At 39.2% G+C, this 141,080-nt stretch overlaps 3 protein-coding genes across 9 annotated transcripts; 2 read left to right on the top strand and 1 right to left on the bottom strand.

Annotated features, from left to right (window-relative positions):
• Positions 1-12,642: 12,642 nt before the first annotated feature.
• On the top strand, positions 12,643-45,594 carry rgs19 (regulator of G protein signaling 19). Of its 5 annotated transcripts, none has more exons than XM_056385053.1 (6): positions 12,643-13,287; positions 21,275-21,385; positions 37,336-37,508; positions 38,761-38,859; positions 39,054-39,288; positions 41,808-45,594. In XM_056385053.1, the coding sequence occupies exons 2-6, from the start codon at positions 21,371-21,373 to the stop codon at positions 41,994-41,996; spliced, it is 711 nt and encodes a 236-aa protein (XP_056241028.1). In that variant the 5' UTR covers positions 12,643-13,287; positions 21,275-21,370; the 3' UTR covers positions 41,997-45,594. The 5 variants fall into 5 exon arrangements, with proteins under 5 accessions (XP_056241028.1, XP_056241025.1, XP_056241027.1 ...); XM_056385052.1 differs by having other exon boundaries at positions 12,644-13,154; XM_056385050.1 differs by lacking the exon at positions 21,275-21,385 and having other exon boundaries at positions 12,643-13,154.
• Positions 45,595-49,160: 3,566 nt separating this feature from the next.
• Positions 49,161-79,427, bottom strand: tcea2 (transcription elongation factor A (SII), 2). Of its 3 annotated transcripts, none has more exons than XM_056385872.1 (12): positions 79,337-79,427; positions 60,362-60,435; positions 59,953-60,256; positions 55,498-55,560; positions 54,655-54,760; positions 53,944-54,034; positions 53,686-53,831; positions 53,206-53,263; positions 52,645-52,798; positions 52,083-52,229; positions 51,896-51,967; positions 49,161-49,575 (listed from the first exon to the last, which is right to left on the bottom strand). In XM_056385872.1, exons 3-12 carry the CDS (start codon positions 60,019-60,021, stop codon positions 49,567-49,569), a joined length of 915 nt encoding a protein of 304 aa, XP_056241847.1. In that variant the 5' UTR covers positions 60,022-60,256; positions 60,362-60,435; positions 79,337-79,427; the 3' UTR covers positions 49,161-49,566. The 3 variants fall into 3 exon arrangements, with proteins under 3 accessions (XP_056241847.1, XP_056241845.1, XP_056241846.1); XM_056385870.1 differs by having other exon boundaries at positions 49,161-51,485; XM_056385871.1 differs by having other exon boundaries at positions 49,161-51,485; positions 53,686-53,828; positions 79,337-79,426.
• A 15,711-nt stretch (positions 79,428-95,138) lies between these two features.
• Positions 95,139-103,188, top strand: sox18 (SRY-box transcription factor 18). Its single transcript, XM_056385845.1, has 2 exons — positions 95,139-95,959; positions 98,388-103,188. Exons 1-2 carry the CDS (start codon positions 95,563-95,565, stop codon positions 99,779-99,781), a joined length of 1,791 nt encoding a protein of 596 aa, XP_056241820.1. The 5' UTR covers positions 95,139-95,562; the 3' UTR covers positions 99,782-103,188.
• The last annotated feature ends 37,892 nt before the right edge of the window (positions 103,189-141,080 follow it).

Below are 141,080 nucleotides of genomic sequence, written 5' to 3' on the forward strand. Positions count from 1 at the left end.
TTTTTTGTCATACTATACTATGACATTTTTTGTCATTTTCATACCTTACTATACTATAATGTTTTTTGACATTTTTATGTCATACTATACTATGATGTTTTTTGTCATTTTTATGCCTTACTATACTATGATGTTTTTTGACATTTTTAGGTCATACTATACTATGCCTTTTTATTCAATATTATAATATGACATTTTTTTTCATTTTTATGCTATATTAAAATATGACGTTTTTTTAATTTTTATACCTTACTATATTATAATGTTTTTCGACATTTTTATTTCATACTATATTATGCCTTTTTACACCATACTATATCTTGATGTTTTTTTTACATTTTTATGCCATATTATAATATGACATTTTTTTTCATTTTTATGTCATACTATACTATGACGTTTTTTGTCATTTTTATACCTTATTACACTAAGATGTTTTTTGTCATTTTTATGCCTTACTATACTATGATGTTTTTTGACATTTTTATGTCATACTATACTATGCCTTTTTATACCATATTATAATATGACTTTTTTTTTCATTTTTATGCTATATTATAATATGACCTTTGTTGTCATTTTTATACCTTACTATACTATGATGTTTTTTGACATTTTTATGTCATACTATACTATGCCTTTTTGTACCATATTATACTGTGACTTTTTTTTCATTTTTATGCTATATTATAATATGACATTTTTGGACTTTTTTATGTCATACAAAAATATGTGGTTTTTTATCATTTTCATACCTTACTATACTATGATGTGTTTTTTTTACATTTTTATGTCATACTATACTATGATGTTTTTTGACATTTTTAGGTCATACTATACTTTGCCATTTTATTCCATATTATAATATGACATTTTTTTTGGTTTTTATGCTATATTAAAATATGACATTTTTTGACTTTTTTATGTCATACTTTACTATGACGTTTTTTGTCATTTTTATGCCTTACTATACTATGATGTTTTTTGACATTTTTATATCATACTATATTATGCCTTTTTATTCCATATTATAATATGACTTTTTTTTTATTTTTATGCTATATTATACTATGACACTTTTCTGACTTTTTTTGTCATACTATACTATGACATTTTTGTCATTTTCATACCATATTATAATATGACTTTTTTTTTTCATTTTTATGCTATATTATAAAATGACATTTTTGGACTTCTTTATGTCATACTATACTATGCCTTTTAACACCATACTATATCATGATGTTTTTCTTACATTTTTATGCTATATTATAATATGACATTTTTTGACTTTTTTATGTCATACTATACTAGGAAGTTTTTTGTCATTTTTATGTCATACTATACTATGATGTTTTTTGACATTTTTATGTCATACTATACTATGCATTTTTATACCATATATATATATATATGACATTTTTTTCATTTTTATGCTATATTATACTATGACACTTTTTGACTTTTTTTTGTCATACTATACTATGATGTTTTTTCACTTTTTTTCATGACTTATTATACTATGAGATATGCATGCATAACTTTACTATGACATTATTTGACATCTCTGTGATACTATACTATGACGTTTTTTTTCATTTCTATGACATACTATAACATGTTGTTTTTTGACATTTTTATGCCATACTATACTATGATTTATTTTTGACATTTTTATGTCATACTATATTATGCCTTTTTATACCATATTATAATATAACATTTTTTTTTCATTTTTTATGCTATATTATAATATGACATTTTTTGACTTTTTTATGTCATACTATACTATGACGTTTTTTATCATTTTTATACCTTACTATACTATCATGTTTTTTGACATTTTTATGTCATACTATATTATGCCTTTTTACACCATACTATATTATGATGTTTTTTTACATTTTTATGCTATATTATAATATGACATTTTTTGACTTTTTTATGTCATACTATACAATGACATTTTTTGTCATTTTTATACCTTACTATACTATGATGTTTTTTGTCATTTTTATGCCTTACTATACTATGATGTTTTTTGACATTTTTATGTCATACTATATTATGTCTTTTTATACCATATTATTATATGACATTTTTTTTCATTTTTATGCTATATTATAATATGACGCTTTTTGACTTTTTTATGTCATACTATACTATGACGTTTTTTTTCCTTTTTACACCTTACTATACTATGACGTTTTTTGTCATTTTTATACCTTACTATACTATGATGTTTTTTTATGTTTTTATGTCATACTATATTATGCCTTATTATACCATATTATAATATGACATTTTTTGACTTTTTGTTGTCATACTATACTATGATGTTTTTTGACATTTTTATGTCATACTATACTATGACGTTGTTTGACTTTTTTATGACTTTCTATACTATGATATATTCATGCATAACTTTTACGATGACATTATTTGACATCTCTGGCATACTATATTGTGATGTTTTTCAATTACTACAAATTGAACACTTTTCTACACAGCCTGCATAGCTCAGTTGGTAGAGCAAATTACTTTCAATGTTAAGGTCAATGGTTCAAGTCCCCGTTCGGACAAAACCTAAAACCTTTCTTGAAATAGGTTGACATTAGGGAAAATAGCAACAACTAATAAATATACTCTGAACAGCAGTCATACTATGAAGTTCAAATGGAATACTGAACTGTGACATGCTATAGTATGATGTTCTACACTATGAAGTTTTCATGACAAACTATACTATGACATTTTTTATATTTTTATGCTATATTATAATATATGCTGCTTTTTGACTTATTATACTATGAGATATTCATGCATAACCTTACTATGACATTATTTGACATCTCTGTCATACTATATTGTGATGTTTTTCAATTACTACAAATTCAACACTTTTCTACACAGCCTGCATAGCTCAGTTGGTAGAGCAAATTGCCTTCAATATTAAGGTCAATGGTTCAAGTCCCCGTTCGGACAAAACCTAAAACCTTTCTTGAAATAGGTTGACATTAGGGAAAATAGCAACAACTAATAAATATACTCTGAACAGCAGTCATACTATGAAGTTCAAATGGAATACTGAAATGTGACATGCTATAGTATGATGTTCTACACTATAAAGTTTTCATGACATACTATACTATGACATTTTTTACACTTTTATGCTATGTTATAATATATACTGCTTTATGATTTATTATACTATGAGATATTCATGTTTTTTTGACGTTTTTATGTCATACTATACTATGATGTTTTTTTGACATTTTTAGGTCATACTATACTATGCCTTTTTATTAAATATTATAATATGACATTTTTTTCATTTTTATGCTATATTAAAATATGACATTTTTGGACTTTTTTATGTCATACTATACTATGACGTTTTTTGTCATTTTTATACCATACTATAACATGTCGTTTTTTTTAACATTTTTATGCCTTACTATACTATGATGTTTTTTGACATTTTTATGTCATACTATACCATGCCTTTTTATACCATATTATACTGTGACATTTTTTTTCATTTTTATGCTATATTATAATATGAAATTTTTGGACTTTTTTATGTCATACTTTACTATGACGTTTTTTGTCATTTTTATACCTTACTATACTATAATGTTTTTCGACATTTTCATTTCATACTATATTATGCCTTTTTACACCATACTGTATCTTGATGTTTTTTTTACATTTTTATGCCATATTATAATATGACATTTTTTTTCTTATTATGTCATACTATACTATGACGTTTTTTGTCATTTTTATACCTTACTATACTAAGATGTTTTTTGTCATTTTTATCCCTTACTATAATATGATGTTTTTTGACATTTTTAGGTCATACTATACTATATGTTTTTATTCCATATTATAATATGACATTTTTTTTCATTTTTATGCTATATTATAAAATGACATTTTTGGACTTTTTTATGTCATACTATACTATGCCTTTTTACACCATACTATATCATGATGTTTTTTTTACATTTTTATGCTATATTATAATATGTCATTTTTTGACTTTTTTATGTCATACTATACTATGACGTTTTTTGTCATTTTCATACCTCACTATACTATGATGTTTTTTGTCATTTTTATGCCTTACTATACTATGATGTTTTTGACATTTTTAGGTCATACTATACCGTGCCTTTTTATTCCATATTATAATATGACATTTCTTTTATTTTTATGCTATATTATAATATGACATTTTTGGACTTTTTAATGTCATACTTTACTATGACGTTTTTTGTCAATTTTATACCTTACTATACTATAATGTTTTTTGACATTTATATTTCATACTATATTATGCCTTTTTACACCATACTGTATTTTGATGTTTTTTTTACATTTTTATGCTATATTATACTATGACACTTTTTGACTTTTTTTTGTCATACTATACTATGACATTTTTTGTCATTTTCATACTATACTATAATATGTCGTTTTTTTTTTTTACATTTTTATGCCTTACTGTACTATGATGTTTTTTGACATTTTTATGTCATACTATACTATGCCTTTTTATACCATTCTATACTATGACATTTTTTTTTCATTTTTATGCTATATTATAAAATGACATTTTTGGACTTTTTTATGTCATACTATACTATGCCTTTTTACACCATACTATATCATGATGTTTTTTTTACATTTTTATGCTATATTATAATATGTCATTTTTTGACTTTTTTATGTCATACTATACTATGACGTTTTTTGTCATTTTCATACCTCACTATACTATGATGTTTTTTGTCATTTTTATGCCTTACTATACTATGATGTTTTTGACATTTTTAGGTCATACTATACCGTGCCTTTTTATTCCATATTATAATATGAAATTTTTTTTATTTTTATGCTATATTATAATATGACATTTTTGGACTTTTTAATGTCATACTTTACTATGACGTTTTTTGTCAATTTTATACCTTACTATACTATAATGTTTTTTGACATTTTTATTTCATACTATATTATGCCTTTTTACACCATACTGTATTTTGATGTTTTTTTTACATTTTTATGCTATATTATACTATGACACTTTTTTTCATTTTTATGTCATACTATACTATGACGTTTTTTGTCATTTTTATACCTTACTATACTATGATGTTTTTTGTCATTTTTATGCCTTACTATACTATGATGTTTTTTGACATTTTTATGTCATACTATACTATGCCTTTTTATACCATATTATAATATGACTTTTTTTTTCATTTTTATGCTATATTATAATATGACCTTTTTTGTCATTTTTATACCTTACTATACTATGATGTTTTTTGACATTTTTATGTCATACTATACTATGCCTTTTTATACCATATTATACTGTGACTTTTTTTTCATTTTTATGCTATATTATAATATGACATTTTTGGACTTTTTTATGTCATACTATACTATGATGTTTTTTTTACATTTTTATGCCTTACTATACTATGATGTTTTTTTTTTTTTATTTTTATGCCTTACTGTACTATGATGTTTTTTGACATTTTTATGTCATACTATACTATGCCTTTTTATACCATTCTATACTATGACATTTTTTTTTCATTTTTATGCTATATTATAATATGACGTTTTTTTGTCATTTTCATACCTTACTATACTATAATGTTTTTTGACATTTTTATTTCATACTATATTATGCCTTTTTACACCATACTATATCTTGATGGTTTTTTTTACATTTTTATGTCATACTATACTATGCCTTTTTATACCATATTATACTGTGACATTTTTTTTTCATTTTTATGCTATATTATAATATGACATTTTTGGACTTTTTTATGTCATCCTTTATTATGATGTTTTTGTCATTTTTATACCTTACTATACTATGATGTTTTTTGACATTTTTATGTCTTACTATACTATGATGTTTTTTGACATTTTTATGTCTTACTATACTATGCCTTTTTATACCATATTATAATATGACATTTTTTTTTATTTTTATGCTATATTATACTATGACACTTTTTGACTTTTTTTGTCATACTATACTATGACATTTTTTGTCATTTTCATACCATACTATAACATGTCTTTTTTTGACATTTTTATGCCTTACTATACTATGATGTTTTTTGACATTTTTATGTCATACTATACGATGCCTTTTTATACCATATTATATAATATGACATTTTTTTTCATTTTTATGCTATATTATAATATGATTTTGATCATTTTCATGATTTACTCATATCATCCAGGTAATGTTGTCACCCATTGGCTTATAAAACCCTTCCAAGATTAAATAGTCAAATTAATAATTCATTTTCATCAATCTGACAGCATGGCTGCTTCCTCTGCACCAGAAAATACATTTCAAAGATGCCTTCCTCTAGGCAGTGACAGTGCATCTTCACATTGATAAAACTTTACTTTTTCCTCTAATATTAACACTCATATGCAGATTGGTGTATTTGCATTTCTTAAACCCACCATTTTCCAAAATGCTAGCGTTTTCAATAATGAACTATTTCTGGCTGTTGTTGTACGTTTATTACCATCATCAATATGCAATAGGAAAAAGAATGATATTTGTCAGAAATTTAAGTATTTTAGTGTTCTGTGGCAAAAAGGCTACAGCATATTTTTGCGTAGTTTGCCTAACAGTCCTGCCCTGTGTGGTCTCAGTTAGCCGACATGAGTCTGTCATTTGAATGTAGGTGCTCTCAGAAACCAGTGTGGGAATCTGTGGTACAGACATTTCATTTTAGTTCAGCCTGAGGATGTAGGTTTGTTCACATCCAGCACAACTCTATGTCTGTCTATGGGTGACTTTCGAAGGAGCTGCAGTGACGTGTCATTAATGTGATGTGTCATTTTGTGCCACATCATAAGCTCCATTCAGACAAGATTAGTGTCTGTAGGGGAGGTCAGGTAGTTTCATTTCTGCAGCAGTGATGTTAATCCGGTCCAGATTGGTCGTGTCTGTGTTTTTCACCTTCAAGCCTTCAAAATACTTCAACCCCAAAACACCCACTGTGTGCAGACAAACTCTAAAGTTTCTCCTATTTTAGTCGAAGGTCACGCAGTCAACTGTACATCAACACCGTTTTATCAGCCCTTTTTCCTGTAAATTATATCTTATAATCTATACTATACTACTAAATTCTTCTGGCAGTTACGTTTTGATGGGAAACTAACTGCTTTCTGGATTCAAGGTTGACCACTTATTTGGCTGATGTTTTAAGTTCAGAATCAACTGAACTTTGGTCGATGGCGGGGACCTACGCCAGTGTCAAGTTAATGTTATTGTGTACTTGAGATAATTTATCTTTATATTGAAATTAACTTTTTGTAAGACAGCTTCATTCATAAATTATGAGAATGATAAGATTGTTGGTTATAGTAATGTATTATTAATCAGACTGAAGATAACTGCTGCTCTGCTGAGAGAATGCTATTTCTGTTTAGCTAGCAAGCATGGTCAGTAGTGCATATATATATATATATATATATATATATATATATATATATATACGCGTTACCTTATACAGCTATAGACTGACAGAACTAAATAGAGCACAGGCATCGAGTGGAACATAAAAGTCCCTTTACATAGTTATTGATCACACTGATTGAATATATCATTCAGCCCTAACTGCATCTATGTTTTCTTTTTTCAGTGGTATTTATGGCTGACATCTTGTCAGCAGAATCAATTGAATGTATTACATTTTTTACTTGCCTCTCCTGCTTAGTATATTTTTAAGCCTGAGCTTGACCAAGAAACCCAACAGGTAATGCCAAACTTGAGACCAGAATCAGTCTGATATAAATGCTCTATTTTATCCATTACACCTATCCATTTCCAGGCTATTGCAATGCATTGACTCCACTCTCTTTCCTTGTTTATACAGTTGATTCTATTTCCCACATTATCCTGAGAGACCCATCCTGTCTGGATCAGACAGACAAACTCTGTACTTCTGTTTCTTTTGCATTAATTCAGACTGAGAATCGAAGACTTGGAGATTTCATACTGGAGGTCACCAGTCTTTCATCTACATGATCAAAGACATCTTATGTAAACCTGCATTTATAAATTAGTGTATGTGAGTACATGTGCCTATGTACATCTACTCCACATGACTCTGTGTGTGTGTGTGTGTGTGTGTTTGTGTGTGCGTTATGTCATGACTGTGCTTGAAGTAAAGTACAGGTTCATCAAAATGTGGCCACTAGAGGGTAAACTCCATAACCGTTATTTGTACACATTATCAGACACAGAGGTCAATCAATGTACTTAACCAAAATAAGAAAGCATAATAAGAAAACAGCATAAAAACAGATTGTAAAACATGTAATATCTAATTAAAGTGCATGAATAAATGATTAAATGAAGGCAGTGAAGAACAGCAATTCTAAGCTTCTTTTTGCATCCAGTTACGGTTTGAGCTGAATTGATGTGCATTGGGAGCTGTATTAATATCACTTCATGAAGCTGATGAGACTAACAATTTAGCAACTTAAACTCATACTCATTCATTTGCAGTGTTTTGTCCACCTGTTGAATGCAAGTCCAGTCTTCTCCACTTGATTCCTCAGCTAATTGCTAAATATGTCTGTCTGCTGTTTGGTACTATATTGGATTTATCACTGCTGAAAACAGGTGCCTACTGCTGCAGGAACAAGGTTAAAGAGAGCACTGACACTGAACTATATGTGCTGTACAACCAAAAGTATCAGGGTGAGTAGAGCTGCAGAGTTGATGATAATTACCTGCAGATTCGTCACCACACTCTGATTCAGTGTCAATGTCAATATATGATATAAAATATTGATTATTGGCACTTTAAATGATAGGAGAGCTCAGCAAGCAAATGATCAGAAGAAATTGCTTCTTGGTGTCTGATTGGATTCACAAGACTGCTGTAGACTACAAGTTAGAGAATTAAGGCTTCTACCGATCGAAGCTCTTGGTCTGTCTGTGTTATTACACTCTGTCTACAGTGTGTGTGAGTATGTGTGTACGTTGCTCTTTCCAGTGTGAATAATCCGCTGTTCTCCTGTGTTCAAAACTCAGCGGGGGACTTGCTGATTGTTGTGCCACAGTAACAGGAAGAACAGAAAGACACAGCCATCACGGTACAAAGGAATTTGGAACATTACAGGAAAACAAATGTGCAAAAACAATTATTTTCAGTGCTTTCAGTGAAGAAGTGTGAATGCATTTGGAGACAAAACTGTAAGTAAGAAAGTGAGTGGGTGTGTGTTTGTGTTTCCTGTTTTTCCGCCACGGGTGGAGGTTTCACTTCTTCTTCTGCAGCACCAACTTCAACCTGACTAAATCTGCAGGTAGAAAAAAATATAGAAGACACACTCTATGCATAATTGAATTCAATTTCTCTGAGACAAGAGGACCTTAGACCTCAGATTTAAAAATGTAAATTTGATATATTTTAGCTTTGTAGCTTTGGAGTTGTAAACATCACATCACACGACTCATAACCATAACCATGGTTTCATGCTGGAAAAGGTATTATATTTTTTCCTGTAATTTATAAACTGATAACAGGACAGTTTGACCTGACACTTAACAGCACAGTTTATTTAAGCAAATCCTTTTAGAGATGTGGCATGACACAGGCAGACTGATGCACTTTTGTTTTACGTAAACTAATGGGGTAAGTGGAGGTGAATCACCAAAGCTTCATGTTTCTGCCTCTTCATGTTTGTCACTGCTGGAAATGCTTCTTGAAATGTTCCTGCTTCAGGCTTTTAACACGTTTTACATTAAAGAATTTCCCTGGCATTTTGTGTTTCCTTGTTTCTCCCCTTATTTTACTCTACTGCAAAATCTACTCAGTCATGCTGTTTTGTTAATTAGTCAGATCTCTGTGACATCCTCTGAGACATGTGTGTGATGAAGAGGGAAATTAACTTGACATCAAACTCAATGAGAAATACTCCTCTTGAAAAATGACTAGTTCTATCCTCAGGCAAAGCAATTAGGCCCCTGATTCCTCCAATGAAACTAATCACTATAGCATTATACTTGTATAGCCAGCTCTCAGGTGGTGATTCATATGAACAATATAGCACAGATTCAGGGTGGACCTTACCTGAGTTATAAAGGTTATAAAACAATACAGACTGCAGCTTTAGCTCAGGTTCTGTGAGGATGAATCAAACGTGTGGAGCTGAAAGAGCAAATGCATCCTGGATGAAACTGTTGGTCAATTTCCGTCTGTAGAAAATGGCACATCTGCATAACCTCAAAATACTGTGTATCAATGGCTTGATATGCAGCTTTAGTGCCCCCCTGTGGTGACAGAGAGCACTGCAAAGCACATTCAACAAGTGGCAGTGCTCAGTGGATTTCAGTGTTGTATTACAGCAAAGACGCGCTCATGTTTGCATAGTTTTAAATCGTTACACTATTTGAGCACATTTTACTCATATTAACACCTGAGATATTATTTACATTTGTTCGAGAGCCCAATCGAGCTGTGTGTGTTTTTGCCCTGTGTCGTTATATTAGTGAGTTTCATAATAAATCAAGGCCTTTCTGAGTGTTTTCATGTCACCTACACAGAAAGCAGCAGATCAGGTAGTGGAAATGCATTTGATAAGACTTCACACCTCTATCAGAGGAGATTTGTGCTGCTAGATATGATTCAGAATTGTATCACCGATCAAAGGTTAACCTCTGATAACAGGCGGCGGTGGAGACTACAGCCACCTCAGGCCAGTGTCTGCAGCAGTGCACCAACAGGGGGCGCTGGACTGCAAAAACACATTTTACACCCAGTATTTAAAGTCAAAAGTTGGGTATTTCTTGAAACATTACATATAGCTGATTCAAGGGAGGTGAGATTTCAGTGGTTGTTGTACCCTCACAGTGTTCCTGTGATCCCAGGATCATGATTTAAGAGAGGTGTGCCCTAAGAAAATGATGAAAAGCAGAGGATTAGGCAGCGAAATGATGGATTTTGTAAATAGCAATAGCAATTGATTCGGTGAACTCACTACGTACTTGTAGCTTTTTAGTAAGCTGATTGTTAGAGGCCATATTATATGCTCTCTTATTCAGGACTCACATATGACTGAAAATGAGGCAGGACACACTTTAGTGTCTGACAAAAGTGACACAGACACCAGTGTGTTTTTGACATTTTCACTCGCAGTTATCAGGTGCTTAAACCCATGCAGGGAGTGCCATTCTGCAAGACAAGAAGTATAATAGAACATGGTATTCAATTAACATTCAGTAGTTTAAATGCATGTGTCTGAATGAAGTTTCTGCCATGTATTCTTAAAAATTTTATTGTTTTAATCATTTGTTTGCTTGATTGACTCTCTCTCTCCCTCTCTCTCCTTGGTGTATGGCGCCCCCTCCTGTTGCTGTTGGTCCATTCACATCATATGAAGCAGTCACTCACCAAACAACATAAAATGCTCCCTGTTAAAACTCAGCTAATGGTATATTTAAACTGAGAAAACAGTGATTTCTTTTTTCTTTTTTTTTTTAAAACTTATAACCAAACAACAAAACAAAGAAATCATCTAGGGGAGCAAAAGATCTTTGTCCTTCAGCTTTTCAAAAGTTGCAGCATTTTCAACTCAAGAGGCAGCATGAAAAAATCAGGACCTCTAACAGATGAGCCTGTTAATAAACCTGAGGAAGGAAGCATGACAGGTGGATATTGAGCTTCAGCCACCTTCAAATTACTCTTCCTTTACACTCACTGAGTGTCAGACTCGGGCCTGCACAGCCTCGGGGGTCATAGAGGTGAAGCCAAGAAACAGCACATTGTCATTTTTGTTCTTTTAATATACAAGACTTTCATTATCTCCTTACATGACCATGGATGAATGGATGAACAGAGAGATAGAGAGGGAGAACAAGGACAATAGTGGTGGCTGCTGAAGTTGATTGTACTGATTCTCAACATGTGAACCTTGTGATTCCTGGAAAGAAGGAACTGTAGCTCATGGAGGACGCCTGCATTTGATTGTCTCCGGCTTTCAAGGTCTGTGTGTTTTTCTTATCAACCAACAACCCATCCCACCAAACTCAGATTGAGAAGAGAAGAGAAGAGAAGCCGGAGGCCTCTGCGGTTTGAATGTGTAACTAATGCTGATCTGTGGTGCACATGCAAAGCAGAATAGTGATGAAAACTTATATTTGTGTTCATTTGAATTTTGTCATTTCTTAAGCCCCTGTCTAGTGTACAAGTCTTAACAATTAGTCACGGTGTACTGTGGTTATATGAGCACATAAAACATTAAAATTAAATTTTCTCATTAAACACTGCACACATGGTACCTTTGTCATCTTTATTATTGTATCTAATATTCTATAAATGAACATCTGCATTCTATTTAAATTGCTTTCCAAACAGAAAACATACACCTGCCAAAATAAGGTGGCTGTATACAGTGACATATAGGCATGTGTAAAGTTACATTCAAATGATTTCAGTATATTTTATGTATGAATGTATGAATATATATATATAAAAAAAACAACTCTACAAAAAAAGTTGCATAAAATCTAAAAATAAAAAGAGCATAAAAGTACATAATAAAGATACTTTTATTAATAAAAGTCCTGGTCTGGTATTTAAATGGCTCTCCATGATGTTTTATTATGTGCAATAAAATGTTGGCAACAACAAATAAAAATTGTTATATATAAAGTTTTATTATAGAGAACTCCGGGTCTCCTCCCGCTTGGATGGACGTGTGAATCCGCGCATGCGCTCCACCGCCTCTGTCCGCCAGGGCGGTGATCTCTCTCCCTCTCTCTCTCTCTCACACACACACACACACACACACTCTTTCTGTCTGTCTCTTTATCACTCTCTCTCTCTCTCTCTGGGAAAAACCCGAGCAGGAGGAAAGCAGCAGAAGGGGGAGGAGGAGGACTCCTTCTTCTTCTTCTTGTTCTTCTTCCGATACAGCGGCGGCAGCAGCAGGATATTTAGAAAAAATAAATAAAAAAAAAATCAACGCACCAAACCCCCCTGGTGCGGAGCGGCAGAGGAAGAAAAAAAAAAAAAACCACACGGATGTGCCTCCGAAAGCGCAGCGGATACCGCCCTCCGGACCTTATTAATGCCAAGATTGTGAGTATCTGATCGGCTGCAGAAACGAGCTTGAAGCGGGGAGGGGAGGGGAGCTGCTTTCAGTGTGATTTCCCCTTCCCCGGTCTTCAGTCAGCGGCGGGGCTTTTCCTCGCTCCGCGGTGTTGAGGAAAAGGTCGGTCTCCGTGATTCTTCCCCTCCCCTCCCCTCCTCTCCTTCCTTCCTCACCCCCTCCTTTCATTTCCTTCTTTCCTTTCTTACCTCCTTGATTCCTTCTCAAGAACGAGCGGCAGGCAGGCAGTCTTTGGGGGGGGGGGGGAGAAGGAGTCGTAGTCGAGTGACCCCTTGTCTTTTCTCCTTTCCGTCTTTTTCCGTTTCTTTTAAACGGTTTCCTTAATGACACTGAGACCAGCAGGGGTGTTTCAGACCAGTGCTCGGTCTTCAGCTCTTCTTTTTTTCTGTAACATAAAACAGGACGCACACAAAGCACACAAACAGCTCACTGGTAGAAAACTGAGGAAGAGGAGAAAAGGGGTTTCTTACTTTTGTTTCATCCTACTTGTGTTTCTTTCTTCAGCTGTCATATATAAGAAGTCAGTGACTGTTAGACTAATGTTTCTGCTGTTGATAACCATGAAGCTTTCAGGGGCATGCTTCATAGGGGAGAGTGGGTTCAGTTGTAACAGGTCAATTGTAAAGGCTCAGGTCAAACTGGGATGTATGACAGTTTCAGTTTGTACCAAACTTCATTCATTGTAATGGAATCTTTGAAATATTGTTAATAGCGTTTTTCCACCTCATGGTACCAACTCGACTCTGCTCTACTTGACTCTACTCGCTTTTGATACCATGTAGTACTTCCACAGAGTACTTTCTAAATGCCTCCTCAGTTGACCACAGTGTGGTGTTCCAGGTCGCCATACTAAAAGTATAGTAAAGTAACAGAAATGGCTTGGCTGTGTAAAAATGGCGGGTTTGTTCAGAATGTCCAGTCTCGTACAGCTATGATGCAGTAGTGGCGACTCTCTCAGACCAATCAGTAATCTGCAGTCATTTCACGTCACCTTCTGGTTATCGCCTCAGCTCGCCTTAAACCTCAGAAGAAAAAAAGGTACCATAGGTAGCAGGTACTATCCACAACTTTTTCCCGGAAAAGTTAAAAAGGGCGAGTAGAGTTGAGTCGAATTGAGCCAGTACCATGGAGTGGATTTACTTTGACAAGTCAGTTTTTCTCTGTCAACCAATAGAAGGCTGTTTACTGTGTTTGTCTGTAGATAAAGTGGCAAGGCAGATTTGACAGAGGAAGAATGCTAACCTTGCTAGATGATTTATAGCGATTTCCATTTACAATTCTACAGTTCTTTGTGACATAACATTGCATAGCATAACCTTACATTGTCATCTTCTCTCTTCTTATCTAAATTTTCAACCTTTAGGTAGCGCACTCTGCTCTTGTGTTTGTGTTGCTTTCCAGGGGGAGAAAATACATTTGGAATTGGTGATAGCTACATTGAGTTTTGACGATTTGTATGCTTGCATCTGTTTTCATGTAATTTTAGGGCACGGATACAACTTTTTCTCTCTGAGTATCAATTATTTCTGCAAGTAATTATCTGATACCAGTGCTCTCTTTCTTCCATATTAGAAATCTGTATACCCAACTATGTGGAACTCATCGGGATCATTTTTATGTACGGTATTATGAGGCCAAGGATTGCTGATGCTATGGTGCTTGAAAGTTATTTGGGGGACCGCTGCATTTTTCAATGAAACTGATAGTGGAAACATCTGGCCAATACATGATACACTTAAAGTGCCCATATTACACTCTTTGGGGTTTGTTGCAAAGCCTAAACTCCACCGCAAAGAGCGTTATTCCCTTCGACAGAAAACTCTGCTCCTGAAGTGCCTAAAACATCTTTTTTGTATTCCAGGCTTACCTACGTTACTATGTAACACGTTTGCATAACCCCCCCACCCCACAAAGCTAGTAAGAGCGGAAGCTGGGAAGAGTTTGGTTAGTTTTTAGCCTGTTGCCATGTCGAGAAGATGCTGGGGTTTTTTTTGGTGCAAATACAGAAAGAGAGCGAGCGTTCATGGAAGCCTGAGCTAATGTCAACTGAAGGGCTGCATAACAGGCAGTTTGTGATTAAATAAGGACTTTTTTTGAACTTTGAATCATGCAAAGCTGCTCTTGTGGGGTCCCAGAATAAAAATATAGAGCTGCAAATTAGCATAAAAGGTCAGTGTTATCGCAGATTCTAATTCAGATGATTGGATTGGTGCATCTGTCGTAGGCTCTCCCGTTGCTGTTGACAGCACAATGTGATTGGATGCACCAGGTAGTGGCAATAGATGTACGACCAGTTGCCTTTTTTGGCCAATTTAAAGCACCAGATATAATGTCTTAATATTAAAAGGGAAAAACAGATTCAACACACCAAAGTCTGCTCAAACGTCCCGGGCATATGTGTAAAAAGTTGTATGAAGCCTTTTGTAGTTCCAGGATCACAGGTTTGAAAAAGGAAAAAAAATCTGGGGTGTGGATTTGGATTGAAGTAATCTTACCAGACCTATACAGCCTGCTCCTCATTTCTGCTTGAGGCCAACAACTTGAGGCAACACAGGCCAATACTAGTGTTGTAAGTGGAATGTGTAGAAGATTTCTCTTTTGCACAGCCAGGGAATGTTCCACCTTTATTCCTCCTCACCGTTGTGTATAAAAGCAATGAATATGGAATGGTAGGCCATTTTTGTTCCGCCTTTATGCCGGCAGTGGAGGTAGTCACAGAGCCGGATCGACATCTGTGTAAAAGGGAGAGCCATCATGGCGGTATGTCGACGCTGTTGTGTTACATGTCAGCATGCTATATATAAAAAAATAATAATTATGCCGGCTTAGTTTGGTTCAGTGTAAACAAGCAAAGGCGGCACAATGAGGGGGTCTTCTTAATGTCAATATAGAAGGATCTGTCAGGTTTAGGGGAAAAACTGAACCCAACAGTAGCCAACATAAAACGGGGTTCGTGGAAAAAGAAAAGAAAAAAAAAAAAAAAAGGTTATTTCAATAAACAAAAAGAAATTTACGAAACTGGTGAAATGGCAAAGAACTCAAAATCCAAAATGAAGGTGAACAGGGACTAAGCTGGAGTACATCAGGATACAACGAGGGACCACTGGAGCAAAACAGGAGTAAAACAGGATTTCAACAAGATATCAACAGACAGACTGACAAAGACAAGTGGGAGCAGAGACTAAATACACAAGGGAGGCAAGGGTGATTGAACACAGGTGTAACAGATTAGGGCGGGGCAAACAATCTCAAAGGACGGAAACAGGACAAAGACAGGAAATAGATCTTACTTGAGACACACAAGGGAAGTGATTACAAAATAGGAAATAAAACAAATGTCTGAACATAAAGATTCCAAAAGTCCAAACATCTGTCTGTCACAGCAAACCGTGACAGGATCTCTATAAAAGGGTCACATGGTACATTGTGACAACCTTTTCATGAAGACATAGTTGCTGAAAATTGTTTTTTAGCCTGATTTTTACTTATTTAGTTGGACTTGACTTTGAACCTGATCTTGATTACCAAAGTTTTGTGTTTTTCTCTGGATCTGAGGTTGACACTTGAAGTCCCTTGAGAAAATTATAGCGAAAGTTATTGTGATGTCACAAGTTTCTTTAACAGGAAAAGTGATAATTGACAGTGATTGCTGTGACATGTATTAATGAGCTCCATCAACTGATATGTGGAACAGTTAGGACAAAAACAAATCACCACAGTGTCCCTTTACTTTTCTTAGAGTGTCTCTGGTTTGTGAGTTTATACTGACCTTGCTGTACTCAATGGTATGTTTATGTATAAACTGACACTATGAAGTTCCTGCATACTGCACTACAGCAATGCAGTGGTAGTCTTATTGTATACATTATTATCCCATATAGCACAACTTTAGTATAAACTAAAGCTTAAATATTCCTACTGGGACTTTCAGGATTGTGCTATAATTCCTATTTATGACTATATAAGGTGTACCCTCTGGTCAGGAACTTTTAAGAGGAAGAGACACAACAAAAGCAGAAATGAATGTGTTGCTGCGTTTGAGTACACTTAGTTTGAGCAGAGATGGTATTATACAACTGATCCCTTATTTTATTTCCTCCAGTTTCCTCATCCCTTCATTGTGTAGTAAATGCCTGTTCATGAATCATGCAGGACAGCTGTGGGTGAAGGTATTGCACAGGAACGTGCTTTTGAAATTAGAAGTTAAAGGTGGAAGGAAGTGTCAGACATGACAGGTTTTGAAAGTACAGCTCTTTGCATTTTCTTCTCCGTTTTTTTTTTTTTTTTTTTTTTCCATTTTGGTGTGTCTGAGCATGTGAAAGTGCTGGCTATCAAATGTCAACATCCAGCACCTTTAATCCTCATAAATCCTCGTGTTTTGGGGTCCTTTCCCGTAAGCGGGTTTGAATTACAAACTCAGTTGTGAAAAAAAATTCCTGTTGAAGAAGTGAGATTTGTTTTTTGATTTGTTCGCATGTGACTGAATAAACCAAGCACCTTCAGAAAGCAGAGGAATCCACATTCCTCCTCCATATGATCTGCCATTTATTTGGGAATTTTCACCTGAAACAGCAGTTGAATACTGCGTCGCCATGGAGATCAGGATAAACAGTATCAGCTCTCAGAAATCGTGGTCTGACACCATTTTTGGGGTCCCAAACCTGAGATTACGAGACAGACCTCAGATCTCAGATACTGACTTGTAGCCGATCAGGAGTCTAGAAGTGTTTTTCCTTCTTCTCGCTGCCAGTTGGTACATACTTCCTGTTCCTGTGTCTTTCTTCATTGTGTCTGTTGCTTGCTTCCTCTTTTTTTCAAGCTGGTCATCACCTTTCTTTCCTGCGTCTCTCTTTCTCTCTCTCACTATTTCTGACTTCCCATTCGTGCCTCTTTCTCTCAGTCTCTGTCTGTCCATCTTTACTTTAGTGATGTGTATCTATGTATGTGGTTGCCTTTCTTTTTAGTGTGTGTGTGTCTTCATTATCATCTTGTCTTATTAATGTCCTGGCGGTTTTACTGAGCACTTTTACTGTGTTGCTGGTTTGACGTTTAAGTCCATAAAAATCCAAACCAGTGTTCCCATGTCTTCACTGTTGTCAGACTAAAAACTGAAGATCTCAAATGTTTGTCCAGGACCTAAAAGAAACCTGCCCTATTTTTAGTTTGACCACCACACATTTTTGAGGATATCCAGTGGGATTTTGAAAGGATCCCATCAAGAGGTCGTAGTGTTTTCTTAGCCCATAGATGACCGTGCAATTCTTCAAATAGCATGAACTCACCAAAAAGTCTCAGAAAGTGGAGTTAAAGTGACATGCTGTTTGTGTGGCTGTGAAATCAAAGTTGCAAGATTGTTGCAAGTTAGTTTCAACATTGATTCATTTGTTAAAAGTCCCATATTGTAAGAAGTTAAAGGTAGATGTCCATGTCTTTTTTGATTATAAGCAGGTCTAGCTTCTACATTAATACCGTGAAACTATCAAAGTGCTCAGTCCACAAAGAAATGGACACAGCCTGTATTCTGTAACTGAGCCTTAAAACAAGCCGTCAGGACTTCTGTAACTTTGTGATGTCACAACAAAGCAGTCACCGCTCTCAGTCAAGCCCAGCCTACCTGGACCCACCATCCAACCTTGCAGGATTTGGTTTCTCTAAGTGTTTTCCTGAATTATGCTTATTCATCACTCAGAAAACAGTCAGCCAATCAGAAGATTGGCTCACCGACCTGTTGTTGCTAGAGCTCCGAGAGAAGCCTGAGAGAGGAGATATAAGACTAACTAAATATTGAGATGGTTTTTGGTTCTTAAAACCACAAACATATTTTGTTATTGATATCAACACTTCAAATACAACATTGGAAAAGTGCAAAATATGGGACCCTTAATTATTTTATTGATTATTCATTTGGGCAAGAAAATGTCAGATAATAGTTAAAAGAAATGCTCATCACAATTTTCAGAATCAGATTGTTTGATTTCTCGAACTAAGACTCCATAATTTAAAGATGCAGATTATTTTTTCTGTTGGTTGATTAGTTAATAAATGAATTGTTTCAGCTGTAGTTAAATCACGTCGTGACTGTGCAACTGAGATTATTACTCTTTCTGCACTAAATCAAAATCTTAGGATTCACTTTGTTTGCCCAGAAGTTATTTTTATGTTGTGCGCTTACTGGCTGAAAATCTTATTGGCATGCCTAAACAGAATTATATTTCTATGTGACACAAATAGATCTGAAAATGTTCGAACCTCAAAAATCTATAAAAGGCAGCAACTTCCACAAGTGTTATCTGTGTTTACATGTTCATGATACATATCTGATCTGTGACTCAAGTCAACTAAAAATCTGAAATTGGTCAACTTGGAGTGCCCACATAACTACATAATCACAACGATCAGTTTCAGATGGGAAGTTTTGCGCCATATCACACCCCTCTCTATGACTCTGTTTCCTGTCTTCTCTCTTCACTATTGACTTCCAATAAAAGCAAAAAAAAAGCCCCAAATGTAGCTTTAGGCGTTGTCATCACTTCACTGGGTTTCTGGGTAATGAGGTCTTCAAAATTCTTTACTCTTACATTGCAATCATTAAATCAAAATAATACAGGATGGTCATATGTTGCTTGTGGGGATATGAATCAAAATTTCCCTGTATTTCTAACAGTATCAGTAAATCTCTGCTTGTCAAGTCTTGCTTGACAGCCATAATTGTCAGGTTGGAGTTCCTAAATTAGTCTTTCTGTTTCCCCAAGTTAACTTCTTAGCATCATTAGCTTTCCTTATTGAAACTAATTGGCATGATATGCAACAACCTTACTGCTAATCTGTGTCTCATGGTTTCAATGTGGAATTCAAGTTACTCCCTTGAGGCAGATTTCAAAGGAAAATGAAGAGGTAGATTTCCACAGGGCAGCTGCTTTTTCAGAACCTTACAACGCCAAACTAACTTTTTTCACTCTCATGTCTGTGTACAACTGCTTTACAATTGCTGGCAAAACTAAAGTTAAGTAGTGTCCGAAATCCTGAAATTGTTCTGGTCCAATATGAATTTTGGATCAATCCAACTTTTTCTCTCCCGAAACGATACCTTTTCTCAGTTTATTTGCCAATGCTAAGTACCAATTCCCCACTGTGTGGAACTCACTGAGAGCTCAGCCAACCATGAGTCAATTAATTTAACTCACAGCGAAAACACAGAATCCTATGATGACATCAATGAGGCATCTGTATATAATGTGGATTGGTCACATCATGTCCGAAACCCAATTTGCTTAATGAAGTCAGCATCAGTGCTGATACAGATACAGTGGATTTTCACGTTACAGGGAGGCAGCTGATTCAGTGTTCATACTTATCATTGGTGTGATGGAGTTTTCAAAAATAGCAATGACACACCACAATGTACCAAGAGAAGACTTTCTGCTTCTCTGGATTAGATAATCTTGTTAGGACGTATTCTCAGAAAGTCTGCATAAGAGTTTCCATATGATAAAGTTCATGGATGCTCATTCTGCTTCACTCGTTCTTTCACTGAATCTTTGGAAATTAAAATTTCAGCATCGTTTGAATGGAAACTTATTTTCTTGATTATCAGATATTTTAAAAATGTATGTCTTTTTCAGTGTGTGGTGTAATATATGGAGGATCCACAGGTGACAGGTGGATGACTGGTACACACACACTCACTGTGGCCTTTTTTTCTCTCCTTGTGTGTGTGTGCGTGTGTGTGTGTGTGTTTGTTGCCTGTGTACACCCATGTTTTTGTGGATAAATGTACTTTACCCTGGGATTTTTGTGCATTTTGTGGGTGTTACATGCTGTGTTTGCTGTGTTGGCTGTGTTGGCTGTGTTGGCTGTGTATGCTTTTATGTGTGTGTAAATTGTGTTTTTGGCCCATGACTGCATCGGATTTCACACATATATGTGTATGTATGTATGTTTTCTTATTTTTTTATTTTTTTGAGATGCATTTGTATTGTGGCTTCTGCGTGGCATATTTGCGTGACTGCACGTTCGCACGTACATTTGTGCATTCCCCTCTGTGTGCGTACGTGTGTGTGTGTGTATGTATGTGTGTGTATTTATAAAGGAGAGGTCCGAGGCAGAAGGGGGGATGACATGCATGTGTCCGGCCTGCTAACATCGCTGACGATTCGCACACTAACTGACTGCCCGCCCTCACGACATGACGGACGTTCTGGTAAACCAACTGCACCTCTTCCTCTCTCTGTCTCCCAAATATATATTATTTATACTTTTCTTCTCTGTGTTCATCTTTTTATCTCTCTAGATTTCTTTGTTTCACTATCCGGGAAATGTTTTTGTAATTTAAATACCTATCTTCTAGCAAAGAAACAGGCTTATGGAAATAACAGAAGCAATTGACAGGTTACCCCAACAAACTTGTGTACTTGCTAAGATTGATAAGTTTGCACATTGCTCCATATCCTGGCATGTTAACTGCCATCTGCAGATCAGTGGAATGGTGTCCTACTATTGGTTGGACTGTGCATTACTGTGTATTACATCACCCATGTGTGCGCGGACAAAGCCACTGTGGAGCAGTATTTACAGCCATCATGATGTTATTCCCTGTTACCAGTTTCACACTGTTCTGCTGATTGACAGTTTGTGGTGATAGCGCACAAAGAAATGTAGCCACGCACCAACAAAAGCAAGGAGGAAGAAGATTTCAAGCTAGCAAATTGGGATATAAACAATTCACAGATTTAAAAAGGGTTGGGCCATATCTGAAATTTTGCGATATACAATATTATTATTACAATAGTTTCATAATATCTTTTTCAATATTATTAAAAAATTTGTGTATGGGGGGAAATATTGTGACATTTGATATTATCGCATATTGGTCCATGCCTACTTTTAAATATTCAAAAATTTTCTTGACAAATGTTTCATGAAGGAAGAATAAGAAATGTATTTTGGTAAGATACATTATATGTAAACATAACTTTTGTTTGTTAACATTAAAACTCTATAGGGCAGCTTGTAAATGTACCTTCAGACAAACCAGTATGACGGTTAACTTTCAAAGGGAATATATATAATATGTCTTACATTATCTTTAAAACACTATGGAGACACCAGCCACCATTACATCAGCTAGGGGCTTGCTGAGATAAGTCTGCTCCTCACTGAAGAAGACTATGGATGCTAACTGGTTGGTTCTCACAAGTGAAACGTTCTGCTGGTTCCCGAGATTACCGGACAGTCTTGCCTGGAAAGCGCATGCTCACATTTAGAGCAGGCATTATGTTTGATTAAATGTTCAGAATTTAAATGGTTAATTTCTTCCCTAAAAAAAAAAAAATCTATAAACATACAGTATCTCCCACCATTGTTCACAGATGTGAAATGCATGCTGGGACACTTGTATACCCAAAGTCCGCAGACACAAGTCATGTCCCAGAGCATCCAGGGTAAAATGGGTAGAGGCAAGAACCCTTAGACTGCATGTGGCTAGATTTGGAATTTGAATTTGACAGTAGTTTGGCCATGACATTTGAAGTGTCCACCAGAACACAAATAAAGACGAGAATGTCTGAGAAAGGCCAAGGGTCAATGAGCAGGATGGCTGAATTTAAGTACAAAAAGAGAGAGATCAGAGAACTGAAAGCTACCAATTCAAAGTCTAACTTTCTTGCTTCTAAGTGATCTAGCTTAATCAAACTGATATATCCTTATCATAGTTTTTGGCTCTACTGTACTCTACTTTTCATTTGAATGTTTTTCTCTCTCTCCTCTTGGTCATTTCTTCTAAATTAAACTGTCATATAATTCCCACATGTCACTGTTAACTATATATAACTGCTGTCAGCTACTCTCCCTCCAATCTGTTTCATCTGTCCTTTCTCTCTCTCCTCTCTGTCTCTCTCACTCTTTCTGTCTGTCTTCTATCTTTTCCTCTTACTTTCGTTCGCTCTTTCCCTCTCTCATTTTCTTATCTTGTTCTCCCTCATTCTTCCCATTCCCTTCACTTTTTTTTTCTCTCATTATATTTGCCTCTCACCCATTTTCCCTCTTCATTCCCCTATCTCTTTTTTTCTAACTCTCTCTATCTTCTTTACATTCCTATCATCCTTCATTTGAATGTTTCCTTATGCAGGGTTGCTGTTAAGGGAACTAGATGCTGGCCGTGAAGTACAGTGCAGCAGTGTCTGTATTCATGTCCACTTGTGGCTCATTGTTCGAGGGCAACTTAGTAGTAAGAAGTTCACTGAAGTAATCAAAGACTTGAACATTGGTTAACGAGAGCAAATGTATCTGACAAGTTAATTTGTCCAAAAAAGTGTCCAAAAATAAAAGGGGATAAATAACCGTGACTGTCAAATTTCAATTTGGCAAAAAGTATCGAATCAGAATTTAAAATTCTGTCGTGTGAGCAGCTGATGGCAGGCGGGAACTAAAGATTATGCTGTTGGGAAAACTGAAATGAATTCGCTTTTAAGTTCTGGGTCAGTTTAGGTAGAATTTAACAGCCATAGCTTCATGTTTTTAACAACAGAACGTTTTCAGTTCCCAACTGTTCAGATTTGCACCTCTGACTGTTTTCTTCTTCACAGCAGATGCACTTGAGGCTCATGGGTATTGTAGTCTTGAGACTGATTCACCATGCCAAAATGACATGCAATATTGTTTCTTATCAAGAAATGATTAAAACTGGCGCATAAATATATAAGGTCGTTCCATTCTCCAGGAGGGTCCTGTGTTTCTGTGCGAAATAATATTAAGGATGTTTAATAAAAAGTTGAAATGGAAATACAGAATGGTGATAAACACCAGTGGCCCCTCCCACTTCACAACTGTATTTGATAAAACTTGTAACCAAATGATGATTATCAAAATAACTGAGCTGCAACACCTATTTTTGTCACACTTCAGCACCTTGTTGTGACTCTTCGGGTTGTTTGTCTAAACTTTTCCCAGCCTCACGTGGTTTCCTGTTTCCTGACATTGCAACATGCTACTCTGATGGATGGCTGCAAAGCAAACGTACATAGTGATGTATCTCATCTTGCTATCAAAGTTATTAGATGACAGTTTAGACAATCGTCTCACTCATTAAATAGATGGCATTTGCTGTGTGGTGCTGCTCCAGAACCTTAACAAGTGTTGCATTTCATAAAATTGTAATTTCATCTGACATTTGTGGGAGTGCACTTTGTTGCACTTTGTTGCAGGCAAGGTGCAGCACCTCCATTTGTATATGCAGCAGGAAACCCTGAGCCATATCTGATTGTTGAACATCTCATAGTGAAACCATGGGCTGCTGCTATAACAGCAGTTATAACAGCAGTTATAGCAGCTGTACATAACAGCTGTAGCTCTAGTCTTCTAATAGAGCTACAAGAGCATTAGTGAGGTCCAACCCTGATGTTGGATGATAAGGCTCGCAGTCAGAGTTGCAGCTCATCTCGGTGGTGTTGGATGAGGTTGAGGTCAGGCCTCTGTGCAGGCAAGTCAAGCTCTTCCACGTCAAACTAGGAAAGTGGGCATAGTCATGTTGAAACAGGAAAGAGCCCTTCCCCAAACTGTTGGTGCAAAGTTTGAAGCATGCTACTATCTGAAATATCATGTAGCATGAAGATTTCCCTTTTCTGGAACTAAGGGGCCTAAACCATGAAAACCAGACCGCGATCAGGGGTGCTCACATAAGTTTGGCCATATAATGTGCATTCTCAGTCAGAAGGAAACAAGCTACTCTGAGCAGTCCTGCAAACAGCTGGCCTCTTTTTTCTTTTTACTGTCGTTTCCGTCAAACAACAATCAGAACGGAGAAAGATATGTTCCTATGTGATACATGGATGCCTGAAGCATTTGTATAGCTGGAGGGATACACAGTCAGACTTTTGAAGTTTGGTGTTCGTGTGAAAGAGAGACTTTGACAAGTCTGGACTGGACTCCAGTTGTGTCCAAGTTCAGAGAAAGAAGGAATGCAAGTGCTGGTTTTTAGCAGCTTTTCCCTTTAAGCCATAACGGCATGAATAGGCCCATGCAGTCATGACGAGTAGGGTTGGGTTTGTGTGTGTGTGTGTGTGTGTGTGTGTGTGTGTGTGTGTGTGTGTGTGTGTGTGTGTGTGTGTGGGTCTGATTCATCAAGTCTCAGAAAGAAACGAAGAAGCCCTGTGTGTCACAATACCTCTGACTCTGTTTCCTCCCCTCTGTCTCTCTCTTTCTCTTTCCCTCTCTTTCGACTGCCTTTTGTCTCTCTTCCTTCTTTACTGGAGTGAAGGTGCGTTGATTGATGGATTCATCATAGCCATTAGCAAAAGAAGGACCCATTTGTTCTTTCATTCATTCGTCCATCGCTGACCCGCCATTGAATCGTCTCGTCTCTGGTGAGCTCTGCTGCTGCACAAAGGTTATTGAACAGAGTTTGGTTATTTCGTGAGCTTTTAAAAGTTGTGACTTTAGAGCTCAACAGACAAGTACCAGTGTTAGTGGTTGGATTTCCTCTCTGGCTTCTCATGCTGTACTCTCAGTAAGAGTGTCTGTCAAACTGAACGTCGCTTCATTACTCAAATTTATGCTGTTTAATGACCCCTCTGTGGGTTACTGAGGAAATTCTCTGTTGTCTCTCTGATGAAACTCTTTCAACACCCTGTTAGATAAACTTGAAATTGCATTGTCATCAAGCTTTAAACCAGGCTGTTTTTCTCAGTTCCTGAAAAGTGGACATCTTGTGGATGTGTAGTTTTGCATGTTTTGACTTAGTAACAACAAATAATCGACGTAGTTTACATGTTTCACATCACAAGGTTGCAGATGGATTTCCTACTTACCAGGCAAGTGATGGATTTAGTTCATCTTTTTTAGTTTATTTGATTCCCTCTTTTGTTACCTTGGCAACAGCTTCTGTATAAAAAATAGGGTAGAATTAGCAAATGTTTACATACTCTGAAGAAAGAAAGAAAATCATTCTTGAAATAAGTTCAGAGCGTTAGGAAACTTGACCTGCGCGTTATGCAAATGGCAGCAGGGAGTTTTGCTATGTTCAAAGATGCTCCAAGAGAGTCAGATTTGGCAACAGGAAATGCAAGAGAAGTCACGTGTTTGTTTCCATGTTCATCTATGCTTATTGTAAAGATGCAGCTAACGGTTATTTTCATTAATCTACCGGTTCATTTCTCAAATTATTGATGAAATGTTTGGTTTACAAAATATACCCATCACTATTTATTTCAAAGCCCAAGGTGACATCATCTGGTACAACATCTTTGTACACCCAACAGTCTAAAACCCCAAAATAATTAACAGTCAATGCTCACATTGGAGAGACATTTAAACAAATTTAAATAAACTGTCTTATCTGAGCAATGTTGTCATAAATCACTGGTCATGTTGAGGTGTTTGCTGCTGAGACTTCGCATAGACGCCCCTGATATTACCATACCAGGCTGTCTGTGTGTGGGCAAATTTCATTCACAAAAATGTAACCAAGGAGTACAAATTTCACACTGCAGAGCTTCTCCTTGGAAATTAGCCGACAAAACTTTGAAAAGTTGAAAATAAAATAAAGATTAGTAGTTTCAGTCGTCTTATTAGGGGACCAGGAACAAATGGAAAATATTAATCGCACAGCTGCCAGCGACGTGTCATCAGGGCAGAGCTGTGACAGGAATAAAGAAGGAATTGTTTGACATGAAGTTAAATGCTAAAAACATCTTTCTAAATCAAAGCAGGCCATGACTAATATGAGAGGTGGTCATGGGGACGTGACAAGTCATGAAGAGAATGGTATAGCCTACAGCAGGGGATGTTACATGTGGGTGCAACGGAGGATGATACTGGACAGTGACCTGCAGGAAGTCCCTGAGGCAGCTGTTGGAGTGAGAGAATTTTAATACTGAGATGTAGAAGTTGCTGTGATGAAATGCGATTATAAAAAGTGATCTAGTCCCGTTATTTTTTTCCCCTGTTTAAATCCCGTGACTCATACAACAGGTCAGCATCACTAATGAATTTCATCTTTACCCTCTCAAGATTCTCTTTAGTTAAAGATTAGGTTTGTGCCTCTGTATCTATGTTAGTAGAAGTGAAGGGAATTTCTTTTGTGGCGGTCAAAACACTGAAACATGGCTTTTAGAAAACTTTGTAACAAGTCTTTCCTTATAATGTTCAGTATAAAGTTTATTTTTCCTCTTTTTTTTTTTTTACAGTTTTAGTGGGATGTTAACATATTCTTGAAATGGACCCTAGCTTGTTTGGTTGTATGTGTGTGTGTGTGTGTGTGTGTGTGTGTGTGTGTGTGTGTGGTGTGATTTTAAGTCGGCATGTGTATCTAGTTCTGATTGTGTGGGCATGACAGTGAGTTAGTGTTCCATAACTTTGAATGCATGTCGCATTTGTAGCTTAATTGTGTTTATCTAGCCTGTGTGTGTGTGTGTGTGTGTGTGTGTGTGTGTGTATATGTGTGTGTGTGTGTGTGTGTGTGTTAAGACAGGCTTGTCCATATAAGGAGAGGAGTTGAGATGAATTTGGGAGCTGATATGGTTTGTCGGCGCAGCCCTCTGGTGTAAAACCTTGAATCTGTCACCACAGCGCTGTTAGGCTGGATTTATAGACCCACTTACTGTGTGTGTGTGTGTGTGTGTGTGTGTGTGTGTGTGTGAGTGACTGTGAGACTGTTATAAAGTACGAGAGAGTTTTACCCTGAATGCGAGGGAGTGCGTGTGACATTTTCAAAGAAAGACTAAATGAAGAGAGACAGATCAAGAGCAGGATGAGTGGAGAGGAGAGGAGCAAGCTGTATAAAGCATGTGTGTTGTGTGTGTTTGTGTGTGTGTGTGTTAAACAGTGCAATAGCAAAGCTTTAGCTGTGTTCAACATGTCAGGACAGGAGTTTGGAAGAGCTCCTCTCCTCCATAAAACATTTCCCCTTTTTCCTGAACTGGATCTGGAGTCTGACTCACTGAAATCCACCTGTACTGTTTGAAACAAGAACCAGTGACCTGCCTTTACCCACAGTGACGTCACATTTAATATAGCAAAGTTCACACTGACCAAAGCAGAAACACACTGGAACACATGTCTGCTTACAAAGTTGAGTAAATTTACCATGTAACTGAGAGGAAATGGAGGCAGTGGCATCAGTAACTTAAGGCAGTGGTTCTCAATGTGGGGTCCGGGGACCCCCAGAGGTATTTCTCCAGCAGAACTGGGAGTCATTTATTTTCGACCATAATTCTATCCATGAGTAAGACAATGACAGAATGCATGAATAGTTTGGTCAAGGGTTTCACACACTTTCTGTAATAAAACATCTACAAGCAAGAATCAGATGGGGATGGTCTACGTGATGTCAGTTTAGGGGTCCTTGATATGAAGTAGTTTGACGACCACTGACTTCAGGATTTAAGTCGTTTTACACCCAGTTATCTACTGCTGGAAATGGGATGTTGGCTAAATCATTGTGATACACAAACTTGATACAAATAAGGCTTGACAAGAGAATCGAGAGTTTTTTACTGTGCTTTGTGGATGTGTGTAGTTGTGTCTTATAATCTGAAACAGTCAAGATCAGTCGAACTGTTGAAAAATTATTGCCATTTTTGATAATCACTTGATCTTTAGAGTTTATTCAAACAAAAAAAAAGGGCAAATATTGTCTGGTTATAGCGTCTCAAATGTAAATATTTGCTGGTTTTATATTATTTCAAACTAAAAGTCTTTGGGTTTTAAACTGACGGTTGCACAAAACAAGGCATTTAGGAGCTCTCATAACTTGGCATTTTTTATCATGTCAGAGACTAAAAAATGTATTAGTCAATAATGAAAGTAATCATGTGTTGCAGCCCTAATATTTTAGTTTTATGGTTTTTGTGCTGCAGCTCATTTCAGTCTGACCTCAAGTCTCAGTTCGAGTCAAACTCTGAGATACACTCACCTGAGGGCTTTACGTCACTGTGATTGCACCGACAGTATAAAAATCATTTACAGAACATGACAGACAGTTAGTTAGAAATGGACTACTCACTTTTAAGGAAATAATGCCTGAAGGTGTAAGGAAGTGTAACATGTAGTGTAGTCTGTTGCTTGTTTAGATCCGGTAGTTACAGAAACACGGTGTTGCATAAGTTTGCATAAGTTGTTGCATAAGTTGTTGCATTCAACAGGTGAATATCGATCACTGAAGATCGCTCCAAGGTTACAACTAAATCTCCAACAACAGTGCTCTTGTTCCTCTAACCTGTCACTATAATAACATGCCAAAATGGCTGCATGTGGCTGATTTTTCACTCCCTGTCACCGCACAAAGAAGTAACCTCATGTCTTTAAAAGTGGTCAGACGCTCCATTATAATCTCTAGGACATAAAACTGGTAAGACGCTACACTGAAAAACTGAGGCTCAACTGATTCTTGATGATTTGCATTTTGTTTTTTCCACCTCAAAGATAGTGTACCTTTAAGAGGAATTGTTTTTCTAAGAAAAATATTACCACTTAATCCAATAAATTAAAAAGGATCTGATGAATAGAATGAATCCTACTTTATATATGATAAAAGTTCTGTTTTTAAAATCAAACTTGATTCATGAAGGGAAATTTGGGGAATCCAGAGAAAAGATATTTTCCCAGGAAGTCCAGAAGAAAACCTTCCACCTTACGTTTGTTTGATTCTGTACAATTCAAACAACATAGGATATGTGTTGTTTTCTTAAAGGAGCTATTTGTAGGTTTTGTTATTGCTACATAACCAGCATTAGTATTAACAGCTATTTAATTACCAGTACTTACTTACCTTTTACTGAAGTTAGTATGCTAACCAGCTAGCCCCGGCCCGTCACGCCACTTTCCGATAGCAACTCACTGTATCCTCCAATCTGCCCTGAAGACGTAGCGCGGCACAGAAGGCGAATTATAACGTCGTCTTCTAAACACAACAATGGCCGAAGCTCTTTTCAAGAGACAATCACCATCGCCCACTCCCGACAAGAAACAACATTCAAACTTACAAAAGCCCCTTTAAGGGTTGAAGGCCATAATCTGAAATTAAGTTCAATATTAACAGTAATGATATTATTAAAGTAAATGAAGTCAATTTATTAGCTGTCGTCCCTTTAGCATCCCACCACCTCCCATTCATTTCTTTGAACAGCTAGAAATGTGGGGAGGATCCCTCCTTTCCTTCGTCCGGTGTCCTCTCTGACACTGCAAAGTGAACTCTGTACTCTTTCCAGTATTCAGCAAAAAATATGCTACAGTTAACAAAACTTTTCAGGCTTCCATAATGTCAAATATTAAACCTCAAACACACACACTTACACATGCACAGAGGAGCAGCAGCTGTATGCAGAAAGAGTATTTGTTGCACTCGCTGTCTGCAGGTGGCCCTGGAATCAAACTGCAACGTGTTTACTTTCATTGCCTGTAGATGGCACACATTGGCATATCTACATCAGCAGGTCAAACTGCTGCTACGTTACCTCTCTGATTATCAGTTTATCATATTTTGTCCTGAGAGTTCTTCCTCTGAGGAGCATGAATGTAAAGTTTTGACACTAGAGGAAGGTTCAGGAGGTCACCAGAGTCTGAGTCATCCTCTCAGTACAATAAGATCCATGGCCAATTTCATGGAGATAGAACTCGTTAAAAATATCTGGCTCTGGATTAAGCATTGGATGAACTGACAACTAGCAGATAATTACCATCCTCGGTCTGTTCTGCTGAATCACAACCAAGCAGCAGTTTCATAACCTCCTGGCTGTTAAAACATCCTGATTTCAGGACTCTGTCTTCATGTTCTGCTCATTCTCTTTGTCTTTTGCCTCTCTTTATTTCCCGTCTCCCTCCCTTCGCTTCCGTCTGCTAACCTTCAGTTCGGTTCAGCGTAACGTCAACACAAAAGGAACTAACACATTTCACAAGATGGATGAGAAAAGATGGATAAAAATATCGAACTTGTTTACTCTCTCTCTCACATACGTCCCCTCGTTCTATCATATCATCTCTCTGTCTCTTGATCTGCCATTGTGACCCTCACCTCTCTGTCACTGACACACACACACACACGCACGGAGCGAGGGCTGTTGGCGATCAGGTGGTGAGATTATGGAGCAGTAATCTCTCAGATTAATACTTCAAGTGAGCGCTTAATTACTTAAACCCTGCTGGCAGGCGCAGCTGCGTGCGTATTTGTGTGTGTGTGTGTGTGTGTGTTGGTAGATGTACTATACATGCAGTACACAAAAGCCCTGGCAGTGTCTCTCACTGAATTTAAATTTCATCTTGCTTTATTGGCATGGTATGTGAGTCCATCTGTGCTGACAAAGCATGCAGAGCTGGTAACACACACCGGTGCGGTCCAAAGACGGTGATCACAGTCAAGCTATAAAAAAGTAACCAATAGATTTTAATGGATGATAGTATAAAGTATACAACGTGATGTGTGTGCTTTTAAATACACAGTATAAATTTGATTGTTTTCATTCATGTTAGCAACAGTATGAATGAGAAAACACTCATGTGCTTGTTTGTCAATGTTGCTGTCAGAATAGCAGCCCGACAATTATGGGATTAATTCTTGACATATACTAACAAAATATGTCTATGTGTCTCACCATTCAAATTTTACCCTCCAGTCCAGTATTACATACACGTTTCTCATAGAACATGGATAGAAGCAAGACTTCCACAATGGCTAATTAAAGCAAGGAAACCTGTGAAACAGAGACTAGTGCCCTTTTTACACCAAAATTAGTGGGTGTATGTGGGTTTTTTAAACATGCTAAAAAAAAAAAAAGGCAATTAACTCCTTTTTATGCTGCCAAAAAGAAAGAGTGAGCTATCTGCTGCTGTGCTGACTGTTAAACGGATCCGTAGCGTATGATCCCGGGCTTGGAGCCTCCGTGTGTGACGCTTCTATCAGTTATTTTTCAAACATACTTTGTGTGGGAGCTGCAGCTCACTCGTTCAGCCCAGAGTGCGGTGTAGCCGCTGTGCTTGTGGTTGAACAGCACCGCGCTGGAGGTGCTGGTAAACAGTTGTGTTTACAGTGTTTGTGCTCTTAAAGACCTCACAGCACGATAAAGGGTGGTGGGGGGGATTAGCATGTTCTCCCAGATGTTGTGTTTACATCAATGCTGGGGTCAGTAAATACCTGTGTCTCCTACAGAGTCATTTGCCCCGAGAGTGAATATGATTGTACCCCTTTCCATTGCAGACAAAAGCCAGTGGTTAGTGGGTCTTAGCAGGTTTTTTGACCAGTGGAAAAGGGACTTGAGAGGCTATGTAAGTCATGTTGTATGCCTGTTTGACTGGCGAGTCTCTCAGCCTTTAACATTCGTGCTGCAATCACACCCACAGATAATAACAGGCTCTGGGCCCCCGTGAGTCTGTAGCTCTGCTCCAGCTGGACACTTGTTTGATGTAGCTGCTGCACAGCGGTCGAACAACTGCGTTCGTTGTGCTGTTGAATTGTTGTCAGGTTTAGCTAACTATCTGAGGCTCATGCCAATGCTCAGTTTAATGCAGAGTGTCAGACAACCAGCAGTAGCCACTGAAAGACCTGTAAATAGACACTGTGTCACCAAGCTTCCAGGAACACTGTTTGTGAGAATGAGACATGGCTGAATTTGTGGCCACCCTGAGTCCAGTTCTACTTGAGGTTTCTGCCTCCTAAAGGGAAGTTTTTCCTTGCCCCTGCTGCCAAGTGCTTGCTCATGGTGGGAATTGTTGAGTGTCTGTAATTAATACTACACAGAGTACGGTCTAGACCTGCTCTATTTGAAAAGTGCCTTGAGATAACTTCTGTTGTGATTTGGCCCTACATAGATAAAAATTGACCTGATTTGATTAAAAGAACTGTAAGGGTCGGGTTATGCCTAAAAAAGTCACGGATGTCGCAGATTAAAAGTGTTTACAGCTGTTATGAATAAGAATTCCAAAGCCGTCCATTGTAGAGAGGGTGACATGATATCCTTAAAATATGGGGATATATGGCAGAAGTTCAAACCCTGGTTCCTTTTTCACCTCGTCACATCACGGTGTGAAGTGGGCAGGAATATCTTTAGGACAAGTTGCTGAAATGTTCGGACATGGTCCTTATTCTGACGGGGGATAAGTGTGTGTGTATATGTGTGTGTAGTAAATTCAATAAGAAACTGTCTTCTGTTTCTCCTCTTTCTTGATAGGTAGCCTGTGCCCTTAAGCAAGGGGCTTACACTCCTATCAGCTGTTAGGGTGTTGCGAGAAAACGTGTGTGCTTAGTCAACCTTACCCGAATATATAGAGGTTAAAAAAATATTTACAGAGATGGAGTCAAGATGATAAGGAAGTGAACTACTGTGTGTGTGTGTGTGTGTGTGTGTGTGTGTGAGAGAGAGAGAGAGAGATGGAGAGAGAGAGAGTAATTTCTAAGTCTTTCTAATGTCATCTAGTTTAATGAGATTAACACTCCAACTCAAATCCTGTTAAACACACACACGCACACACACACAGAAAAACACGTGGGATAAAAGAGGAAGTGAGACATCTGCTGAAAAGGAAGTGTACACTTTGGTTTCTTTCTTTCTTTCTTTCTTTCTTTCTTTCTCTCTTTCTTTCTTTCTCACACACAGTCTCTCTCATTCACATTCTCACACACACACACACACACACAAAGGCAGAAATCTGATAGCTGTGTGTAATAAAAGATGGTGCGGGTGATAAAAGAGAGAGGAAGGGAGTGTTTCTCTGTCTTTGCTTAGACAGGGCAGCAGGTAAACGGTGACATCAGTGCAGTGTGTGTGTGTGTGTGTGTGTGTGTGTGTGTGTGTGTTTCTGATAGTGTGCGGTTGTCCATGTAATTTGTGTGCGTTTCAGCAGTGAGTACACTCACACACACTGTACACCTGTCAGCAGTCTTCTTAACCTTTGATCAACCAGCATCTGTTGTTGTTTTTATTGTTTTATTGTTTTAACTTAACTTGTAGTTATACTCCTGCTGAAAACCATGTAAACCACTTTGAAAAGTGCTGTACAGTTATTATTATGTAACAACTGTAACTCAGTTGGTTTTCTCTATGGGTGTAATAAGAGAGCTGGATATGGCACATTGCATGAAGCCAAGACCACACTGCTTACATAAAATGCCACTGTCTCCACATACTGCTGCTAAAATTATTATATTATATGTGAATATGATATCAACAGTCTTCTCTCTCTCTCTATTTCACGTGGGAAAGTAGGCGAGACACAGAATCTGCAGCCTGTTAATACGACACACTTACAGTGTGTTCTTGGCCTTAGCTTTGTTTCCAAGTTGTCCTAGTGGCCAGCGGTGGTACTGTAGGTGTTAAACATGTTTTCCCCATAGCCCACCATTATAAAAAAAAAAAGGTCTAAAGTGTTGGCAGGACACCTCGAATGAAAACCGGGTAGCTGAAAAGATTGCAAAACTTTCCAGAGCCTATACACTCAATTTTCATGTAGATGATATTTTTAAACTAGGTCTAAGAAGATACTAATTAAATATATGTTTCAGCTCAGTGACACAGTGACGGCCTGGTGTTGTGTGTGGCTGAGGGTGGTGACTGTACAGTTGTGTCATAGAAATTACAGAAGTCCTGACGACTCGTTTTAATGCTCAATTTCTGAACAGGCTGTGTGCATTTAACAGCATCACCAACTACTCTGTCACATTCACCCGCTCTCACACACACACACACACACACACACACACACACACAGGTCAGCGGCCCACGTCTGTCCCTGTGCTGGCAGATATACACACAGAGTCGACAGCTGGAGGTTAATGTTAGCTGAGCTGTAGTTTGACCATTTTAGAGAAATTTAAAAATAACAAACGCATCCAATCTAGTGATGATAGAATCAACATGGAATTATCTGCGTGTATGTATGTGTCTTTGTGTGTATGTGTGTGTGTGTGTATATATTTGCTGTATTTCGGGGCAAATGTGTGTGTATGTATGTACATGTGCACTCATACTATATGTTACTGTGTGCGATGATACAGTTTGTGTATATTTGCCCCTATGGGTGGATTGAACTCTTCCTGGCCCGTAGGTCTTAAGATCATGTATTTGAGCTTCGAGTAGTCAAAGCAAATATATACAAATATGGTTGCATTTTAAATGTCTGTAAAAAAAAAAAAAAACTGTCAGTCCTAAAAAGCTCCAAAAAACAAACATCTGCAAATCCAGCAACTTCAGGCTCCTTAGTCTAGAACCCAAAGTAGAGGAACCTGTGTGTGTGTGTGTGTGTGTGTGTGTGTGTGTGTGTGTGTGTGTGTGTGTGTGTGTGTGTGTGTGTGATTATTTTTGTGTTTGTGTGATCACAACTCAATCACATGATGCATCACATTGCCCAGTCTGCCTCCATACCCGCTCTATTTCACTTCCTTTATTCTACATGGTCTCTCTCTCTCTCTCTCTCTCTCTCTCTCTCTCTCTATACCTTCTCTAAAGTTGATGCAGAGGGTTTGGAATTTGTTAGTCTCTCCCTTCCTCTTTACTCCAGAATGTCCTTCTTGTCATATCTGTCTCTTTCCCCTAATCTATTTATTTATTCTTTCTCTCTTGCTGTCTCTCACTTCATAATTTAACCTCTCTCTCGTTTTTTTCTTTTTTCCATCACTGTCTCTCTCATTATTTGTGAAGAAAACTATAATCTGTTCAAGCCTGAATGACTATTTTTGCGTACAGTTCTTTCTTGTTCATGTTAATCTAAATCTAATGTTAGTTAATGTAAACAGTTTTATGTTCCATCTCCTTTGGAAACCTCAAAGCAGGTTACACTGCAGAGTAACTGTGTCTTCAAGTCACTGAAATCTGCTGCTTCATCTCACTGACCTGATTTTTTTTTTTCTCTTCTCCACTTTTCCTCTCCCTCCCACCTCAATACACAATTAAACGATTATTAGCATGTCCGATACAACAGAGACACACGGAGTGTAAGGACTGAAGCTAATGCTGCTAAAGCAGTTCACATAATGTTCATGTTGTAATCCAGTGAGGCAGATCTTGCTGAGGATATTTATATTTTGACTGTAAATTTGTCTTAAACTGTGACCTTATAATCATCCACCCTGTATAAGGACTGACACACACAGGACTGCCATATTAACTGTGCTGTCTCAGTGTGATTACTATAAACAAACATGGTCACGTGAAGCCAATTTCTATCCTCAGTCTAACATCAGTGGTGTTGTTACAGCTCAGGTTTCTCCAGATTCAGACACATTTACTGTATGTTGGGGCATTTGCTTTCAGGAACATTTAAAAAGCTCTTTGTTATCTTTTTTTTTTTTTTTTTTATGCTGTTAAGTAAAAATTCAAAAAAAGTTTAGCCCCTCGGGTTCACTGCTTGCGTCTGTGTCTCATCCCGACTGACTGAACTTTCCCAGACCTCAGCTCTACAAAAGAAAAAATGCAACTTGAAACTTTTGTCCTAATATCTCAAAAAGGCTGGTCAGTCATTTTGAAGTTTCTGTGGTATCTGTACTCAAGTACAGTCCTTGAGAGATTGTTGTATTTTACTGTAATTGTATTTATATTTTATGTTACTTTATATTTAGAGATGGTTTTTGTGTGTTTTTACTACATTATTGTTTTACAGCTTCAATTCTGATTACTTTTCCCTACATAAAAATGTACATGATGAATTTTTACAAAATACATAATTCCAGATTAAACCAAACAGCATGTAGGCGGGGCCCTGGGTCACAGACGTCTTTGAGTTGTTCACATTTTCACCAAAGAGATATTTCCACTCTAATCTTCTCAGGTGGTTTCATTTAAAAACGTGTTCATGACCTAAAGAGGTGAAATTCTGCATCACTTCAAAAAAAAGATAAGAGGAAAGTGCAAAAAGTGAATCTAAATGAGTTTTTTCATCTTTCCCACGACATTAATCACGTCACGACACCCCAGGTTTATCTTGTGACCTCTTGGAAGGGGCTTGACCCACACTGTGGGAACTATATAAAGTAGTTAAAACTACAGTAGCTCCACCTCAATCAGCCATAACACTATAACTCAGTGTTTGAATAAAGGACTTTAACTTGTAATACAGTATTTCTACATTGCCGTATTGATACTTTCACTTAATTAAAAGATCTGACAACTTCTTCCTCCACTGTAAATGACTCGTTACAGTTCAATTACAGTCCCTCTCTCTCTCTCTGTACAGTACACAGGTCCGATCCCGGCCGAGCGAGGGGGCGAGCTGGCCATGGGGGGAGGTCGCAGCGAGACCTCGGCACTGAGCGGGACGGGAGGGGGGCGAGGCATGACCACCACCCAGAATTCCCAACGGCCCAACGCCTGCTGCTTCTGCTGGTGCTGCTGTTGCAGCTGCTCATGGTAGGAGAAAAAAACACACACACACACACACACACACACACACACACACACACACACTGCATTTACACAGACATCTACACATAAAAGCCTAGGATTCCTGTTAACGCAGCTGTAAAAGACTTGAAATAAAGATACATTATCATTGTAATATAAATTAAATTTATCAAGGAACAACAAATGTAAAAAGGACCCAATAAAGTTGTTTTAGTTTCTGTTAAAGGCAAACTTATGGTTCTGAGTGAGATGTTACAGTTGTCCTGCTGTTGAAGCCTCTATTGAAAGAATAAATATTTTGTTGTGTAACATTTCACTCGTTGATTATCACCTGTACTAGATGTTTGTTTGAGCTTGAGCACAAGAGTGTTGCTGTGATGTCACTACTAACAGCAGCCACCATGTTTATGTGCTTTAATTCACTCGTATATATTCCCTCCTCATTCATCAGAGGGAGCAGAAAGTTTAGCATTAGCTTCGGCTACATTTTCTGTTTGACAGAATTTTCAATGTTAATCAGAGGGAGCAGGCTGCCGAGGCTTTCTAACAGTGGCTTCATCTTGTCTTCCTTTGCAACAATCTCCACCAGCTTCAGAAATGTGTAGGAGGAAACACAAGTGCTGACCCGTCATGCTTCTTGCAGTTTTTCACTCTGTGTACTTACAGCCTCTGCAGCCCTGACACATATATATTTTTTAGGAAGTACACATCAGCTGTTTTTTTGTTTTTTTGTATTGTTTCGAGGTTTTGTTTGAGAGCTGCACAGGTTTTACATTTACTTATACTTTTTTTTTTTGCTCATTCACTCTTGCTACATCACACACACTGAGCGTTAGTCAGCCAGTAGCTGCACAGTGATTAGGTCTCTTTAGTTCCCACAGGGGAACTAATTATTTATAGCGCTCTCTCTCTCATTTTCTGCCACACACACACACACACACACACACACACACACACACACACACACACACACACACACACACACAAAAGGTGTAGACACCTGTAACTCCTGCTTAACTTGGCTGTTAACATAACTGTGGTTAGTGTCATTAAATGGGGTAGTGACATCGTTGTGTGTGATTGTGCATGTGTTTATGGGCTCTGAGAGCAATTACTCTCCTGTCAGCTGTGGTGTGTGTGTGTGTGTGTGTGTGTGTGTGTGTGTGTGTGTGTGTGTGTGTGTGTGTGTGTGTGTGTGTGTGTGTGTGTGTGTGCGCGTGCGCGTGTTTCCTGTCTGAAAGCTGTTTTATCATGTCAGTCTCACCATCAGGAATGAAGAGGAGCGACGGAGGCGGAGGAGGAGGAAGAGAATATCACAGGACACCAAGATGGAAACCATACCAAACTGTGAAGCTTGGTGAGTCTGCAGAGCCAACACATCTGGCCCATACTTGGGCCACATGCTAGTTTTCTTATGGCCCAGTAAATGCCCGGTTCCACAGCCCAAAACTGGCCCACATAAAGCATGAAAGTCATTCAGCACATAAACACAAAACAGCGGATGAATTTGTAAACAAATCCAAAACCATCTCTCCGCTCTTCCCTCCTCAGCACCAAACCCTCAATGGAAGAGATTCGGCTCTGGTCTCAGTCCTTTGACAAGCTGATGAGGAACCCGGCGGGCCGGAACGTTTTCCGGGAGTTCCTGCGGACGGAGTACAGCGAGGAGAACATGCTGTTCTGGCTGGCCTGTGAAGACCTCAAACAGGAAATAAACAAGAGCACTGTCGAGGAGAAAGCACGCTCCATATATGAGGACTATATTTCCATATTGTCGCCAAAAGAGGTAGGTTACAATGGCTTACAGAAAGTCGGACGGTTGAAACACAATCTATTTTGTGATCTATTGCTCTCCATGTTTAGATTTTTTTGTCTTTTAGATTTGATTTGAAGGGATGTGTGCGAAATCACTCACTACTTCCTATATAGTCCACTATATAGGGAGTTCCCCATTTTGTAGTGCTGTCCGAATGTATAGTGAGAGTAAGGGGTGGGTGATCTGGCCAAGAGATCATATGACAATCTTTTTAGTTAGAATTTGTATCTTTGCGCTGCTTTGACACTTCTTTGGGTTGTTTGTCTGCTTGCCACTATTCCTCTCCAACAATGTGCTGTGTGTTTACAAATTGTGTCATAACCAATCTCACATTTTGCTCAGTTCATGCGGAGTATTAGTTCAGACAGTGCTGTTATTTATTTATGAGGTGCTCTATATAAGTACTTTAATTTGAAAGTGAAGTCGCTGCCCTGGCTCGTCCCGCTTCATGTTTCCCTGCCTGCAGACATGTCTCTAGTCCCGCAGACGGACTGTAACGCCACCGTCTTGGACTGCAGCTAGTGACAATGGTTCTTGTTCTACTACACTTGTTCTGCTACATGTGCTGCTACGCCAAGCTCGCCGAGGCTGCAGAGCAGATCAAGGACTGCCGTCACCAGCTGCAGTTGGCGGGCAAGCTGTTTACCAGTAGACAATGGGCTGACGACTGAATTTTTTTAATTAAATATCTAAATATAGAAACTTTTAATGATAATGATGAAGAAAAACGGCACAGAGAAAATGACCCGAGTGTTGTCTGAAAGTGTTTTTTCATTTTGCCAATGAACTCACTAGATAGTCCTCTACATAGGACTCCCTGTTGGGAGAAGTGAATGAGTGAGTGATTTCAAACACAATCTAGGTCATGCTTTCTGGCAGCTGACTCAAAGATGAACTTGATTAGATTCTGGTGATCAAAGGTCAAAGGTCAAGGTCACTGTTACCTTACAAAACATAAGTTTGGCCTTGAGAACACAAGATCTCCGGAATGTCTTAAGGGAATCCCTACAGATTTGGCACAAACGCTCACTTGGACTCAAAGATGAGCTTATTAGATTTTGGTTCTCAAAGGTCAAAGGTCACTATGACCACACAAAACACTGTTGTGTAACTGTAACTAGAGTGGTTGGCGGAAGCGTACAACTGTGAGGTGGTAATTCTAGTTTCTGCTGAGAAATGGGGGAAGCATTGTCTGCTTAACTGCTATTTTTAACTCCGTATGTGTGTGTATGTATGTGTGTTTAACAGTGGTTGCTTTATTTAGCATTAGTGCTGGAGGGTTGTCAGGCTCCATCATTGGAGAGAGAGTGTGTGTGTTAGTGTGTGTGTGTGTTGGCATGTTTAGACACTGGTGTGTTTATAGTTGTCTGCAGGTGTGTTCGTGTGTGTGCGTATAATGTGTTTACAAGAAGCTATAAATTGCTGCTCTCATCACCTTCTAGCAGTGAAGGCTTTTTATAGACATATACATACACACACACACACACACACACACACACACACACACACACACACACACACACACACACACACACACACACACACACATACACACACACACTAAAATACAGATATCCAGACATGTGAGTTTGGCAGAGAAGATGCATGCCTGACTGTCTGGATGCATGTCTGACCTTGGTACGATGCCTATTTCTCTTTCCCTGTGTATGTGTATGTGTATGTGTGTGTGTGTGTGTGTGTGTGTGTGTGTGTGTGTGTGTGTGTGTGTCTTTCCTAAATAAGAGCAGAGGGAAAACATAAAAGAAAACCTCTCATACTATAAATATCTGCCGGTGCTGTGGTTGCGGAGCCACTCTGTATGTGTGTGTTATGTTGTTTTTGAGTTCCAAGTGAAAGTAGGTGACATGTGAAGGCAAAGCAACTAACGATTACTTTCATTATCGAATAATGTGTTAATTTTTTTAATTAATCATTTAGTTTATAAAATGTCAGAAAAATATAATTGTGAAAAATGCAGTTTCCCAAATATTTAACTTTGTCTGAACGTCCAACACCCAAAAATATTGATTTTACAATCATGAAAGACGAGGAAAGCCAGTAAATACTGATTCAGTACTTACTGAAAAAGCTTCACAATTGCCCCAGATCTCACCACTCTCTGCGCAGCACCCTCACAAAGTGTCCAGTCACACCCAATGGTCAACTGTAATAGTTTGGTGTGATAGGTTTCTTTACCAAAAACCTCGCAATCTCATATTCTCAGAAGCTCGATAACAGAACTAGAAAAAATAAATAAATAAATAAAATTCTGTTGTTACACAAAAGTAAAATTTCGTATGAAACTAGCCTCCCATCTGACACAATTCTCTGTCAGCAAGTCTCTGCTGAATACGGAAGGGTTTGTTTTTGGAAAATGGTTGAGTGTCATCTACAGTTTATAGTTGTGCTAGAACATGAAAACCCTGCACTTTGTCCTTCAATGCTTCGTCTTCTTGCTTCACTGAACTGAACTAAATTTCCTCCCCCAGGTGAGTCTGGATGCCCGGGTTCGAGAGGTGATCAACAGGAAGATGCAGGACCCGACGCCTCAAACGTTCGAAGACGCCCAGCTGCAGATCTACACGCTGATGCACAGGGACTCCTACCCACGATTCCTCTCCTCCAACATCTACAAGTCGCTCGTTCACGGCGGCTCGCGTACCTCCTCTGAATCCTAGTCCCACACCGCCTCCCCCTCATCCTCCTCTTCTCTTGATCCTACACTTATAGGATCGACGCCAGACCATTTCATCGCTTCTCTCGCACACTCCTCCGGGTCCAGAACTTTGCAAAAATGATCAGACTCCTCCTCAGTTCACTTCTCCTTTTCTCAGAATCCCAAATCTCTCCAATTACTGCCAAGACTTTCTTCTCTTTTTCGTTTCTCTCCCTCCTCTTTTAGTACTGTTGCCAAGACCTCCTCTCTTCTCGTCCCTTCTCTCCAGTTGACTCCTCTCTTCTGTAGTCCATCTATTCTCTCTTTCTTGACATTTAATCTTCCTTTTAACTTTTGTTCCTTTCTCTTCCACCTTGATCCATTCTCCTCTCCAGTCTAGTGTGAAGGCCTTCAAAAGCAGGAAAATGAAAAAAGCATTATATTAAAATAAATGGTCAACATAAAAAACATGGACACATTAAATATAAAATATCTGTCTTGCACTTATTGTGAAAAGAGGAAGAAAAGGCAGTTGAATTAAATTAAAAATATAATGTTGGGACAAGGGTTCAAGTTTTTGTAATATGGACAATATATCAAAATGTAACAATTTTTTATGTTAATACCCACAAATACTTCACATGTCCACAATTAGATTTTGTTAAGATGAAAAAAAAAATTAACAGCAGTGAAACCAGAAAGAATCATAAAGACACACACAATTTATATTCATGAAATTCTAATCAACATTTTCTCAAGTCTGAAAATAGAGCCGAGCAATGCTGTATTTTTAAAAGGCAGATATTATCGAATTAAGTCAGTGATGATGTATGGACAGATTAGATATTAACATAAACAGCATTTTGGATCAGTTTGACAAAAAATAAATCTTAACTGAACGTCCAGTTACTTTTTTTTGTAGCTTTTTCTGGAGCTTTTAACCGCATCTCCTGGTCTTCCTCAGCAGATGGTCTTTGCACAGTTTAAAAGGTCAGAGCCAACTCCATCTGACAGGTGGAGACATGTTAACAATATATCAAGCTCCACTTACTGACTTATCCAAAGCTTTCAACCACATCACCCTGTCTTCCTCAGCAGCTGGTGGTTGCACAGTTTGACAGTTCAGAGCAAATTGAAAACTTTGGAATAAACCATTTAATTGACCAGTTAAAAAAAAAAAAACAATAGATCCATTTTTTTTTCTCTAGATATTAAGATATTTACTGAGTTGAGAATAAACCTGTCATTTCTTTCCTGGCCATGCAGACGTATCAGTCAGACTCAGTTCATAAATGTCCTGGTTTCACCTGTCCTTAAGATTCCTTAAGTTACTATCCTTATTTCTGTCATCTTCTTTTCTTCCACATCACTCCTTCTATTCATCCTTTCCTCCAGTGTTCTGTCGTAGAGCCTCTTCTCCTCTCTCACCTTCCTTGTGTTTCCTAACTTTTTCCCTCTTTTTCACCTCGACTCCTGAATGGAGCAGGAAGTGATCTGGGGTGTGAAAGTATGTCTTTGGGATATCATCTACTGTTACGTGGAGATGTATGTATTACTTTGGGAGATTTTCATGCATTTCAAAGGGGAGAAATATTCTTCTGTGCCATGGATTCTTTGTGGATTTTTACCCCCCCACCCCCATGACTGTCCAGTCAACTTTAAGAGCCAATTAAAGGTGGATGTTCCTGACCTCCGCCCACCTCATCGCCTTGTTTTTCATGCTTCGGTTGCCTCTACTTCAGGACTGACGGAAGGCAAAACAACGAGATTGATGCTGGCTCATTCCCCTTCTTTCTCTCTTTTCTTTTTCTCTCTTTCAACTGGAAAACACAGGGTGCTTGTGCTACAAAGGACAAAAAAGTTCAGTTTCTTCTTCCTGTTTTTATTTCTCCCTCACCACTCGTTTGCTGGATTAATCATTTCACTCCTGTGATAAACAAACGGACGAACGGATGGATGTCAATTCCTTCCAACTACTGATTTACAAACAGACAAGACGTCTATTTTTTAAGAGAAAACTATATGGAACATTTTAATTATGCTGATTTTTTTTTTTTTTTTTTTCTCCCATTCTCTCCCATTCCTGGATGTTTTGCAAGAAGAGGAGGATTCCTCTGAGGCTGTACTGATCCCCACCCAAAGCAACACCACAGACACTGCAATAAAACACTGGAGTTCAGAAAAACAACACACATACATGTGTACACCTGCACACATTTAAAAAATTTGTGTTACTATACATCCGGACGACTTTCAGTTTCAGCCTATTAGTACAATTCCTCCCCATTCAAGCCATTAATGTTTAGCAAAATTTGACGACCAAATTAGGAGAAAAAATGAATCCATAGTAGAGCTGAATCAGTTAGTGGATTAATTGATCGGTCGGTCAGCTTCTCAAATGTGACAATTTGCTGCTTTTTTTGGTGTTTTATATTATTCTAAATTGAATGTTGAATGTTTTTGGGATTTGGACTGAGACAAAACAAAATGTGAAGCACTTTGGGTTATCTGAACTTGTAATTTGCATTTTTTTTTAGACTAAAACAATCAAAAAATAACTCAAAGATTAATCAGAAATAAAAATATATTTTAGTTGCAGCCATAGATCCCAGTCAAACTGTATCATCTATCAACTTAAAGCTGCACCAGGAAAAAGAGCCCATGTAAAATTGACACTATATCAACTTAATAAACAACGAACAGACAACAAGGATCCACAAACAATTAATATTTTTTTCTGTACGACATGGAGGAAAACGTCTATATGTGGAGGAAGAAGTGAATCAAACTGTGATATATTCTCTATATGATATAAAATTTAAAACAATTCCTTCCCTATTCACCTCCGGTTACAAATACAGTGAAATTTATGCTGTGTTTTGTCCTATGGAAATCATTTTCAATTTGAAAACACTGTTCAGACCATTTTGTAGTTGGTATTGAAAAAATAAATTTCATAAATATGAAAAAAGAATTTATGAAATTTCCAATATTTGTTTAAGTGTTTTCAACTTAAAAGTATAAGTTGTCCTAATGAGTATAGTAATACAAAAACAAACACAAACACACAAACACACACACACACACACACACACACACACACACACACACCAGGGTGGCCTACCTGGGCACTGCTGCTGCTGACCTCTGCCTTTGTGACCTCTCACCTTTGACCTCACCACTGTCCGTCACCCTCTCGGGACACCTGCTCCTGATTGGCAGCAGGAGGCCGCAGGGCTGATCTGTGGTTGGTCGATTCAGGAAGGGGAGTGGAAGGAAATCCCAGGTGCAAAAAAATATATAGATATATTAATGACAAACAACTATTAAAAAATATATAGAGAAAAAAGAAGATACCTATTATGTGAGATGGGATGCTTACACCCAGTGCTTCATGGGAAATGTAGGTTGAGGAAAACAAATGTTAGTAGTTGTCTGCGGAGGCAGAGACAACAGATTTGAAAAAAATAGAAAAAAAAAAAAGAAGAGATGCCTAGGTCTTAACCAGACTGGTCACTCAGAATGCATTTATCTTAGTATTGTTAATGTTATTTATTTTATATTTTGTTAAAACTGTGATTTTAATTGTACATATATAAACGGAAACCCTTGAACATCCAGTGAGAAGCAGCTTCGTTTGTTTGATGTTTGTGTCTAAGTGATTTTTCTTTCATCAGAAGTTCCATTCCAGCAGCTCAAGTCCATTTCTTAGTTTTAAGAGAAGCTCGACTGGGAATCAAACCCTCAACCTTGCCACTGTCTGCCTTTCTCCACCCTGCCTTTGATATTATAATGGCTATAGAAATTTAGAAAAATAATAATTGTTGTTGTTTTACAGTTTGAGTCTTATTTTTATTAGCTGACAGGTACCAAATTTTTGAGGCTTATATCATGTTTTGTGACTTAAAAATATCTGATAATGATATAGTGTAAAATATTATATAAACATTTTTTTACATTTTAACATAGATATAACACAATATATATTGTACAGCATAACACAATATAAACAATATTGATTTTATTTAATGAAAATAAACTTGCAGGGGCTTTTTGGCAGAAAAACAAACCTACTGTAGTTACTACATTTTCTCTACTTATTTTCTATAATAAGAATAAAATACCAAATGGTTGCTGAGATCTGGAAACATGGGAAGACATCCAACATGAGCATTCAGATAATAAAACGGACAAACTAATTTTGGAGATAAAGCAAACATGAATAGGAAAATTATTACTCAACTCACTCCGTCGTAAACATCAATCACATTTTACAGAACCACTTCCTAGTTTGACTTTGACCTACCATCCTCAGTGTGTACACACAGTCTTCTTCTTGTGCAGTGATGAATTATTAGCAACATTTCAGGTGCACTCGCATTTAGTTTATGCTCCAAATAAATTGGTTTGGATAATCTGAATAAAACGTTTGGCTTCTTTCAGTTTCTCTTACCTTGATTGTTTGTGCTGGAGGTTTGAGGTTAACCCCAACTGCAATAAGCCCTGCAGCTCCTCGCTCAGTGTAGCCACTCTGTAAATATGAGAACGTAAACAGTGGTGAGGGAACTCTTAACAAGCATAAGTCAGACAAAGATCACACATTCAAAATCTACACACAGGAAACAGAAATATCAGATTAACAAACCAGAAAATTACTTAAGAAATCACAAGTGACTCACCGCTGCCTTGATGTAAGAACACGATATCAAAAAGAAAGCAGACAAATGTTCTCCCACTGGCCAAATCCTTATGGAACATAACATGGACTGATCAGCGTACATGGCATCGGCATTGCTATCGCAGTGGTAACAGTGTGATCCCTCACTGGCTTCCCATCCATTCTCTCCAAGTACTTTTTCTCTTGCATCTCATCACCACTGTGTTCCAGGTTCAATTTTCAAATTTTATTTTTTTCATTTTCAACAATCTCCGTCTACATTAGGTCTCAACTTGTGGTGCGTGGACCCTTAGTGGACCGTGAACACAAAGGGGTCAGTACTCAAAGGAAGGTTGAGAAGCCGTGACCTTAACAACCACCTCTCAATCGTGGACCTGCTGTTTGAGTTGATGTTTGAACTGAAAGTGAACATGAACTGAGCAGAGACAGACGGAGGCTTTGCAGTTGACTCTCAGTGTTGATACTCTCAACAGTCAGTTCCTCAAGGAAACCCACACACACACACACACACACACACACACACACACACACACACACACACACACACACACACACACACACACACACACACACACACACACACACACACACAGTTGACTGTAACATGATCTGTTTGTGTTTGGGATTAATTCTGTAAGTGACACAGACTCACACATACCTACAGACATACAGTATATACACACACACACGGTTTCCTACTTAGTCATACCTCCACATTCACACTCACTCCCACACACACTGACAACGCTCAAGTTTTTTATCCCAGCATTTTCCAAGTTTTCGGTTGATCTGCTTTGATAATTATCACGTTCAGAAGTTTCCCCTGAGCTGTGTCAGTGAGCCCCTAGCTTTTTGTTTTCTTCTTTTCTACTTCAAAAGTTTCCTTAACTCTTATTATTTTAATATATATCACTCTACAGCTTTTAAACCATGAACAGTCAAGTCAACTAGTCCAGGTTCAAAAAGACTGATCTGCTGCGAGACTTGACACACAACATTACAGTAGATTATACACACTTACTGTAAACTCTCTACACGAGTGCTAAACAGTTTGGTAATGCTTAATTTCAGGAGTCCATCATTTCCCAATAATTAACCAATATTTTCTTATTTATGGAGAAAACAGAAGCAATGTTCTGAGCTTGTAATTTTGGCAGAGTTTATAGTCACTTTTGTTGCATGTTATAAGCAGATGTTTATTCCAAATAATTGCTATAGCTTAAACTAATGAGTCCTTTAGTCAATGCACAGAGGTCAATCACCTTGAAAGGAAGTGGAAAATAATGTCCACGTAAAAGGGATATCAAATTGTTTTGCACTATTGTTTGCTAATCAGCTAATGCAAAAATTCCCCTATTGTTACATTTTTTGAGTTTAGCTAGCCAGTGACTAGCTAGCCACTTGATTTTGTTTTTATCAGTTATGCTAACAGTATCCACCAAATTATTTGCCAAGATCACCGACATAGTGATATTGCTACTACAGTACATGAGGTAATATATGACTGATCGGAAAAACACACTGGTAGTTTAATTTGCCAAAACTTCCATCAGTTCTGATGAAACATGTTGTAGCCAAATTTGGTTAAAATCAAGAGCGACTCTGTCAGTGTGCAGCCTGTCAGTTCACTAAGTGAGCCATATTTCTCTCCAGGCATCCTTTCTTCTCCACTGGATCAAGCCACCCTGCGTTCTGTCTAAACCACATGACCTCAGTCTGTTTTCCATCCAGGAAGAAGAGACCTAACAGAACCTGGTTCTACACGGACTCGAGAGTCTCTCCAACTTCCTCCTCTGTCTCTCTCCCATGCTCATGTATGGAAAGAGCTCAGCAGTGTTTCCACAACAAACACAACAGGAGCTTTCTCTGCTCTGCTTTCTCACCACTTTTCATCACCTCTGTCAACACGCTTGCACCACCAGCATCATTTGGAAAACTGAGTTAGCCACTCTTGTGTTTTTTTTTTCCTTAGGTCATTTGTGATTTATTTTATTTATTCTTTCAGTTGTAAATCTGGTTCAGGTGACACAGGCATTTCTGGTGTCATCCCAATGATGAATGTCATCAACAGTGATTGTGTTTACATGTTCTGTGTATTTAACCTCAAACTTAAACACACATGGATGTATCACATCAACAAAAATACATCACATGAGCCAACATCCACCATCCAGTGTAATTAAACCCAAGTTTAACATATACAGTGTTATACTGTCACACGACCAACTCTGTGATCATACAAGCATCTTTATGACATGAATGCTTCATTGTAAACATGGTAATCTTTACTATCTTACCATCCATCCCATATGACAAGAACACATCAACTAACTCCAACATATCTTTGGCATTTCTTCTTACGTATTTGTCGATAAATGATAGATACCGATATCTGAAATAAGCCTAATATCTACTAAATCAGTCCTAAAAACCTGATTAAAAGGTTTTCTGCCAACTATAAAAAAAACAAACAAGCCAAAAAGAAAAAAAGAATACAGTGATTTGACGATTGGTTCTTCATCCAAGAGCAACTTTAATAGAAATGTAAAGGGCAAAATATGTGGCAGCAAACATGGCAAAGAAAGGCACATCCACTGTTTCCACAAGGCATAAATGTGATTTAAATTTGGCTTAAAGCTTCATCTAGCATAAGAAATAAACTCTAAGTGTTCCAATACAAAACAAATGAAACCAATAGACAACATGAACTGGCATATTTTTCTCCAAATATATTACAGCTTTTAGTTTTATATATATCTATATATATATATATATATCTATATATATATAGATATATATATGTATTTATAAAGAAATTATACGAAAATAAAAAAAGAAACTAAACTCATTTTTTAAATCCAAATTCAATTCACTTTAGTTTGCTTCATGATGGAATAATATACACACATCCTCTTCAACAGAACTGAAAGACAGAAAGAAAGACTGTGATTAAACTCTTGAAAAGTTGGATCAGTAAAAACTTTCACTTCTCAACAACTTAAAAATGCTAAAACCCTAGAGTTAAAGGTGCCCTGTGGAGTTTTCTCTTAAACAGACAGTTATGTTTAAATTCAGTTTTACTCACCAAACTCTTTGTAATCATTTGCATCCTTCAGGTGTATATCCAAACGTGTTGAATCTTTAATTAGCAGATTAGCAGGAAACCAGCAGCAGGTTGTGAACCACTGTGCCAATTTTCTTGCACTGACCAATATGTAAATGCGTGATATAAATGGGCATACACATGAAACAAACAAATGGTGGTCCAATTGTTAAAAACGTTGCTCCATAGGCTTGTTAGTAGTATTGGAAAAAAAAAAAAAAAACTCCACATGGTACCTTTAACTTGTATTTCTTGCCTCCAGTTTTCAGCTACTAGAGGTAGAAAGCTGCTGAGCCTGAGTGGAGCTGAGGTGGGATGAACCATCTTTGTTTTACACATTTTACCTAAAATATTTATATAATAATTGCCAAACTTATAGCATTTGCCAAGATTAAAATTGCACTAATCCATAATTCCATATATTAACAATGGATCGAGTAAATTTGGAATGTGAAAGATGTTGCTTGTAGTGATGAATTCACCAACTCTGCCGGTCTACTGAGCTTGTTTCGGTTTCATGGCACATACAATGTTTGGTTCAGTCACAGCGTCCTCATCAGCCCCATCCTCAGAGAGCTGCTTACATCTAACAAACTCTGATAAACCCACTCTACGCTCCATGCTCAGCTCCAAAAACCAGACAGAAAGACGTGAGACTAGTGGTGAAGAAAGTGGAACATATAGCAGATAAAGAGCCAAATGTTTCTCTCTGGAGTTGGTGGAGACCAAAACAGAGCGAAAAAGAGTGAAAATTGAACATACATTCATCAGGTGAACACATTCACATAAACATCATAATAAGGTGGATATCCTGTATGTTAGTGTTCTGTTTTCAGGTTGTTCCACTGCCCTCAACTGACCAAGATAAAGAAAAGAAAATAAATAAAAAGAAAAATCAGTGCAGCTTTAAATTTACAATAGATTAAGCACCTTAGCTCTGGTAACTTGAATCTTTAAATGTTTTACCATAAATTTGCTCATTAATTGCTTTAAAGCTGAATAAAAAGGGGCCTTTCGTGTGTTTTGTTTGTTTGTTGTGTTAAACCTTTGCATCTCCAAAATGTAAACCAAAAAAAAAAATAAATAAAAAAACATCATCACTCATGAGATCATGAGAAAAAACAAAAAAACAGCCTTGTTTGAAAAGATGAGAACTCCTAAAGTTAAAAAGGTCATAAAAATTAATGTAGCTTTATTAGAATTATTCATTTCGGTTCACAATGCTGAAGCCCACCACAATTTTTCATTCTCTCAAGTGTCTAAGAGTGTTGAACTAACAAAACAGATTACCCACACACCATCAGCTTCGCAAATTAGTTGCTTCACCTTGACCTAGAGCCAGGAGCTAAATAAGGGTGGGAGGAACCAGAAAAACTGCGTGGAGAAGGAAGGAGGAGTAAACACAGAGAGGAAAAGGATAAGAAGTAGGGAGGAGGGTGAAAAGGACAACGAATGAGGTGTAAGATGTAAACAAGAGAAGAGGGAGTGGAAGGACGAGAGCTGAGACGTATAAGAGAAAGAAAAGACGAAAAGAAGAAGATGGAGACAAAGAAGGAAAGAAATAGACATAAAAATACATATAGAAAGAGTGAGAAAGGCATGAAGAGGAAGCAGAAGTTCTGACTGAAGGTGAGTAGAGGCAGGGCTGTGAGGAAGAGGAGGAAACTGAAGCGCAGTCTCTGCTGCCATCTTGTGGTGAACGTTTGTTACTGACAATTTTCCCTCCATAACTGGTGGAAGAAAAGAGAAACAAAAGAGCTGCTGTTTACTTATTCGGTGAGGCAGCTTTCCTCAACATCCCTTACGTACACCCCATGTTTGGTCCTATATTTCCCACAGTGCCTTTCAACTTTTGTGTTGAAAGTTTTCACAAATTTCATAAAACCAACAGGTCACAGATGATTAGGCAGCAATCTTTAATGTACATATTGAGTTTGAAGTTGTTTTTTTTTTTTAGGTGTCTGTTTATTCCTGGTATCCAAAAGGTGAGGCTGGGATTCTTTATTTCAGACATGCACAGTTTGCTGTGTATCATATGGATCCTCTGTGTACTTACTTCATGTATGAGTTGTCTCGCTGACATGTTAGCAGCATTAGTCATTTATCAAATATGTAACTGTTGTTAATGGTATTTCTTTACCTTCCATCGGTTGCCACAGCTATTACACAACACAAAGGTCGTCATGGGCTCATCAGCGCTGCGTGTCTGCACCTATAACATACGCCAAGAGGAAAAAGTGAGCGATTTTAGTCTAAACTGTGTCCAGAAACGGTTGTTATTTTGTGTGTGTGTGTGTGTGTGTGAGAGAGAGAGAGAGAGTCGATACCTGTGTGTACGTGCAGCTCTTTCCGTGACACTTGTTGCAGATGAACATGTCCGTCTCACTTCCTCCGACCTTCGACAACTGATGTTCTCTGATGGACTCTTTGGTCAAAGCCTCTCTTATCTGCTTTAGCTCTGCACTCGCCATCTCCTACACACACACACACACACACACACACACACACACACACACACACACACACACACACACACACACACACACACACACACACACACACACACACACACACACACACACACACACACACACACACACACTTTGAATGCTTTGTCTGAAACAACCAGTTGCATTCAGGTACACAGGATTCAAATATTTACAGAGATTAGATACAGTCTCTGATATGTCCTAGATCTGTTAACCAGGAAAAGCTGTGGCCTTCATCCACACACACACACACACACACACACACACACACACACACACACACACACTTTACTAATTAGAACCTTAATTGACATAATACAATGTTTAGTCTTTTACCCTAAACTAATCTAACCATGAAGTCACTCTCAACATCACACTAAACCATGTGTGAGTGACTGACCTCTGCCGTCATGCTGGCGATGCGTTGAGGCGAGATGTTTCCACACAGGACGTTGCGCCGCAGGTCGGGATTCTTCTGGTCCTTCAGGTTTGAGATGCGGCTTCGTAGACGACTTTTATACTTCATGTCTGTAGACTTAAACTCCTGGAAGATCTGTGAGCACGGCGAGCAGTCAAAGACACAATACACTCACAACTGATGAGCCAATACCCAGTGGGTATCAAATAATTGATTAAGTATCTTTCTTTAGTGTCTTCTTTTAGTGTCATAATCTTGCACAATATTTAGCTTGAAGCCCAACTCAAGGAGGATTAAATGTGCATAGGCACAGTCGCAGCCCCCACGAGGCTGTAATGGACATAAAATAGAAAGATGGCCTAACCAAAGATCCAAAAGTTCCTTCACACTGCTAATATAGCTCCAGTGTTTATCTATCAAAATAAAACACACCCTGTCAACACATTCAGATTAAGAGCTTCCATTCGGGTGTCAAGTTCTGTTCTGTTTGTGCATGTGTATAATGTTTAATAAAAGTCACAGTGTTGATCGTGTGAAAGGATATGTTCTTCAATTTGTGCTGCAAGGTGCTCGCAGTCAACTCCAATGGTCTTGTGGTCATCTGGAACAAACACACACACACACACACACACACACACACACACACACACACACACACACACACACACACACACACTTAGCTTTCTGCACGTTTTCAGCTTTAGATACCAATTCATTTACATTTTTACAAAACTGCAAAGCAAAATAATGACACTGATGAAAAAGACTTTTGTGGTAAAAAAAAAAAAAAAAGAAAAAGAAAAATAAGGCAAAAAAAAAACGCAAAAAAAACTAAATCTGAAGTTATTGATTGATTATTGACTAGTTTAAATTACTTACATAACATGCATTTGTAAACAAAAACACATCTGCTGCCGCCGTCTGAAGCTTCAATCCAGACATCCAAACATTGTGTTCAGACAAAACATCAAACTGACATTAAACCTCTGTCTAAGCTGCCGTCACAGACACACATCTCCTCACCGTCGGTCTGCAGCGCGGCCACCAGCAGCTCTCGACACTTGTTCCGTACGCTGTCGGTGGTGACGGGGGCGGGGGGGAAGGAGGTGACCCGAGCGGGAAGGGTGGGAGAGGTTGGGGTGGTGGGGGTCTCCCCAGACTTCTTACTGCTGACAAGGAGGAGAGAGGTTAAGTAGGGTTTAGCAGGGCGAGACTCAACTCTGTGAATCTTCAACGATGACTTCCTCCTGGAGCAGTAGGTGTCATCACTGTGCGACGCACCTTTTTTCGCTGTCACAGTCTTTGGAAGTGGATGATGACCTCACAGGAGAGCCTTCCCCCTTCTTCTCCTCCGACTTCCCCTCTGATCCATCTGTGGGGTGTTAAACAGAACACACACACACACACACACACACACACACACACACACACACACACACACACACACACACACACACACACACACACACACACACACACACACACACACACACACACACACACACACACACACACACACACACACACACACACACACACAGAGCAATTAAGGATATGATTTAAATATTGATTTATAAAAGATCGTCCACATCACAGCACAATTTCTCTAACATCATTTTTTCACATTAGGCTTATACAGACAAATTGATGAGCAGAAACTAAGTACAATTTGTTAAATAATCAATTTATCATAATTAACAGATTAAATTGATAATTAAAAAAAAAAAATTAATTCAACCCCTAATTCACATACAGTTATACTTCTGTATTTTTTCATTGACATAATGAGAACAACAGAACAAAACCGCCTGGCTGTAAAACTCTAATGGGTCCTCGCAATGATAGAGGTACAAGAGCACACAACACACACATGCGCACGTACGCTCACATGCATGCGCGCACACACACACACACACACACACACACACACACACACACACACACACACACACACACCCACACACACCCACACACACCCACACACACACACACCCAGCAGTTTCTTCCAGGACTTGATGAGAGCTTTGGCCAGAGTCTGAACCTCTTCATCTGAGCTCTGTTTCCTCACCGCGTTCACTGACATCCCGACTCTGGTGGACTACAGACAGAGAAGAAGAGAGAGATCAGAAACAGAGGGAGGGAAAGAGGAAATACAAGGTGTCCATGTAAAGAAATGTACACAAGTTTTTCTGTTAATATAATACATAGAAGCTCTGGAGGCGAATGTTTGACATCTATTCTGTTTAAATGTGCATAAAGAGTCAAAAGATTTTGTCTTTAGCTTTAACAGTAGCAGTTCAATCATTCCCACAGTAGTTCTGTTGCAGTGCATGCAGCTGCACGCCCCGTGCACAGAAATGTTGTTCTCACTGACAAGTACACACAACGATACACAAACATGGGATATAAAAGATGAAGCAGAAACAAAGCTGATGCTGTGAATGGATGTTAACCTGGATTTGAACTAGTACCCGGTTTGTTTGTATTCCAACACTGACAATTCAGATGTTTGTGTGGTTACAGTGTTTGTGATGGCAAGATGTGAAGCGTTTCACTGCATGTGCTCACAAGTGTGCTCCGTTGCGTTTTGTAACCACAGTCAGCAGTGATGTCACAGTGTGTGGACACACCCTGGAGTACACTTCTACATAACTACAGCGAGGTAAGAACCTAAACCACTGCTGGATGTCCACGCCTTGCTTTAACATTCATAGTAGCTGCAGTGCTAGTAGTATACTAGTTACAGTAGTAGTACAGGTAGCAGCAATGACAGCTGGTCTACATCGGGTTGTGTCTGCTTTCAGGTGCACTTGGCAGAAGGGTGGAGTTAATTACCTGCAGGGTCTCCAGAGACATCTTGATGTTCTTCAGTTCCCTCAACATGTCGAGAGCACCTTCCTAGAGACAAAACAACACACAACGACCTTCATATTAATTTCTTACCCAGTAAATGTGCGGCCCACTCGCCCCACTTCAGTATATGAACACATGGTGGATGAACAGAATGATAATGCATGGGTCTCCGCCAGATTTGTGTCTGTTTAATAACCCAGTCAACTCTGAGTTATGACATACATAACATATACATCTGTACATTCGGGTTGACTTATACTTTCTAGGGATGCAATTATCGCAAATCCACACCCATAAATCCACTTAGAAATCATAAAAAGAAGATGCTCCTTATAACTCCAGAATTTGCCTCAATTAGCACAATTTTAAGATTTCCTCAGTATCAAAGTCATACAGCGATATTTGTCGATACATCCCTGGGTACACTGCAAACAGGAAGTGCTGTTTGCTAACTCAGCATACTTTTAATGGCACCAATTTGCCAAAATTTACTAATCTACTGCACTTATAAGTATTTTTTTTCATCAGTAAGACTCAGAATGTCAAAGGGTCAAGATGCCATTTTTTCGACTCATGAAGATTCATGGTTTCTTCCCATTAAAACAAAATTCCCTCCCACGGCTGAACAGCTGTCACCCACATGCCCTGAAATTCAATGTATTGTAAAAGGTTACCAAGAGAGTGATGGAGCCACAAGATCAAATTTTAGCAAGAGCAGCGTTCTCTGGGTGGAGCTCCTCCTCACTGTTGTTGTCCTGCTCTGTTTTTAATTTCTCACTTAATGATACAGGAAATTTTATTTTGGCAAATAAAAACACAACAGCTGCACAAGTCAGTGATATGGGATGGGGTCTTTGCAGCAGCTGTTGTGATGCGATTTAAGCTGGAGAAAAGGTGATGCAGTAGGTTTACATTAAAGAAATTCAGTGGAGAGTCAGTGGAAACAGGGGGAAGAGAAAGAAAGAAATTACAAAATGATATGACAAATGAGATGGTCCAGCAGTGACAAAAAGCTGGACGTGTTCCCACTTTGCCACATAAGCGACACAGATCCAAGGAGACATGCAGAGATAACATGACCTAAGGATGGATAGAGTTGGAAAAAGACAACAGGAACCAGATTTGGCTTTAGAGAGGGAGTCAGATGAATGAGAGGTGAGGGAGAGCAGGGAGAAAGAGAGGTGAAGAGGAACAGAAATAAAAACAGCAAAGGAGAAGTGGCTGTTAAAGAAAGAGGAGATGAGTGACAAACTGTGTTGTATTATTCATGCATCTTTTCCCAAATCCTGCTGTGACATTTAAGACAAACATCACTTCATTTGTGTGCAAACTGTTAATGTGAGACCAAGAGTCCCCAAACAATGTTTCATCCCCCCCAGGCTAAATTAATAAAAAATAAAAAATAAAAACACAACTTTCCATCATCATCATTCATGTGCAATCACTGAGAATTATACATAAGGCTAGTTTCTGCTGCTACGGTTAGCCTCAGAATGATGTATTTGATTAATTAACTGTTTGCATATCACCACCTTCTTTAGATCTGGTAAAGCAAAGAACAATTTCACACTCAGTCATGTCTGTTACACTGGCAGGATTCAACAACAGTGAAGAAGAGAGGTAATACGATTTACATCCACCCGCAAACTAGTGTAACAATGGTTACCCTTAGCGTTAACTATAAACTTAGTTCTTAAGTAATCGATCTACATTGGGGTCGTGGGTAGAGCAACGACACGGGGACAGCTTCATCTGGATAACTATAATAACACTTTAATGTCCGCTTCCAAAGTCGGACAACTGAACACCAATAGCCATCATACATCACCTCACTGCCTTACATCATATCACTCCGCCAATCTTAACCATCACTAACTTTACAGGCGACGTGGATTATGTAGTTTCCAGTCCTAAATTATGGAACAAAATACAATCTATATGTACTGTCTCTGTACTGAAGTTGCCATTACTTAAATTCTTCCAATTCTCTCAATAAACCTGAAAAAAAAAGAGTTAATCTACAAAATAAATCTGTACAAAAATAAATCGCATCTTACAACATCATCTAAAGTCAAACCTCAATCAACACATTTCTAAAGCAAAAACATGAATGAAAAGAAATCCCGCTCATTGCTGATAGAAAAGCTTGTAAAAGGGCAGAATTACACTCCCACAACCTTTCTTATTTCACTCAGTCTTCCTATGTTACCCACAATTCAAAGTGACAGCCAAGAATTCAGTCAGAGATTTAAGGCATGTTATGCTAGTAGCGGCTAATCAAATCAATGCTGTGGAGCTGGCTAACGAGGTCTAGTTAACTCACCTCTGTTTATATATCAAACTTACAAACATGTACAATATACTAACAACATGATACAACACAAATGATAAATATCTCACAATACACACAATATCAATGTGTGCTTGAGTGGTATAGCAACGGCAAATACATGGTGTTGCTAGCTTGACTTTCCTATGTTATTTAGCTGTTGCTTGCTCACTCCACCCTGTGGCCAGCGGTTGGAAATACAGCTCTTCACATTAGAACACAGAACAGCCAATTCATCCAAAAATCACAAAAACATAGTTTAACCAAGCAGCAAAAAGACAGTTATCAGTTATGTGCTGAAGCTAGAGGAACAAGATTTTAGTTTTTTACCTCAGGGGTTGGTGGAGATCAAACCAGAGCAAAGGGGAAAGTGAATTTTTGAGAATTAGCCGACATTCATCGTGTGGACACAAATACGATTCCAATAGGATGATAAAGCTCTGTGTCAGCTGGATGTGTAAACAGGCAATTCTTTTCTACCTTAACCATAAGCACTTGATATATAATAATATCAAGATTATCATTAATCAGAGGTGGACAAAGTACACAACTCTATTAACTGAGTTAAAGTATAGATACTCCAGGTCAAATATTACTCCTAAACAAGTGGAAGTTGCTCAGTCATATTTTTACTTGACTTAAAGTAGTAGTTGATTTTAAAAATATTTAAGTATACAGTAAATTTATATCATTAATATCATTTCACCAACCTTTTTCTTTTTTTTTTTAACAGTGCATTTACAGAACCAAATGACTCTGAAACAACCTAGTGAATGAACTGACTGACTGTAGAACCTGTAGAATAAAAAGCTTGTAGAATATAAGACAAACTGCTACGAACGCAGCGTATGGCCTAATCGCATTTTTGAAAATTAAAGAAAACTCATTCAACTGACTAAAAGCTGCTTCAAAGTAACAAGTACTTTATGAAATGCACTGGACTGTTACAGTAGAGTACGATATTTTTCTTTCAAGTGTAGTGGAGTAAAAGTCATAAGTTTCCAACAAAGTAATACTCAAGTACAGATACTTTTTAAGTACAGTATTCAAGTTAATGTATTTCATTACTGCCCACCCCTGTCAATATTATCAATTTATAATATCATTATCTATGTTGGATTTTATGTTGTTTGGGATGTCTTTCTTCCCTTGAGGTCAAAAATGGCAAAATGCAGCTTGAAATAAAAAGGGCACATTAAAAAGTAATTGGGGAAAAAATGATAGGTTCATACAAGTTCATTCACTTTTTTTTCATTTAAGTTTTGGTTTTTCTGCCACTACGGAGTTCAGAGGTTGAAGCCATCTAGTGTCCACACTGTTCTGCTGATGTGATGTGTTGACAGACAATCAGGACCCCATTTATGACTCAGTCAGTAAACAAGAAAACAAATAAATATATTGAAACTGAATCAACACCCTGTTCAATGTATTTTTACTTCAGCTGGAGGCAGAAATTATTTAGTTTTGTGCCATTTCTGGAAATGTAACTTTCATAATGGATTTGAAGTTATCAAATTAGCACCCAGTTTTCAAGTGTCACTGTAATGATCTTGTTTATGATGATTTATTTCTATATAGATTAAAGCCAACAAACCTCTCAGCTTGTGTCCAACTGTCCCAAGGTTTCTCATATCATCAGATTTCAAAATAAAGTGCAAACAACACTTCCAAAATTAAAATGATTAAAAAAATTCCCTTAGTCATCTTTTAACGTCTGTTTACTTTTCACCTCTATAAAATTTGGATGACTTTTGGAGCAAACTGAGGTGAATTGACAGGATAATTGACTCCAGGTGTGGATGTTTGAATTGGCAGCTGTGATTTACGACCAATTATTTCCAATCATCACAAGAAAAGGAAAAAAAAAAAACGAAAAAAAAAAAAAAAACAGCTGTAGCAGCAGCAGCAGCAGCAGCAGCAGCAGTGTGAGATTTTCAGTACATATTGGACCAGATACAGATTATAGATAGAGTCTAAATCCTCCTGCACAGGAGCAGCTAAAACACACTCACCGTGTTTCCAGAATTTTCCCTCTCTCAGCAGTTAAAGGTAGAGCCCATCACCTGATCGCATTTTTCTGCACATGCAGCAACTGTTGTTCCACTCACCGTATTCTTCTTGTGCACCATTTTATCCAGCTTTTTGGCGATGCGCTCCACTTCCTGGTTTTTAGCCATTTTGAGCGGAATCCTGTCCGTCAGCTCTGCTCCTCTGCAGCGGAGAAAACCTCCACCGGTGTGGAAGCAAAACTCTCCCAGTCTCTCTCTCTCTCTTTGCCTCTCTTTGCACAGTCAGTCTGTCTCCTTCTCTCCCAGCTGCTGCCTCCCTCTCGTTTGTTGTTGTGTGACACCGTGGGACGCTGGGAGTTGTAGTTTTCTTTTAGGATCTTTTCCAAATTCAGCCTGGAACATCCTGGAAAACCCTGAAGAGACTCAGAAATATTTCACCACTTCTCTAACATTTTGTAGTCTGCCATCAAATGCATAGCCTACCAAATTAAAGGTGTGCTGTACTCACTTCGTTGAGATGTGTTTCAGCTTGTATTTGATGGAGTGATGGAGATAAGGATTTGACTGCTGGTAACTGCCCATCTAAAAAATAAAAACACTTGCAAGTGAGTCAGATCAGATGAGCTGCTTGTGGTGAAAATCTAAACTTGTGACACAGTTTTCTGTTTCAGTTTTTCCATCATCACATTTATATTTCACAATCATAAAAGAAAACAATTCTCCAGAAATCTCTTCTCCCCTTGTGTGTACAGCCTTTTCACTCCTGATTTGAACACAGATCTTTAACTGCGCACATGGTTTGTATGAACCAACACATCCTGAAGAAACATCATTTCATTTTGACTGTTTTTTATAGTTTGAATGACACATTTTTGAGCTTGAATTTCATTCATTTATCCACATCAGTCTATACCTTAACCAAAATATAAATCCCTCTTCAGGACTAAATTGTATTTCTATGGGTGAAAAAAAACAACATGGTGACGTAGAGCCACATCTGTATTGTTTCAGAGAGCTATTTAGGCAACGATTTATTTGTGATAATGGTGAAATGCACAGAAGCTGATTGGAAAATGAAAACAAGCAGGCTGCTCAGAAATAACTGACTGAATGGAAACATTTGTTGAATAACTGTGAAGTCCGTTTCAATTCCTCCAGAAGAAGATGCGATTATGATTGATGCTGATAGATCCTTTCCATGTATTTACTGTGTTCTTCCACTAGATGTCAGTGTCGTAAAGTTATTTTGTACTTGGTGAACACTAGGAATATTAATGAACAGTGTACATGAAACTGTAAAATACACCATTTATTTGGAAACAACTTCATTCTACACAGAGAAAAAAAAGGCACCACCCACTTTAGTCCAGTGCAAGTATGTAACTGTAAAGCATCATGTAACCCAGTAATGGGACCATTATGACTTAAGGTTTGGCTTTATCATTGAATATTTGCAATGGACAACTGAATTCTTTACATATTATTTTTTGGTCTTCAACTGTAGCATTTAAAAAAATAGTAACAGTGATCTTTATCTACTAAGAGCAGCAATGGCTCAAGTGGTAAAGCAGGTTAGTTACCAGTCACCGCTTTAGTGGTTTGATCGCTGGCTCCCCTGAACCTGGGCTGAGTCACGAAGGATATCTGATAAAAATAACTTGTGCCAGACCCAATGTGCCGGTGATCCGTGGTGGTGACCGCTCACAGGAGCAGCCGCAAGACAAAAACAAAGTTTCTTTACAGAACGCTTTTCATATAGAGTTGAAAATAAATTATAAAAACCAAATATGACGTTTGATCAATAAGATTAGATTCAATTTTTTACAAGTAACATAAAATATAAAATCAAATTCACACCTCACTGAGGTTCAGGACCCCAATAAGGGTCCCGACACAAATGTGAGGTGTCACAAGATGATTTATGGCATAAGTAAGTAAGAAATTTTCGCTACACAAAATGATTTGAACTTTTTCTGACTTTTTTCAACCTTTACTTTTTTCTTATGAAATACTGGATATTTTGGAGCCTCAAACTTCAAATGAAACAATCTAAGAAGGAAAAATCTCTCCAAATCTCTAACTGAACTGTCAGCAGTCGAGTTGCATCATGGGTAAATGTAGGTGCAGACAAAGGTGTAGGTGGAATGAAAAAAAAAAAAAGTCATATCTCTGGTTCTGCTTCATTGACTCTAATCCGGTTCATGACTGTTAAACAGTGTTGTAGGAGTGTTCTGTTGAATCTGAGAACTCTTTAAAGACACGAGCTGTGACGAGGTGTTACTTCATTTTAAGGAGTCACAGCCAAAACAGGTAAAGAACCATTCCTCTAATAGCAGCGTCGATGCACGCTGGCAGACGGGGGCTAGTGATTTATGTCAAGAAAGAGCAAAAAATAATTGGAAATGTCCCATATGTTTCATGTAATTTACAACAGATTACGTTTTTAAACAACCTTCCCCCCGCACTGCCTGCCAGCAACAACTCACTGAGAGTCGACTGTAGTGGTTCTGTCTCCTTCTAAATTTAAATCAGACTGTCCTCCCTCCATTTGAGACGAGTAAATAATTGTTGGAGAAACTTTTTTTTTTTTTTTTTTTGTCTCGTGAAGTCTTGCAGCTTGATGTCTGCAGCCAAGAATCTCCTCCAGCTGAGGATCTGCAGAGCAGAGCTGGCAGTGACATCAACAGCTGCTGGATGAGATAGCTGCCAGTCTGAGTGTGTGAGTGTGTGTGTGTGTGTGTGTGTGTGTGTGTTTACTACAGAGAACCTGGAGAGCTCGGAGGTATGCAGCAAGGGAGAAAAAGATGCAGAGGAGAGAAACTCATCCAAGAGATGACTGAAAGGAAACAAAAGCAGCTTCTTCCTTCTCTTTTCTTCTTTTCATCATCCCCCTCTGCTTTTCTTTTCCCCTTCCCTCCCCCTTCCTCACTGCCTGCTTCTTCCCTTGATCCTCTGCTCATCAGATTTCTTATTTGGTCTCTCTCTCTCTCTCTCTCTTTCTCCTCCCTTTGTCATCTTTTCTTTTATCATATATTTTTCTTGATTTTCATTCTTTCTCCTCATCTCCGATCCTTCCCATCTTCCATCTTACCATCACCCCTCCCTGGTCCTCTTCTCTTTCTCTTTCTTTATTCTCATCTCTCTCCCCTTCCTTCCTTCTTTTCCTTTCCATATCCTTCATCTCTTCTTTCATTTCTTCCTCTTCCACCTTGATCTCATCTAATCTAATCTCTCCCCTCCCCTCCCTCTCATTATCATCCTCTCTTTTTTCTTCTTCCCCCCACTTGGTCCTCCACTCAGTTCTTCTCTTATCCTATTCGCTCTTGTTTCCTCATTGCTGCTTATCTCATCCTTTCTTTTCTTTTTCCTCATCCTGTTTTCTTTCCTGCTTTTTTCTTTTACCTCTCCTCTCACCCCCTCTTCCTCCCTTTTCTACCATATTTCTCCTCTCTCCTAATTCTTCCTCTCATCAATTCTCGCTCACTATCTTTTTCATCCATTTCTCTCATCCCCACATCATCTTTCCTGTCCTCTCACCTTCTGTCTTCTCATCATCCCTTTGACTTTTTCTTCTTTTGTCTCATGTCTAGTCTTTTTGGCTTTTCCTTTCCTCTCTCTCGTCTTCAGACTTCTCATCTCTTCTCTCTTCTTTTCTCTTTTTCCTCTCCTTTCTTTCTATTCTTAACTTGTATCAGTTTAAACCAATGAGTTCTTGAATTCTAACTCTGTAAAGAATCAGGTTAAAGTTAAAACAATAATGCTGCTCATTTTTGTTGATTTGATGTTTTTACTTTATAAACCCTCGATTTCCACTGACGCTGATTCATCAAGTTTATTCTGCAGAAAGTGAAGAGGTACAGAGAGGGTTTACTGTAGCTGCAATGGGAGTTTTATTTAGCTTAAATATTTTTTCACTTCCTACATAATAAAAAATAAGTATATTGAGCTGAATTACATTTGTAAACCGACCTTCTTCCAGTTGTCTGAGACTCTAGTAGTATACAGTAATTCATTTAGTTTGTGAAGTGGCAGCGATGGGGGGCTGGGGATGGATGGATAGGAGGAGGAGGTTCTAAAAGAATAGCCCGCAGGATCTCATTAAAAAACAGAAGAAATTAATGGGAACTATTTAATTTTCATCTGTGTGAACTGACCTTTGAGCTATAGCTCTTATGAAGTGTGAACTTCCACTTCCATATAATTCAATAATATAATATAAGATTCTGAAATGGACCATTCTTTATGATGAGTACTGAAAAGATCTTCCCTTTTTTTTCCAATTATTATGGCGGCACCGGTCAGGAAGTGCTGGGAGAGAGAGTAGGGGAATGACACGCAGCAAATGGAGTCAAACCGGGTCAAACTCGCTGCTCAGGATAGTTGAGCATTCGGTTATCAGGTTTCCCTCCAATAAAATCATTTTGACTACAGAGTCACTAGCCGCGTTTCCACGAACCTGCTTATTGTGCAATTTGAAATTAAGAACTAAAAAACGAGTAATGTCGCAAAAAAATGTACATGCTTGCATGAGGTGGTCTGTCAGCCTTTTCGACAAAGCAATATTTCGCAAAAGTGAAATGGAAACACTTTTTCCGCAGTTAAGTCAAATGACATGACTTAAGTAGTCACATGACATCCAAAAACATTGCAAACTATTTTCTACCAAAAATCCCTGATACGTGGCCCCTGCCGGATACAAGCCTTTCTGTCATTATGTTAAATACCTTACGTCAAATGCCCTCGTCGCCTTCGGTTACTACAACGGCTACTGCGGTGGATGCAATCAACCCCTACAATTAGTGGATGCTGGAAATCCTTCGCCATGTTTAATTGGAATGATTCTGCGAGAGGAGAAAACCCAGCTTTATTCACATAACATCACTCAATGGAAACACAGAACATTTGCAGGAGTGTTTTGTCAACTTTTCTCTTTCTTCTATTTTGCTCAAAACTGCAACAGAAATCTGGCTAGTGAACCACAGCAGACTGTATCTTAGTTCATTATAGCCTTAAGTGTGTTACTCATATGTGAGGTAATGAATTCAGCCTCTGCTCTGACGAAGTTTCGGCAGACTCATTTACCATCAGAGAGGAAGACGGAGCCAGCTCAACACAATACTTGGCCTGCTTTCTGAAGGAAATAAGAATGGCTCCATCCATCCAACCGAGAGGACACTTCCTGTCTGAAGTCGTTACTAGCTGTGACTCCATAGATCTAGTGTAAGTAGAAAGGACACTTCCTGGTGCTGAGGGTCAAAATGAACAACTTGGGATCAAGGAGTCGGTACTTCCTGTTTCAGATGGTTAATAGCTGAGACTCCAAAGATCCAGTTAAAATAGAGAAACGCTTCCTGGCGTCAGAGGAGACTTTGAATGAGTCCATAGATCAAGAAGAGAGGGCACTTCCTGAATTCAGCTGCTGATAGTAGGTTTCATTGATCTAACGCACACAGAATGAACACTTCCCGGATACATAGATCTACTCCAGGTAGAACAAACAGTTCCTTATGTCACAAGTTTATCCAAAAGACCAAGGACAGAAAAAGGTATAGAATAAACCAGAATCAAAATGCTTAATTTTACTTGTGAATGTATAAAAAATCTTAATCAATCATTAAAACATTGTTTGATCCTCTCACTCTCTTCACCTGGCATCATTCTTTGTTTGTGATTTGTACACAACATCTATAAAGTTACACACTCCGCACCACTCGCATTGTGATTAAAACACATTGTTTTAAAACCATGTGTGGTCTCCTTCCTTTGCAACAACAGCCGCTCTCTCTGCTGCTCAAACGTTAACCTACTGTAGGAGAAACTGTTATTTGGTATAATGGTATTTTCCATTTAATCGTAACACCCCTTTAATTTCATCCTTTAATCGTTTTTCTCCAGCATCAACAGCCAAATCACCCATCACAGCTATTCAAACGTTCCTTGGAAAGAGACTCACCGAATTCAGTGATAGCAGAGTTGACGGGAAAGCATCGATTCCCAAGGTGCAATAAAAAAATAATCAGAGCTTTCCTACTGACGACCTTATACACTAGAAACCACGACAGCAAGAAAACAGCAACACCCTTGAACTTATGGATGTCCGCCAGCAAAAACTGCTCTAACTGCTCTCTGCAAAAAAAATTAATGAACGCATCCCAAAGAAAAAACATTTCAACACCCCACAAAGGAAAAGCTCCAATTCTTACATGAGTACAACAATAAATACTGTCCCAATGGCCCTAAATTTAAAAAGCAAATGCAAGACAGCATTAAAGCTCTATACCCCTAACAGTCTGTACAAACCCATGTATTCAACAGGCAACTGACCTCAATCACAAACAATAGTCACAACTCCCTGAACTATGCAGCATCCTGAAACTAATGCTTTAAGATGAACACCATCAACTCTAGTTACACATAGATCAACCTGTTTCTAATCATGCAATCTAAGTTTGTGTATTTCTAAGTTTCTATTTTCTAAAGGCTCCAAAAGTTGAACATTAATGTAAAACAGAAGTGACATAAAGTTTTTGCAGTGGATTACAAATATTTCTAACTCCGCATTAGAAAACGTATTATTGTGATACTTTGATCATCTGTAAATTAAATATAACAACAATTCTAACTTGATTCCAGTTGCATTGTGGGTGTAAAATTTCAAAGATGGTTCCCCATAGAGAAAGACACAAAATGAGAGCAGATTATTTGACAGTGCGGGTGTCATTGGTCCAATATTGGACATATTATAGTATATCACAGCAACAACCAGCAAGAATGTTCATTTAAAAGTGTAGGGTTTGCTGTCGCTGCCTTTTCCACAGTGGAGTTGTTTTGAAGACACATTGATGCACATCAGCTACAGATGAGTTTATCCTTCATGTTTTAGATTACTGAAACATTTTCTGTTCAAACACTGAAGCGGTGGGAAATATCTCAACTGATGTCACATTATCCACAAAAAATATGGAACCAGTTCTGCTTTTGAGAATTTAACATGCATAAAACCGATAAATCTTGTGCTTTAGCAGGGAAACAATTACCAACAAGTACCTTTGGAAAAATAATTCAGTGATAAAATGTTCATATGGCTCTTGTATTGAAGCAGCAGTACAATGGCGTCATTTTATTGCGGAAGTACAGCTGTAACAGACTCATATTTTTTTTCAAACATCAAAGAAACAGAAACAGGATGAGGAAACATGAATGTGCAGCATGAATGTCTCTCTGACATGAGACATGACTGAGCTGTGTGAGCTCATATCTGTCACAACTGACACATGAAGGTAATAACATGTTGTGAAATGTCTTGAAGTCTGAGGTGTGGCAGTTTTAAACACATTAGAAAAGGTGAAAACAATGTTTTTTCATAAGATAAAAAAATATTGAATTTATTTTTCAGTCAGAGTTTGTTATTGGCAATTAGAAGAACTGCAGGTTAAGACCCCTCCAGCATCAGCACCAGAGTTTAATGATGCTGGTTGCTTAAAAAATAACTATCAATAAACTTATTCATTGGGTTCACAGAGGAGATTGACTCCCAGACTCATTGGTGAAATTATTAAAGATCATTGATATTATTCTTCAGTGTGAGTTTGGTTTTGTTTTACAGCTTTAGCGTCTTTTTCTTGAATCAACTTAATTAACTTGAACTAAATATGCATCAGCAAAAACAACATATGTTGCATGTTTATTCTTTATACTGTAAATCTGATGAGTTCAGCTTCTATCAGGGTGTGTGTGTGTGTGTTTGAGTGTGTGTAATATGTATGTGTGTGTGTGTTTGTTTGTTTCCCCGCCGGGTGCCAACATTCCAGCCAGCAGACCACACCAGGAGACAGGAAGTCAAGAACAAGGTGGCGATGATGATGATGATGTCATCATCCTCGCACTGAGAATGAGAGTGTCGGTCCTGGCGTGGCACAGGTTCAGGACTCGAGAGCCAGAAAACAAGAGTCATCCTGAGACAAGGGAACCCTGAGAGAAATTTCAAATGAATTTCAACCCGGGGACAAACAAGTTAACAACACGAGTTTCAGCATAAAAGCAGAACCCATAACAAATTACTACAAACAAAGGGATCTCAGTATTTGTATTTCATATTCAATAAATGTTAACCTTTGTTTCAAGTCTCCTACCACTTGAAAATGTGTTTTGTTTGTTACTTCAGTGCAGATGGGGAGGAAATACTTGGCTTGTTCACTTAAATAAAAGTAGCTATAGGAGATTAAAGGAAAGACGTGCACTCAAAGTGAGAAAGCTCTGGCCTGTGTGACTGGTGGAGCTCAATTAACTGCATTATATACAGTTTGGTAGTTCAGCCCAACTGTTTCCATCCTAGTTTTCTCTTAATCTACTGGTTTAATTATTAACAATACATCGTATTTAACTATCTTATCATATATGTTGACATTTTTGTTTTTCATAAATTCAAAGAAACCAGATACCTCCAGCTGTCAGTGTTGTAAAAAGCGTGGTATTACCTTTTGAAAGGTAATAAAGCAGAACATTAAGTATAAAACAGCAACAAAAAAAAGGAAAGGAAGTTCCTCAATGTTTTACAGTTAGTGTGCTGTAAATGCAGATATTAGAAGAAGCTTATCTGTAATTACCTAGTAATAGTTTTTTTTAAAATTCCAAACTAATTGATTAAAGTTGGTTAATGGGTAAACCATATGAGACATAAATAATTATTCTTATGAGTACAAGTCTTCGTGCATGTGAACCATGTTAAAATCAGAATCATATCTGATTTCAGTGAAGAACGAGTCACTATAAAACTTTAATATGACATTGATAAACAAGTGTGTTGACTCAGGTCGACATGTTGCTAGGATAAACTATTACTGACACTCTCTTCTCTCTTGTTCTGCTTCCAATTTGCTTTTACTGGGAGATGATTTGTCCTCATGAATGACAACAGTGCTTGGTACAGTGTTTGCGTGTCTGTGCGTGATATTTCCTCATGGCCAGGTCACAGCAGGACTGAAGTCTGCTGGTCTGCTGCCGGCCGTGTGCGTGTGTGTCGATTCTGATGTATGTGTATGTGTGTGTGTGTGTGTGCGTGTGTGTGTGTGTGTGTCTTTTATGAGTGTTTTATGATGTGTGTGTGTGTGTGTGGGAAGGCATTGGTAGTCCCACTCCCACACACTTCCCTGTCACATCCCCTACATACTCTACACACACACAGACACACACACACACACACACACACACACACACACACACACACACACACACACACACACACACACACACACACGATGCTCATAAAGACATAGTGTATGTAGACACCCAAGTCTTTATTGAATTTACTGTCTGCTCACTTTTTTATCTTTGCATTATAAAATATTGATGACTTCTTTCAGCAGAATTTGTTTAGCATCTTTTGGATTAAAGTTTTCATGATTCCACATTGAATAGATAATTCCTAAAATATTCAGGCAGAGTTTTGGGGCAACTGAGACTATAAAAGTTCACGGAAACCAACATTATCAGCTGGTGAATGAAGCCTCCGGGTTCATGTCCTTCACTGCTCTATATGAACGTCATACTATTTCCTGCTTTGGCATTGGATGTAAATCCAGTCCTGTAAAATCTAATCATCTAATGTAGATGTTTTGCCCAGGAGACTGGCTGAAGGACTAGGAATATTTTCCTTCCGATACTGAAACTGATGATGTACAACTATATTTAAAATAATAAGGAAATACACTTAAAAAAAACAGCAATACAGCACTAATATGAGAGAAATTTAAATTATTGTCAAAAAAGTGCAATAAGGTGATAAATAATTATATCCAGGTCAGTAAAATGTAAGATAATAAAAGAAATGTATGAGGTCTACACACACACTCCATGTCTGTTTATTACCCTGTTTTGTTTAGTCGTCACTCATGTTGTGCGTGTCTTTATTTATCATGTACTGTTTACCATAGTGTGTGTGTGTGTGTGTGTGTGTGTGTGTGTATGTGCACGCGCGTGCGTGCGTGTGTGTGTGCTGTTGCTCCTCTGGGGTTAAGGACAGAAGAATAGCCGCAGCTCTGCAGCGATGTGAAACTGAGAAAGTGTTGGCTCCCTGCTTCTTCTTCCTGTCCCCCCACATCCACCACCACTTCCTTTCAATGGGACTCATGGGAGTTAAAGTGTCTGCCCATCTGTCCTTCAGTCAGTCTGTCTGTCTCTGTCTGTTTTTACTGTCCAGTCCACTAAGTTCAATCAAGATCTGCACCATCAGCTCAGTCTTGATGTCACCATAAGGTCAATTAGTGAGTGTTGAGGTGCTGGGAGGTGGATTTTGTTGCCTTTAGACAGAATAGCTGTTTCCCAGTGAATCCGGTCTTTATGCTAAGCTAGGCTAGCCAGCTATTGGATGTAACTGTAGTTGGAGGTATCAGTCTTGTAATCTAACTCTCGACTAGAAAGAAAATAAGAATAATTTACCAAAATGTTTAAAGTCCAGCTGAAATTTAATGGCATTTTTTATTCACACCTGCTATAAAAATCACATGTCCTGTGTTCTTTGGAAAAAAAACTAAACAAACCAAAAACAAAATATATATGTTTTGGTTTCATCATGATGTCCATTATTTTTGCATTAAGTTGCCTGAATGCTGTTACCTCTACTCTCCATATACCCAATGAAAGCAGTTCATTTGGAACTACATTTGTACAAAGCAGGAACATCAGTGTTGTATCACAGACAGTCACGCTGACACAAGAGCCACACACCCTGAACAACAGCCCACACTTACAATACACACGAACACGCGTCTCGTCCTCCACGTTAGCTTGTCACACGAGCCAGCTAACGAACATTTACCAAGAACAAGTGCACTGCCAATGTCAGACAGCTAATTAGCTACTCAGCTGCAGCACATTAAACAGCATGAAAGGGTACCTGAAGGTGTCCCCTTCATTTGGACTTGACGCTGGTGTGCTCCTTCTGCTTCAATATCACTAACAACCACATGAAATGTAGGCTACAAACTTTGAGAAGAACGTCCCATTTTCCTTCCTTTTAACCTTTTGACGATACATTTCAGTGGGAGTTGTTGTTTTGAAACTGTGAGTTCATAATAGAGGAAGTCATCAAACTATGGTTCGCTATAAGTGGGTTTGATTTTCGTTGCTCTGGCAATTTGTTCTATCAGTTACGCTAACATTGTACCCAACAAAGTATTAGCTGAGGTCTCAGAGTGCAGCAACATCATCAAAAAGAGTGATCAGACAGGTTGAGAAGAAGAAACAAAATCCAGATCATCTAAACCCCTTTATCAGGAGATAAACCTAGAAACCTAGAACCTAGAAATTTAATAATCCTTAATAAGCCTGTCCAGCTCTGTAGTGATGTACCTCATGTTCCCAGATATCAGCCATTACCTTAAGCTACGTCCGCATACGGTTTCATTTTAAAACAGCATTTTAAAAAGAAAACAATCACCATTCAGACGAGCACTTTAGCTCCGTATCAGAAATAATCTCCATAATAACACACCTGAAAATGGAAATAGCATGACCATTCACGTACACTGGGCATGCAGGTGTCGGTGTAAACAGGAAGCAGATTGTCTACCCTGCGCACATTAGTTGGAGAAAATACAACGAACGAGGGACAGCGAGGACAGCTGTAGCGTTAAAATGCAGAACCTAACTGCACGAGAGCCGCTAGCAAAGACATCAAGGTCAGCGACTCTTGTAATTCGTTATTCATGTTGCATTTACTAATGATAGTCGAGGCTGATAAGATCCAATCAGGGAGTGAACGTGGGTGTCTGCATCATTCATTTCCAAAGGTCCCAGTTTCTGCTTGTCCGGACTAAAACCCTGGAGTTTTCTTGAGTAGTGTGGACGCCAGGTGTAAACACAGCAAAAGTGATGCGCTTTAAAATTAAAAAAATATACAGTACGTGTGGATGTGGCCTCAATGGTGTTATCATAATCTGTCATCACCTGAGCTGCGACAATAAAACCCAGGTTGACAAAAACAGTTTCAGTGAGTTTGAGTTTGTTGTTTAGAGGTGTTTGCAAAGTCAAGGCTGAACTTTCAATCTCTAAACAGTCAAAGTTACATTAAACCATAGTGTTCCTTTAATACTGCTGAATCCACTTCTTCTCTGGTGAATTAAACGTGCAAAGCATGAGGTTGACGTCCAACTGGTCAAAGGAGGTTTTATTAGGTAAATGAGTCTCTGTCACTTTCCATCAACATAGTCATGAAGTAACAGGCTTTGTCCTTCTTTCAGCATGCCTGCCCTCATTATTCTGTATGTGTGTGTGTGTGTGTGTGTGTGTGTGTGTGTGTGTATGTGTGTGTGTGTGTGTGTGTGTGTGTGTGTGTGTGTGTGTGGTGTGTTGTGTGTTGCATGCAGAGTTAGATATAGGTCAGACTAGGATGTATGCATGGCTTTGTCTGTGTATGTGTGTGATTCTGAGTGTTGAAAAGGCGCTCTAATCTTTATCCATGTTACAAGTGAAAACAATGAAAGCACACACACACACGCACACACACCCTCCTGCTGCTCTCAGCATCTCCCCACTATGACAGCAGCACAATTCCCAGAAACTGCCCTCCATCCAGGACACACACACACATACATATACATACAAACACACACACACACACACAGACACACACACACACACACACACACACACTATAGATTCCTATCAGCTGTGTGTATAAGTGAGCACAGCACGTTTTACACGTGTGTGGATTGTGTATGAACTAGGTGCAGAAGGACAATGGTGGGACAAAGTGAGTGTGGCACAGCTCTGTGTGCATGTGTACATTGTTGGTGACCACACACACACACACATAAAGAGGGGATGCATGTTTGCTTTTCTGTGAACCTGTGTGTCTTTTGTTTGTTTGTTTTCCTCTGCAGACAGAATGCATCGTCAGCTGTTTTCTGATTGTTTGTGCTGATGAGCCCTGTACGGTGGCCCAGAGAGCTCAACACACTTCAACTTAAGAAAACAAATGTTATATGTATTTGCAGCACATGTTGTCAAACTGATGAAGATATTTTCTTAATTTACTCATGTATTGTTTGTATGCATATGTTTTCTTAAGTTACAGGGTATTGACCTCTCTCAGGCACCGTAGCTCTCCCTCTGATCACTTATTATGATCCTGTCTACTAGAAATCACGTTAATACAACTAATTTGCAACAGCAAATATGATTTGAAGGGAATCCAATTGTGACTGGATTACATTTTCTGTTAACATGATGAGGATATGATGTTAATTCATGTACATGGCAAGTCACAAAAATGTTGACACTGGATGTTTCTATAAAATGTTCACAGATAGCATATTTGTTTTCTGCTAGAATTTCCAGTCTTGCACAATCTCCACTTGTTGTGACTCCAGCTCTGTTGAACTGTTTTATGGTTCTGTTTAGACTCTCACAGCTCTTGGTTAAGGTTAGAGAAAGATCTGGTCTGGTTTAACTCAGTAAAAGTTCACAGTGACTGCGAACCCAAGAGGTTTATTTGGATATCACCAACACCACTTTCCCCAACCTTAACCAAAGTGCTTTTGTTGCCTAAACCACAGACGGGCCTGTGGATGCGAACCCCAGTCTTTGGTGTGACCATCTACCCCAACCACCCCAGATAGCTGCCAACTCCGAGCCGGATCTGCCTTCAAACCTGCAGGTCCGCATTACAGTCACATCCATTTTAGTCTGTGTTACAGACATGGCCCGGGTCCATTCCTGTGCCCAGACTTCAGTGGACGAGCACAAATATGTCTGCAGAATCAAAGATGTGGTCTGGAACTGGGCAGAACAAGTGCGCAGATTTTGCTACATGAACAGAAGCAAGGAAACTGTTCAGGAAGGTAAATCATACAATGAGGTCAAACTGTGTTAGAAGTAAATTAATTTCTTTTTGATTACGGTGAGTACTTATTAACTTAATCTCAAAAGGTTTGGACTTTGTTATTTGGTAGCTTGTTAGCCGGTAACTGAATCTGTAATCGGTAATGCTAAGATGCTAACTCTTATTAAAACAACTATGGGCAGGTTACTAAAAGGCTAATAAAGGTTGTCATAAATCTGTAGTTCAATTTTTTTTAACTGCATCTGTCAATTCTTACTGTAAATGTTAACTCCGGCTGTTTAGCAATGTTAGTGAGCGGAGTAGCCTTAATGTGCTAACATTATGCTAGCTAGCTAGTATAGCTGTTAATAAGCAGCACTTCATTGATTAATAAAAAAAAATTAAAAAAAAAACATTGCCTGTTTAGATAATCCAGCCAGCGATTATGTTGCCATCACTAACGGGTAAAACAGTTTAACAGTCATTTCTAGGAGACAGGGTTTCTTTTCAACAGTTCTTGAATTAGGTCTGGGTTTTGCTGGGGTTGCCAGTTGACATGTGTCTCTCAGAATCAGTGTGGATTTTTGTGGATGAAGTGAGGTGTGTCTGCTCTGTGAGTCATAGATGTCAAATCCAAGTCAGGCACAGTGTGAAGAGTGATGTAATGTCAATCTTTTCTCAAAGTCTTCTCAGAAAATCTGTCACTCAAATCCCACAATTTGATCTCAGTAGTAACTGCATCACACAGGATCGCATGTGTTTTCTTGAGCATCTCACAGACACACGCGCGCACACACGCGTGCGCACGCACACACACACACACACACGCAGTGAACATACAGAATGTAACATGATCATTAGCACAAATACATATATTGTATTTAAACCACAACACACATCACTTAACTGTGCATGTCCATATGTTCAAAGAGAATTTGCATGAAGCACTCAAATGAACATGCATACATGCCCCTCTCTCTCTCTCTCTCTCTCTCTCTCTCTCTCTCTCTCTCTCTCTCTCTCTCTCTCACACACACACACACACACACACACACTGCAGCCAGTGATCCCCTCCCTCCGTCTCTAACATTTTCTGAATAGTTGCAGCAACCACAGAATACTTTCCCAACTTTCTGTGGCCGACTAAACTGGAGGCTCTGAGTTTGTTCACCATCACTCCTCCTCTTTCTCCCTCACATCCCTTCTGCTTTCTCTCCATCTGTCACTTCCATACCATAGATGTATATCTTTTCTCTCCATCTGTCCCTGGTCAACTCCTCTCCTTATTTTCTTTTCTTCTTTTGCCTTGAATTGATCCTTGTCATTTCTTCTCTTAAATTTTTGTCATCTTTTTCTTGCTTTTTTTTCTCCTCTTCAAACTTCTCATCCTCCTTTCCTTTGAGGAATCTGGGTTTTAGGAATTTGTGATCATCACGAAAACAAATAAAAGAGTCTGGGAAATGTATTAATCTATTACAAGTGCTTGTTCTTGTGGTTACTGTCAGAAATTTCTGAAGAAAGTTTTGTTCACAAAATGAGGAGAAATCACATCCACATCTAAATCATATTCCAGTACATGAATAACTGTTCACAGAGTCATAAATAAATCTGATACACAGAGAGACAGCAGCTTCCACTATTTGGGGAATTTTTACTGAACAAATAATTGACACAAAACTTCTCAGAAAGTTCAAAGCCTCATTTCATCTGCTGCATAATTCAACCCAACTGTTTCTGTGTTGATCATACCAAACAAAAGTAAGGGTGTGGAGGTTGGGGGGGGGGGGTGTGATATGCAGCAAACAGCCATGTGAATGTATGCGACTGGCCGCCACTCACGTTAGCCTACGTGCAGCCTGGAGACGCAGGTTTCAGCCTCAACTTTTATGCAGGAGAGAGGGTTCAGGTTCCATTACAGACCTTATGTAAGCTTATGTTTCTCCTGTTCGTAACATGGGCATCTTTCATTAACTGTAACCATACTGTAGATGACATGTGCTTGTCTCGTTATATAGAGTTAATATGATTTTTAAAAAAGCCTCTGATCATTTGGACCATGATGGGACACCATCCATCCATCCTTGGCCACTTATCTTGGGTCTGACTTACTAAAACTAAAAACATCAGTGGTATTAAGTGGTCTGATTTCTAAGTTCTAGAGATTCTAAGTTTACTATTCCAGGCAGCGACTGGTTTCAGTTTGCTTCAGTGTGCTATGAAAACAACACTGTCATAAATAGATAATACATGACAGTGTCCATTACTTTTGCTTGTTACTGTATCTTCACTGCAACTAAAAGTACATGTTGTCCTTGAGAGTTGCTCAGGTGGTGCATTCAAGTGCTGGTGGGAAGTTCAAACATCTCAGGTAAAAAAAAAAAAAATCTGTCAAACAATGTTGCATTTACAAGGGGTGGGGGTACATTTGGGGCGGGCTGGGGGGGGGGTCAAACTAAGGCAAACAAAAAGCAAACTTGAACATCACTTACATGTCTCACATGACGGTGCTTCCTGCAGCATTTAAAGGCACCACGTTCAGAACTTTGAGGGAAAAAAATGCTGACTGTGACGGATTAGCTGTCTGCAGCAAGTTTCAAGTCTCTACAAAATGATTTTTATAGAAATGAACTGAAACCACAGGCTGCCTGGAAAGAGGGAAATCAAAATAAAAACTCTCTGTAGGTCTGTGCTTTGGAAAATGGTCAGCAGTAAATCAAAGTAGACATCATTTTAATTAAATTAGGTAAAACATGCAATGACACCACTATAATCCTTTTGAGGTCCCTTATGGCGACCCACCACACGCTGGAAACTATGGGACACACTACACTTAATCCACATCCAACATAACTCAGCAATTAAATACAAAACAAAAAGTATCGGCCAAGAAAAATCAGAGTCAACGCATTCTCGCCATCAGTCTGCCGCAGCAGTGACAGCAGGCACTCAGATAAAATTGCTTGATTAAATTTGCAATGAAAAAAAAAAATATAGGTTTGCCTTCGACTCCATATCCATTGTCAGCGTTACTAAAGGTGTGGTCAGATGTAAAAAACAAAGCAAATTATCACCTCGCAACCCTCGTTTATTTGCCCCCAAATTCACCAGCTGTGCCTTAGATGCTAGGCTGCTATCAACAGACACATTTAACGTGGTGCAAATCTTTCACACAAACTGAAACATTTGTTAATTGCGTCCTGTGAAATTTTAATCAAATCGTCATCTTTATGTTGACTTTGTGTGCAATCACACTGCCTCTAAAACTGGCCTTTTCTGTCCTATGTGAACACACAGTAAGACTCAGTTTACTGCTAACATATAATGTTCTCACAGCATGTTAAAATGCTATGTTAGCAATAAGCTAAGAACAACCGAAACATGTTTATTTTTTACTGTCCCTCAAAGCTTGTTCAGCATGTCATTATCTACCACATGCTAACATGGTACTGGCAGGCAATATGCTAACACTAAGAGAGAGAGAAATGAAGTTAAAGTTAAAATGTCTCCAGTCTGATTTTAAAAAACGACACCAGAAAACCAGATACCAGTGTCAAAATCATGCCAGCAATAGCACCTATAATTATATTTACCCTGAGCCTGTCGGCCTCCTCTGCCACGCTTTAATCACAGATCGTCTGTCCTGATTTAAATTAGGATGTTTTTTGCCTCAGAAATTACTAGAATGAACATCATCATTATCCCATTTCACCTCTAAATCACTTTCTCTCCCCTCAACCGCATTCAAAACAGCTGCAGTCTCTGGAAAGTGGTAAAACAGTACTTAGGTTTTAAATTAGTGGCTTTACTGGAGGAATGAGTTTGTGTTGTTTTAACAAATGGCCGGGCCAGCAGTTTTGGGTGGGACAGAGGGTCGGGGACAAACACAACTTCTTCTGCAGTTAGAATGGGCTATAAGAAACAAATCTACTTCACAGTTTTGGATTAACAGGAAGTGACACAAGACGAGCACCAGCGGTTGTCAATCAACCTACCACGTCTTTCAAATATTAAAGCTTAATAAAGAGAAAGAAACAAACATATTTTAATACTTTATTTTGTCTTTTCTACATCTCTGTGAAGCTGTTTCACCGCAGTCAACATTCTGTTTAAATTTTTTCCAGCTGCGAGCAGCTCCACCATTTCGCTCATGCTTTGCATTGTGGGACAACATCTATCAACAGCTGAGAAATCAAACAAGCGTAGTCTGCATAATAATCTTTGGGTGCTCTTAATTCTGCAAACCTGGTATGAATTACAACGTAGAATAAAACTAGGGCAGAGCTCAAGTTATGTAGTGAATAAATTACCAGCATGAGCATCATCATTATCCCACTTCACATCTAAATCACTTTCTCTTTCAAAACAACTGCAGAGAACACTGGCCTAGAAAATGAATAGTATTTAGGTTTGAAATTAGTGGTTTGTGATGTTTTCACACACAGCTCAAGCACAGAAAACACACATGAAAACTACAAACTTGTAAACTTGTATTTGGGTAAAGACAGTGGTCGCTGTTTATGCTGACCTGTTTTCAACAATGATGATGTTAAAACAAAATCATAAATGCGTACTAAAAATACAAAAATAAACATTTTCATTAACCCACTTTATGGCTAAAGCTGTCTGTTAACTCAGCTGAAGCAACGGCCGAGAAAGCAGACGGTGGTAAAAGCTGTTTGGTTTAGTAAAACTCTGTGAGTGTAGGGACAAAGCTCAATCACAAATGGACATATAGGTGAGACTTTGAACCTCAACTTTTCAAGTTTCTTCAAGGCAACATAAATGAGGAGTCCTACAGGCACTAACAATCATTAAGGTTGAACATCTACAGCTGCACATCAACTGAGCAAACTCAATCTGTTCATGAGGATTTGTGATATGGCTAAAAGCTCCAGACCAGCTAAACAATGGACCGTGATGTGCAATTGTTTTGTAAAGAATACATTTTTTTCAATACAATCAACTTTTTTCCCAGTACAGCGCAGGCGTGTGGTTCAGTGGACTGAAGTCTTACAATCCTTAAGGTACCATGCGTGTTTCACTCAATGTCTACAGTCTGTAAATGATGATGATGAACCAAATTCATAACACCAGCTCATGAAGCATCTATCACACAACAACTTTTGCAGTCGGTGCTCAGCGATTAAGTATTCAAGAGCAAAACTGCCAGCACATCAGACCCACGCACGCAAATAACAACAGCAGACCAACATTTCCACTCAAATACAGCCCCACACAATGATGTAGCAGAACCAAAAACACCACCGACCTAACAAAGAGGTGGGCAGATGTGTTACCACCGTACAGCATCTAGCCCTGTGCCTGACTAACATTAAAGGCACAGACCACAATACTTTAAACATTCGACCTCATCTCACTCAACATCCCATATAGTGTCCTACTGAACGAATGGAAAAGATAGGACTCTATTGTCTATTGGCTAAAAAGCCTAAGCTGGAGTGAATCCTATCTTTTCCATTAATTCAGTGAAAATTAAAGGAATTCTATGGAAAAGGTACTGTAGAGAATGAATTTTTCATTTTTATTAGGCTAATTTCAAGGTAAGTTAGGTTTGTGTGTGGTCTATGCCTTTACGGAGTAGCTAGATGATGTTTCAGTCCTTAAAGTAGCATAATGCAAATTCTATCAAATCAGTCTTACCTTAAAAAATTGACCACAGAGGTTAGGGTTGACCATCCTGGGCTTTCCTTCTGGTCACCCATGATGGTGACTAAGGATGTTCAGCTTTCACCTAGGACACGACAAATGGAGTCTGGTCAAAGACCTGTCAAAGATGGTCCATTGTCACTATCACAATTTGGTGGACTATTGACAACTCAGACATCTGAAATGTGACGCCAATTAAACACTGCTTTTTGTAAGATGTAAAAAGTCAAAAAAATGTAAATGTACTTAATTACTTTCCACCACTGCTAATACAATTACCTTCAGCATTCATCACACATTGATTTTAATATTGTTCAATTACCAAACCAGATAAAACTCTGAATTCCTGAGTGAAAACAAAGAGGGTTTTTCTTAAAAACCTAATCCCAAAAAGGTAAGACTAACTAAGCTATCTTTACAACAACTAATCCCCCACTGTTTCACTGCTTGTGACTGAGCACTAGTGTTTGCCAACATTAGATATTGGTAATGAGTTGACAAACTAATATTGGAAATGAATGGGCGCCATCAGCTAGCTAACATTAGTAAGCGAAACTGTAACTTGAGGCAAAAGTTAGAAACAAGATAAGCGTTCATCTGGAGATACTTCACACAATATAATTCAGAAACTGTGCGGGTAAGACAGTAAAGTCTATTAAACCAACTGGATAGTTTGTTACTGCCACTTACATTTACCATCCTTCGCACGGGGGAACAGACGCAACGCGAGGCACTGACGCAAGGAAGGAAAGTAAACAAGACTTTACGTCAGGGTTGGGAAATGGTACGGTCCACTTTAGGGGTGTCTGAAATAATATCACAAGATTATTCTCCAAAGCTTGAATTTTTACCTCCTTTTCTTTTTTTTTTCCTTTTCTTTTTTTTTTTTTTATATTTTGATTGTATGCCTTTCAACTTGAGTGTTTTGGTTCATTGTAACTACTTTAGCATCATTTTCAGCCACAGGCAACTATTTCCAGCAAAAAAGATCAAATATACCTCGTGTTTGCGACTGGCCCAGAACCAAATGGCCGACAGACATTCTTAATGACTTGCTGGTGATGATAGTGGGCACAGCTTAAGCCACATTTCCCTTAGGAGTTGGTAGAGACTAAAAACAGATTTATGTAAGATGCTCAGAACCATGAATAGTTTCCTGCTTTGGAGCCTTGTTTTGTTGTGTGAGTAAAATGTCATAAGAAAAACCCAAATTATAAATATCCACACCAGCTACAGGTAATGACCCACAGCTTTCTACAGTATATGAGCATGGCAACTACACAGTATGGTTAAAGATAGGGATAGATCTTCATTATGTCAAATAAACTATGGTTAAGGTAGTGTTAGGGTTGCAGGTCTCTCACGTCTCCTGTTTGTCAGGTGAGTCATGTCAGAACCCCAGTTACCTGTAATTGGTGTGGGTGAACATAAATGAAATAAAGAAAGACAGAAAAAAACATTCCCCCTACTTCAGACAAAGAAAACAAACCATAGGTGAGATCACAGCTTAAATCCTTTTCTGTTCTTGCAAAACAGCTGCTGAGAGCTGTATTTAACATAACACAGAGCGTGTCGCTAGATTTTAAATCAGCGCCTATATGGGATGGAGGAGGTGTTGTTGCAGTGCTCCGCAGACAAAAGGCGTCCCATGAGCAGGGTATTTTTATTTTATTTTTTTAATCTTCATAGATACTCAGCGCTGCTTTAATTAATGATGATGGTAAACCACAAATGATGAGAACAAACATTGTAATTATGTCACTTCACAGCTAAATCATTCTCTGTTCTCCCAGCTACACTCAAAACAACAGCAGCCCAGAACACTGGCTTACTAAGTGCATAGTGGTGGAATAGATGGTACTTAAGTTTTAAATTAGTGGCTTTGCTGTAGGACTGAGGTTGTGTTTGCAGTCCTGTGCAGGACTGTTGCTCCACTCACTATATTATGACATGCTCCATCGAAAGAATCAGTGCCCCGAAGTCTGAGGCCATGACATAATGGCGATTCGCCCCGTTTGCGTTGAGAACTAGTGGCTGCCCCAGGTGAAGGAGTTATGTCGGGGTCTTGTTCATGAGGCTTAGCAGTTGATCTACGTTCCAGCCCTGAGCTGTGGGTAGTGACCAAAAGAATGAGATTGTGGATAGAAGCAGCCAAAATCATAGTGCTGTACTTGGTTTTACACATGAAAAGCGGAGGAAATATTTGTGAAAAATGGATCCTGCATGACCAGTTTCTATGTGAAGCGGTGGTGTGAATGAAAATTACAAAAATTGTCACACACATTCCCAACAATCTAACGAGCACTTCTGATGGAGTTTAATGGCCGTTCTATCCTCCTATCTCCATGTCATGACCTTAATAACAAATGGATGCATGGATTAGCTGGATTCTAACCCTACACCACTAAAAAGTTCATGTTCACTGAATATGCAGAGTACAGATCAGCTTATATACTGTATAAAATAAAACACAATATCAGCAAAAATGTCTTTAATTATTTTTTTCACCATTTCTCCAGCTGAATGTAAAGTCTTAATCTTAAGTGAATCTGTAAAATATGGGATGATCCACATTCGATGGGTAGTATTCTTCATTTCTTTATATCTCGAATGAGGAGAAACGCTGCTCAGTGTCTGTTTTCACCTTCTAACACACTGTCACCAGACTCCATTAATAGCTCAGCCTTGAATGCTATACCCACTAACCTAAGTCCAAACAGTGTGTTGCCCTCCACTCGTTCGACTGTGTTGTTCCTAGTGCGACCAACTTGAATCTGATTTAGCTTAGAGACTGCCAACCTTTCCTCTTAGGACACACACGGTTTATCCTCTGGGGTGTGTGAATGTATTCAGTGAACTTTATGGAAATCTTAGATTCTTAAATTCAAAATGTTTTTGTTACTTCACGGGTGCTAAAAAGAAATGGCTAAAAGAAAGATCAGGAGGTCATCAAAACATCAGGGGTCATCCTCTTCGGACTATGAATATCAACAGCAAGTTTCCTAACAAACTGGTTTTGCTTTTGGACAAAAAGATTTACAAACAGACTGACCAAATGACAGGCTACTGTGCTGCTAAAATAAAAAATAAAAAAAAACAGAATGTCTGAAAAGCCCTCAAGCCTGGAAAAGTAAACTTTGTTAAGATTTAGTGACAACCGCACGCTGATGTCTTCACTATGGAAATTTGGTCTCAGATGTCAGTGTGTGGAAAGTTTTGTTTTCTCATGATCAAGAACTTTATTTTGTGATCTTGACACAATGAGCTCATTGTCTTAACATGAAAAGCTAAATTTCTTAATTTTCCTGCTTATTATATCTTGTCACAACAAATCCTGGATTAATAATTAATTAATTAACTTATATATATATTTAATACTGTGCCAAAAAGAAGAAAGAAAACAGCACCCAGAGCAATTATTTTGTCGACTCAACGTGACGTCATAGCGTTCTTTCATAAATTGAATTTCATGAAAAGGAAACAAAACCTCAGAAATAATTGAATACATGTCGTGTGGTGTTTTTCGTGTGTGGGACTGAGCGATCAGGCATTAAGTTGTGATTTAAAACTCATTTAAAATGGAGAAATTATAGAAACTATAAGACACAAATAGAAAACAAAAGATAATCCAGCATTCTAGTGACAGGATTTGAACTCAGGTCAGATCCTAAACTCTGACTGTTTTTCCTCTTTTGTATTGGTGCGTTTTGGTATCAAGATCAAATTCCATGCAGTTTACGAGCCCCATCCTACTCCTTATCACCCCCGAGCCACCATCGGCCCCATCCCAGTCCTTATCGTCCCCCACCTCCTCCTCCCCTCTGAACCAGGGCCAGTGTTTGAGTGTGTCTAAGGCTGATAGCATTGACTTCAGGAATCACTCCATCTCATTCAGCAGTTCCCACAGACTCACCACAAAAGAAAAAAAACCCCACACTTTACACACACCACAAAAGAAAAAAATAGACTTCACTCATACACCACAAAAAGAAAAAGAAAAAACACTTTATCTCCCACCCAACTCCTTTTCGTTGTGCCAAACAATCCAAAGTCCCACTTGTTTCACCCCCTCCCTCTTTTCATTTTTTTGGGTTTTTTTTTTGTCTTGTGTGCATTGCAGTCTCTCTCTCTCTCTCTCTCTCTCTCTCTCTCTCTCTCTCTCTCTTTCTCTTGTTCAGAATCACTTCTGATGGACAGAAGATATTCGGTTGCTGCCGGAAATGAACACGAGTCAGAAAAAATGTGGGGAGTTTACAGAAAGTTGTTGTTAGCAGAAGTAAAGAGGAGAAAAATGGGAAAAATAAGATAAGTGGAAACGTACAGACTAAACAGGCCCTGGTTTGTTTATGAAACAAAGAGCGAATACGTGAAATGTTGCACAGACTCATTGCTTCGGTTTCAATGTGTACGTGTGAAAGCAGTGTTGAAAACCTCTTGACCTACTATCAGAGCAGGACATCATTAAAATGGGAGGTCAATCAGCTAAAACATATTTTTTAAAATAAGTTTTGAAGATGTTGCTCTTCTGAATTTTTCAACGATAATAATCAGAAACTTTATAACATTGCACTTATCGAACTCTGAGTTTACAAAGTGCTAAACTGCTTTGCTCAAAGTAACAGCGGCAGTTAATGATGTGACAACTCCCACCCTTCAAAATGCTGAGTAAGATCCAAACTGGCAGCCTCTCAGTTTTCTCCATATGCTTTAAAGCTGTAACTGCTCGAAGTCCCACACGTGGAAACAAATCAAAGCAGTACACAACACAAAAAACACAACTGATGTGGTTGCAAACACAGCACTAAATAGCAGCGACAAAGCCAGAACGTGTATTTATCAGAGCAGCTCCCTCTGTGACAAGAGGCTATTTTGAACGTATAAACTGGGGAACATAAACCTTAATAAATGGTTATACTGCTTTTGTAAGCAGCACTCCTGTTGATGAAGCTGCAGCGGTGATGACAGGGGTTACTCTTGGTCGTAGAGCTGCGGGGCTCAATGTTGACTTCATCATCAGGCTCTAACTAGGAAATGTTTCTTATATAAAGCTGCGATTCTTTGACCAATAATAAACACGTCTGCCTCTGCTGTAGAAAGATCTAAGAGAGAAAAATCTTCCCTAACTCATGGCCCCATGATTGTATATTCACATTATTGCAGAAAAACAGCTATTGGCCTCACCTCGTGCTTGTTGTGTATGTTGCGATGACTGTGACACTGCAGGGATGCCAAGCTTAGTGGGGGTTTGACCCAAACTGCGAACTGGATGAAAAACGACTTGTGAATTTGGGAACTGGCAGTGCGCTGATCCAAATGCACTGCAGACTGACTATAGATTCCCTTACACAACACATGGAGTAACCTCAATTATCACTTTGAGACTAATTCTCATCTGGGCTGTTTTTGGACGGATCACCCAGAGTGAATGCGCCAGTGTCCACTTAACTTTGTTTGCAGTTTTCCCGCCTTTGTTAGCCATTTAGTGTCAGGATGCTTCTCACACAAAACACTGTTGTTCATTGAGAGACTAAAATTCACTCTACTAACCTCACAGTCTTTAACACTTATACACTTTAACACAGTTACTCCAGAAAAACCTGAATATGACTGAATATGAATATGAATACGTGTAATCCAGAAATCAAGAAGTGTTCTGCTGGCAGGTCAGTGGCTCATACCAGTCTGAAGGAATGTGTGTGTGAGGGAGGCCAGAAACATGCGGCTCAACGCAGAGTGAGGTTACAAAGAATTGCACTGCAAACATGTTTAAGGACTCTGTGTGAAAATAGTTTGGAAATGCCGGGTATGCAGTATGAACATGTGAAATATGACTGTTCCATATTTTTCTAACAATGTTGATACTTTAGTTTACTGCAGCCTTGACAGTGTTCATATTTCACCATCTTGAAGTTACCCATTTTTTTGTTATAATGAGTACCTAAACAGTTTAAATGTAGCTAGTAATTTACATTATATATAGTGAGAATGTGTGTTTAGTTTTAATGGAGCCATTCATCAGAGGAAAGTTCACACAAAACAAGTTGTACCTAGTGACCATTAAGGGCTGCTCATGTAAGTTGTTGTATCTGATTCCACAACTTATCTTTCTAAAGATACTGAATTGATCAATACTCTGAGGATGCAGCTAATCAATGTTACTACTATTAATATATCAACTATCTTTTCGAGTATCTGATCAGTTGTTTAGTCAATAAAATGTCAATAAGTTGCCAATACCTACCACAAGTTACTTTAACCCTATGTTTTATTTTAACTTTGCAATGTAAATTTAATGTAAATGTAGGTGTTGCTCGTAGTGCTGAGCCCACAGTAACAGCCACCTCTGCATCTCTGTGTAGTGCATGTGGCCTCCACTGTCTCCACATGCAGCTGTTGAAATGGTTAAAAACATATGTTTATATTTTTTTCATGTCTGTGTTGGACATTGAAAGTATAGTGAAAGGTGTCAGTTTTATGTAATGTTGCTGGTATAGTGTCAATATCACTATCAACAATGTTTTTTTCTGTCCATTCTCACCAAATCTCTAGATCACACGATGCAGCCGAGTCACTCTTCACTGGAATCCCTTCTGACCTACAGACACGGCTTTTTTCTCTGTTAGAAATAAGATAGTGATTAAAATACTTGATACCAGATGTGGTCATGTGTGATAGACACTGTTCATTTGACAGTTTTTGTGACTTTCCAAAACTTCATATTCAACAAGAAGGTCCTCTTCACAGAGGAGTGGGCCAGGTGTTCGGAGGTGTGAAAGCACCTAGGATTGGATGTTATCTCGCAAGCTCTTTTTTTTATTTATTTTTTTTTATTAAAATCATTCTTAACCCATCTTCTTCTGTAACTTTTCATATAAACAACTTAATGCAACACAAGGAAAAACTTTCTGAAAGAGTCGCTTCATTATTCCCATTAAAACATTTGAAGCATGCACCAGCCTTCAACTCCAGACAGCCAGTATCCACTTTTGACCTTTTTAGTCCATGTTTAACACATTTTTAACCCATTTTTGATTTGTCCACTGACTCTCTGCACCCTCGGCTAAAAAAAACAAAAGAGAAATTGCCCGTAGGTTTGGATGTTAGTGGGAATGGTTAGCTGTCTATATGTATAAACCGGTATAGACAATGGATGGACGCGTTTGACTCCTCATATCCATTGAAAGTCTAACCACAGTTAAACCACTGGGCCTCTTCAGTGGTTATTAGGGAAAGCAGAGTGTTAATTATTCCTTCACACAGTCACATTTTCCCAGACGATACAGAGATGCAAACTTTTAACCTTTAACCTGTTATTAGGCAGCGTGGTGCAGTTTGACAGGGGATGACAGAGCTTAAGCTCATATGGCTGATGCGGTTGCTGAATGAGAACTCCCCTTCATGAAGAGACTTTAATGAATAACTCAGCAGCTCAGCAGAGGTTTGTAATTTAAAGCGGCTGGTGAGCTAACACTTCCTGTCTGTCCATCTCCAAACTGCTAATCACATCTATGTAAACGTCTCCAAGTGTCTTCTGTGGAATATAGAATACCAGCAGGCACCATGACTGTCACACAAGTATGTTAATCCATTATATTTTACTTTAATTCCCAACCGTACACTCAACTATATGTTGGAAATGTCAGCAGCATTTACTATATATATATACTGTATCCCCACATTCTGACTGCTTTATTTGTTTCCTGTTACCACCACATTTTTGGCGCCACATACACTTGTAATCAGGAGGACTGGTATGCTATGACTCTTGGCAGAGATCTGATGTATACTTTTACTAAAATAGGACAAAATGCCAGACGTTCTCCCATAAAGAATAATGGGACAGGCTCGCGAGGAACCTGAAACACACTGCATTTTGAAAGTGTGTATGACTGTGTCGTACTTTAAGCTGGAAAAACAAATGAAACCCTGTGACAGCAAAAAGGACCACGACCGAAACATGAACCTAGGGCTTTGTATCTAAGGTCACAGCTCTAACCACTGAGTCACTGATCTACCTATCATTAAATGATGACACATATAATCCCGATCATGACATCACATGGCCCGCCGGTCACCTCCCATAATGCATCTCTCTTTTATCTCCTGACCCCTACTGCTTGCCTTCCTGTACGTCTATGTGTGCGTGGCCAGTTCTGAGAAAAGGCATCAGTTTCCTGATATCCTGAGACTTCCTGAGAATTGGGAAGAGATCTGAAGAAAAGGATGAAAAAAAAAAAAAAAATCTGAATATTTCTGTCAAGGAGGCAGTGTGTGTGTGTGTGTGTGTGTGTGTGTGTGAGAGCACTAGCGTGAGAGTCACTTAAAGAAAGAAAGAAAATGACAGGGGCAGTGAGAAGACAACGGGACACAAGCGATGAGAGACAAAAACAAGTGTTTGACTGGAGAACAGAGGCGTTGTGTTCAGTGGGAAAGGTCATATATTGTCCTGTGGTGCTGCAGTGCATTAATTACAGGATAAGAAATGATAAGCTCTGCTGCTGGGCTATGAATAGACAGGCAGAGAGACAGACGGATAGCTGACAGTGCAACCGGATGCTGACTGTCTCTGGGTTAGTTGCACTTTAAGATTAAGATAGAAAGAGAGCTGGTGAGTGTGTTTCTACCTGCTCACAGTCTCTGAGGAGTGCCAGGCTGAATGCCTGACACACAATGTCTTTCTTGCATCAAGGACAATATGACTGGACAGTTTTAACTGATACCCGTCATAGAGATAGAATCTATTATTAGACCATAGTTGTTACTCAAATAACTGCCAGATCTCAAACAATAGGAGGAAGAAATGTATAAAACCTAAATTACCTGCTTTGAGCGCTTCAAAAATGTCCGCCGCCGGCAAGACAACAACATTCATTAAAAAGATATACAGATCAGTGACAGAAAACGAGACTAAGAGTTTACAGCTATGCTCTGTGAGGCTGAACTCTGATTTATAGTGGTGAACGTTCAAAGAGATCACCTTTAGTAAAAAGTAATGCAGGCAGGAGCAGGTGAGGGATAGTACAAGGGGCCAATGTCAGTGGACAGGCGGGGGTCGGACACAGGAAGTCAGGAAACAAAGGCAAGAAGGAGGCAGACAACAGGCAAAGTCCACATGCAGAAAAGACTGGAAAGCTACAGGTGGGATGGCATGACAGACTATCTGTTAAGGTGCAGGTGGAAAAGGAACAGGGAGCTAATCAGGGAATGCGGAACAGGTGAGCAGAGGAGTATGGGCGGTGTGACGGGACAGTTAGTGAAAATAGGTAAAGAATGAACTAAGGACTGAATTGTGACAGGTTAACATGTTCGTCACCTTAGTTTAGCATTTTAGCATGCTGACATGCTCTATATAGCACCATACACAAACCAATGCTGAGGCTGATGGGAAGGTCATTTATTTTGTAGGTATTTTGTCATAAAACAAAGTATAGGACAAATGAAAATTTTACCTGATAATAGCACAAGAGGAAAAGTAAAGCTCAACAAATCCATCCTAGAGGGGCACGAATGTCAGCACCAAACTGCATGGCAATCCATCCAATAGTTGTTGACGTATGGCACTCAAGACCACAAATCTCACCCTGCTGTTGGCGCCAGACGAGAAGCCCTCCTTGTGTGATACACAGTATTTTTTGTCATCGTTGATTTAAGATCCAATGTTCATGTCGGAATAAACAGGTAAATATTTTCTTCAAATGTGAATTTGACAGAGATACAATGGTTCCAATGCCGAGTTAAATTCTTCAAATACAAAGACAACAAGACTGTCTGAAAAGTATTTGTTTCAGCCATGGAGTCTGAGCAACAGATGTTTTCATACTGTTACTGTGTCTCCAAAAGGGAAAAATAAAAATGTTTATTATCAGCCTTTGCAGCTGTTTGGAAAAACAATCTCATTTTCACACATGGTCTGATATTTATGAAATTATTCAATCAGAGTTTGGATTGACTGTCAGACACTCCAGGACCCTGAAACCAAACCAGCATGTGAAGCTTTGTATAAACCTCCAGTTCAAGGGGAACTTTCCGAAAAAAAAATGTTAATTTTCTCAATCACACCCTTGCATTTTTGAATCATAAAACATCACATATAAACACATAAATGACCATGGCGACATCTAACACAAGCGAAATCCAAAAAAAAAAAAAAAAAAACAACCTCATTTTCTCATTGCGCAGCACCTTTTGAATTGTACAGTGGGTTTTGAATGGGTTTCATGGGATCGTGAAACTTGGAAACTTTGGTGTGCTGAGCCCACTCAGCACACCAAAGTAAAAAGGATAATTACCAAAAAAACAGAATGTAACAAAGTTTGTTCATGCAGTGTCAGCAGGTTGCAACATTCAAAACTGGAAATAAAATGACCAGAGCTTTCAAAAATAAACTTTATGTAGTTTAATGTTGGTTTGTCCACGATGTAGGTCGTCCGCTGTCATCAACACACCCAAAACACTGGCTCTGTACTTTTTCCAGTTTTTGGAACCTATAAAGCAGTTCACACCTAATTATGTGTTTTTATGTCATTGTATTTCATCTGTTTTGAAGGAATGCCACACATGTGACTTAATGAAGATCATTCCTGTGAGGGTGGGGTACACTCTGGACAGGTCGCCAGTCAGTCACAGGGCTGACATATAAAGACAAACAACCATTCACACTCTCAGGCAATTTAGAGTCACCAGAGTCTTTAGGTTGTGAGAGGAAGCCAGAGTACCTGGAGGAAACCCACTCAGACATGGGGAGAACATGCCAACTCCCCAGAGAAAGGATTCTGCTGGCCAGCAGGTTCAAACCCAGAACCTTCTTACTGTGAGGTGACAGTGCGGCACGGTATACGATGTGATACTTTTTATTCCTTAACCATATTTTAGCCATGCTGAAGAATCCCAGAAGGATATTTCAAAGGACCACTTTGGTCCAGACCAACTGCTGGATGGATTGCCATGAAATCTTGTGCAGACATTCATGTCTCTCAGAGGATGATCCCTACTGACTCTCGTGATCCCTGGCTTTTCCTCTAGCTCCACCATGAGGATGACTTTTTTTTTTTTGTGGAATATTTTAACAACTATTGGAAAGATTGTCATTCAATATGGTGCACACATTCATGGTCCCTTCAGAAATAATTTTAATCACTTAGTGATTTCTAATCATCAAGTCAAAATTTTAATTTATCCAGTACGTTGCTTCATGAACAAATAATTGCAAAACCAATGACATTCCCATCAGTCTCAGCTGTACTTTTTGTTTTGTACTAATTAGCAGATGTTACAGATGTTGGTAACATGCTAAACTAAGATGGTGATACTCCTATCATTAATTGATTTGAAATCCTATCTTGCTATCTTTACCTACTGTTACTGGCACATTGATTTAGAAGTGCAAACACCTGCATCATAGGTGTCCAGTTACTAAAAGTTAATCTGCACCTTCAAGCAAATTAGAGTCAAGAACTTTTAGTGACCATGACACAGATAGTTGTTGTGTGGATCACTTTAGCTTCAAATATAAAGTCCAATTTGTAAAGGTCAAAGGTCATACAAATGAAGTGTATTGTATGCATATGCAAGTGTCTGGTGATTCTTTTGTGCAGTTTGCACATTATGCAACTGTGTGTGCGTGTGTGTGTGTGTGTGTGTGTGTGTGTGTGTGAGTGTGTCAGTGGGTGATAGAGGTGGGGGATTCCCGCAGCGACCCGTGTTAACGGTGTGTATGTGTGTTTGCGTGTGTGTGTCTCCCATCCATCATCACACACACTTCCCTCCTTCAGCGCATTCGAAAATAGAACGGTGTGTGAACATGACCTCTCCCACACATAAACACACACACACACACACACACACACACACACACACACACACTAGTAAACACACCCATTACGATGCCATTGTGTCTTGGGTTCTTGTCCAGAAAGTGGGTGCGTGTTTGTTTGTGTTTGTGTGTGACAGTGTGTGTGTGTGTGTGCACACGTGTGTGTGTGTGCACACGTGTGTGTGTGTGTGTGTGTGTGTGTGTGTATTATCAGAAGTTGTAAGGAAAAATGTCCCTCTTGCCATGTCCTCCCCTCTCCCTCTCTCTCTCTTTCTCTCTCTCTCTCTCTCTCTCTCTCTTTTCTTTCTCGCCACAAAGTCTGGAGTCACTGCCAAATTTCCTTTGTGGCAAAGGTGTGGTGCCACGACACTGTCACATACACACACACGCACACACACACACACACACACACACACACACACACACACACACACACACACACACACACACACACACACACACGCACGCACACACACACACACACACACACACACACACACACACACTCCCTCTTGTTTTGATGTAACATCCACACAGTGGATGGGACATGAAGTGATAATGAACTCTGTGGTGTCCTGATATAAGAACATAACAGATGAGGGGAAAGTGAAGAACACTTCAGGCCATCTACTGCTTCCTCTGCTCAGTTTTTGGAGGGAAATATCTCAACAACTATTCGATGGGTTGCCATGGAATCTTTTGCAGATTCATGGTCCACAGAGGATGAAACCTGATGCCATGACTTTACAGATGCTACCATACTGGCATGCTAAGCTAGCATGCTACCGCCATCCAGTGTAATAGTGTTTGGCTGACAGCACTGACAGCAGCCTCACAGGAGAGATGCTCCACAGTGTGCGGGGCAGGTGAACTGAAATGACACAGGAGAGTGAATGATATATTTCTCATATGTTTAGGTGTATTGAAGACATTTATAAGAAATGAACCTAAAAACAAGCACACACAAATTAGAATCCCAAAGATGAACAGAAGAGCCAACTCTTTGTTGACTAGGAAAATCCTGATTTGGGGACGGCTCTACTGGGGCTGAGGCTGGAAGGTGACTTAGCTTAGCACAATCACTGGAAGCAATTAGCCTGTTTCTTTCTGTTGTATCTTTTTGGTTTGAGCCATAGAAAAACAGAAATGTGAAAATGATGTGGTTTCAGGTCAAATTTCATACTGGTGGGCGGATGGCTACAGCGCAGGATGCAGGTACGGTTAGTGGGCATTGGTTTTGGAATTTACTAAACTTTTTTTGTGTTTTTGTTTGTTTGTTTGTTTGTTTGTTGTTCAGCAAGAATTTTTGACCACACAAGTCCCCCGAAAGCCTCAAATGTTGTCAGAGTGATATAAATCCTCTTAATTCACTGACAGAAAGAAAATAGATATTTAAGTTTCCCAAAATTTTGAACTATTCCTTTAAAAGTTTTGCTCCACTGAGATGGAACAGACTTCAACAGAACCTGAAATTGGATTCTTTGGCTAATTTAAAATTTTAAAATGATTCCACAGCTCCATATATCTGTAGGCTACCTGCAATGATCAGATCTCAGTGAGTGTAGATTTTCAAGGATAACTAGGTTATTTTTCCCATATTGTTGTATTGAAAAGTATGTATTGCTTTTATCATTTTACCATATTCAAACTTTTAATTCAGTTGCAAGTTTTTCACTTTTTTCAGTGTGTGCTTTTTTAAAAAAAAATCCCTTTAATTGCCACACAGAGAATCCATGCAGAACAGAGTAAAACACTATCACTGGCTACGCTACATAAAGAAAACTTGAATATATGAATCCAACTATTCTACAAACTGTAACGTCAAAGTGAAATTAGAACAAAATCCAGGACAAATTTCAAACTTTCAGATCCACAACTATTGCACTTCTTTATACCTGATGATTTTACAATAGTTCCTCTATACAATAAGAGAATATAATATGTGCTGACACTTCAGGGGCACATGGGTTCATATCAGCTCAAAACGGAGCTATAAGTAGGTGCTTGAGACTCAATTTAAACAATGACATAAAGACATAAAGATGTAGCAGATACGCACACACACACACACACACACACACACACACACACACACACACACACACACACACACACACACACACACACACACACACACAGGGAGCCTGGGACAGCAGTGGTAAGTGGGAGTAGTTCCTGGTTGGTTGAGCAGGAGGCTCTGAGACGCCACAGCAGTCTCCCCTGGAGCTGGGCGTGGGGAGGAAAGTAAGTGCGTGTGTGTATGTGTGAGTGTGTGTGTGTGCAGGGGGTAATTATATTGTGGTGGAGGAAGGGGGTTGGGGTGGGGGGCATGTCCTTGGCAGACAGACAAACGCACCACATATAATATTCATGTTAAAACAACAGTTTCTCCTTCCAGATTCACTTCAGTAGCTGTGTTAAGAACTCAGGACTTTGTAGTAGACAGAAAAAGGGTTTTATGTATTTCTATTTCTATTTATTATTTAAATTACAGCAAAATATTTCATCTAATGATCTGCCAAAAATCCCATCATACTGTGTCCTCTGCCATCAGTTTTCCCACAGCTTAGAGTAGCTCATGAATGCAACGCTGTCATGTTTCTGATTTTCAGAACCTCTGAGCAGCACATGAACGCCCCACGTCTTAATGTGTCGACTCTTTTTTTTTCCTCCTGTACAATGAACAGGTAACTTTTCATGACAACAACATGACATGTGACACGACGTGTTCACTGAATCTGTATCCAACCGCAGTACACCTTCAGTATGTGATGCGGGACAGTGGTCAGGTATGTTAACTGATACATTAAAAAACAACTTACAACTCAACTGAATTGTTCTTTTTCTCCTTAGTTCATTCAATCTAATAAAATGTCATAAAATTGTAAAAGAAAAAAAAAAAAAGAATCACAATTTCACAGAGTCAGTGTTGGACATCTTTGTTATTTGTTTTGTAGAATCCAAAAGTCAAAGATCTTCAGTTCACAGAGATATAAACCACTGAAAAGCAGAAAAGAGTAAATTATGAAACTCAATTATCAAAATTGTTGCTGATGAACTTTCTGTCACTCGAATAATTGATCAATCAACAAATCCTTCAATCACCACATGCAACCACTGCTACATTCTAGCTTACGGAGCATTTAAGTTCAGCTGAGTATCTTTTTTCAGCAACTGCCCCTTCTCCTCACCCAAACCACCCCCCCATCCATCCATCAACCCCCCCCCTCCCCCAATGAGTTGTTGTTAAGTTCAGCCACTAATTGCTCTGGTTGGGACTGTGGTCGACTGTGTTACCGCTGTCCTACCCTCAAATACACACACACACGCATACTTATACACACACATACACACACACACTGTAAGCCCACGCTAACACATATAGAAACACATTCTAGTGTGTGTGTGTACTCATGTTTCTTCTCTCATTAGTTGTCTATCTCTCATTTAAATGTCGTTTCATGCATGTGTGTTAGAGTATGTATTTGTGCATTTATATATGTGTGCATGTGTGTGTGCGTGTGTGTATGTGTGTGTGCCTTCCTCTGTTTGCATGCTAGTGTGTCTCTAGTGTGTATATTCGCGCGTGTGAGTGTGTATATGTGTGTGTGTGAGAATCTCCACTCTCAGTTGGGCAGAAACAATGGAACCTCTCTGATTACATCTCCCTGTACAGGCGGACAGGGTGTGTGTGTGTGTGTGTGTGTGTGTGTGTGTGTGAGTGCATGCGAAGCTTTAGGGGGGAGGAAAGGGTGGCGGTCGCAGAGGAGGAAAGAGGGAGAGGCAACGTTTGGACCAACCCCCCCACCCCACCCCCCTCCCTCCCTCCTTTGCCCTGTCTCCCACACACACTCGTTCCTTCCCCTCGCGCCCACCTGGCGTCTCATTGGTTAAATCCCCAGCTATATATTTATCTGATTGGTCAGGGCGGGGTATATATACACAGCGTGGGTTGGTTAAATCTGGCCACAAGTTTCAAAACTTTGAACCAGGGCAGACAGATAGAGAGACAGTGAGTCGGACAGCCTGAGTGACGAAGGGGAATCAAGCTTTGGACAAACCACTGCACCGCACACTCCAAACAAGAACTGTTGTCTTTTAGAAAAAAGAAAAGAGTGAAGAAAAGAAAGAGGCAGAGTCATTGTGGATCATTTTCAGGGGGAATATCCTGCACCACAACTTGTTTGTTTTCTCTTTCTTTCTCTTCTTCTCTCTCCTCTCAGATCTCGATGCTTTGCTTTGGGATTTGTGCTTCAAATCCATCGAATTCCTCTTTTGATCTTTCTCTTTGTCGTCTGAAACACTTTGAGTTACAAATCTTTTCCAGAACTTTGCAACCCAACATACTGAGACAGACGTTTGCAGAATTTCACTTGGACTAAAAGTTGAGGCCGAGCCCGGTTCTGGAATGAATTTAACCGAGCCCAGCTTGTCTAGAGAGACTCTTCTGCATCCAAGCCGGGTGTCCCTCGGGGGCCCCTGGACGTCCAGAACCCCGAGTCCTGCTTCTGATTCCGAAATGGGTTTTGAGCAGACCCTCTCTGGGGATTGCAGTTCTCCCGATGTCCTCGGACCCGGGAGCATGAGGAGAGCAGAACCGAGGATTTCTCTGACACCCAGTTCAGGAGGACAGAGTCCGGACCTGACCCAGGCAGGAGGTGTGTCAGCTGACGGGAAGGCCGTGGCAGCTGAGCAGAGGATCCGAAGGCCCATGAATGCCTTCATGGTGTGGGCTAAAGATGAGAGGAAGCGACTGGCCCTGCAGAACCCTGACCTGCACAATGCTGTGCTCAGCAAGATGCTCGGTAAGACAACAACAAAAACTTAAGTCTCACCAGGGCAAAAAAACATCTGAAACTGTTTGAACTTCAAAGCTTTCTGACCAGACAGGTTAGGGTTAGCTGCTTTATATAGGTTTATCAGTAGAGACAATTGTGGGGATCACCAGACCCACCTCAATACATTTTTCAAAAATCTATTTCATCATTGTTGAAGTGTGTAAACTACCACATCAGGGCAGAGTCTTCCAAAAGCATCTCAGATGATCTTTGATATATGGTCTAAGATCATCTTAGTCTTAAAATGGTTTTGGGTAACTTTGCCCTGAACACTTTTGATCAGCGTAACCAACATATCGAACAACACTTTTATTAAGTTACTTTCAAATATGTAATTGCAACCAAGTTTTTGAGCAGTTTTGCTTTGATCAGTGTTGCTCAGTGTGACAAACCCCACCCATCTGAGTCATTTATAGCCCCAGAGGCTCTAATATTACTAATAAAAACCATGCAGAGCATCAGATTAGAATTACCTTTCAAATGTCTGACAGCATACATAGTTATATTGCTACACAACATGTATATTACTTATTTTGAAAAAACTGTTGAAAATAATCAATAATTTAGATATGACTTAAATTGATACACTTCCATAATGTTTAATACTTTTGTAATCAAACCCTAAATTTGAACAATTAGTTGCTAATTCTGTTTGTTTATAGATTTACGGTTGATCAATTTTATTATATATTTTATGATATATTACAAGTAAGTTACGGTAGAAGTTTTTAAGTGTTAACATCTTTACTGTATACTGCTGAAGCAGTAAATCGACATCTGTAAGAAATTATTGGCTGAACAATATCAGGACTGTTTCACATCATACATTTAAAGCAATGTGCGAAAATTAAAATAAAATTTTACACGTCCATCTCCACATTAAAATTATATTTTCACCATCAAACACTCCATTGAAAGGTGTGAAAATTTTTTATTTTCCTCAGTGACAAAGTGGAAGAAAAAAATCCAAAAAGTCTTTAGAAACTTCACTTCTCTACTGTCCATCCATGAGCTTATTACGTTCCAGACGGCAAAGTTTTATCAAACTATGGAGTCCACTTTAACCCGCATGAACCCAAGCAGCAAGCTGTTCGTCCAGCAACCGCCTTTAAACTGTGCCCGGCCAATTTATATATATATATGTATATATTTATGAGGAGCCAGCCGTATGGAGTCAGGGGTCAGAGGTTACAGTGCATTGTTAATATTGTTCTAATGCTGTGTTATATTGGTAAATATGAAGCACCATAGACCATTTAGTTCATTTATTAAATTCCAAGAGTCAGTTTCTCAATAAAAATGAGCAATCAAATTATAATCATTTGACTAATGTTCAGTTAAACTAAACTGTTATGTATTGTAAATATGTTCTAAACATTTTCATGTTAGAAAACAAAGGGTGCAGAAGATTACACAGCACATGTAGCAGCTTTTACTGGCCTCTGTTTCTGTTACTGTGGAGAGCAACATTTTGTTCTTGTTGTTATTTCATCACACAATCACACAATGTGTCATATTTACACTGAGAACTGCTCAGGTCTCACTGTCTGCTGCTGGAGCTCATCTGCAACGTGAGCCGCTCTGTAACACAAACCATAAAGAAAAGGAAAAATGACTCTCAAATCTCCAGGCTGCTGGTGTCGACAACCAGAAGACGAACTGGGAATATAAGCACTTAAAGCAGTGACTGTGATGTTAACTACATCCACAAAATTAAGCTTTGTGGGACATCTTATAGGCTGAATTATCAGCAGTGTTTATTTCAGTAGTTTGAACACACAGATGTTGAGAAGTGTTTCCTTACTGTTTCTGTTTTAGGCTTTACAGAGGACCCATCTCAAATCAGCATTTTAGCGGCCTCTCAGATCCTGATGCACAACCAGAGAGGATTGTTCTAGCTTTGACAGGGGTTCTACTTGAGCTGAAACAATTAGTCAATTAATCAAGTAGTTGATCGACAGACAATATTGATAATCAGTGATTTTTTTCACTCTTTATTTTGAAGGAAAACTGTTTGCATTTACCTGGTTCCTGCTCCTATAATGCAAATATTTGCAGGTTTTTTTGGTCCTCTATGACAGTAAACAGTTTGTTAGACATAAGTAATTTGAATATGTCAATGTTGCACTTAAGAAAATTCAAAATTTTAGTTGGCTCAAAAAATAAATGACATTTTATAGGCTCAATGATTACTTGATTAATCGAGAAAATAACCATCAGATTAATCAATAATGACAATGGTTGTTCGTTATGCCTCTAACATTTGATGATGATGATGATGATGAGGACTTTAATAATGATTGTCAGCGGGATTCATAGACTGCTTTTTTTGTGTACCTTCTTTCTTTGGTCAAGAACCTACGATAATGAATATAATGTACCTTGAACCTTTCAGGTCAGTCATGGAAGGCCCTGAGCGCCACAGACAAGCGACCATTTGTGGAGGAAGCAGAACGACTCCGTGTTCAGCACCTCCAGGATCATCCAAACTACAAGTACAGGCCTCGCCGAAAAAAGACCACCAAGAAACTCAAGCGGGTTGAGCCGGGGCTTCTGCTTCACAGCCTGGCCCAGGGTGGTGCACCAGGCCTTGGATTAGGTCCTGGCCTCAGCCCTTTGGGTGCAGAAAGTGTCTCCGGAGGTTCTGCATATGGACATCCAGGTGCTCACCACCATCACCCCCACCACCTGCTGCCCTCTCTGGGGCACTTCAGGGACCTCCAGGGTCCAGGACACCCAGAGCTGGAGAGCTATGGCCTGCCCACTCCAGAGATGTCCCCTCTGGATGTTCTGGAAGATGGAGCCGGGGAATCTGTGTTTTTCCCCCAACACATGCAAGAAGAGGTGGGGATGGGAGGTTGGAGCGGGTACCACCACCACCTTCACCCTCATAACCAACATTATAGCCATCACTACAACAACCATAGTCACCATAACTCCATACACGGTGCGACACATGGTCAGGGTTCAGGAATGAGTGTTGGTGCCAGTTTAAGCACCAGTATGAGCTCCAGTTTGAGTCCAGGTAGAAGTTCGAGAATTGACTCTAGAATGAGTTCCGTTGAGTCAAACATGAACTCGAGCATGAGCTCTGTCACTTCAGTTTTGGTCAATTCGGTCAACTCCAGATTAAATCCTACTCATGCCTCCAGTCACCACATCGCCTTAAGGAGTCCTGTAAAGTGCCCACCATCTCTATCCACCTCCCCCACCCCTGTTTCCTTCGCCCAGCCCTCCATCAGCCTCTCTGAACCAATAAAATGCCACCAAACGCCCCTGAGTACTGCCCCTGCTAGCTACTTCAGTCAGATGTATGGGAACAGCGCCCCGAATGCTACCCATTTCACCCCTTCTCACCTGGGGCAGCTTTCCCCTCCCCCAGAAACCTCTCCCTCCTCCTGCTCATCCTCCATCCCCTCGTCAACTTTCCTTCCCCCTGTGCACTTAGACCCTTCAAACCCCGAGTCCTCTGGCCATTTAGGCTCTTCCTCTGCTGAGTTTTGGTCCGAGGTGGACAGGCACGAATTCGACCAGTATGTGAATATTGGAAGGAATCGAGAGGAGGCCTTCGGACTTGGTGGGGTCTGTGGGGGTGGGTCCAAAGTCCTGGGTGGGCGCAGTAGCAATAGTATAGGTGGTAGTATTAATAGCAGTGTTAGCAGTATTATTAACAGGGATGTCAGCATTATGAGTGGTGCTAATGGATGTGATGAAGGAAGCAGCCCTCTTATATCTGCTCTTTCTGATGCCAGCAGTGCTGTCTATTACAGTGCCTGTATCACTGGATAAATATCTCATATGTACCTCCTTGCATACTGCACAGTTTGGTTTGGTTCATTTGAACCATCGTTAATATGATAGGGAGGAAGCATGAGGAAGGTTAGTTTTGGCTCATACTTTAAATCAAGTCATTGTCATGTTTTGTTTATCTCCCATAGATTCCAACTCTAATTTAAAAAGTTAATTTGTCTCTAAATCAAAGGTTATTGGAGCTGTGTAGAACCAACAGTCACAGTTTTTTTTTAAATTTTGCAAACTGGAAAACACATAACTGACAAATAAGGCACTGTTATTGAAGTAAAAATATATATAAATGATAATTGCTTATATTTAGATTGATTAATGAATTCTTCAACATGACATTGAACAGCTACCTAGCTAGCTAACCAGTTATCCTTGAGAGCTACAGGCTACAGTCGTTCACTTAGTCAGCATAGAAGATCTCGATCAAGATATTGTCTGAAGATTTAAATGAACAGTAGAGAGAAAAAACATGTTGGTAGTGCATTGATCTGCTTAGATGCTGCAATAGTTTGACTCGAGGTGTTTCTACTCAAGGTGGGCAGATACAGATAATTGTTCTGGTGGCTGCATAGTGGGGAAGGATTCATGGATGTGGGATATCAGTGAGTGATGAAGCACCTTTGATCAAGACAAAGCTCCTACCTGTTCCATTTATTTTTTTCCCTGCATTCTAAACCCACTGGTGACAGTACATGCTATATGAAGATTATGCTAGCAAAATGATTGCTTTCATTGCACTGTGCGTACTCTGGGCATCAGAAAATTCCATGTTTTCGTAAATCAAAATTTCAAGATCATCTCATATTATTGTTGAAATTTCATCTCAGGAGCGAGCTCACATTCATCTCTTCTGAACTTCATAAAGGTCAGATGAATTTATCTCAAATAAATGGTAAAATGAAGCACAATGAAGGACAAACTCGGGAGATGAAGAGAGAGAATAAAGACTTGATGGGAGAGACTTGGTCCAGCCTCCACGTATCTCTCAGCAGTGTTGTCGGAAAAGCATGGACCCAGACCAGACCACTGATGTCTCCCACAAACTATCAGGATGTTTTACAAGCCGGGTTGAGTTTTTTTCTGACCGTGATAATTGCCATTCCCTCTCTATCTCTCAGTCCATGACAGGGCCTCATGTCAAACTCCAAGCCAAGATCTGGAAGTTTTAAGTTGCTTTGCTTCTTGGCAAACAAAGATATGTTGATGATTAAAAGATCATTCTTTTTAACCAGTGAGGCTCTCTGGTATAAAAAACATGTCACTTGTTTAAACAAAATGTAGTTTTAAGTTAAAAAGTGCAATTCAGCCCTACAAATAACCGAAGTTTGAGTTCTACAAGTTGAGTGCTATTGGACCAAGTCTTGTGTGGAAGATTCTGAAATATCATAATGTCTAAGGTCTGCTAATATGCAAAATTAAGCAAAAGCAACACCACACTCCCAGATATTGGTAAGCACTTTGACCACTCCAGTTACAAACTATTCTAGATTTCATTTAAAAATGCATGGATAATGGTTCAAGTTCCAGGTCTTATTGATTTCTGGAAACCTTGGTTTGATGTAGCCGTTTACTGTATAGATACAGATGCTATGCCTCCTGGCAGTATGTGAAGGAGAAACTGAGACTATGAAATGTTCTCTTTGCACTGGGTTTAATGTCTTAGCTGTATAGAAGGAACACTACTTATTAAAAGTCAAATGTCCATAATTTTAAATATGTTTTGTACAGAAGGGCCTGTGCTTATTTTTTGGTGTTTGATAGATTCTTATTTGTTCTTAAAGTAACAATTCAACATTTTAAGGAAAATATGCTTATTCTCTTCCTTGGTGAGAGTGAGATGAAAAGGTCAATATCACTCTCATGACTGTGTTGAGTATGAAGCTGGAGCCCAGAGGCGATTAGCCTAGCTTAGCATAAAGACAGGAATCGGGGGGGGGGGGGCTAGATTTCCAAAAAAGCCATGCTTCCACCATCTTTTATAGTTACCATTTTTTAAAACTTAATTTGTTTAATGCATACAACAAACAGAAACTTTAAAATGATAATGAGTGGTTATAGACGGAGTTGTGTAAATGCAATCACTGCTTCTGGCTGTTGTTTGTCAAGAAATATTTACACTACGAAGCTCCATGTAAAACCATGAATTGTCAGTTTTATTTCTCTGTTTGTGTGGATAAAATAATTAAGGTGTTAATTTCCATCTACTTGCAGTTTTAATGCTAAGCTAGGCTAATTGCTTCCTGGCTCCAGCTCTATACTTATCCCACAGATATGACAGTGATGTTGATTTTCTCATCACTCTCTTGGCAAGAAAGTGAATAAGCACATTTCCCTAAATGTCAAACTATTCCTTTGAAGATGATTCAAATATAAAGGCATTCGAGCAGTGAGTCTCCACTGGTCTTTTGTGTGTATGTATGTATTATAAACTTAGAAAGGAAATCTATAATTGTATTGATCTCTTGTAGATCTGTATGGGTCTTTAATGGGTTACATTTTATGCTTTGCTCTACCAGTGTCATCAGAAAGAAACTTTCCCTCCCACACCAGTGTTATTGACCTAAATGGCTGGAAATTAAAATGAGAATTTATGGTTTTTATTTGTGCTGAGAAAATGAAAAAGCAACAGTTGCAGCCACTGTAAAGATCTCTCTGTATGTGTTTATGTAGCATCTATCCTGTAATAGTTTTGTATACAGTCAGAGCACAAAAGCAGAGGTCTCTCTTCAAGAATTTATCCTGCATCTGTTCTGCATTAGTCCTTACAGACAATACTTTTTTTGTACATGAAACAGTAGAACAAAATCGAGTATCTTGTACAGTGAAACCAGTTATATTTACCGCACTGTTCCTTGTGGCTGCCATTGGTTGAAAACAGAGCAACAGTAGATTTTTCCAAACATTTCCTCTGGAGGACGGAGCCACAGGGCAGCAGCAGTTCAAGCTTAAAGTATTAAAAAATACTTCTACATCTGCATTTGACATTCTTTTCTGTTGACACCAAACAGAATCTTGTTTCCATTTTAATTTACTGTGACACACAAAGAACATCAGAGACACAGGCATTTTTGGAGTCGTGCAATAACTCCGGGCTTTTGGTAATAATTATCTGAAAAAAAAAAAAAAGAAAACGAAACACCCAAGATTTTTTTTGGGATTAAAACAAAGGACATTCTCTCAGCAGTCATATAACGACAAATTAAAAGCAGGATTTTCCCAGAAGTGTCACTGTGATGCTTCTAAATCTGTCTGACAGGGATCATTTTTATATTGTCTAAGTGTAGAAAATGGTTTTGTTTTTGTTTATATTTGAAAAAAATGTGTGTTGGCTGTAAATGGATCTGTTCTGTTTTATAATATAATTTCACAAAATAAACACTTCTGAGGTTGCACTTTGGTATTTGAGTCTCTGGAACAAGAAGTTCAAATTTCCCAAAAAGTAGTCCCCATCATTTCATACCTTCCATCCCATCACAGCAAACTCTAAACCGCAGATTATATTTGTGATTTAACAACCTTGAATTTCATTTTGTTTCATCACGAATTTGACATTGCTCTTCACATGACAAGTCTCTAGGGCAATTTGACTCAGTTTAGAATGAAGCAATTAAAAGTTTTCTTACAATTAGGAAAATAAAATAGGTAGATGATTTAAAAAAAAGTCAAACAGTTGTGGGTTTAGGTTTCACTGCAGTCAAAATTGTAAACCTTTTTTCCTAATGGTAAAAAGTAGCCTAGTACTTTCACTTTTAGGACACATGTTGGAAGTTTAACCTCTTGAACACAGGATGGACCTCCAGTGGTTTCACCTTTTAAAAAAAGTGTGTGCAGCTGAGCACTTATCAAAGCTTTATTTTGAATTTTTAGTGGAGATTCCAAAGATTCCAAAGATACCACATCAGCCTGTGTTTTAGGTTCATGTTCGTAACGTGTTGCACAAGACATCAGGAATATTTTCTTCAGATGAGATTCTATAGCAATAAAAACTTGGTCTTATATCATGTGCATTGGTATAATAGTCCTTTTTCAAAGAAGACAATTTAGCTACATTCCATTAAGGCAAGATAGTTAGTGCTGGTTTTGTGCATGCAAGCTCACTGGCATGGCTTACTGTGACACTTGATGTCACATTGCTTTCACTAATATTACAAGCCAAAATGTCCACCATGAAAAAGGTCTATTCCAAGTGATGAGTCTGGCCCCAAGCTGTTCTAAGTGCTGCTAATTAGACCTGATATTCAGCACAAATTGGCTACACCTTTGAAACCCAATGTCCATTGACCTAAAAGCCTCAGAGTGCTTCAAACAAACCAGGTCGCAGGATGTGGTGTCCGACAACAACTAAAGGCAAAAGTGTTTATACCTGTTCTGAATGGTCAGACTTGAAGGTGGAGTGGAAATCCTGCTGCTTGAAATTGTATTTCCTTTCTATGTCTTTGTAGTGTTCAGCAGATTAGGCCTACATAAATGGGGTTATTGGACAGTCTCTCCTCAAAGTCATTCATTGTGTTGTACGGACTGATACAGACAAAAGGTTGTGTGAAGAATTAAAAATGAGACAGTTGAGCAAGACACTCAAAGCCAGACACCTTTTTCACCTCCACACATATGTTTCCGATCACTGTGTGTAATGGACAGGATTGCAAAATGTTCTGTCTTGGAGACTGTCAGATGCCCTTCCCCCAGTTCCAATGTTGTAAATGGTGTTTCAGATGCTGTTACACAATTTGATGTTCAAAGTCTTTCATTCGAAGCTTAATGAGAATGTCAAGAGGAAATGACACAAAATCATTAAAGGTCCCATATTGCATAAAGTGAGATTTCCAGGTCTTTTTTGATTATAAAGCAGGTCTGGGGTCTATATTAATACTGTGAAATTATCAAAGCGCTCAATCCATGGAGTAACACACACAGCACGTAATCAGAAACTGTGCCTTAGAACGAGCTGACAGGACTTCTGTAACTTTGTGATGTCACAACAAAACAGTCACTGCTCTTATGCCCCCGGTACGGCCCACCTGGATCCATCGTCCAACCATTTCTCCAAGTGTTTACCTGTAATCTGCTACATTCTCTATTAAGGACTCTTACCAGTGTTTTGTTCGGGCTCTCCAATGATCTTTCCAGCTTATAATCTTTTTAACATTTTTCTTCTACCAATCATCAGATTCCTTTTATCTTGTTGTTTTAGGTTTCCCATGTTACCACTCGTGTTGTTTTATGAGCTCCACTTGGACTGGAAACCAGCTATTATTATGTCTGTGTGTGTTGACCGCAAACCTGCATACTCATGATATCCACTTGCAGGAGTCAGAGTTCTGAAATAAGGATAAGCTGCTTGGTGGCTTTATCTCCTGAGCTGCTGCCCAGGTAAAGCGTATTTCAAAGTCTTCCACTCTTGCTGTCCCAGCTGCCTGATCAGCTTCCTGCCTCCCGAATGGCCCCCATGGTCTCAACACACTCTGGCACTGTGCCAGTCAGCTCGGAGGGTCTTTCCGCTCAGGAGAGTGTGCTGGAGGCAGATGCAGTGGGCTCCACCACTCCTGTAATGGATGCTGCAACATCGTGGATAGTCACCCCGATGCCGCCAGATGATCCATGGATTTGAACCAGAACCAGGCCCAAGGCTCTGGTGCGCAGTTCCACACCAACTCCAACTTCTTGCTGGAGCTCCAGATGTAAGTGTGACAGATGTGAAACTACATTCAGATGGATATTGGTACAGCTTCTTATGGATATCAACCCGTCAAGTAAAACACCATAACAGTGTAAAATACGAACCTTTAAGAATCATTTTATGGAGAGTCATTTATTCTGACCAGCTGTCATTTACCTTCACATCCACATAATGACCTGTTGTATGATTAATCTCTTCTTGGATATACATTCATTTATAATGTGTCCTATTTTTTCTTAGTTGTCCTTTTTTTTTATCTTGGAAGTCAACTTACAACAACTTATACAGTTGCTTCCATCTCACCAAGTCTTTCACCATTTGTCCTGTTGCTATTTTTCATGAATTATAGCTATGATGGTACGGTGGAATGTGTGTCGACCACGCCACCAGACACATTTAATGCTGAACAAATCAGAGATGCAGATGGTACTTCAGAACCTAAGACTGGACCCAGGTCAAGATCAAACTGTAGGAGAGACAGACAGACTGAATAACTTTTTTTTTGTAGAACAATTTTTGAAAATGCAGTGAAACAAGCAGCATCTTCCAGTACAAACATGGTAATTGCAGTGTATTCAGTCGTATTTTCCAAAGTCCACTGTGAACGCTGTGGATCTCAGTCCTCGTGTCTCCTCGTCTTTGGATGGAAATGAGGAAGAAGAGAGAAAAAAGGGGGGGGGTGGGAAAAAAGAGGAGAAGAGTAGAAAACAGGAGGGAGACAGCAGGACAATTGCTTTAGTGTTTGTGCGGCGTTGTAATCCTCCGTGATCTGCTCTGATTCTATCCTCTCCAGGTTCAGATCCGATGCTAAACGAGTTTGGCTCAGCAGGACAGTTTCCCCCCGAACAAACCGCTGACGGACTCAAAAGAAAACATTTGGAACAAGGAAAAACTGTTCTCTCCTTCTCTCTCTTCTCTGACAGTCTGTTTTCTTCTTTTTTTCAGTTTTCAGTCTTGTTTTATTCCCTCTCAGGCCCCCCAGTCGCTATAATTTTCTCTTCTTTTTCTTCTGCTTTTCTTCTTTCCCACGAGTTGGATTCCTCCCTCTTGTTTTGTTCTTTGTAATTTTCTAAACTTCATCTCTTTCTGCCGCCATTTTTTTTTTTTACCCCAAAGCCCTTCTGTCATCTTTCTATTTTCACCTAAGCTTGTTTACATCACTTCTTTTCACACCATTCCCCTTTCTCTGTCAATTCACCCTTCTTTTTTCCCATCATCCTTTTAAACACTATATCCAGTTTCATCTTCTTTTACTTTCCTTCTTACCTTCCTTTATTAATATCTATTGCTCAAATCCTCAGTCACCTCATTTACACTTTATCATTTCATCTTTCTTCCTCTATCTCTCCCCTTTCTTTCCAATATCTCGCTTTCCTTTCAGTTTTCCTCCTTTTCATCTCTTTATCAGATTTTTGTCCCACTTTCCCCGTTTGTTTCTTTTTCAACATTATGCTCATTCTTTCTCTTTTTTCTCCTTCTCACAGCTGTTTGTTAGTTTTTTTCTTCTTTTATTCCACCAGTTACATGTTTCTTCTTTTCTTCTGATCCTCTGCTCATTTTCACTGTATGTCTTTTTTTAACCACATTTTGGTCTGTTTCACCCCATTTACCCCTTTTCACCTCAGCCCCGCCCCCTCCTCTCACTCTCTCAGTCTCCCTCTTGCCCCCTCTCTTTGTCTGACTTGCAACTTTTTTTCATTAACGTTTCCATAAGATTCAATTATCTCTTGGTTGCAGAACAGAAAGTTTTACACGTCTTAACTGGGTTGTAAAAACCAAGCTGGGGATTGTGTTTGGTATGGAGAGTGTGTGTGTGTTTTCCTACACTGAGCTATGTTCTCAGTGTGTGTGTGTGTGTAAGTGAAAGGGTTTTTAACAGTGTGTGTGTATGTGTGTGTGTGTGTGTGTGTGTGTGTGTGTGTGTTGCTGAGGTAACTGACAGGAATGTGAGCAACGAGGAGGAAACTCCTGTGGAAGTTTGGGATGTTAGGAAAGGGTGTGTGTGCCTGTGTGTGTGTGTGTGTGTGTGTGTGTGTGTGTGTGTGTGTGTGTGTGTGTGTGTGTGAGTGAGAAGCGAGAGGAAGAGGTGTATATTTTTGTGGGAACACCTCACCCTCTGCTTGTTACCCTGACTGGAAAAGATAACACAAGCCTGGATTCCCCTTCTCCCAGCTGGAAATTAACACACGTGAGGTTGCAGGGTGTGTGTGTGTGTGTGCGTGCGTGTGTGCGTGTGTGTGTGTGTGTGTGTGTGTGCATGTTTAAACAGTTTCATTATAGTTTCTACTTGAAGTCAGGTATCTCTGTTGGTGTAATGCTCTGTGACAACCCAGCAAACTACTTTTGGTTCCTACAGTGTTCCTGTTTGGTTATCAGAACTTTAAAATCTTTTTCATAATGCTTTTGAAAAAAGTTTCCCGGAGTGTCCTTTCTCTTGTTATGCGAACATTGGTTAATATGTTTTTTTAAAACAACAATTACAGAGAAGAGTTTTAAGAAAAACATTTGCTTTATTTTACAGGTCCTGATTTCCTGAAAACATTGTTAATAATTTCAGACATTTCTTAGAAAGATACAGGGGAAGTGGAGAAAATGTTCATTGCTTTAGTTATTGAGTAAAAACTCATTATATTCAAGTTAGTAGTAGAATTGGAAATAATGGTGCAGATGAGTGAAGAATCGTTCATAAACGGACAGTAAATATCCATCTCACTGTATTTGGACATTGGAGACTGTCCTGTAAAAAGTGACTGTGCAAGCAGCTTATTACGACCCACAGTTACGTGTTATTGTTAGGCGCCCTCTAGTGGCCGTCGTAATAAGGACTGGAGCAAAGGAGGAAGTCAGGTGACGTAGTTTAGGCTCTACAGCATCACAGCCTGTGCAAGGAGGAGGGTTGGAACGACAAAAGTCAGCTTTGTTTCTTTTATCCATGAGCGTTCCGTAACCTTAACCACGTGTTGATCATTGTAACCATGACGACGAAGGTCCTCTAAACTGAACCACGATCTTCCTGAACTTAATCAAGCAATTTTTGTCCCTAAATCCAACCAAACTGTGACCAACCCAGAACTTTAACCTTGTGTTACCATGACGATGAACGTCTGGTATACTCGCGTCTGGTACTCTCCTATGGGTCGTATTATTCGCCTGCTGCTGGTACACTCCAATGGGTCGTAGCTGACGGTCGGGAAAATGACTGTTGTTATCTGTTCACAAACTGTTTTTCATTTACCTACAGGAACAAATTGAAGAAAGAATTAGAAGAATGGGAAAAAGAAAGAAAGACTGAGATAAAGAAGTAGAGGAACAAGGAAAGAGAGGAAGGGACGACAAAAAGAAGAGGCATGAACTGAAACAGATGAGTTAAAGTGAAGGATAGGGAAGGGAATAAGGAGCCAACGAAAGAAGGTGGGGAACAGAGGAATTATAAAATGCTAGATCGGAAAATCAGTATCATATTATTTCAATGGGGGCCCAGTTTTTAAATTCTGCCCTTGGGCCTCCGGGGAAGTTCATCCACCCATGTTGTTATTTAGAAAATGAATGTGGGATTTCTTCATTATGCTGCTCACAGTGTGAACACATGGTGAGACTGAAAAATAGTCACTATAGATGCATATGGAGATGGACACTGTGGAGGAAAACTCCAGAGAGAAACAGAGGGAGAGGCAGAGAGAATGGAATTTGTACATCCATGTGTTTAAGAGAGAGAGAGAGAGAGAGAGAGAGTCTGATTAAGAGAGAGAGACTATGGAAGAGAGTTGCAGAGTGGGAGAGAGAGAGAAGGAGAGAGAGGGTGAGGGATTTTCCCGTCTCTTTCTGTCTCGGTGGTGTTTTATTGGCCACATGTGGTTAGGATGTCAGATCAGTCACCGCAACTACACACTAACTCACTAACTGTGTGTGTCTGTGTGTGTGTGTGTGTGTGTGTGTGTGTGTGTGTGTGTGTGTTTGTGTGTGTAGCTGTGGTCGTCCATGTGTGTGTGCTTTCACAGACTCTGATCTGAGATGACAGCTGGTTTACACTGTAAATGTGTTTGTTTGTGAGTTTGTGCAACTCACAACTTCTTTGTGTATACTCTACTGTATACTGTAATGTTCTTGCATAAAGGGTTGTGTATATTTCGTGTGCATGTGTGTATGTGTGCTCAGAATTTGCAGGCATACGTGTTTCTGTGTGTGTGTGTGTGTGTGTGTCCAAAGCTTTCTATTTTATGTCCATGTGCTTTTGAATTTCCACTGTGACTCCAACCACTGAACATGAAATAATAGTGTGTGTGTGTGTGTGTGTGTGTGTGTGTGTGTGTGTTTCTGTCATACACACTGTCACAGATTAAACAGGAATTGATGACAGATACAGCCAAGACCCAAAGTCTTGTCTCAGTGGTTTATGTACAAACAATGTGACTTTTGTCTGTGAACCTCTTTTATATATATTTTTCCTTCACACTTCTTGGTCTAATGAAAATATCTTCATCGCTGTGACTTGTCAGAATGATTTATGTATTTTAATTAATGTTCTTGTGTGAAGATCATAGTTTGAACATCTGCCTACATTACCACTTAGCTGCTCAAAACATTGGCACTGATCACAGTTAGACTCATGTGTTAGTTTCATATTAATATACAAGAGAAGATCATTTACTTGCTTCAGAGTCTTCAAGCTTCTACATTTGGCTCCATCATGGAGGAATCGTGTGTTCATTTTCATAGCAGCGGTAGCCTCTTCGTTCCTCTTCGCCCTCACTTTTCACAAACTTAACCCAACACAGAAGAGGAAAACATTTCCACATGTTATTTTTCTACAACAGCAGTAATAAAAGAAAAACCATGGGTTTAACCTGAAACAATGCTCCAAGTTATTTCTATGACATTTGCTCGTCTGCTGCTTAAAAACAATGATCTTCTTCACGGTTTAAAAGTCCATAACACAAATAATGAACAGTTTGCTAACCACATCTCCCAAACAGCAATTGTCGAATCATAGCTTGGCAACCATAGCTAGGTTTATCAAGGTTTCACTTTCTTATAGCAGCTGCTCCAGTGGAGCTGATTTGTCTTAGAATATGGAAAATACAGAAAGACTGATAAAAGAAATGCTGAATGAGAGAATATACAGTTACAGAAGCTAGCCCGGACATGACGTCACGACTTCTGCTCTAGTGTACCACTGAATAACTCTACAGTACAGATGTCAGTGATACTGCAAAATGATGATAAAGAATCTCAATATCTCAGGTTATTGACCACTATAGAGTATATCAATGGTTCTAACCTTTTCCAACTCATGGCCCACTAGAAAATCTCAAAAATGTTGGCAGCCCATATCTGACCCAATAACAGTACGAAGGCCAAATAATGCCTTCTCACAGGACTTTTTATTTTAATGATAATGATAGGGAAGCTCAGTTTTCCTTTTTTGTTTCACAGAGAGAGATCGCTTGTCGATTCCCCATCTGTCTCTTGACGCTCTTCCCTTTTAATTCTTCCTGTTGCTAATCAGCTATCCATTTTGATATTCCAGTTTGTGCCATGGATGTCATCTTCAAGCATACAATCAGATTGAGATAGCAAACAATAGGATTACACAAATAACATAAAAGTTCCTATCATTGGCTTATCACAGTGATAGAACTTAATACAAGAAAAATCTTTGGGCTCTGTCAGTGTTGTTTGCTTGCATTATCAGCCACCAAATGAATCTTGGGATGGGTTGGGCCACAAAGGATCCGTCCATTGGATCCCTTGTTGCTCAGGAAAAGAAGGACGCATTTCTTGGCCGGATTTGATACAGCCTTTGAAAAGGGACGGTCTAGTGACGCCACTCTGTCTTCACATGCAGCTTCCGGAAGGTTGCAACCGCTGAATTAGGACACAGTTTACATATGTGCAACACTAGAGTGGAAAGTTTGGCAGCCGTAGCAACAGTAACTAAGGGAGACAAGGCTTGCTAAATGGTCAACTCCATCTATGAGGTTTCATTTAAAACTGAACCAAACTCAGCGTCTCTGGTTTTGTTCATTTCCATGCCTCGACCATCGCCTGAACTCTCCCTGCTGTAAGGCTCTGGATTGACCAGATGATGTCATTGGTTGGTGGTGGTGGTGGGGGGAGGGGGTTCTCTCCTTCGCCTCTCTGCTGCAGGATGTCAGGCTCTCTCTTCCATACCCCCACTGCTTCCTGTTTCCTGTCTCTGCAGGAAGTAGCTCTGTGTTCACCTCCTGTCCGAGGGGCTGTTGCTGACAGGAATAGAGAGTTTCACTGTATTAACAGCTTGTAAGAAGTTTAGTAAGACAGCATGAGGTCACAGAAAAGAAAATCTTTATCCTACTACAAACTGCTTTTTTTTAGAGAAAGCAGTAGAAACTTTCAGTTTCTAAGATCCAAAAACAGACAATAAAGAAAACGTAAAGCAGAGTGAGAGAAATGTCGTGCATGAAAGAAAAACATCAGAAGTGAGGTCGAGGACAACAACTCAAAGGTCACTCCAGCCTCTGTTTTGGATTAAATGCATGATCCAAATTCTCCCGTTTGGGAGGAAGCTGAATTTTGTGTTTTTTCGACTGTAGCCTGGTGACAGTTGGTCTATTTCCACAACTCACAGGAAAGAGAGAATGACCTCTAACCCTGAGTGAAGCTGTCTTTACTTTTAATAGACACCAGGGCCTGACACATATCTGACCATAAACCTCCTCTCACTGCCATTTGTCTTTCTCTCCATCTCCCCCTCATTTCCTCTTTTTCTTTTACTCTCCTGTCTTTTCTTGCTTCTGTCACTGATTATTTTTGCTCTTGCTTCTCCTTCCTGCTCTCTCTTCCTTCTCTCCTCTACATTCCATCTATATTCTCCTCCCTGCTCCTGGCCTCCTTTCTCCTTCCTCTTCTTTCTTTCCACTTGTCTTCTCCTCTCCCTCGTCTTCCTCGTCTTTCTTTCTGTCATGCTTTACCCCATCTCCAGAATTTAAAATAAAAAAGTTTGAATGAAGTGTCATCTGATCATGTCTTAAGGCCACAGCCCTCTTCTACTGAAGGCCCACTGAATTGTGGGATAGCAGGTCATGTGGGTGATAGATGAAACATTTCAAATTCATACATAAAGCGTCCTTTTTACCAAGTGTAGATAAACAGTGGTGTTTTGCACACTTTACTGTATGGAAGATTTTATTTAAATTGGATAGAATTACTACTTTTGCTCATCAATCTACACTCAATAACCCATAATAACAAAGTGCAAATATGTTCTTAGAATATTTTGCTAATTAAATCCTTAATTCAGTACTTACAGAAGCCCATTTGGCAGCAATTACAACTTTTAGTCTACTTGTCTTAGTCTCTGCAAACTTTGTACACATGGATTTGGGCAGTTGATCCTGTTCTTCCTGGCAGACCCTTTCAAACTCTGTCAGATTGGATGTGAAGCATCTGTGAACTGACTTCTTCAGGTCTCTCCACAGATGTTCTATGGGGTTTAAGGGCTTTGGGCTTTGGCTGGTCCACTCAAGGACTTGCAGAGACTTGTCCTGAAGCCACTCCAGTGTTGTCTTGGCTCTATGCTTCAGGTCACTGTCATGCTGAAAGGTCTAAGGGCTTTGGCTGCATTCATCCTTCCCTCAATTCTGATGAGTCTCCACGTCCCTGTTGCTAAGAAGCATCATTTAATGTGACTCTTGTTTATTGCAGTGACCTAAAACATGACTTGTGCTGTTTTGAAAGTGATGCAGGAAATCTTACTATGTCTGACCTGGTAAGATTGCCATCATGACTTTTATGTAAAAGTGACAGAGGGCCTGTTCAGACCAACAGCTCCACCAACCTGAACAACCATATACGTTCATCGTATATTGTTCAACCATCTGATACGACCCATGGGAGTGTCTCCTGAAATAGTGTCCCTTCGGCAGGCGTATCAAACCTAGGTTGTCATGGTTACAATAATAAACATGCTGACTGTACTGGCTGCGGTGTACCTTTGTCGCCATGGTTACTGTGATAACGGTCATGGCTTGGTTAGGTTCAGGAAAAGATGATGATGACATGATTTGGGTTAGAATAAGTACTTCTTCAAGATTAGACAGTTTTTGTTGTCATGGTTACAATATAAACTGCTAGTTTCACATGGGAAATCGAACACTGCTCTCCTGTGTCATACTCCTGTGTTTTGTTGACCCATCCATCCACCATAACCTCGTCCTGACATGGATTTTGTCTCTCTATATACTACGTCACTGCACTTTTCCCTTTGCTCCTGTCATAATTACTACAACCACTAACAACAAAACGTAACTATGGTTCATAGAAACCTGCTGCACAAACGACATATGTCATTTTTTACGGGACAGTCATTTTGAAACTGATACAGAAAGGTTACTTGGTATGACCTATGATTGCCATCATGACTGTTATTAAATAGTGACCAGAGAGCCTGTTCAGACATTAGACTTACTTAGTGTATGGCCATTAAAGTAAAGGGATGCATGTCTGAAAGGCGATGTTGTGTGATTCGTTTGGTTACAGTGCATCAAGAGGCTCTGGTGAATTGTAGGAATGGAGATAATGTTTTTGGACAGTCTGTTGTCGAGGGCATTCGTGGTGTTACATTCGGTTATACAGATGAAAAGTGACGGAAATAGTTGTGTGAAGAATGAATAAAGAGCTTGAGAGAGAGAAGTTCAAACCCCAGCTTCTTTCACAACTCCACACCCGCGGCCAGTTACTTCAAACGACACTGAAACTTTAAAGTCTCATCCCACTGGATCAATTTAAACTTGAATCATATAGACACCTTTATTCTCCCTATTCTAACACCCTTCTTTTTCTACCCCTCATCCTCCTTGTAAGCTCTCACGTCCTACTCTCCTTTTTTTCCTTTTCTTTTATCTGTCCTACCCTCAGACTCTCTCTTCTCTCCTCCCACCCTCTCTCCTCAGTGGGAGCCAAGGTGTGGGTGTTAAACCTCTGCGGTCTGCTGGTTTGGTGGCCTTGGCTTTGAAGGGCTTGTGGGTTGCGGGTTCAGATCCCGGGCAGGCCTAACCACTAACCTTGACTGGTGGAACCCATCTATCACCGTGGAAACAGTCAAACCAGCCAATCGGTGAGCCAGAATCTGAGTCAGCAGGAATCCAGAGAAAAAAAAGTGCAGTTTAATTCTATTTCTAGTCATTTGTCTCAAACTGTATGAATGTCTTTAACTCTGAAGTTTGTTTTAGAGCTTTGAAAGGTGTGGCAGAATGTGATGAATAAAAAAAATATGAAAATAACAGTCCGACATATTTGTTAGAAAAGACATGAGAAAACATTACATTTGGAGAGAGAACAAAAGTGACAAAAACATTTGAAAAGGGAAAACTATTAAAAAAAATAGAACAAATTAAACATGAGAAACGGGAAAAGGTGAGAAAATGTGAAACAATGGGAGATTAAAGATACTAAGCATCAGAGAATATTTGAAATGTTGGCTCAGTCTTGCGTTTACAACAGAGTTTAAACATTTTGTTTAAGGTTGGGTTGAGGTTTTGGTCAGTGTGTAATTTGTTTTACTAAAACACACCCTGATTCGCACGGTCCAAAATGTTTCTTGCATAGAGTTGAAATAAAAGTATTTGGTCATTTCATAAAGATTAGAGAAAAGGACATTTTTAAACTTATATTCCTCCTGCTCAGATTTTCTCTTTCATATTCCCTAGTAAGTTTTTGTCACTTTCCTGAATGTCTCGCCTGTTACATATTGTTACATTATGCTATATCCTTTTCCTTGTTTCCTTTATAGCTTTTCCACTGTTTAATGTCGTTTCACTGTAAAACACTGGCTCTGAGCCTCCGTTCTGATTGGCTCAGCGTTTGCTGAGAAAAAATATAGCAGATTTCAGGAAAACACTCAGAGAATCCTATAAGGTTGGATGGAGGATCCAGGTGGGCTGGGCTTAGGGCATGGCTGAGAGCGGTGACTACTTTTTTGTGACATCACAAAGTTCAGGAAGACCTGATGGCTCGTTATAAGGCTCAGTTTCTGAATACAGGCTGTGTGCATTTCTCTGTCGACCGAGTGCTTTGATACTTTGACAGTATTAATACAGAACCTAGACCTGCTTTATAATCAAAAAAGACATGGAAATCTTTCTTTATACAATATCAGACCTTTAATGATTTTGCGTCATTTCCTTTTGTGTCCTGTAACTACATTTCCAAACAGCTCATGACAAGACAAGAAACAGTTTGAAATGTCTACAAAAACAAGCAAACGAGAGGGAAATGAGATCCAAATGAGAGACGGTAGCCTGTGTGAGAACAGATGAGGACATTTTTAGGGACTGCAGGCTCCCCGTGGTCTCTGATGTCTATTTTTAAATCAGTGACAAAAGTACCCATGCTATTTGTGGATGAACGGCTCCAAAACGTTCTGTTATAATTCAGTCCATTTATCTTTCTGGCTCCCCTGGTTTTCCTAAACCTACATGCATGTCTAAACACCGGTTTTATGAGAGCGGCGCTGATGTGGAAATCTCCTAAAATTAAACAGAATTTCAGCCCATTTTTTTATATTTGTCTGTTGTTGGTTTTGTCCGCGGCGTTGTCACTATAACAGGCCCTGACGCCGCGTGGGAGTGTGTGTGTGTGGCGTGTTGACCCAGCATGACGCTGTAGTAAGCATTGCACATGGCTGCCAGCAGACAAGGAGAAAATGAGTGTGGGAAAACTGAAAGAAAAAAGACAAAGAGAGGCAGGGAGGGAAAGTGATGGAGGAAAAATGTAGAAGAAGAGAAGGGGGAAAGAGAGGAAGAAAGAGAATGGAAATTAATGGTGACAGAAAAACTAAAAAGGAGAGACATGAAAAGGAGCAAGAAAGAAGGAAGATGAACACAATCTGTGTCGCAGTCAACAAAAATGTTCTCTGGAAGTATTTTTCTATCTGTCATTTGCATTTTAAAGGCTCCATATTTTAGACATTTCCTGTCTTTTATCTAAAGTGTTGATAGGCTCAGAGCCTCTCTTGTGACTGGCTGATATAATATAAATATAGTAGATTGCAGACAAACACCAAGAGAAATCAAATCCTGCCAGGTTGGATGGTGGGTCCAGGTGGGTGGGTGTTGGAGCATGGTTGAGAGTGGTGACTGCCTTGTTGTGACATCACAAAGTTACATTAGTCCTGACGGCTTGTTTTAAGGCTCAGTTTCTGAGCACAGGCTGTGTGCATTTCTCTGTGGACTGAGAGCTTTGATACTTTCACAGTATTAATATAGAATCTAGACCTGCTTTATAATAAAAAAAAGACATGGAAATCTACCTTTATGCATAATGCAACCTTTAAGGTTTAACAGTTGTTCTTCACTGAAACACAGGATATGGAGAACTGACTTTTACTCCAGTGTGCCCTTCTAACTCAATAAAGGCATTTTAACTATATCCTCGGCCCCATGGAAGTGTGTCTGAGTCAGCCCAGAAGCTTCTCTTCGTCTAACAGTACGGCTACTTTGACCCATGAAGCTGGGGAGATACTAATCTGAGAATCAGGTTCAATTTCTGCATGAATGGTTGTTATTTAACATTCAGATGTGTGGAACAGACACAGGGACAGAGTGACTCAGAGAGAAGGATGATGGAGATGGAGAAAAAAAAAAACAGAGACAGAGCGACCATCTCTTTTGGTCGTTCTTGTTATTGTTTTTCTCTTTCGTTCAGTTTTCCCCTTCTCAGGTTTCCCCCCTCACTATGTTTCCCAACATATCATTGGCCTTGTGTGTGTGTGTGTGTGAGTGTGTGTCTGGAGCCATGGGATGAAGTGTGTGGTTACCCACTGGTGTGACCAGGGACACAGGGGCACCTCGCTCTCTCTCCGTCTGTCTATGGCTCTCTCACTCTGTCATTTTCGGCTGCCTCTGTCCTTCTCCCTCTGTGTCGTGTTATATTTGCGGAGGTCGTCTCAAAAAAAGCTGCTATGAAGGAGAAATTTCACCACAAATTACCTTCCACATTTAACCAATTACCTTCCATTGAATTAAGTTTTTGAGTTGTTTTTGAACTGATACAATGAAACTCAAGAGACTTTTTGGGAATATTATATAATGAATAACCTGCACATCATTTGGTAAGAAGTTTCCCTAGGCTCAGTGCAAAATGACTGTGACTGTACTGAACCATTAAAGAGGACGTCTGAGCCTGGAGGTTGGAGCTTTGTCATTACAGTGTGATTCAGCTCACCTGAGCTGTGCCACTCCAGGTGAACATTATGTCAGCCAGTGTTTCTCTTCTCCATGGCTTTCTTGGCTTTTTTTTTTTTTTTGGTTTGGTTGTATTTAGTTAACCTTCTGTGTAAGAAAATGAAACTATAATGTGCATATTTTTCAGCTTTTTTAAGTAAATAATACAGTTCTTTGACAAACTTGAGAAACTGAAGCCCCATTTGAATGGGATTTTTTACTCTTGGGGAGGTGGGGTAATTTGAATATCCAATCATAACCATCATGGTTATTTTATCACTACCTCGATAGTATCAATTACAGTCAAAATTACCCACTGTTTTTAAGCAAAGTCCCTATAATTTAGATCCCATCTGCAGCGATGTCCTTGTATTTAAAATGGATCTCTGAGGTGTTTTTATAGCTCAGTGTGAAATGTGATTTTTTTCTGTTCAAGCATATTAAGTCAAAAAGTTTTTTTTTTTTGCCAATCTAATGAATGGAAACATGTTAAGTCCATGAGGATATCAAGACCAAAAGTGGGCTGCTGTAATGTCCGCTACAGGTATGCTCTTTTAAGCTCATTTTTTTAGCCTGTATTTATTTACATTTTATCAAGTTAGTATAATTAAGAGTGCCAAATTAGCTATTATCAGTTCCTGTTTGGAATGTACCCATGCATGTACAGACAACTACTAGTGGATTACTGTGTCAATGAAAACGATTCTCAGGCAAGTTCTGGAGCGTCTGTTTTTCTAGGATTTGTAAGTGGGATGTTTATTTGGGATGGATGTCAGATATAATGATTTTCTCTGGAAGAGTAAGTCATACTGAATGATTTCAGTATAATTTTCACCGCTGTGTGATAAGATTTTACTGAGTCATGACCATTAAAAGGAGCACGAGTTTTTACTGAAGCTCACCTCACACAGTCTCTTTGCTTCCTGTTCAGCTCTCTCCCTGGGGAGGCTCTTGGCTTTCTCTTTTGGCTTTGTCCTGTTGAATGTCCACATCTATTACAGACCGTGTCCTTTAATTTCGCTTAAGTTTAAAATCCAGTCTGGAACAGTGAGTTGAACTACCAGGGAAAAACAGGAAACATTTTATCCACCACCTCCTCTCTTAATGTTAGTCTTGCACAGTAGGTTAGATGTGTCCCATGACACTGGTTGACTGACAACAGGCCTTTTTCAAGAAACACATTTTGACATGTCACAGTAGGAAAAGCACAGGTGTAAATAATGAAGTCAAATCATAAAGTTAGCCTAGCTTGCTAAGCACCGATTCCGACTAGATGATGCCTTTCCGATCGTGTTAGTTCAGCACCCGCTGAGTCATCGGCAGCTGCTTCACACACTTTCCTCAGATGGAGTATGAGGATTCAAACCAGCAACCTTCCAAGCATAAGCCATCCAAAACCTCAAACCCAGACTGAACCTCTTAATCAGCAGGTCTGAGACAAGGAGAACCACCAGCCCGACCTGCTGGAACTGAACTTACTCCCCGGAGACCTCGAGCTCTCAGCGGCTGTGAGGAGGAGCTTCCAGGTTTCTGGACAGTGAGGATTTTATCACATTTGATTTTATCCAGAAAAAGAAAGTCCCGAAAAAAGTCCTAAATAAAAAGTTAACATAATCTTTAACCTATGACATGGAACAGATTCATTAACTGTATTTAATAAGCTCAATATTCTAATTCTCAGGGCCTTGAAGGAATATTTAAAAACCAGACCAATGATCAGAGCTAGTGATGACCACTCAAAAAAAAATGATAATGAATATAAAATATAGAAAATTAATCCCTCTGGAACTGGAGTCATGAAAAAAGAAGCATCAGCATGTAAAAACTTATGATATCAGAAGGGTCAAGAAAGTCATCCTACAGAACTTAATGGAACCAGAAAGTTAAGAATATTTACAAAGATATGAAACTGTAAGTTTTATATCTTTATTGATTTTTCCTCACAGAAGCACAGATGATCCTCTGTGTATGTATCATTTCCTGTTTTTCTCTGAGCTGTGATGTCCTCATAAGGTTCTGCAGAAACACACACACACACACACACACACACACACACAGAAGGAGGAAGCAGTAGTAAACAGCAGTGACGTCAGGTCAGTGTGTGATCAACAGCAGCACAAGAAGAGGAGTCATGGTTAAGGTCAAGGTATCTTTTTCTCTCATGCACGTACGCACACACACACACACACACACACACACACTACACACACACACACACACACACACACACACACACACACACACATGCACACACACACACACACACACACACACACACACACACACACACACACACACACACACACACACACACACACACACACACACACACACACACACACACACACCATGGATGCATTAGCTGGGTGGTAAATTCAGCCTCGCTGTGTCTCTCGAGAGGAAGGAAGAGGGAGGGAAGAAAGGATAAAATTATTCATTCATCTATTTTCACCTCTGTTTGACCATGATAGTCATGGCATCTGTTCCCAGAAAGTCCTGGCCAGTTGACACATAATGAAGACTTTTTATTTTTTGTTTTATTTATTTTATTCTGAAGTTACTGAAGGTTCATGTACCTGTACAATAGGTGAATTGTATAGGCTAAAGTAGGCTAATCTAAGCAAATACAGCACATACAGTGTTTTAGAGGAAAGTAAAATGCTTTAGTAAAATTCACTAGAACCTTTTTTCTTAATTTGTCATCAGATCAAATGGTTTTTCTTTTATCAAGTATATTTTGTTTTGGTATGAATTGGAAACAGTGTGTATCATCAGGCTCATCACTCAGTAAACCTGGAACCCAGAAACCTGGAGGCCTCAGGGAGCTTCTTGGAGCTGTTGTGTTGTTGTGTCTCCTGGGTTGAGTCGTGGTTCTGATTGTGTGGTCAGCTGCTTCTTTTGGCTTCAGACGAACAGCAATAAAAAGTTGGACCGTTGTAGAAGCTCTTATGGCTGAACCAGCGAGTCAGTGGAGACCAAACCAGAACCAAAGAGCAGCTGCATACAAATATTCATCAGGTGTTTCACAGCAGGCTCTGCCCACTTAGGTACTGCTCCCAGACTGATGGGCCAATACAGCTGTACAGGCCCACACCTGACTCTGTTTAATACACAGTGAAGAAGTAAATCAGCCCAGATGTATTGAACTATGTTTAATCCAGCAGGGTGACAGGAGAAGAAATTGTTCATGGACGTGCCATTTATTGGGGAAACTGAAATTGTGACCTTCGAATTAAAAGTCAGTGGTTATTTTTTCTGCTTTGCTGAATTTCAATTGTGTGGCATGGAAAACTACTGTCCTGACACTGACCTGCATCAGACCTGAGTCAAGCCAAAGCATCAGTCCCATTGGACTAAAAAAAATAAAAAGAAGGAAAAAAGTAATTGTCTGATTTTTAGTTTGGCTCAAAATATCTTGACATCCTGATGGTAGTAATGAGATAAATCATGAGTAGATTAATAAACTCTTTGTCAGATTTTTCACCGTCATTTTCTTTATCATGTCAGATTTGTTGAAAGTCAAGACAGATGGGAAAGACAAGCCCAGACTTGAGCCCTGGACAATGTGTTAACTCACGAACCTTCGTCCCTCTGAGCCACTGAGGATGCACCTGTTATCAGCTGAGACTGTGATAATAAAACCCGAGCAGCTGCCTCTGCTCAGAGATCTAGAAACTTTTTGGTCCAAAGGAGATTTAGAAGAATCTTCATCCAGACAAGAACGAAATGACAAATTCTATTTTGTTTTGTTCACCTCCAAAAAAATCTAAGGTTGGGTTTTAAAACATCAACAGTGAGCCAGGAGTGTATTTGAGAATTTGGTGGGTGTGACTGGCTGCAGTGATGCATGGTCCTGAAGTTTCAGCAACATATTTGGCAAAATTATAAAATGAATTCTCAGCTAAACCCAGGGTCAAAACTCTCTCACACAGAGTACATGTGGTCTGCTGCTACATCTGCTTATTACTGTACAATGGAGCTGTTACCCAACTGACTATGAACATGAATATGACATATACAGTTTTGTCTGTAGCCGTCACCGAGCAGTAGTGATGAAAGCCAATTGATTCTGCAGCAAAATAAAGTTCATGGATATGAAGTCCTGAGTCAAGTCCCAAATCAAGACCAACAAGTCTCAAATCAAGTCCAAATCCTAAACGTTGTGTCTGACTCCTAAAAAGTCATTTTGCACCCTTCACTAAATGTATTGCCATTTTAAATGTTTGAAAGTTTTGCTTGTGCTACATAGCTGTTTACTTACCTGTCAGAGTTCAGCATCAACCATCGTTCCTTTCCTCACCACCAGCTGTCTCCAGAGGTGGAAAGCAGCGGAAATGTTAATTCTCGTTTCTATCACGTCTTTTATTCTATTGAAGTTAGCACGCTAACCAGCTAGCCCATCTCGTCACTTTTCACTGTAGCCTCCAATCTGCCCTGAAGACGTAGCGCTACTCAGAGGGCGTATTATAACCTTATAATGCAACGATGGCTCTTGTCAAGTTTCAATCACCACCACCCGCTCCTGGTTACCACGTTCAGCAGCAGAGAAAACTTACAAATAGCCTCTTTAAACAGAGAAACCGTTGGTTCAGAACATCTACAGAGATAATGATCCTTTTTAAAATGTGAATTTATGACTTTCAATGAAAACTTGATAACATTTGAAAATAAAATGATCATGGAGGTGTAATATTCCTGTGACATGATTCCATTAGTGCAGTTTCTGAGTGGAACGTTTTTCATGCTGATTAGAGCTTGGTCTTAACTTTTGAATGTTATAATCAAATCATTTGTTGTGTTCCTATTCCTGCAATGTTTGATTTGAATTGATTCAAAGTCAGAAAGAAATTGGATTCAGTGCAGTCAGTTCATAATCAACAGTTGAAGTCGAGCAAACCTTCTTATATTCTGTTGTTCTCAGGGTCCCACGGTACGCAAATCTTGTTGCAGATCTCATCTGCAGGACTCCAAAAGCCCGCAGTTATAACAAGTCTCAGTTTGTGAGACTGAAGTCATAAGTCATTTCAAATCATAAACTAGGCTTTTGAGCTCTAAACAAGTCTTTACGTGGACTTGTATCTGACTCAAGTCCAGACTCTGTGTCCTGAGTCAAGACCTTTTAGAAAGATCAGCAGCACGTTGGTTCACTCGGTCACATACAGCAGAAGTAAATGAAGTTTATGTTTCAGAGAGAAAAAGCAACAGAAAAATAAAAGTATAGCAGTGTGAAGAAACTCCAGTTGGTGAGATGTTTTCAGCCCAAGCTTCAGCACATTTATCTCCTCCAGACTTACAATGACTTAAACACTGTTTGGTTTGGACAGCAGGCACTGAGAAGTAAAGTCGAGGTACTTAAGGTTAAATCAACTAGTATTTTGCTCAGGTTTGGTCCCATCTGAAGCCCTGGGTTAGAAGCCATAAGAGCTTCTAGCAAGATCCAGGTTTTTATTGCTACTTTACTAAAGCCAAGAGATCCAGCAGACCGCAGAGTGTGACCCTGAGTCTTGGCAGCGGTTTACTGTACTGTATATGAAACTCTACATGGACTCTGGTGACTGTAATGAAGTTTTTGTGAGTATTGTTTTTTGTTTACTGACAAGATTCTAATGCAATTATAAAAAAAACAACATATCGCAGTTTGTCAGAGGTAAGTCCTGGACTTATTTCAGTCATTGTGTCTCATGTTCTCAATCCACCAACCTCTGACCACATGGAGACATTAACTGATGTACAGTCAAAAGCACAGTGACAATGCTAACATGCTGATGTTTAACAGGTATAATGTTTATCATGTTCACAATCGTATATCTTAGATTTGCTAATTAGCTTTAAATACAAAGTGCAGCTGAGGGAACGTCGTTAGTTCTGCAGGTATTTGATGATAAACTAGAGTATTGGATAAAATAATAAATCTGAAGTGTAGCAGATGGAAAGTGATGGGATCGCCAGAGTTATTATGATTAATCCAAAGGGGCGGTGTGACTTTGTGAACCAGATTTCATGGCTGTCAATCAAAAAGTTGGTTCATGAGACATGAACCTCAAAACCTCAACCTTGTGGCCGTATGGTGTGAAAGAAGGTGCGACGGCCCTCTGGCTCTGCCATGGCCTCTGGGGTTGTCTTGTCCTTCGTTGCTGCTTCTGCTCCTGGTAGGCGGAGTTGGCATTAGTGCAACTGGGTGCACCTGGCCAGTCCATCCAGGATGTATTTAAGGCCATCCATCCCCACTGACTCTCTCACTCCATCGCTGGATCACCCCCCCCCGTTTCTTTTGTTTGGTTTGGTTTGGTTGTACTTTTTGTTTTGCGCCATACAACGCCACCTTTTCATGCATCCAACCACTAGACCTACTGACTGCCTATTTCATATATTTAGTTGTTGTATTTGTAAATGATTTATTCTTCATTTCAAGTTAAATTGTGTCTATGTCCTTGCGTTTGTCAGATCTGGGTCGTGACATATTTCCAGTATTTACCTCCTCATTTCCATTTTCCTCAGTCACATGTCAGTTATCCATGAGCTCAGGTTTTCAACAGCTGGAATACTTTATTTTTGCTGAACTTGGTGGCCCGTTTCTGTGTGTTTAACCTGCTCTGATGATCTGCAGTTTGGAACCACCAAATAAGCTGTTAGTCAGTCGTCCCCCAAATGACTTCAGCTTCCAGCAACGTGCAGCTGAATTTGGTGATTCTCAGACCACAGACAGCAAAGTTCAGAGGAAAAAAAGGACTGTGTCGTCATCACAGTCAAAATGATTTTTGCCTTTTGATCTAATTCTAACTGAAAAATCTAGTACGGTCCCTAAACAACTGATAAATGTCAAGATTTCTTGAGGAATTTTTGTAAACTCTCTTTCATACAAAGCATCGTTCAGTGTGACGGCCCTGTAATGACAGTGAGCAGCTCTTCAGTTTTCATCCAAACCAAACACAGCATGATGACTGTGTTTGAGTCATCTGCAGCTGGATGGACAGAATGAACTTTGACAACACTGAGGATGAAGATTATTTATATATCAAACCTGCAGTGACAGTTACAGTCCAACTGATGTTCTGCTGGTCTGAGCCGAAGTGTAAAAACAATGTTGGGATTGTTGTGTCAAAGTGTCAGAGGTCAGATATTGTTGAGACGGAGGATGGGATATAAGAGGGTGAGTACAATAAGAGAGAGAGAAGAGAAGGAAACGGAGAACATGGCAGAGAGAGGTGGAGATAAAGAGGCAATGAGGGAGTTTAACCTCCTGTTCTCAGCTCCAAACATCCTGCAGGAGGGAAAACCCCGGGCGCAGTGTAACAGGTGCTTCACACATACAGAAAAACAATGATTAAGTGAACACATGTTGAGGTCTGACATCTTTTCCTCTTTTGCTGCATCTGTTTGTTTCCACCTTCCCTTCCCCCCTTTTTTTGGAGGGCCACTCCAAACCTGCAGAGACATGGACCTGATGGAAGTTTCCACCAATATACAACCTTTTTTTTCTTTTAGTCTTGACAGCCAGACAGAAGCACATACTATGAGAACAATTCCATTCCCAAAAGCTTCCTATCTCTCAAAATGTAAAAGTCCAACCCACAGCAGTGATTGGGAGTTTTTCTAACCCTCACTTGATGGAAGGAGCATTGTCACAGCCTTAGACTAGTATATATATATATTACACAAAGCCAACAGGTTCAGTGGGATTCTTTTCTTTTTTTTCTTTTTTTTAACTTCTTCAAACTAAAAACATGACTCAGCCTGCCTTCCAGGGAAAAATCAGTAATAATACAAAACCTTCCAGTGCCATAAAATCTCAGTGCAGTTCAGACGTGTGGCAGAGCTCAGGGCTGCTGCTGACTCGTCAATCAGGCTCAGGACAGTTCCTCCTCACTGCTGTATATCCCCAACTTTGTTAGCAAACCACAAATTATTTGTTATGTGCCACCGGTCAGCAGGTGTCACTGATTGTTACCATGGAAACATGGCTCAGCTTTTTAGGCTTAAAATAAATCAGTTTTGTCTTGCAATAGACAAATCTAAGACTGGCCTAAGACTTCAGACCAGCCAATATTATGCTTGACTTATTCTAATCCCACATTATTTGTCATGTCATTAACAGGTCTGCTCTACACTTGGATTTTATGATGCTGTTGAATTTTTCATGTTAAATCAGTCCTACTTACGTCGAGTTAAGAACTACAGCTTTATGTTACAGATGGATGCAGACATCTATCTGAAGTCTATTAGTTTGATCGGAGCCATAGTAAAAGGCTGTCTCTGTGAAGTCAGTCCACCCACAACATAAGAACCTAACAGGTATAAGTTATACTTCTGGTTCAAAATAAGTCTGAATCAGGGCTGTTTTTTCCTTTGATTCCCTCACAGCTTTCTGCTCTCACAGGAATCTCCGGCTCACACAGGCGTACAGTGTTTGGCTAATTAGAATTTCCCTGCGGGGTGTATGTGTGTGTGTGTGTGTGTGTGTGTGTGTGTGTGTGTGTGTGTGTGTGTGTGTGTGTGTGCTTCTAGCAGTAGATGCTGTAGCTCAGCCTTCACAGCAGCTGTCTCTCAAATGAGAGGGTTCAAACTCCACTCCTTCAGATAAAATAGGGGCATTCAATCATTTCTGCTTTAAACTGCAATTTGGCTGGTAATTGAAAAAAAACAAAAAACAGGAAAAAACCTGAACAATAGACAAGGTTGCTGATACTGGGGCAATGGGGACTGTAGACCAATAAGTTTTGGTGCTTTTTAGTCATATATCATACACATTGCACTGTGGAGGACAATATTTTGTGCCCATGTACAATGAAAGTTACAATAAAGAACTTGGACTTGCTGTTCAGACAGCTGGGGGAGACAGTATCTCGCCAACAGTTAACACTGTCCTTCAGTAAAGTGACTGAATGCTCAAGTGATTCGAATAAAATGTTATTTATGTCAGATTAACACAAAGTTCTTCACAAATGGAGCAAAAACATTTTATGCTCAGTACAAGTTTAATAACAAAATCAAGTTGAAAGGAGAAGAGGAGACACGACACATGGAGGAAAAATTTACTTAACTAAAACCATCCCTTGGTTTTGCATTAGTCAACATAAGATATACAAACACATCCTTTTGTTTTTTATCAATCACAACACTGTATGTAACGTATTTTATACCAAGACATTTCACAAGGCTCTGGGCGTTTATGTACCAATGAATCAAATGCAGCTGGAGTCTCTAAACAAACAGAACAAACTCAAACACAAGTTGCTGGATAAAACCCAGACTACAACAATCACAATGGATAAATGGACTTGATATTTATGTAATAATTCACTGCGGTGCTTGAGACAACAAACCTGGACCCACTTATGGCTCTTAAATTTAATTTTGCTTTGTGGATCAACATCCGTGCGATAATGACCACACCACCTGCCACGCACAGCGGAGCAAATGTCTTATTATTGGTGCACTAGAGTGCTCTACTCTAAAAATATCAAGACGAAAATTATTATATTTCACACCAAACTTATCATTTATGTCGATTTTATCAGTGCATATCCTGTTTCATTGTTTTTTATTGTGTAATTACAGGCTGTAACCAGCAGATGGCAGCAGAGGGACATCAGTCTCCTTCGGCTGGCACTGACGGTCTGAACACAGAAGTAAAGGAGACAGACAGGGCACACCAGTAGCACGACTATGACACTGTGTCCTTAAAATGCATAATGTCAACATCTGTCTTCGTCTTCACATAAACGCCTCCGTTTTCTTCTCCTCTTACATTTACATGTAACAGAGCAACAGAACTGTTCTCATGTCTGCGGACTGACACTGTCATTTTTAGCTGGGCTGGTGTCACCTGAGTTCAGATGACATCATTGTCTTTTGGGCCAATGCTATATGCGAACACTGCCTCTGCATCACTGCGTGTCAAGGCTGTTTGAGAGGCTTTTCAACCCTGACACAGCAACAACACATGCAGGTTATACCACAGAGCTACAAGGTGGGTCGACAAAGAGTGGTGAAATTAAATGCACCGATTATGAACTCAGGATTGTTCTGTTTACACGGCACTGCTTGAGACCAGTAAGAGTATTTCAACAAGCAGCTCAAGCTGTAAGCTAGATTTATTTTGGAAAGTGATGCATATTTCCATTTCATAAAGTGAGGTAGGATGGCTGCCAGTTAAATAAATGTAACCTTGACTGCCAGCCAGGCGAATTCACTCTTATCAATAAGGAATGATACTCTTTTCTGATTCTGAGAGGAACATCCAAAGGTATGTGAATGTATTTTTCTGTAGTTTTCTGAAAACACTAACTTACTTTTGCTATTGTGAGTTTGATGCTTGTGACCATATTGATTTACGATTGTAAAGGACACAGTGTATTGATTTTTATTTTTGTTGTTGTTGTTGTTGGCAAGATTATTCTTATGGGCATTTTTGCTTTCATTGGCCCAGAAAATGATCAGAAAAGGAGGAGAGGTGTGACACGCAACAAAGGCCTCAGCTGGACGCTGCATTGTGTGGCACATCTACCACCGTGGTTCCCAACCTTTTCCAACTCGCGGCCCACTTGGAAAATCTCAAAAATGTTGGCGGTCCACAAACGACCCCGTACAGAGGCTAAATAATGCTTTCTCAGAACACTTTTTACTTCAATGGTAACGTTCGAACATTAAGGACTGAACTTAAAGTAAAGGAAGCTCAATTTTTTCTTTCTTGTTTGAGTCAATTTCCCTACAGTTTTGCAAATGATTTGTCGGCCTACTTGCAATACCTTCATGGCCCACCAGTGGGCCCCAGCTCACAGGTTGGGACACAGTGATCTAGCAACATAAGCTTGGCTGTTAATCCTAACTTGCAGGTTAGCTAGAAACAAAACTTAACGGCAGTAATTGAAATGATTATTAATACATTTAGTTTTTCTTATTCTCCTTTTGTAAAAACAACAGAAATTTCAGCAACATTGAAAAAGCCAGACTTGTAAAACCGTTGTATTTGTATTTTGAGCAGCACTTATGATTTGAATGGTGACGGTCCTGCTCTATGTGTTCAGGTTCTGTGTCACAGACGTTACCTCACCGATCTGCTGTGATGTCATCCCATCTCTCTCCCTCCCTGACGCCTTTCCTCTCCCTCACTCCATCCTGACTCTGTCTTCTTTCTCCCCCTCTATCTGCTCAGCTCTGTCTCTCTGTTCACCTCTGCGCCTCCTTCTTTTCTGTCTTGCTCTCTTTCTCTGTCTCTTTTCTGTCTGTCTCTCTCCCCGGGGGTTACAGTGCAGCAGCAGAAACAGCACACACACACATTTTAAATTGAAATATGTGCTGGCAAAGCCTATAATTGGTAAATCCATTCAAGTACAGTATGAATGCACATGCAAATTCACATTGAAATACACGTGCTTGTGGCAAACAAGCACATGCACTCAAACGTCATCTTTCTACAGAGCAGCTACCCTGAATGTGCATTCAGAGTAAATATGACATTTAAGTGTGAGGCAGCATGAAGGTGTACGAAGTCAGGAAGATGTGAAGTGATGCAAACAGCAGTCAGAGACACTCTTTCCTAATGAGCATGAAGTGTTCTTAACGGTTTATAGTTCCAGGGTGTAATACACTGCTCACACCAATGAGCTAAAACCCTATGACCACTCACAGAGCATAACGTTAGCACATGTCAAGGTCTGGGATATGTTGCAGTCAGCATTGGGTTTTTTTTTAACCACAACCACAATATTGCCCCAGATTAAATAATTTTAAAGGGGGCAAATGAGTCCCATGCATGTCATCCTGCTGACAGGGGCGTCATATCAGAAAATGCTATATGGGTCATTTTGAAGTGGACTGACAACATTGTTTGTTGTTAGTTTAGAGGATGTGTTAGAATCACCTCTGGGGCTGAAAAATGAAGCTAACCTAGAAGTGCCAAAAACTGCAGTTCCTCAAATAGCCACTTGAGGCTGGCTTCAAAAGTGAGCCGCCCATGTTAAAATGGTCTTTACAGCAGAAATAAACATTTTTAGCGCCTGGTACAAATAATGGTTTTGGTCTCTATAGCTTATGCCCTCCTTCATAACAACTGTACGGAAAGTGAATTTTTGTATAACTCACCTGTTTACAATTTATTATGGCTTAAAATGATACTTAACTGATTGGATTAGGGCACTGCCAAGATGGCGACATCAGAGCAGCTCACTCTGAGCTTAAAAAATGCTCTTCTGAAACCCGTGGGTGACGTAACGGAGGCTATGTCCATCTTTACATACATTCTATGTGTTTGACTCTATTTTAACTTTAGAGGAGGCTTTAAGGGATGTTCCTTTATCCTAGAATATGTGCACAAAACCAAAGGGGCATGCTTTGTTTTTTTAGAAATCCTCTTTAATATTTTGAGAAGCGATGGGTAACAGAGTAAGTGCAATAGGAGGAGAGGGGGTTGAGGTATGTGACCATTACAGCAACTGCATCTTAAAACAAATAGTACAATCAGCTTGTTACCAGCAAGGACGGCAGGGTTGGTTTTGTTTTCATCTTGTCTGTGTCCGTGATTGTGTGTTTATGTGTGTGTCATCATGGCAAAATGTGGTCCTGGAGACAGCGACTGCAGCAGGAACTACCGCAGAGTTGTACTCCAGTCCTTTGGCAGGTGTTTATATGTCTGTCAATAGCATCACAAAACTTTAGCTGAGATCAAAATAAAGGCCGAGTTTGAAGATGGGTGTGGTCCAACATCAACATGTTGATGAGCATTGCAGCCCATCACTGGATGATCTCTTGTTCCTACCGTTACTGATGTTTTTCTCCTGCTTAAGTCAAAGCAGTAAACCTGCCATTGGGAGCTACGGATGCCTCTTGGTCTTTCTGCATCATTACACTATCACTGTCTCACTGTCTGCTGTCTGTGTGACTGTGCAGCTGAGTATGTCTTTTCTGACTGGGTGGGTCATGCTCAGTTCAGCTTTGTGTTTGCTCTCTTTCAGACAGCCGGATACAGTGAATCCACCTGCTGGTGGATGTGAATGCCCCCACCACCTGGAAACTTCATCTCTCTGCCTCATAATGTTTTATTTGCTGGTTTTATTGTGTGTTACAGCTGATATTTCCGCACTGTAATTCACTCAACATGTTTCATTTTGTACGGGTGATTAAAAAAGGACATACTGAGCCCAAAGCATAATCTGACAAGCTGTTTTATTAATCTAATTTGAATCTGGGTTTGACAACCAGCGGTGGAAGTATGAAGATAGAGTATTAAAAAAGATAAAAATAGCACAATGTGAAAGCACTCAGTTATACAAGTAAATGCTTTGCAGTCTAATTCAGTTAAGATACATAAATATGTAAATATATATAAAATAAATGTAAAGTTTGATTAGCAAAATGCGATTAACATGACTACTTATTACGCCCCGAGAACACATTTCCAGCGTTGCGTGTGCGTGGCAGCTGACGTCGCTGAACTGCTGCGGAGAATCACACGTGTGTTCCCACCAGCTGTGTCTCTGCTGCTGCTGCTGCTGCTGCTCTGTCTCTCCACATACGGTTTGCAGGTAACTGGAATGTTGGATTTCTCTTCATTATTAATTCATTTCTAATTTACTGTTAACAGAAAATGTCACTAAAGTGCAACTGTCTCCACATGCAGCTGCTAAAATGGTTTTAAAAACTCCTATTTATATTTTTCATGCCTGTGACACATTCAGATTAAGCCTAGACATAGAAAACTAAAGTTGAAGGTGTCAGTTTTATGTAATGTTGCTGCTGTGATGTGAATATGACAAACAGACCTTTTTTCTGTTTATTTAAAAAAAAAAAAATTGTATTCTATCCCGTTAACATGTGCGCCAAAATGAAAATGAAGACGTTCCGCAGAAGCGACGCACACGCCATGCATCCAGTGTGTTCCTGGCCTTATGCTAGAATGCTCCTTGTCAATATGTTAAATAATGCATTATGATGAATAATGCATGTTTGTAAAACATTATAATGTTGTTTTTGAGGTACTATTTAACTAGTTTACACTTTATTGAGTAGTTTACTGTAAAACAATGTTACGGTGGCCCTGAGAGCTCAACGCACTGCAACTTAAGGAAACACATGCAAATAGAGAAAACACAAACAAATCAGAAAACACCCTCATTTATTTGACATCACATGCGCTGAAAATACTCACAACACAACAGAAGTGTTTCCAGGGGACACTGAACAGTGATGAACCTGGCTGGAACGCACATGTCGTTCAATATTTTCTCACTTTTGAAGATAAAAGAATTGAACATCCAGCGCACATGCAAGTGAATCCCAGCCGGGTTCATCATTTTTTTTTCAGACCATTTTTTGCCTTTACTCCCATTGCGACAGAGGATTACATGCAGCAAAGGGCCCCTGGTTGGGCTTGAACCTGCGCTGCTGCAGCGCATGTGTTGTCAAAATTGATGATGTTTTCTGAGTTTGTTTGTGCTTTGTCTATATTTGTATGTGTTTTCTTAAGTTGCAGTGCGTCGAGCTCTCAGTGCCACCTTACAGTGTATTTTTTCCGCTGATCGTATGTTTTGTATGTAAAATATACATTACTATGGTAACTATTAATTATAGCTGCTAGAAAAATGACTTATTTTGACTCAGTCCTGCATTCACTGTTTTGCTGCCAGAAATACTCACTAGAGCATCAAACGGTGATTAATCCGCTACTGAAAATAGTCCCCAACAAATACGTTTCAGCAATGTTTGTCAAAAACTATGGTGCTCGTGTACTCTGGGAAATTACTGACCCCCTAAAGATGTCTATATATTTGTGAGACAAAAATATATTTTTCTCTTTCATGTCTTGTGTCTCAGTTTTTACTTTTTTATTTTGGTCCAGATTTTACGCAGGTTTACCTTCTAAGTCCTTTGAGACACTGAAGTGAAGTGCTGAAAAAATAAACTTGAAATGACTCAAGCAGAAGGTGCATCTCCAAAAGAGAAAAGACATGAGGAGTAACCAGAGTGTTTGACTGACAAATGATTCCCAGGGGCTTTAGTGCAGAGGCAGCAATGACCCCCATCGCAGCAACGATGGAGCTAAAATAAAAATAACACATGGTACTGACATCACCACTTTAAATGCAAATAAAACAACATGCAGAGGTATAAAGGAGGTGCACATCTTGCCAATTGTTTTTCCCTGGGCAGGCTCCTCCAAAGTTTAGAGTCCCCAACTGCAAATACTTTAGTCAGGAGGAAAAGCTTCTCTCCTCTTTATCGATTGTGGACTCTGGCTTATGTTCTCCCTGAATCGCCCATTTCATTATGCTTTGCTCTTGGTTTATTGGTTTTAAGGCACGAGGCTCCGAGGGGAGATGTGTTTAGCTTATTGCTTTGGGGGAATGAAGCAGCGCTGGCTTATTGCTCGAGTCTGGGCGTCCAAGCTACTTCAGCAGCAGAGGTGCACAGCCATCTGTATTGTTGTGGACACCAGTGACCACAGTATGCATCACAGCAGAAAACACTGACGCTGAACAGGAAACTGTCTCTGTCTGTCTGTGTAATCTGTCTCCTAGAAATCCCGCCTCCTACTTTCATGCTACTCAGCTGTTTCCCATTTATGTCGTGGTGGCAACATAATCACTGGCTCGATGATGTTCAAAGGTTTTTATTTTTGTTTTTTGTTTTTTTTTTAATGAATGAATGAAGCGCTACATTTATTAGCAGCAGTGGAGTAGCCAGGAGGTGAATGAGCTTTCAAAGTGCTCGACTGTCACACCAGAGACCAGCGCTCACATCCAGACTCCCATCTGTTGTTATGTTGAATGAAAATAAACACATTGTGCCTGAAGTCACTGTGAACGTTTTCTGTACTAAACCGGACCAGGATCTTTCCCTAACTGTAACCAAGTGCTGTTAGAGCATAAACATGACATGAACATAAAACTAGTTTAACAATGCTGTAGTCACAACAAGTGGATATTGTTCTGCAAGACCAGATATTGTGATGGAAAACAAAAACATTGTCAGTGAGCGTTTTACTGATATGTTCAGTATCAATTTATTTGCAACTTCCCAAATACCAAAATTCCTCATGGCATTCATAGAAAATCTACTCCAGATGCAATTAAAATGCAGCTGCCAGGCAACCAACTAGAATGAGCTGTCTGTCCCACATTAGCCCTGTTCTTGCAACCTTCCATTGACTTCCTGTAAAATTTATGCATGACCTTGCCCCCAGTTATATTTCTTTTTTTCCCCTTTTCTTTTTTTAAATTCCTTTATCGGTGACATAACGTAACAAAAACAGGTGTGATATGAAGGTTACATAGGACATAATGGACAGACATGTAGATGACAACAAAAACAACAGCTATAGAGACGTCAAAATTATAAGAATCTGATGAGTATGTGTGAGTCTGTAATATGTGTGTGTGTGTGCACATGAGAGAGAGAGAGAGAGACTGTAACTGTTTGTTTTAAATAGTGCTGTATACATAAAGCTCTGCTTATTATATGTCCTTCTCAAGGTAGTTTCTCTTGCAAATTAGCTGTAGCCTATATAAACATTGTTTCTGGGAGTCAGGGTTATTCTGTGAATGGTTTCTGTCAGTAGTGCACAGGCTCTCTAAAGGTCAGGGACGAAAATGAAAAAGGGCTACCTGAATGAAATGTTAAGATTAGGGTTCATCCTTTTCATCATGCCAGCTTCTTGAAGCATCCAGAGGGATATCTGCACTGATGTTTGGCTAAAGTTCAACACAGAATTAGTTTTGCAACCAATTATTAATCCACAGATTACTCTGTCAACTATTGTTAGATAAACTTATTAAAGGTTTAGTCTGTAAAGTGTCCAAAAAACATTGGAAAATGTCCATCACAATTTCCCAAAGCTGAAGGTCGCATTTTCAAATTGCCTGTAATATCTGACCAATGGCTCAAAAGGCAAAGATGTTCCATTTATAATGAAATAATAGAGAAATTAAGTTATTCCTCTCATTTTGAAAAGCAGGATCTCACATTACAATCGTTTTCTCAAACAGAAAATGGGTCCATTAAAATTCAGACTTGGTCCAGGTTTTTTGACCATAGAGACAAATCACAAATGAATACAGTAAAATATATAAAAGAAATGAAAAGAAGGCAGCTGAAAGACAGAAGCCCCATTTTTCCAGATTAAGTCACCAAGGTGATCATGTCTGTGTAGTCAGACACAAACAACCATTCACACTTACATTCACAACAACAAAAAAATCTAGAGTCAGACATTCGAGTCCCATTCAATTCAAATGGGTATTAAAGCTCTTCACATTGTGCTTGAAGTGTTTTATGGAGACAAGTGTTTTGCACAATATAATTACCAGAAGAAAACATAATCAAACATGAGGTAATTAGATTTAATTTAGTTTCATGTTATTCCATCAGCTGTGGAGTCTCACACCCACCAGTATTTTAAAGTCATTGAGTTGATTATGATTCTATGATTGTAATAATCATCATCCACTCAACATGTCATTACACTGCACTTAAGAGGCATTCAATATACATCCTCAATTTTCCTATCCCTCTTGTTTTTTTACTCAAAATCTTATTGTCTTTTCACCCCATGTACTTTATATGTCTCTCTCTCTTGTTTCCTCATGACTCATCAAGATTTCACCTCTCACTTTCATTCCCTTTTTTCCCACATTTTTTTTTTTCCTCACCGTCATTTTCTCTCACGTCATCTCCCTCCTCTGTCTCCAGCCCCTCCATCAGTGATTACAAATAACCCTGAAGTAATTAAGCTAAGAACACAGACGGGGATACAGGTCATAAATAAACAACTGTAAGTGATATTAAACGATTGGAGCATTGGCAGAGAGGAAACTCATCGTCAGGAGTTTTGTAAATGAACAGATCAGCTGAGCAGCACTACTGACTTCCTACAATTTGTCTCTGCAGCACATGACATAGCCTCATGTTTTTATTTTGGCTGAGGATTATCAAGCCTTGTAGAGCCTAGCTATAAATTTTCATCAGAATATTCTTACTGCTTTAATGCTTAATACCCTCACAAACACACATGAGATTTCGAATCCCTTCACTTTGTAATTTATTAGGAACACCACACTGATACAGGGTAGTTCCTCCCTTTATTCTGGATTCCACAAGATGTTGGAAACTTACATCTTAGGCTTCCAATGTTGGCATGACTGCATCGCATCATTTCTGCAGATTTATGAGCTGCACATTCAAGCGGGGGGCCACTGAAGTTCACTGAACTCCCTGTTCATGATCCCAGTTTGAAATGACTTTTGTTTTGTGACTTGGTGCATTATCCTGCTGGAAGTAGCCATAAGAAGATGGTAAACCGAGGCCATAAAGGGATTAACATGGTCAGCAACAATACTCAGATAAGCTGTGGCATTCAAACAATGATTGATTGGTATTAAAAGGCCCAAAGTGTGGCAAGAAAACATTCCCCACACCATTATACCACCACCACCTGCCTGGACTGTTGACACAAGGCACGTTGTTCTCCATGGATTCACGCCATTGTCACAAACCTGGCTTGTGATTTGGAACAAATGAGTCCACACAAAAGTGTTTATTAAACTAGACATAACAACTAAATGAAATATGATAAACAGTAGGCATCAGTAGTGTAAAAGCATGTGTGGATGAGTGAAGATGGGGTGGTAAAAGTAAAGAAAAATGACACAAAACAACTCATGGAGTGTCGCCGATGGGGGCGGTGTCCTTTATTACCTTCGGCCACTTTTTCTCCAGGTGCAGCCAACTAATATGGACGGGCTTCTCACTGGAAGTCCTGGAAACAACCAACAGAGAGAATTAAAGCATAGACTGTAACATTGCTGATATTAAATTCTGACCCTATCATAGCTGCTGCCCAATCTCAAATTCAGATTCATTTGACTAGACTTTGTAGTAGACCTTAACCTCAAGGTTCGACATGTTTTTCATGCTGAAGCTTTTCTGTTCACCACAGTTGTAAAAAGTGGTTATCTGAGTTTCTGTAGCCTTTCTAGTAAATCCTGGACTCTGATGTTTGTGAACAATCATGCCACGGTCAAAGTCACTGAGACAGAGACTTTTCTTCACTCTGAAATGTGAACATGAACTGAAGCTCTTGACCTGTATCTGCAGGATTTTATGCACTGCACAGCTGCCACATGATTGGCTGGTTGGACAATTCCCTGAATAAGGAGATGTACAGGTGTTCCTAATAATAAAGTGCTTGGTGAATGTATATATGAAGTCCTCACCGAAGAAACAACAGCAGTGTTGAAAAGTTTATGTTAGCATAGCCAGTGCATTTACTTTAGAGTGTTGTAAAGTTTGCCATCACATATCAAGCAGGACCAGAAATAGTAGGGATTGTCTAATACTGGCAAGCGTAGTCGTACTTCTCCACAACAGGTCGGGTCAGTTATATCTCACATTTCCAGATATAACTCCACACTATGTTTATGGTGTTTAAGCACAGGGGCAGGAGAGAGTCAGACACAGAGAGCTGAAAAACAGAGGAAGAGAGATATGAGAGGTGGTGAGTGTTGAACGAGGCTGTTTTTTCTGTTACTAATGCCACAATGAAGAACTATCTCTTCAAACTGCAGCCTGGCACAAAGACTGCCATCGTCCTATATTCATGTAATTATAACTGTGAACTCAGGGTCCTCGCAGACTTGAGTTTGTGCACTCTTAAACGGTAAAAAAAATTACAAAAAAAGACTGATGTGACAACATTTAACCAAATAGTTGCTGATGAGGAAATTTTCAAAAGAGAAAAAGTATCTAATGCCAAAAATAGAAAAGTAGCAAAGTATATGTGACAGTAAAAATAGCCTTTTACCCTTCTAGTCCTCCATCATCTTCCTCTTCTGTATCATCCTTCTTGAAGTGGGCCCATTAAAATCATAATGAGACTGTTGCCATTTTTGGAGACTGAGATTGGAAGAGTAATTCATCCTCATTGCTGAAGCTAAATAATTGAAAGGATGGAGTTTTGGGGGAAGGAGGCTGTGGTTGATGTACAGGCTTCAGATCATATTCATATTCAAAATTTAGTCAAATTTTACAATCCAGCGGCACAGTAGATGCCAATTAAGCTCAAAATATGGAGACAAAACCCCGGGAACATGTTTCAGCTTGAGAGACTGAAATCTGACGAAAGAAACAATCTTTGAGAAAATCCACTGACGTTGCATCTAAAGATGCTGGTTCAACAGAGGATTCCTAGCAGAGGGCAAGTCATGTTTGTTCTCTATATGGCAGCACAATATACCTTTGTTTACCCTGTTTTTAACACAGGTCAGGTGTAAAGTTAATTTTCTGGATAAGTGTTGCTTAAATTGACAAGAAAGTGCAGCAATGGTTTACACCAGAACCAGGTTTTCCTCAGATCGACACTGGATAATCTGGAACTTCATTACTTTGGGATCGTTATCTTCAATTACAGAGTCAGACTGATCAACAGTCTGCTCATGGAGACTGTACTGTAATACCTACCTACAGTTCATCTTTTAATACATCTGAAATACAGGGAGCCAATAAAGGTACTATTACTTCTAGCCATTCTTTTGCACCTTCATTAGATTGTCACACTTGAAACCAACAATATACCAAACTTTAAATATTCTATGACTAAAATCCCAATTACTGTTCTCTTTGGGGATGGTGAAACCTATATGTAGCTAAACTCTGCCTGGGAAACTCAGCTCAGGGCAGGAAATTCCCTCAGCATTATTTGACAGGTAGTTATACCTTTCTCAGTTACACTACATGTCCAAAAGTGTGTGGACGCCTAATAATACACTCATATATGTTGGTGTCATTCTAAAACCACAGGCTTCAATCTGCTTCTCCACTCTTCAGGGGAGGCTCTCCACAAGATATTTGGAACCTGGCTTCAGGGATTTGCTCCTGCTCAGATCATTAATAAGGTCCAGGGGGCGATAAGGCTTTGCTTGCAGTCAGCATTCCAGTTCATCCTTAGGGTATTGGACGTGGTTGAGGTCAGCGTTCTACACAGGCAAGTCAAGGTCCACACCAAGGCAGGGAAACCTCCTGAAAACTGTTGCCACAAACCTGGAAGTGCACCATCAAAATGTCATTGTAGCATGAAGTTGGAGTTAAGGGGTCTATGCCAAACTGTAAAAACACACAACAAAAATAAAAAAGAGTTCCAATAAATGCTTTTGTCCATGTAGTGTATGTAATTTTGTGTTGACCTTAACTGAGTGTTTGCCTATACGTGTTAATTCTACAATGACCAGGCAGCAACCTCTGGGGCTGAAAAAAGAAGTGGGGAGTTAGGCACTACAAAGTTGGCGATGTGGACCTATATTTTAACTCACCATTTAAATTCTAAGCCCTCCATTTTTGCTTCTCTAGCCTACAAAGACTTTGCTAACAAACCTAACTAGCTACATGCTGCCTCATGGGTGGTACATCTTCAGGTTACTGAATATTTGTTCTAACCTTAAGTAGCATGTGAAAATTGGGTTTCCACTTCACATGACTTCCAGCATTCACAACAATGATTTGCTAATTTAACAAAATTTTCAGGCAGTAATTGGAAGATTGTAAAACGTTTAATTAGCCCACACGCTATTATGCCAGCTATTAATGTTTTGGAGAATAGCCTATTGGTAGGTTGACTCAAAAAGTTACAGAATAGGTCTATGGCCATTATTGATGGCTACAATTCATACAAAGCATTTTTGAATGCAGCATTTCTGCAAAGGAGCTTTATGCTGGTCTCTGATTTATTTGACTCAACTGTGAAGCCTCTTGTGTTTAGATCTGACACTGTTGCATTCTGGTGTGTCTCATCATTCCAATCTTTACTTGCATCTCATTTTATTTTAAGGAGTACATGAAGTGCTGGTGATAAAGGAGCATGACTTAAATTATTTATGGGGCAGTACAACAAGTCTGCAGAGTTTAATATGGGATCAGTGCTGTGAGCCAGCAGTGGCTCTCAATAACAAAGTCCCCTGGTGGAAACATCAATCAGCCCTCAGACAGTGAGTGATGGATTTACTCAGAGTTTAGACTGTTTTTAAGCAGACAAGCCAGGCCTGGATTTATTGAGCACTATGACAAAAGTCAGAGAGATGTATGTACTCAAATCTTTCATGATTTTACCTCGGCTGAATTTGTAAGGCATCAACCGCAGAGGGCTGGTGTTAGTGAGTGGTGGAGAGCACATCATTTTTCCCATTTCCATCTCTTAAAATAATAACACAAATAACCCTGCTTGTTTGGTTGTTTGGCCTCAATGAACTCTACAGCAAGACAGTTTAGTTCAGTTTTCTTTAGTTAAACATTAGGTTTACCTGTACTTACAGGTTGAGTTTTCTGTTCAGACTGAGGACACACTCAACTGTCCTCACAATCGAGTGAGGTGCAGGTGCCATGCAAACTGCTAAAAACGGATCTGTCACGTCTTATCCTCGGGTTGGTGCGCTTGTAAAAGTGTTGGAGCCTCCATCTGAGATGCTTCAAACTGGTGATTGTGTGTTTTTGAAACTTTATTTTCGCGCTGTGCTCACTCTGTCTTCCTCAAGCTCACTGTAGCTGCAGTGTTCCTGGTTAAACAGCACCGTGCTGAGCAGGTGATAGGTCTGTCTACAGTGTCTGTGTGCTCTTAAAAACGTTACAATAGATAAGCGGGCGAATGTTCACCTGGCTGTTATCATCAGTAACAAATATGTAACATAACAGAACTAGCTATATTAGCCTGTTTGTCAGGTAAGACTACAAGGTACAAGTATTATTTGCCGCCTGCTGCTGCTGGACACAGAGCTGATTAGAGCACTGACACTGAACCACGCCATAAAAGTGCAGTAAAACCAGTAGCTAAAAAGCTCCTTAGAGCAGAAGGAAACAGCAGACTGTCAGGATAATTCTTTTTGGGTTCGTCAAATCCAAGGATGCTCTCAGCTTTCACATTACATATTAAATAATTTGGCTGGGAATTACAAAACCATCTATTCTTTTAAGATTAAAATATTGAAGAAAAAATACAGGAGTCATTTCAGTCATCACTGACATAAATAATCTTTGTGATATATCCCTGGAATTTCTTTTTCAAAGCTTCTATGAATTCAAAAAAATCAATGTGTTCCTTTGTCTTTCTTTATCTAATGTTTTTGGATATCTACACATAAAGGTGCACACAGATATTTTGGCAAGACAGGCGTAACATCAAGTACCCTTTCAGCTCTGTTCTGCAAGGCTTCCAGGTTAGTGTTAGTGTAGGGATGTAAAGGAAGTTGTTTCTGGAAAAAGAGTCTCAAAGCTCTATCAGCTTTTCTGTGAGATTAAAATATTGTAGGAGTAAGTCACTCCTGTCTTTATGAGGAAGCTCATGTTACCTTCTCCCTACTGGATTACATCCTTCTTTTATACATCTCTAAATCATCCCTGCCTCTATCAACTCTATTTTTGTCTCATCCTT

Source organism: Seriola aureovittata, chromosome 9 (genome assembly GCF_021018895.1).
Source record: "Seriola aureovittata isolate HTS-2021-v1 ecotype China chromosome 9, ASM2101889v1, whole genome shotgun sequence".
NCBI classification, from domain to species: Eukaryota; Metazoa; Chordata; class Actinopteri; order Carangiformes; family Carangidae; genus Seriola; species Seriola aureovittata.

Excerpts from the sequence above, each read along its gene's own strand:
- rgs19 (XM_056385050.1), top strand. The coding sequence starts at position 13,098 with ATGTGCCTCCGAAAGCGCAGCGGATACCGCCCTCCGGACCTTATTAAT. Across the intron at positions 13,155-37,335 it reads ACCTTATTAATGCCAAGATT|TACACAGGTCCGATCCCGGC; the intron begins GTGAGTATCTGA and ends CTCTCTGTACAG. Across the intron at positions 37,509-38,760 it reads TGCTGTTGCAGCTGCTCATG|TCTCACCATCAGGAATGAAG; the intron begins GTAGGAGAAAAA and ends TTATCATGTCAG.
- tcea2 (XM_056385870.1), bottom strand. The coding sequence starts at position 60,021 with ATGGCTAAAAACCAGGAAGTGGAGCGCATCGCCAAAAAGCTGGATAAA. Across the intron at positions 54,761-55,497 it reads TGTCTCTGGAGACCCTGCAG|TCCACCAGAGTCGGGATGTC; the intron begins GTAATTAACTCC and ends CTCTGTCTGTAG. Across the intron at positions 52,230-52,644 it reads TCGCCAGCATGACGGCAGAG|GAGATGGCGAGTGCAGAGCT; the intron begins GTCAGTCACTCA and ends GTGTGTGTGTAG.
- sox18 (XM_056385845.1), top strand. The coding sequence starts at position 95,563 with ATGAATTTAACCGAGCCCAGCTTGTCTAGAGAGACTCTTCTGCATCCA. Across the intron at positions 95,960-98,387 it reads TGTGCTCAGCAAGATGCTCG|GTCAGTCATGGAAGGCCCTG; the intron begins GTAAGACAACAA and ends TGAACCTTTCAG.